Genomic DNA, 143,411 nt, shown 5'->3' on the forward strand with positions numbered 1-143,411 from the left:
GCTGCAATGCCACAGCCACAGCAACACAGGATCCTTAACCCACTGAGTGAGACCAGGGATTGAACTACATCCTCTTGAATCCTTTTTGAGTTTATAACCTGCTGAGCCCCAGGGAGAATCCCCCCGCCCTTTATTTTTTCTTCCTTTTCTTTAGAGCTCTTAATGGTAACAGGTGAAGAAGATAAGGTAGAATTTTTTGCTTTTTTGTTGTTGTTGTTGTTTTTAGGGCCACACCTGCAACACATGGAAGTTCCCTGGCTACAGGTCAATCAGAGGTGCAGCCTCTGGCCATAGCCACAGCAACACAGGATCCAAGCCCCAGCTTCGACAGATACTACATCTTATGGCAATGCTGGATCCTTAACCCGCTGAGCAAGGCCAGGGATCAAATCTGCATCCTCATGGATACTAGTCAGCTTCTTAACCCACTGAGCCACAACAGGAACTCCAGGTAGAATTTTTTTTTTTTTTTATGCTTTTTAGGGCCACACCCATGGCATACGGAGGTTCCCAGGCTAGGGGTCTAGTTGCAGCTACAGCTGCCAGCCTACACCACAGCCACAGCAATGCCAGATCCAAGTTTCATCTGCAACCTACACCACAGCTCACGGCAATGCCGGATCCCTGACCCACTGAGTGAGGCCAGGGATCAAACCCACGACCTCAGGCTTCCTCGTTGGATTTGTTTCCAGTGTGCCATGACGGAAAGGCCAAATTAAAAAAAAAAAACCAAACAGATTTCTTATACTCCCAAAGAGTGCTTTTAAAATAAATGAAGCTTTTAAGATGAACCCAAAATCTGAGGACCACTTAGTGCATATTCATGTTCAAGCTTGGTTACTCTAGGGGTGGGCATTGAGGTTTGTATCTCTCAGTCACGGTTTGGTTATGGTGACCCTTCCCCTAGCTTGACATCACGGTCTTAATATAGTTAGAGACCCCACGAATTGTCGTTGTCTGCTGCTTGAGTTGGGACGGTAAGATTTTGAGTTTATAGCATCCTTCAAGGGGTGATGACAAGGTAACAGTGAAGGAAGAAAGCAAGCTGAACGCTCCAACGCTGTGTCATTTAGTGTGAAGGTTTGAGATTGAAATTTTCTGCCTGAGGGAAGCAGAAAAAATGAGTTTTTACAGAATGCTGCTGTTTCTAAATCTAAAAGCACACTAAAAATAGCTAAAGGGACTGAGCGGCCCCGAGGCTTCTTGAGTTGCCCAGTGGGAGTTCCTGCTCTGAGAACGTGTCCTTCAAAACTGCTGCTCCAAATGGCCCTGAAAGATGGTGCACGCTGGGCGCTCCTGGGCTGCCTTTCATCCGGTCCCAAGGAACCAGGGGCTCTGTCACCGAAGGAAACCCTGGAGGAAGAGACTCTCTCCCTCTGACAGGCTGCTGGATCCTCAGAGAGAGGGATCCTGTGGGTGGAGACCAGAACATTCTGAAATCAACCAAGAAACAAATGAGCTTAACCATGACTGACACAAACTCCAAAGGAAAATGCCTTGTTTCCATCCCTGCTGATATCAGGCTCCTTCTGGCCCTGATTTTTTTCTTACCTGTATCTAAGCCCTCTATCTCCAGTTTTGCCCACTCCAATTCTTTCTACTTATGGACTCCAAAATCATGTTTCTGTAACACAATTCAGTTCAGGTTGTTCTGTCTATTTTTAATTTGATTTTTTTTTTTTTTTCCTCAGGGCTGCACCCGCTGCATATGGAAGTTCCCAGGCCAGGGGTCGAATCAGAGCTGCAGCTGCCAGCCCTCACCACAACCACAGCAATGCAGGATCTAAGCCACATCTGTGACTTCTGCCAAAGCTTCAGGCAATGTCAGATCCTTAACCCACTAAGCGAGGTTGGGGATCAAACCGCGTCCTCATGGATACTAGTTGGGTTCTTTTCAGCTGAGCCACGTGGGGAACTCCCCGTCCTGCCTCTCTAACTATCCAGCCACCTCTTCTTTATCTACTCTCCCAAAATCAGCAGAGAGAGGAAGCATTTTGCTGTCTTCATTGGGATGGTGGTGGTTGTGTCATATTCATTTTTCTAAATCCCCATAGAATTTAGTGTGGCATCATTCCTGAAAAGGGGGTTCAAGAAATAGCCTTTGAAGGTATGCACGCAAAAGAATTGAAAGTACAGACTCAAAGGGGACATTTGTAGGAGTTCCCGCTGTGGCACAATGGTTTATGAATCCAGCTGCTGCGGCTTGGGTCACTGCTGAGGCGCAGGTTTGTTCCCTGGCCTGGCACAGTGGGTTAAAGGACCCAGCATTGCTGCAGCTGCAGCATCGGTCGCAGCTGTGACTTGGATTCAATCCCTGGCCTGGGAACTTCCATATCCTGCAGGTATGGTCAAAAAAATAGAGAGAGACATTTGTAAACCCATGTTCGTGGCAGCATTTTTCCCAATAGCCAAGCAGAGGAAGCAACCCAACTTTCCTTCAATGGACAAATAGATATACAATGTGTGTTATATCCTGACAAAGAAGTATTATTCAGCTATAAAAAAAGAAGGGGATTCTCACACATTACAACATGGAAGCTTGAGGACATTGTGCAAAGTGAAATAAGCCAATTGGAAAAGGACAAACACTATAAGATGCCACTTATATGGGATATCTAGAAAGGTCAAATTCAGAGACAGAAGTGGAATGCTGGGTCCCAGGGGCTGGAGGAGCAGGTCTGGGAGTTGTTTTGTGGGGAGAGAGTTTCAGTTTTGCAAGATGGTTGCACAACTGTGTGAATGTACTTAATGCCACTGAACCGTATAAACAAAGGGCTAAGATGGTCCTTTTTTTTTTTTTTTTGTCTTTTTGCCTTTTCTAGGGCCGCTCCCAAGGCATATGGAGGTTCCCAGGCCAGGGGTCTAATCGGAGCTATAGCCACCGGCCTACACCAGAGCCACAGCAACGCAGGATCTGAGCTGTGTCTGTAAAATTCATCACAGCTCACGGTAACACTGGGTCCTTAACCCATTGAGCAAGGCCAGGGATCAAACCCGCAACCCCATGGTTCCCAGTCGGACTTGTTAACCACTGCAACACAAGGGGAACTCCTAAGATGGTCCATTTTATGTTATGTGTATTTCAACCACAATTTTTTTTTTTTTTTTGTCTTTTTGCCTTCTCTAGGGCCGCTCCCTCGGCATATGGAGGTTCCCAGGCTAGGGGTCTAATCAGAGCTGTGGCCCCTGGCCTATGCCAGAGCCACAGCAACGTGGAATCTGAGCCACGTCTGTGACCTACACCACAGCTCACGGTAACGCCGGATCCTTAACCCACTGAGCAAGGCCAGGGATCGAACCCACAACCTCATGGTTCTTAGTTGGATTTGTTAACCACTGAGCCACGATGGGAACTCCTTAACCACAATTTTTAAAATACTTTATTTAGGTTTTTGTATCTGTTTATGAATGAAATAACCTGTGGTTTCTCTTTATTGACATTTATGAGTCTTGTCTGATTTTTGTCTTTTTAGGGCCACACCCTCAGCATATAGGAGTTCCCAGGCTAGGGCTCAAATCAAAGCTGCAGCTGCTGACCTATGCCACAGCTCACGGCAATGCCGGATCCTTAACCCACTGAGGGAGGTCAAGAATCGAACCTGCATCCTCATGGATACTAGTCAGGTTTGTTACCGCTGAGCCACGATGGGAATTCCACCACAATTTTAAGAAAGAAAGAAATAGGCCTTGAATGCTGAATTAAGGAGTTTGTGAATGACTCTATCTTGCAGTCCTGCTCTTTCAACATAATGGTTATACTTTGAAAACAAAAATCATGTCATTCAACAGTCCTTTGTCCCTTCAAAAAGCCCTGCCATGGTTTCCCACCAAGAACCAAGTCTGGGATTTACCATCGTGGCTCAGTGATAACAACCCAAATAGCACCCATGAGGATGCAGGTTCAAACCCTGGCCTCACTCCGTGGATTAAGGATCCATTGCCGTGAGCTGTGGTGTAGGTCGCAGATGCAGCTCGGACCTCTGTGTTGCTGTGATTATGGCATAGGCCTGGGACCCTTAGCCTGGGAACTTCCATATGCCATGCTTATGGCCCTAAAAAGCAAAAAAAAAAGAAAGAAAAAAAAAATCAAGTCAGAAATTCTTAACCATTGGCCACCTAGCCTGCCCATCTCTCCCCACCCCCACCCAACCCCATTCTTTTGCTCTTCCACCCGCCTTTTTCATGCTCCCTCCTGTCTCAGTGTCTCCAAGTAGTTTCCCCTGGGGAACTGGTTAATTCCCCTCATTCTTTTTTTTTTTTTTTTTTTTTTTTTTTGCTTTTTCTTAGGGCTGCAGTTGCCAGCCTACACCACAGGCACAGCAATGCGGTATCTGAGCCAAGTCTGTGACCTACACCACAGCTCACGGCAATGCCAGATCGTTAACCCACTGAACGAGGCCAGGGATGGAACCCGCATCTTCATGGATACTAATCCACTGCACCACGACAGGAACGCCTCCCCTCATTCTTTAGTTTGCTGACATCCTTTTAATCAGGAAAGTCAGTCCTAGCCCAGACCAGATTGCGGCCTCTGGTTGCAGGCTCTCAGCATGCTCCTGTTTCTCTTTCGCAGTACTTAGCATAACAGTTATCAGTTATTTATAAACAATTTTGGACTGTAATCTCCCTGAGAACAGGGCCACTCACTGCTCCAGACACAGCACTCTGCACATCACAAGTACTCAAGTTATCTGCCGGATGAACAAGTCCATTTCATGTCATCCTTGCTGATGTGGACTCCTTCTGCCATCTACAGGGTGTGACAGGTGCTAAGACTGCAGGCAATGTAAATTCATTTGCGTACAGCCATTTGCAGTCCCATAATATAAGCAATACCAAGCTCAACCATAGCCCCAAACCAGTGAGAATCCATATTTACCGAGAAATGTGGACAGGTGCTAAACTCATGGTTCAGCCCATTCTCAAGGGCACTAAGTTTCCATAAGTTCAGCTCTAGATTCAAAAAGACATTGCCCAAATACTATGTACATTTTTTAATCTTTTGGGGGCTATAACTGTGACATATGGCCAGGCATCGAATCAGAGCTGCAGCGGCAGGCCTACATCACAGCCACAGCAACACCAGATCCAAGCTGCATCTGTGACCTTCTCCAAGATGTGCAGCAGCACTGGATCCTTAACCGACTCAGCAAGGCCAGGGATCAAACCCACATCCACACGGACACTATGTCAAGTTCTTAACCTGTTGTGCCACAGCGGGAACTCCCCAAACGCTAGATTTAATGCTAGTTTACCAATATGTGGATTTTCAAATTGACCACAAACAAGTTCAAGGACTATTTCTTTTGTCTCCTTTGCAGGAAGCAGGAGCCTGTCTCTCTTCATTGTAAAAGGAATTGAGTGTGTGTTGGGGTGGGGGAGGGGTATTGCATGTTGGGGGGGTACATTTTGCAAGAACTTACTGTTGTCATTCTCCCACTGTTTCTTTGCCCTTTTAACATTTGGGCTCCCACCTCTATTCCCTGCCCTTCATCATGCTACCTACCCCAGAAGCCTTCTTCCTCTTGGGTCTGGCCTCTTGAAGTTAGACTATTTAGATGTTTTCTGTTCTCAGCCTCTGCTGCTGGATAAGGGGTGGAATGGGGGGGTGCAAGAAGAAGTCTTTTGCAAAGTCTTTTCATCTGTTCTCTGGGTAGCGTACCTTAAAGACCAATTCAGCATTTCCCACTGAAAGGATCAGCCTCCTCCTGGCCTCTCTCCTGTGTGTTCTTATGCTGCGTGGCTGTCAGACTCCTTCCATTCCCTTCTTTCACCTTAGCCTAGGGAGGAAGATAAACCTGCCTTATAAGGCTGATTGTTATAAGCTATACAGTTTAGAGAGCATATAGTAGATGGAGGCTGAATAAATTCATCTTGACTGATTGATTACTTGATTGCAAAAAAAATTAAAGACTACATATTTCCTTGTGCTCGCTTCAGCAGCACATATGCTAAAAAAAAAAAAAAAAAAAAAAAAAAAAAAAAAAGGACTACATATTTCCTGCAAACTCAGAAACAATGAAAAGTTTATTGGCCAATGAGGAAAACACTGAACTTAAAAATTAAAACTACCCAGCATTAGAAAGACATGCGATCAGAGTTCCCGCTGTGGTGCAGCGGAAACGAATCCGACTAGTATCCGTGAAGATGCGGGTTTGATTCCTGAACTCGCTCAGTGGGTCGAGGTCTAGCATTGCGGTGAGCTGTGGTGTAGGTCGCAGATGTGGCTCAGATCCCAAGTTGCTGTGGCCGTGGTGTTGGCTGGCAGCTGTAGCTCTGATTCCACCTCTAGCCTGGGAACCTCCATATGCTGTGAGTGTGGCTCTAAAAAAAGAAAAAAAGAAAGACAAGAGATCACCAACTTAAAAGGACAACAATATTTAAAATAAACTTGAAACAGTCAGCAAATAATATATCTTTTCCTTTTTACTTTATTTAACATTGCATTTAATCAATAGTGCTTTTAGGAGTTCCCACTGTGGCTCAGCCGGTTAAGAAAATGATATAATGTCCATGAGGATGTGGGTTTGATCCCAGGCCTTGGTTAGTATGTTAAGGATCTGGCATTGCGGCAAGTTGCAGCATAGGTTGCAGATGTGGCTCAGATCTGCTGTTGCTATGGCTGTGGCACTGGCCTGCAGCTGCAGCTCCAATTCAACCCCTAGCTCAGAAACTTTCATATGCCACAGGTGCAGCTATCAAAAAAAATGTTTTCAGACATACTTATGGGTTTGGGAACTTATGTATATTAGTCAGGATTCCCCAGAGAAATAGAACCAATTGGATATGTGTGTAGCTGTAGAGAGAAAGAGGTTTATTTTATGGGATTGGCTCATGCACTTATGGAGGCTGACAATGCCAAGTCTGCAAGACAGCCAGTGGGGCAGATGAAATCTGAAGGCTGTCTGCTGCTGTGTTTCCTCTTTTGCTTAGTGAGGCTGGGGTTTTTTTTTTTTTTTGGCTGTTGTTCTAGTTAGTCCATCAACTGATTGGATGTGCCCCACCCACATTAGAAAAGGACCCTCTGCTTTACTCAGAGTTCATCACTGTAACATTAATCTCAACCAAAAACACCCTCTAAGTTGAAATGTAAAATGAATCATCACCTCTTGTATGTAAAGATTTGCAAAGAAAGAAAACCCAGTAGAGAAGACATTCATGTGAGGTGGGGGGGGGAATGTAGGTGCCACCCTGCCCAAGAAATAGAAAACTAGTTTAAGCTTGAAAGCTGCATGGCAGAGGTTTATACCCCAATGGCATCTGCTCTCTGGGGTATAAACCACTTCTTCCTTAACTAAGCAGGAGGGATAGAAAGCACACAATACCTCTGCACGAAACCTTAAAGACTGTCTTAATTGCTCACCTTAAGATCTTTGTCACACCCCCAAAGGAGGAATCACCAGTAGCTACTCACTGCCCCCTGGCTCTGAGCCCAAGGACAAACATTTAAATCCAAAAGCCACACCCTCTTTAAGGACACCCACTTACGCAGCAGGGAAAGGAAATTCCCAGTATTCCAGGAGAAGCTCCCTGAGTATTGGTGAGAATTTGATTGGCCTGCTATGTCCAAGTCTGGCTAAAAGCAGCAGGCAAAATATGATTGGAAGAGTTTCTAGAGAGTGCCATCGCTTATCAGCGGGCTTGCAAAATAAAGACTGTCGGTAATGGATTTCACCTCCTTCTTTATTGCAAATGCAGCCGTTAAAGGCCCCTCCAGCACTCCCACGCAGGCAAGAACTCCCCGGGCTTCAGCTTCTCCTGCGCTGATGTGCTGCTTGCTATAGAATCACAATTCATCATTTAACAGGAATCCTCCTGTGACTGAACATACTGCCGTCTCCTGCCTGGACCAGCAGCAGCAGAGTAGGGGATTCTGACAGCGACAGAAAGCCTGAGAATTCTGATTTTTGCCTCTGAAACAGATTGAATGAGCCGACTTCGTCCTGCCTTCCCTGACTGCCAAGCTCTCAGGGATCTGTTTCAGGACCTCAGGACCCCGTCCCACAGGTTGAAGCCTCTCGTGAGCCATCCTGCAATCACTGTGCTGGGGGCTCATGCAGGACCCCTGAAGTTTGCAGAAAATCAAAGAGAAAAGGAGAGGAGCTAGTAGGGGGTGGGGGGAGTATGGGTGATTTTTTTTTTCTTTTTAATAGCTCTTAGTTTGTTTTAATTAAAAAAAATTTTTTTTTACATTTTTTGGCCACGCTTGGGACATGCGGAAGTTTCCAGGCCAGGGATCGAACCTATGCCACACCAGCCACCTGAGCCACTGTGGTGACAATGCCAGATCCTTAACCTACTGAACCACCAGGGAACTCCTAGACTGTCTTAAAACTTTGGGTGGAAATTTTGTTGTCTTTCATGGCAGTTTCCTTGGGATCTTAGGAGAGCCCTTCCTGGGGGTGCAGCCACACCCCTTCCTTCACGGGAGTTAGGCTGGTGAATGGCTCAGCACCCTCATCTTTCTGCGCCTCTCCAAATGGGCACAGCCACCCTGAGGGGAGACGAGACAGTGTCTGTGTATAACAGAGATATTTGCTGAGTGCTGAGAGGATGGCTTGTCCCCAGGTAGTTTCCCCCCTCCTCCCCTAATTACTGTGAACATCTCTAATGAGAATGGCGATGCGAGAACAAGGCCAGCCACTCTCAACCCTCTTGTGGAGCTTTTTATTTATTTATTGCCATTTCTAGGGCCGCTCCCTCGGCATATGGAGGTTCCCAGGCTAGGGGTCCAATTGGAGCCGTAGCCACAGGCCTACACCAGAGCCACAGCAATGCGGGATCGGAGCCGCGTCTGCAACCTACACCACAGCTCACGGCAATGCCAGATCCTTAACCTACTGAGTGAGGCCAGGGATTGAACCTGCAACCTCATGGTTCCTAGTTGGATTCGTTAACCACTGAGCCACGACAGGAACTCCATTGTGGAGCTTTTAAAAAAAACACAGATGCTTCTCCCCACACTCAGAGTTTCTGGTTTCATTGGTCTAGGGTGAGGCCCAGATGTTCTGTGTGAACACCCTGCTCCGGGGGATTAAAGATTCCCAGGACTTCTACTGGGTACCAAGATGAGAACAACTGGGTGAGGCCAACTCAAGTAAAGATCTTATTTCCTAGAGGAGTTCCCCTTGTGGCGCAGCAGAAATGAATCCAACTAGTAACCGTGAGGTGGCAGATTCGCTCCCTGGCCTCGCTCAGAGGGTTAAGGATCTGGTGTTGCCGTGAGCTGTGGTGTAGGTCACAGACACGGCTCAGATCCTGTGTGGTTGTGGCTGTGGGTTAGGCTGGCAGCTTTAGCTCCGATTTGACCCCTAGCCTGGGAACCTCCATGTGCTGTGGGTGCGGCTCTAAAAAGAAAAAAAAAAAAAAAAATCTTATTTCCCAGAAAGTCCCAGTGAAAATGCACGGATCCATTAGATGCTACTGATGGTCCTAACCAACCTGACTTTGGTCAGTCCCTTGAGTACAAGTGGAGGAAAAGAGAAAGGGGAAGTGGGTGAAGAGACCAGTTGTGTGGCCTCCTCCTGTTTTGGGCCAGCCCAGCCGGGATGAACACGGTACCGCCCAGTATGAATCCCTGCCTTTCAAGGCGGGGATAATGATGGCAATTGGTCAAAAGAAGGCTCCTCAGCTTGGAAAGAGTGAGATGCTCAAAACGAACCAAGCTAATGATAGTAAATAATACAGGAGCTCCCTGGTGGCACAGTGGGTTAAGGATCAGGTGTTGTCACTGCAGTGGCACAGGTGCCATCCCTGGCCCGGGGAACTTCCATATGATACAGGTGCAGCCAAAAAATACTAAATAGGAGTTCCCGTCATGGTGCAGGAGAAACAAATCTGACTAGGAACCACGAGATTGCTGATTCGATCCCTGGCCTCACTCAGTGGGTTAAGGATCCAGCATTGCTGTGAACTCTGGTGTAGGTCTCAGATGCAGCTCGGATCTGGCGTTGCTGTGGCTGTAGCGTAGGCTGGAAGTTGTAGCCTGGATTGGACCCCTAGCCTGGGAACCCTCATACACTGCAGGTGCAGCCTTAAAAAACAAAACAAAACAAAACAAAATTAAATAATAGACAACTGGTGGGTAGGAGTTCTTACTGGAGAAGAACACTTGATGGCAGGTTACAGAAAACTCAGCAAAAAGCTTAAGCAGAGAGGGGCCAATTTTACTCCTAGAACAGCAAATCCAGAAATGGATAATTGATAGCATCGGTTGAGAAGCTCCAAGAAACCCAGGCTCCTCTGTCTTCATCTCTGTTTCTTTTAATGCAGAGTTAGTCTGTGGTGCTTGTGTCCTCATGGGCTGGAGACGGCTGCTGTGGGTCTGTAGATCATACTGCATTTGGGTGGGAAGAAGCAGAGGAGGCTGAGGAAGTGATGTTCTCTCTCCTTTCATCAGAAAGCAAAAGCTTTCCCAGACACACCCTTGCCGGCTTCTGCTTAAGCCTCCTTGGCCAGGGCTGGGACTCAGGGCCAGCCCCATCCCCTAAGTGGAAGGAAGGTTGGGTCCAGGAGGTTGTCTGAGCATGAGACGTTGCCCCAGGGGTTAACGTATTGCCATCCTGAAGAAAAACCAAGCTTTTGTGAGCCAGGGAGAAGAGCGGACAGATACTGGGTTACTAACTAATGGTATCTGACACTGAGTCCCCACAGGGAATTTGCGTTCTCTAGCTGCTACCCTTCACATAAACCTATTACCGAAACGGCGACAGCAATTTTCTCCGTGAAGATTCTCTGAGGGCTTTCGTGGGAGACATCACAAGGCGAGAATCTCAGACAGAGCTTATCAAGCATCTCCGCCTCCTTCTTAGACCCTCAGAGGTTCAAGGAAAGACTCCAGCTGAAATCCTGCTCTGTAATTGCTATTTCCTTTCTTTCTGCAGACGGCTTCCACTTTGCAACCGAGAGGCTATGTTGGAAGGACGGAAAAAGCACACTGCATTGACAACAGCACCATCTTCTGTCCAGAGAAACGTCAGCTTCTAAACACATGAGAGTTTGGGGTTTGACCAGGGGTCACTGTTATCCCAGAGCACGTGGGCATCACAGACGCCTGCCTTCAAGAGCTCTTTCAGCCGGTTCTGGGCCCTGTCTACCTACCTTGAGTCAGCGTGGTCATCATGTATGATTTCCCGTGGGTATCCATTCACACTTTCAAGCAGCTCTTTTCCACTGCTTCCTCGGCAGCATCGTGAAAAACCAAATTAAACTCCTGCAGAGCCCACCGCAGGAGCCATCCCTGAGCTCATGCAGACACCCCTGGGGGAAAGAGATGGGGGGAACATTGAGCAGGGTCAGTACTCCTCACTTCCACCTCCACTCCTCCATCTGCTCTGCCCTCCTCTCCATTCACCTTCCGGAGAGGGAAGCAGTATCCATTTCAAGCTGGGCAAGTGGGAAGGGCTTAAAGTTCAGAGGAGCTTGCCAGCAATCACATTTATGGGAGTTCTGTTTCAGATGGGAAGACAGTCAAGGATCTCCATCCTCAGAGACCTCCTGGGAAGAGGTAACATGTGTGGTGTAGACAACCCACACCCACACCTATGAATTACTCAAAGGTTGGAAACAGTGCTGTGAGAGACCAAGCGCCTGGATGGTCAGTCAGCTTGAGAGTCGGAGGCGGAGGATGGAACACGTCCCAGGAGGTGCGTCTTTAGAGGCCACTGCTGGACACTCACACCCACAAGACAAAGCACAGGACTTTCTTTCTCAGAACCACACATGTGTGGCCTGAGGAAATAGCATAGTGCTTTGGGTGTAAGGGATGCCAGAGAGAGTGTTGAATAGATACACGAAGATACAGCTAAACCAGCTCAACTGGGGGTAGGGCAACTCTGACATGACACTTGTTACACTGACACCTGTTCTTGATGTTAAAATAACAAGTGTGGTGTAGCCATCATGGAAAACAGTATGGCAGTCCCTTAGAAAACTGAAAATAGGGTTACATATGTTATGATCCAGCAACCCCACTCCTGGGCATCTATCTGGAGAAAACCACAATTCAAAAACATACATGGGGAGTTGCCCTTGTGGTTAACAAACCTGACTAGCATCCATGAGGATGTGGGTTTGATCCCTGGCCTCGATCAGCAGGTTAAGGATCTGGCGTTGCTGTGAGCTGTGGTGTAGGGCACAGATGCAGTTTGGATCCTGCATTGCTGTGGCACAGACCGGCAGCTATAGCTCTGATTGCAACCCTAGCCTGGGAACCTCCATATGCTATGGGCGTGGCCCTAAAAAAATAAAAACAAATAAAGAAAAGATATACACACCCCAATATTCATTGCAGTACAATTTACAATAGCCAAGATATGGAAGCAACCTAAATGTCCATCGACAGAGGACTGGGTAAAGAAGATGTGGTAAATATACACAGTGGAATATTAGCCATCAAAAAGAATGAAATAAGGCCATTTACAGCAATACGGATGGACCTAGAGATTATCATATCAAGTGAAGTTAGTCAGAAAGAGAAAGACAAATATCATATGCTATCAATTATATGTGGAATCTTTAAAAAAAAAAGGATACAAATGAACTTATAAACAAAACAGAAATTGAACCACAGACATAGACAACAAACTTATGGTTACCAAAGGGGAAAAGGGGGAGGGATAAATTAGGAGTTTGGGATTAACAGATATACATTATTATATATACAATCTGTAAATGGCAATGGCCTGCTGTGTAACACAGGGGACTCTACTCCGTATTTTCTAGTAACTCATAAAAGAAAATAATCAGAAAAAGGATATGTGTGTCTGTGTGTGTGTGTGTAACTGAATCACTTTGCTGTGCACCCGAAACTAACACAACATTGTTGACACAACATTATAAATCCAATGATACTTCAATTAAAATAACAACTAGTCATATACAAATGAAATGGGAAACTTGCGAGGAGTAGGGGAAGCAAAACTCCTCTAAAGCCTATTCACATATCACTTCCAAGTAACCCTTCGTCTCCATGGAATGAGCAGGGGTAGCCAATTGTCCTCACACCGGGGTCGTTTGTCAAAGCAGTATGTTGTTATGTGTTGAACCAGGCAACAAGGACCTCAGCTTTTACATGTTGATGTTCCAAGAATTATTATGTCACTGAAAAATTTCTGACTGATCAATTTATAGCACTCTCACTATAAAATACTAAATTCTTTGTTTTTTCCTTTTTATGGCCACATCTGCGGCATATGGAAGTTCCCAGGCTAAGTGTCAAATCAGAGCTGCATGTGAGGTCTATGCCGCAGCCACAGCAACACTGGATCCAAGCCACATTTGCAACCTACACTGCAGCTCAAAGCAACACTGGATCCTTAACGTACTGGTCAAGGCCAGGGATCAAACCCACATCCTCATGGACACAATGTTGGGTTCTCAACCAGCTGAGCCACAATGGGAATTCCTAAAATACTAAATTCTGATTCAAGCACTTAAAAATTTTTTTTTTTGTCTTTTTGAGGCTGCACCCATGGCATATGGAAGCTCCCAGGGTAGGAGTCAAATCAGAGCTATGGCTGCCAGCCTACACCACAGCCACAGCAATGGAGGATCTGAGCTGCATCTGTGAACTACACCACAGCTCACAGCAACGCCAGATCCTTAATCCACTGAGCGAGGCCAGGGATCAAACCCGTGTCCTCATGGATATTAGTCAGGTTCATTACTGCTGAGCCACAATGGGAAACTCCCTTTGAGCACTTTTTAAGTAGCTACCATGTTTCTGGTGCTATGTTTGGTGTCTAGGCTACAAAATGAATTAAAAGCCAAATCCTAATTCTCAAGGAGCTCATAAGATGTGGCAGAAACACACATTTTCATTCATGCATTCATACAACAAATATTTACTCTGTGTGTGCTAGATCCTGGCAGTGCAGACTATGCAGTGAGGGAAGCTTGACACAGGTAATTGTACACTTTTCTTTATCTTTTCTTTCTTTTTTTTTTTTTTTTTTTTTGTCTTTTTGCCATTTCTTGGGCCGCTCCCGAGGCATATGGAGATTCCCAAGCTAGAGGTCGAATTGGAACTGTAGCCACCAGCCTACGCCAGAGCCACAGCAACGTGGGATCCAAGCCGCATCTGCAACCCACACTACAGCTCACGGCAACGCTGGATCCTTAACCCACTGAGCAAGGCCAGGGATCAAACCCGCAACCTCATGGTTCCTAGTCGGATTCGTTAACCACTGAACCACAACGGGAACTCCTGTATACTTTTCTTTTCTGACGTTTTGGAGGAAATGTAGCAGAGTGCAGCACAGCTTTTTTATTTTATTTTATTATTTTTTATGACCTTACCCACGGCATATGGAAGTTCCTAGGCCAGAGATCAAATCAGAGCTGCAGCTGTGACCTATGCCAAAGCTGTGGCAATGCTGGACCCCTAATCCACTGTGCCAGGCTGGGGATCAAGCCTGCAACTCCATGGCGACCTGAGCCGCTGTAGTTGGCTTCTTAACCCAGTGTTCCACATCAGGAACTCCCAAGAGTGCACAGCTTAGAGCAGACAGCTCTGCTGCTTTTTGTTGTGTGATACCGAGGCAAGTTAATCACCCTCTCTGGTTCTTAGTGTCCTCATCTGTAAAATGAGAAAAATAATAGTACTTCATTTATGTTGGTTTGAGGATTAAAAGCAAAAATAGATATATAAAGATATTACCATGTTACTACCTTTATATGTATTAATATATATATCTATGTAGTATCTGTTAATATCTTTAGATATTAACAAATATATTTGTATATATCAATATCTTTATATATATAAGTGTGTTTTTACCACACTTATTTATAAGTGTGATAAGTAACTATTAGCCATTATTATTACCACAGCTGAAACTTGTGGGAAGCCAGGAGAAGTATTGTTAGCAGCATTTGTGAGGGGCTGTTTGGATATGCCTTGTACTTTGGGTCTTCACTGAGGAGTGGGAGATAAGCATTTCATGAACATGCTATAGCCAGAGGTGAAGGTACTGGGATTAGTGTGATAAAATGTATAATTCCATAATCCTGTGCAGCTCTCCCATTGCCCTTGCGAGGGGAGGGGCAGAGAAGTAAACCTGCAGCCACAACACAGCGTGACACATCCTGTGTTAGGACCTGCGAGGATGTCTGGGGAATTTAGAAGAAGATGCCCTCACTTAGGTGGACTGGGTGGTGGTGCAGGGAGTGAGGTATTGAGGAAAGACTTTCTGGAGAGACTGGCATTTGAACTGTGTCTTGATAAGAAAAGAACTAGTCAAGTGGACTAAATGAAGAGCTTGGAAGGGCTTTTGAAAAGACAAAGTGAAAGCACAGGGCATGTTTAAGGACTTTGACATGCAAGTGTCTATGGGACATGAGGGCAACAGGGCTGGGGAAGCGGGCAGGGCCACATCGAGAGGCATCCTGGGTGTCAGGCTAAGAGACTAAAACGTTATTCTGAGGGCGATGGGTAGCCAGGGACTCATCCTGATAGAAACATGACGAATTTCTTGGGCCAGGGATCAAATCTGTGCCACAGCAATGACCTGAGCCTCAGTAGTGACAATATCAGACCCTTAACTCACTGAGCCACCAGGGAACCCCTTTAATGTAATTTTTTTTTTAATTGAGGTAAAACTTAGATCTTGAGTGTTTGTTCAATTCAATTCAAGGGTGTAACCAGCACCCTAATGGAAATAAAATTATTTCCAGGAATTCCCTGGTGGCTTAGTGGGTTAAGGATCTGGTGTCACTGCTGTGGTGTGGGTTCCATCCCTGGCCTCAGAACTTCCTCATGTCACAGGTGTGACCCAAAACAAAAACCGAACAAAATAGAATATTTCCATCACCTCTGATAGTTCCCTTGTGTCATGTTTTAGTCAACCTCCACTCACCATAACAACAATTGTTCTCCTTTCTATCCAAAAACTACTATTGCCCATTCTTGAATTTCACAAATGAAATTATTCCGTATGTTTGATGCCAGAAGGATGTTACCGGAATCCAGGTTCTTATTCACGAAGCTGAAGAATGAACTTCTCGAACACACAGGCAGCAAGCAAGCAAGCCAAGTCATTATTACAGGAAAGGAAATAGCTTCCAGGGCTACTGGGAGGTGGGAGAAGAGCCCCTGCTCCCTATAGTCCTATAGGGGTTTTTATCCCTTAAAGATGGGGCGGGGGTACCAATGTGGGGTCCAGAAAGATGTGGTTTTCTCCCACTGGCCTTGTTCAATTACCTATAGCAGTCTTTGTCCAATAGGGGTCTTAGGGGTAGAAATGTCCTATAAGTTTCATGGTTTATTTTCCCTTCTCTTCCAGTAAACTGAGTCACAGGGGGTTAGGGATTAATGTCCATCTGGGCATAGGTACAGTCTCTATAGTAAACAAGGCCTGTGGGGGTGTTACTTCTTGGAGCCCTTAGGCCACGAATGTTAATCAACACCCATGTCAAAGAACGCATGGAAGCCCATGCTCCTACACTAACTACCTGAGTTATTATTCTGCCTCATGTTAACTTTCTGTCTCTGGCTTCTTTTGTTCAACCAAATATTTTTGAGATTTATCTGAGTGGTTGCATGGGTTAGTAATCCATTCTCTCCTACTGATGAATAGCATCAATATAGTAATTGATCACAATTTGTTTATCAATTCTTCTCTTGATGGTCATTTAGGTTTTAGGAAGTTTTTGGTTAAAATGACTAATGTTGCCAAAAACGATCTCGTGCAAGCATTTTTGTTGGAATATGTTAAAATAATTAGGCAAATAATTAGGGATAGAATTGCTGAATCATAAAGTAGATATATTTTAAATTTGTTAAAAGATTTTCCAAAATGGTTATGTTATCTACACACCCACCAGTAATGTCTGGGAGTTCCTATTATTCCACTTGCTTAGTCCTTGCCATTTGATCTTTTCTTTTTATGGTTAATTTACAAGGTTGTGATAATTTCTGCTGTACAATAAAGTGACCCAGTCATATATATGCACATATCCATTCTCTCTCAGAATCTTTTCCCACATAGATTATCACAGAATATTGGGTAGACTTCTCTGTGCTGTACAGCAGGTCCCGGTTGGCCAATCACTCTATATACCTCAATGTGGAGATGCCAGTCCCAACCCCCCAGTCCATCCCTCCCCCCTGCCTGTCCCCTTTGGTAACCATAAGTTTTTCAAAGTCTGTGAGCCAGTTTCTGTCCTGCAAAAAAAGTTCATTTGTATCCTTTTTTTTTAGATTCAACATATAAGTGATATCATATGATGTTTTGTCTTTCACTAACTTCACTTAGTATGATAGCTTATAGGTCCATCTCCGTTGCTACAAATGGTACCATTTCATTCTTTTTTATGGCTGAGTAATATCCCATTGTATATATGCACCACATCTTCTTTATCCATTCTTCTGTTGATGGACATTTAGGTTGCTTCCACGTCTTGGTTATTTTAAACAGTGCTGCAATGAACATTGGGGTGTATGTGTCTTTTTGATTTATGGTTTTCTCTGGATAGATGCCCAGGAGTGGGACTGCTGGATCTATGGTAGTTCTATTTTTAGTTTTTTGAGGAACCTCCAAAATCTAATTGCACAATCTTTTAAATTTTAACCATTCTAATGGGTGTGAAGCAATATCTCTTTGAGGGCTTAATTTGCATTTCTCTAGTGACTAATTATACTCAACACCTTTTCAGATGCTTATATTTGCGTATCTTCATTTGTTAAGTGTCTACTCAAGATTTTCCCCATTTTTGTTTGATAGATTTATGAAGAATATATGTTGAAAGAAACTGATATTTATTGGCACATTAAATGCTGAAGGCAGCTGATATTTACTGACACAACCTAAACTGGCCTACAATGGAAACTTTTATATATTCTATCAATGAAAAACTGAATTATTGAAATATGGGAAAAAACTTTCATATGTGATATTAGATAACTTTAAATAACTTTAAATTATAAAGTCAAAAACATAAAAATTAAATAAAACTTTATATTGCATAAAATAACCTTAAATTTAAGTAACTTTAATCACACCTTGTCTATTATATTTGTTGCACATCAAGCTCTTTGAAGTTGGGGCTGCAGCTCCTCCATTGACTAAGGGAGAAATCTATATGGCTGGAAGGCAAAGTACACCCACATCAGTTCACCTAGGATTGAACCAGAAACCTAACCAGGTTTTTGGTTTCTTTATTTAGCAATAGATGCTGTCAGAAATACAGACACGTGGGCTATTTGGAGGAATGCAAATGGGAGCACTAGCATCATGTGTGAAGATCTGTGTGCTAGTCAGCTAGGGCATTTGACTGCAAGCACCAGTGTGGGCATCTTGTTTTCTGCCCCATCCTGGCTCATAGCTATAGTACCTATCAGGGCCTCTAAATCATTCTTGTGTTTCTGTTATTTATTTTTTTATGCAGGTATCGGGAACACATTTCAGACCCACCGTGTCAATCCCTTTGTGCGTGGGGCCACCTACAGCTTTTTGAAAATAAGCTCCTAGGCGATCGTGAGCACACCTTCCAGATGTACCTCCGCCCATTTCTCAGGCACGCTTGACCGATTTAGGGCCCTCATGTAGGCCAACTTCCAATTAGGAATCGATGTAGTTGATATAGCCACGACGTTAACGCTTACCGAGCCTCTTTGCTTCTGAAAAGAGTAAGGGGCGGGGGCAAGAGGATCAGATTTCAGGCGGCATGGGTGGAACCTGTCAAAGCGCTCCCGGAGGGCCAAGGCTGGGCCTCAAGCTCCCAGCCTGCAGGCGCGCGCCACGGCCAGCCGCGCACGCGCACGCACTCGCGCACGCCGGCGCCTTCCTCCCGGCGCCTGGGGTTGGTGGCGCGCGGGGCAGATGGAGTGGGTGCTGGCGGATGCGTTGCTGTCGCAGAGCCGGGACCCACGGGTTCTGCTTGGGGCGCTGTGCCGCGGGGAGGCGTCCGCGGAGCGCGTGGAGACGCTGCGCTTTCTTCTGCAGCGGCTCGAGGACGAGGAAGCACGCGGCGGCGGCGCGGGCGCGCTCCCGGAGGCGGCGCATGAGGTGGCCGCCGGGTATCTGGTGCCGCTGCTGCGGGGCCTGCCGGGGCGCCTCATGGGCGGCGCGGACACCGGCCCCCCGGCCCGCCAGCGCCGGCGCGTGCTGAGGGCGGCGGGCGCGGCCCTGCGCTCGTGCGCCCGCCTCGCCGGGGGCCCGCAGCTGGCGGCCGCTCTGGCAGAGGAGGCGCTGCGTGACCTGCTCGCCGCGAGACCTGCACCCGGCCTCGAGGGGGCCTGCGAGGCCGCCGTGGAGGTGCTGGCGGCCGTGGGGCCCTGCCTGCGGCCCCTCGAGGACGCGCCGCTGCTGGAGCGGGTGGCGCAGGCCGCCCTGGCCCTGGCGCTGGGCGGGGACGAGGCGGGGCCCTCCGAGGACGCGGTGGCACTGGTGGCCGGGCGACTGTTGCCAGCACTGGGCCAGTGCGGCGGGGCGGCGCTGCGGGCCGTGTGGGGAGGGCTGGTCGCGCCCGGGCCCCCCTTGGGGCCGGGCCTAGTAGGGCCACAGCTCTTGGTGCTGAGCGCCTTGGCCGAGAAGCTGCTGCCCGAGCCCGGCGTGGACTGTGCCCCGGCGGCACGCGAGGCGGGCCCAGACGCCCGGCGCTGCTGGCGGTTTTGGAGGACAGTGCAGGCTGGGCTGGCCTGGGCCGAGGATGCCCTGACGCGCAAGCGGGCGCGCTACCTGCTGCAGCGGGCTGTGGAAGTGTCGGCGGAACAGGGGGCCGATTACGCGTGCGCCCCGGGAGAAGAAACCGGTACTGAGCCACCCCCGTCCCACCCTCTTACCATCCCTACTTGGTTTCCTGGTAGGGAGGTCCCCCGCTTCCGACAGCCAGCTCCTGGGGTCGTCTCCGTGATCAGTAGAGAATTTGGTTATTCTCATGGTCCCCATAGAGCCTGAAAAACCTTGGAAACCTCATCTCCAGGGTGTACTCCGAAGTGACACAAATCGCTACATACAGAACAGTCTGCACGTTCTCACCCTTCTGACCCAGAGCAGGTGGAATACTGTGCATCCGTGGAATAATTTAGGAATGTGACTGAGCCCAGGAGGGACTTTACAGACCAAATTTGCACTATATCGTGGTAGGTCCGTTCTAATAGAAAAGGATTAGCGCCCACTAAGGAAAATTATGTACATATACTGACTGATGAATTGAGTCTTGGGTTAGAATTTGATTGTGGAAACCATCACATTCTTTTGAAATTTCCTTAGTAATTCTCTTAGTAGGATTTATTACTATTTGTTAAGCATATAAGCCTTAAGTCGACCTTTTGAGGGTACTTTTGCAATTGATCTAATAGAATGAGGTTTTAATTAAAAAAAAATGTTTTTTTTGTCTTTTTAGGGCCACACCCGAGACATATGGCAGTTCCCAGGCTAGGGGTCACATCTAAGCTGTAGCCACTGGCCTACGCCACAACCACGGCAATGCCAGAGCCAAGCCACGTCTGCGACCTACATCACAGCTCAAGGTAACACTGGATCCTTAACCCACTGAATGAGACCAGGGATCCAACCTTCAACCTCATGGTTCCTAGTCGAATTTGTTTCTGCTGTGCCACGATGGGAACTCCAGTTTTAATTTTTTTAATTAGATTTTTTTTTTACAGTTGAAAACATCTGACAGTAAATATTTTAACAGTCCACAAGGTGATGGTCATCCGATAAGAGGTGTCACTGGAAAAACATTTAAAATTACCAAAATAAAACATTCAAAGAGTCAGACATTCTGCGGTTTTGAAGATAAGCCGCTACTGCAGTCTATACCACAGCTAATAACGTCAAGGGCTCCCCGACCCACTAAGCGAGGCCAGGGATCGAACCTACATCCTCATGCATGCTAGTTGGATTCATTTCCACTGAGCCACTACAGGAACTCCCAGATATGTTTTTATTTCTGTCACTTCCATCTGACACGTTTTTATAGTTTTCCTCTCCTGAAAAACCCCATCTGTGCATGTTGTCTGCCTTTTCCACCAAATCCTTTAGTATACTAATCATAGTTATGTGTAAGTTCTGTACCTGGACGATCTCTAAGTTGGGTTTTGTTTTCTGTTTTATCTCTTGGCAATGGAACCACCTTTTTTTGGTAGAGAATGAAATATTTGTGCCTTAGAGATAGGCACTCCTCTCTGTTAGGCTGTTGGGTGTTGAGTAACTCTAGTTGAGCTGGTTTTGGATTTTGTTATTGCTACAGTTGTGGATTGTTACTACCTTATGTTTTAGTGTTGAAGCCTAGTTTACCAAAAGGTTCTCCTCAGTGTTCTAGTTTTTCTCAAGCCCATGATGCCGGTTGCACAGATGGAGAGCTTCTTCTATGCCTTTGTCCTTCCTGCAAGGGTAGACTGCTGATGTATGTTACTTGGTGCAAAGCTTAAAATGAGAAAGGAGGGAACTTTTCATTTCTTCTGCACTAGCCTTCTCTTAGGCCCCATATGCCCAGACCTTAGGGTTCAAGCTTTTAGCCATCTCCGTTCCCTCTCCATTGGCAGATAACCTCTGCCTCCTCTTACTGAAGGGTTAAGAGTTTCCTTACCCTCTCCTGTGGTGGCTGCATTCTGCTTGTATCTGTGGTAGGTCTTGGGTGCTAGTTTCCTGCCCTTCCTCCACAGCAGCAGATGTGCTTTGTATGAGTGGCAGACGCAAAAGAGTTTCTTCATGTCAGCGCAGGGTTGAGGGGAGAGAGTTTTTATCCATTCCCAGGGGCAGCCAACTTTGCCTGGTGTCAGGGGCAAGGATGGGGGTGTGGGAGGGTTTTCTCCAGGGGCCAACAGCTTTGGTCTCCTGTCATAGGGACCGTAAAACTGGCAGGCTTTCTTGATTGTCCACCACCTTGAACCCCTGTGGGGCATGGATGGTCTGCCCTTTGCCCAGCATGCCTGGGCCCCCAGGGTCTCCTGCACACAGTCCTTCATGAAACACTTCGGGGAGGGGCAGGAAAAAGGGATGGGTGGGTGGGCATGGTCTCCTTGGAGTTCTCAAGAGTTTCTAATCTAGGCCACAGTTGGCCTTTAAAATTTTTATTTATTTAAACATTTTATTTTGTTTTTTAACTGCTTTTTCTAGTGACCACCTCTTCCTCTTGTGCTTGACCAGAGGTGAAGCAGTTTGTGTGTCCTGTCTGTTCTTGGAAAGGCTTTCTGCCCTTTGGAATTCAGATCATCTGGTCATGCTGCAACCTCTCTGATGCTCCCCCACACCCCCTAGAAGTTAGGATTTTGTAGATTTTTTTCAGCCGATCCTCTTTGTTGGTGTGGCAGTAATGTTTTCTTGCAGCTCTCTTGGAAGCCAAGACCAAGTATGTCTAGACGCCTTTATTTTGCCCTCATGTTTGATGGATGGTTTGATTGGGGAAGAATTCTGACTTGGAGAATATTTCCATTCACAATTTTAAGTGTGTTGATCTGTTTTCATAGAAGCATGAACCCCCATTGTTACTATCCAGAGATCTGAAGCCATTCTGAATCCCGTTTATTTGTGTGTGCTGTCTCTTCTCCAAGGGCGATTGTAGAGGCCGTGTTTGCAGTTTCAGTTTGGGGAGCCTGTTTGCATTGTGCAGTTTTGGGGGTGCCGGGTACTCAGTGGACCAGCTCAGTCTGGACATCGTGTCCTTCTATTCTGGAAATTTTTCTTGAATTACTCTGATTTCCTCCCTTTGCTTTCTGTTCTCCTTGGATATTGGACCTCCTGATCCAGGGTATCTTTTCTCTCTTGTTTTCTATGGTTTTGTCTTTTTTCTCCACTTCCTGAGTGATTTCCTCAACTTTATTTTCAGTCCTTTCTTTGTTTCTTTCTTTTTTTTTTTTTTTTTTTTTTTTTTTTTTTTTGTCTTTTTGTCTTTTCTAGGGCCGCTCCTGCGCATATGGAGGTTCCCAGGCTAGGGGTCAAATCAGAGCTGTAGCCACTGGCCTACCCCACAGCCACAGCAACGTGGCATCCGAGCTGCGTCTGCGGCTTACACCACAGCTCACGGCAACGCCGGGGATCAAACCCGCAACCTCGTGTTTCCTAGTCGGATTTGTTAACCACCGTGCCACTACGGGAACTCCTCGGTCCTTTGTTTGAGTTTCTTATATTTGCTGTCCAATTTTTATTCTCATGAGATCTTTTTTTTCTGGGAATGTCCCCTTTTTAATAGTATCCTGTTCTTATATCAATAACTGCACTATCTTCTTTTATCTCCCTTTGACATATTAGTGGAAGTTTTTTTCTTTTTTAGGTTTTCTCCAGGTTTCTGTGTTAGGTTGTTTGGGTCTTGATCGTTAGTGTAGAGGTTTCCCTAACTGTCTGTTGGTTCTTAGATCCCTGCATATATGTAAGAACATGAAACCAAAAGTCATGTTTAAAGCTCTAAGAGCATAAGTGGTGCTCGTTGACCACGACCTTCTCTGTGGGGGGATCCAGCCAAGGCATTTTGTTGAGTAATCTCTAATGAAAGTATTTTTGGGTCTTTCCTCTTGGGGTGGCCACATTCCATGGAGATGGTCTTCCAGTCATCTGCTGGATAGTGAAGGCTGGTCGGTGTTCTCGGACCTGAGGGGCAAAGATGGTGATGGGGCCAGGTGAAGGGGGCCTCCGTGTCCAGGGTGCAGACATGTCCATTTCCCCTCTTCATGTGGCAGCACCCAGACCTCAGCTGTGTCCAGTACACCTCAGTCTGGGGACCCACTGTTTTACCTTCCCCAGAGAACAAATTCCAGCCTTTTCCCCATTCAGAATGCAGGAGGGAGGATCTGGGAGCTGTTTCTTAAACACATCAAACAAATCCTTTTTAATTTAGCCTTTTTTTTGTTTGTTTTTTGTTTTGCTTTTTAGGGCCACACCCATGGCATATGGAGATTCCCAGGCTAGGGGTCCAATAGCAGCAACAGTTGCCAGCCTATACCGCAGCCACAGCAATGCAGGGTCTGAGCGGCATCTGCAACCTACAACACAGCTCACGGCAACGCCAGATCCTTAACCCACTGAGTGAGGCCAGGGATTGAACCTGCAACCTCATGGTTCCTAGTCGGATTCATTTCTGCTGTGCCGCAGTGGGAACTCTTAGCCTTGATTTTTCACCTCTGCTTATACAAGTCATTTTTGCTGCCGGTTCCTTAGGGTTGGGGGTATTTTGTAGTGTGAATCAGATTTTTCTTTGTTTTCCTTATGCCAACTTAATAACTTTTTTTTTTTTTTTGAGTCTGCTTGGTTTTCAACTGATTTTGATTACAGATTTCATTGCTGTTATCTGCTGTGCTGTTTTCTCCATTCTTGTTTTTTTTTTGCCGTTGAAAAATCTTTTATTGTTACAGTGAGATTATTGGGGAGAGAAAGTTCAGTTCATGTGTTCAAATCTGTCATTCCTACCCGGAATTCCAAAATAGTAACCTTCATTTAAAAAAGAAATCTCCTTTTGAGATTCCTGTTAGGAAAAGAAACTCATGGACTTGGAGAACAGACTTGTGTGATTGCCAAGGGGAAGGGGGAAGGAGTGGGGTGGACTGGGAATCTGGGGTTAATAGATGCAGACTATTGCTTTTGGAATGGATAGGTAATGAGATCTGCTGTATAGCACTGGGAACTATATATAGTCAGCTATGATGGAGCATGATGGAGGATAGTGTGAGAAAAAGAATATATATTTGTACTTTGCTGTACAGTAGAAAATTGACAGAACACTGTAGTAAACCAACTACAATGGAAAAAATAAAAATCATTTTAAAAAAAGAAGCGAGAGAGAGATTCCTGTTAGTCCAAGCCTCTTACCTAGGCCTTGATGCAGAGGCATCCTCTATTGTTCGAGAAAACAGCATTTCATAGTAGTGGCATAATTTTAAGAATTACTGTCATTTAGAAACTTGTGAAATATTCTAATTTGGGAACTAAATCTAGGAACTAATTTTCTTTTTTAAACCATTTCAGGCCCAAGTCTATTTTGGTGGTCTGAGAAGAAAAAAGATGAGCTTCTAAAGTTTTGGGAAAACTATATTTTAATTATGGAAACTCTTGAAGGAAATCAGGTAAGTGTTTTCATCTTTTAACAAATTCTAAGTAGATCTAGTTGTTTTTCTTTTTTTCCAAATGCTCTGTAAAAGAAATAAAAAGGGCAACCTAGATGTAACATAATGGAATACAAGTGTACTACTTTCAGCTGACTTAAATTATCATTCAAAGAATTTAGTCTTATTTGATCTTCCCTTGACATTTACTTCTAAAGTATTTGTTAGTTTTTAGTTTCTCCATGTTATGAATACTCTCCAAAGAAATACGCATTTGGGAAAATGTTACTTAAAGTCTGAGGTAAATTGTTATTAAGTAAACAATAGCCTTTGGATTTCATAGGTTTTCTTTCTTTCTTTCCTTCCTCCTTCTCTCCCTCTCTTCCTTTCTTTTCTTGCATCTTTGCCTACCTGGTCCTGGGAATGGAAACTGGAAAAATTGTCTTCAGTGGACTTGGAATTAGCTTTTGTAGGATCATGAAATTTTTAAGTTGAGAGGACTCAAGATTTTAAGATTACCTAGTCTCGTGCAGTGGTTCTCAAACTTTAACATGCATCAGAATTACCCAGATGGCTTGTTAAAGTACCAGTTGCTGGGTCTGGTCCTCAGAATTTCTGATTTAGTAGGTCTGGGTGGTGCCTGAGAATTCGACCATTTCACCTGCTCCCAGGAGATGCCTATGCCTCGTTTCTGGGGACCAGCCTTGGAGAATCCCTGGTGCAGGGTTCCCAGTGTGTAAGCAGCAGGCCACCTCGGGGCCAACGATCATGGAGTCACTGTGCAGTGTAGGTCCAGATGCGCACCGAGCCCTGTTTGGGAACTGAAATAAAGAATGACTCCTTGGTGCTCAATGTATATCGATGTGAGGATGAGGAAGAAAGAAAAAGTGTTTCTCAACTCATAAACTTACATGGTTTTCCTTAATCAGTAGATTAATACCCTCACTATTTAGAAACTGACTTGCCTTTAGTTTGAAGGATACATAAGTTGGACTCTGGTATCTGCAGCAGAGTCTAAGGAGAATGAAGAGCACTGAGCCCTGAACTGGCTCTGCTTCTCAATGTGTGGCCTCGAACAACTCGAGTTACTGGAGAAGGTATCTCAGTATTTTTTCCTCTTTGTAAATATTGTATTATCCTCCCTACCTATTTCCCAGGATGGTTGAGGACTGTGTGACATAATTTATGATACTCACTCTAGAAAGATAGCATTACCATAACTGTCTTCTAGGTTATATTTATTATTTGCCACATTCAGTCTTACCTGAATTTACATGATTTAAGAGCTGAAGAAATCAGGCACCTTTTGCATATTTTTTACAGGGGGATGATGGCAGGGTTTGGGGGGGTGACAGAAGAGCTCCTTTATATAAATAGGTGAAAGTTCTTTTGCGTCGTTAAAGGTGAATTTTCATTTCCTGTGGCTTTTTGCTTTTGTTTTCAGATACATGTTATAAAGCCAGTTTTACCAAAGCTAAACAATCTGTTCGAATATGCAGTGTCAGAGGAAAATGGTAATAGTTACTTTTATTTTGATTTTTTTATAACGTTTGTGGTTTTCCCCTTGATTGTGTCACTAACTCTCATTTATTATAGAGAATGTCATGCGCATACATGCCACCCAGAGACAGCTGCTGACATTCTAGATACATACCTTGTGGATTGATTGTCCATAGTGTTTTTTTCTCACTCAGCAGTATATCCAGTTGCATTTACCGCTGTCCTTAAAGACTCTTTGAAAATTTAATTTAATTTAATTTTTTTTTTTTTTAATTTTTTTTTTTTTTTTTTTTTTTTTTGTCTTTTGTCTTTTGTTGTTGTTGTTATTGCTATTTCTTGGGCCGCTCCCGCGGCATATGGAGGTTCCCAGGCTAGGGGTCGAATCAGAGCTGTAGCCACCGGCCTACGCCAGAGCCACAGCAACGCGGGATCCGAGTCGCGTCTGGAACCTACACCACAGCTCACGGCAACGCCGGATCGTTAACCCACTGAGCAAGGGCAGGGACCGAACCCGCAGCCTCAAGGTTCCTAGTCGGATTCGTTAACCACTGCGCCACGACGGGAACTCCTGAAAATTTAATTTTAAATAGATGCAGAGTTTCCTATAGTTTAGACGTATGGTAATTTTATAAACTTCTGATGATGGAAAACGTGAGGTAGTTAACAGAAGGAGAACAGTTTCTGTGGGGAGCTCCATCGCCCAGCTTCAGCAATGATCAGCTCAGGGCTGGCCTCCACTTTATATTATGTGTGACCTCACACACCCCCGCCCTCTCCCACCAAGTGAACTTGAAGCATGTTTCTAGACAGCATATAATTTCATATGTAATTATTTCATTATATACCCTTAAGGACTCTTTGATAATGTTTTAATGATGGTGTCTCATTCATTTTTAATAAAGGCTCTTTGGGATTATATATTTTAACTGCTTTCTATTCTTTTTTTGTCTTTTTTTTTTTTTTGCTATTTCTTGGGCCACTCCCACGGCATATGGAGGTTCCCAGGCTAGGGGTCTAATCGGAGCTGTAGCCACTGGCCTACGCCAGAGTCACAGCAACGCGGGATCCGAGCCGCATCTGCAACCTACACCACAGCTCACGCAACGCAGGATCGTTAACCCACTGAGCAAGGGCAGGGATCGAACCCGCAACGTCATGGTTCCTAGTCGGATTCGTTAACCACTGCGCCACGACGGGAACTCCTGCTTTCTATTCTTATTCTCTTAATATATTTTATTGTCAGAGTTACTGTCTTGGGCTTTCAGTTATTGTTCTGTAGATTGTTCTTCTTAGGAAGAGAAAATACCAAGATATTATTTTGAATATGTTTTTGGGGTTTTTTTGGCTGCATGTGTGGCAAATGGAAGTTCTCAGGCTAGGGGTCAAATTGGAGCTGCAGCAAAGGCCGCACACAAGCCACAGCCACAACATAGGATCCGAGCTGCACCTGTGGCCTATGCCACATCTTGTGGCAGCGCCGGATCCTTAATGCACTGAGTGAGGCCAGGGATCAAACCAGCATCCTCACAGAGACAGCGTTGGGTCCTTAACCTGCTGAGCCACAACAGGAACTCCTTGAATATGTTTTTTAAGTCCTTTACGAGCACTGTATTGTGAGAGCCTTTTAAGAGAAAAAAAAAAAAATGAAGCTGGAGCTTCCTAAATGCAGCTTCCTAAATGCAGCTCACAGTGTTTTTTATTCATGTGAATGATAAAATGCTGCATTATTGTGTTTACACATGAGAATTAACCTAGGAAAATGGGTTTTAGTGCCTTCTTTAGATAATTACAACTTTAATAGTTTGACCCTTTAAGAATTGAGCTTTATTCAGCTGATGGGTATGGTTGTTTTCTGATACCCTGAGATTTTTCACAGACCATAAGAATCTATAGTCCCACCTGGGGCTAGAATTTAATCGAATCCTGTCGTGACTTCACTTATGCATTTCCTATGAAAATCATTCTCTCATTACCACATTTTGCCCACAGCTCTTGGCAAACCACACCAAATAGCAGCGACAGATTTTGAAAAATTACCATTGCCAAGGAATCGAACAAGCATCTTGGTGTAAATTACAAAAAAAAAAAAAAGTATTTATAGGATGACATGAGTTAAAAATGCTGAATTTTTTCTAATAGAATTAAAGGATATTTCAAAAGAGTTAATCTCTAAGGTATATGTTTATTTTTTTGCTTCTCATTCATATATATATATATATTTACTTAATAGAAGTTTACTTATTGTCCAATACATGCTAAGCTCTGGTATAAAGTGGTGAGACAGGTGTACTCATTTGATTTTTGCCTGTTTTCCATGAAAAGATAGTTTTGATTATAAGTTCTATACAAGCGACAAACTAGTGGTTGAAGAGCAGTATCTGGCAGGTGAGGCCATACCTTGGAGAGGGCAGTCTGAAGGCCAGCCTCAGGAAGGACATGGGAGTTGAGGAGATGCTCTGGGTGCAAAAGCCTTGGGATGTGAACCAGCTCAGTGGGGTAGTGACCTGGGCCAGGGGAGGGAGTGGGAGGCGGGGAAAGGAGGGAGTAGTGGTCAAGGCGCCGTTCATGCCCTGTCTGCATTTTATTCTGAGTGTTGAGAAGCCACTCAAGGGTTTTAAGCAGAGGAGGGACAGTTTCAGATTTCTGTATGAAACATGGATTGAAGTAAGGTGAGAGAAGAAATCACTCCAAATCTGAACTTCTAACCTGCCTGCATGGGGTAATATTTAGTTTTTGTACACAGTAGCCACTATAACATTTGCTTGTAGTCTTTTTCGATGAAACTATCTGAAAATGGAATACTGAATACTGAAGTCATTTTTATTATTCAGTGAACACCCTTGGATGTGATTAAAAACAAACTCACTTTTGTAGTGTTACATACAATAAAGGGAATGTGTTTGTTTATGTATTTATTTATGAATATATAGTTTATGTGCAACAATGTAACGTGAGAATAAAGCGTCAGCATTGGATATTTATTCCCACAGGATGTTGGCTCTTTCACCCATCTTGGCATCTGTGTATTTATAAAAGAATGTTTGAAAGTGAAAATAAAATCCTGACCAAAGAAGGTGTTACTCACTTTTTGGAGCTGTATGAAACCAGGGTTCTTCCGTTTTCACCAGAATTTTCTGAGGTAAGGACAACCTTTCCTTTCCTTTGTTACCTTTGTCAAAAGATGGGAGGCGAAGGCATTTGTTGTATTCTGTGTGGTCTTCAAAGGTGTATACTGGGGGAATTCCCTGGTGGCTCAATGGGTTAAGGATCCAGCATTGTCATTGCAGTGGCTTGGGTCACTGTGGTGGTGCGGGTTGCGGGTTCAATCCCTGGCAGGGGAAACCTCCACATGCTGCAGGCACAGCCAAAAAAATAAAAAAAATAAAAAAAAATGGCAGTAAGACATAACCTGTTGTAATTCTCTTGTGGTGCAGGAGGTTAAGGATCCAGTATTGTCACCGTATCACTTCAGTGGCTCAGGTCACTGATGTGGCGTGGGTTCAATCCCTGGCCTAGAACTTCACATGTCGCAGGGCCAGCCAACAAACAAACAAACAATATATATGTATGTGAGTGTGTGTATATGTGTGTATATATATACATATATATATACACATGCACAGGCTCAAAAATCTCAAGTAGGGAGTTCCCATTGTGGCTCAGCAGAAGTAAATCTGACTAGTATCCATGAGGATGCAAGTTCTATCCCTGGCCTTGCTCAGTGGGTTAAGGATCCAGGATTGCCGTGAGCTGTGGTGTAGGTCGCAGATGCAACTCGGACCCTGTGTTGCTGTGGCTGTGGCTGTGGCCAGCAGCTACAGCTCTTGATTCGACTCCAAGCATGGGAACCTCCATGTGCCACAGCTACAGCTCTAAAAAGACAAAAAATAAACAATAAAAATAAAATCTCAAGTAACATTTTAGAGATATGCATGCAGCACATCCTGTTTCTTTGAACTTAGCTACTGTACTTGGGAAAGGCTTACTGTAATGTAGTGTGTTGACAAGCTGCTTGCATCATTACCATTATGAAAAAGTAGTTCTTTGGTATCAGTATTTTGAACAAAAGTCAGCAGCATGAAAACTGGTGTAGAAACTTCTTAGTAATACTCTTTGCACAATTCTCAGTCACTGTATTACCGCTATTGAGTGATGCTATTCCCTCAACCTGAGTCAGTGAGTTAGTCTCTCCTGTACTGAGTAGAGGTTACCTTTGAGTTCTGTTATTAGTGTTTATACTTCCATTTGTTGGAAATCACACAAAGCAAAGAGACTGTGAGAATGACAGTTTTATTACTTTTTATGATTTTTATTTTATCCGTTATAGTTGATTTACAGTGATCTATCAATTTCTACTATACATCAAAGTGACCCAGTCACACATGTATATATATTCTTTTTATCACACTATCCTCCATCCTGTTCCATCACAAGTGAGTAGATATAGTTCCCTATGCTATACAGCAGGATCTCATTGCTTATCTATTCCCAAAGCAATAGTTTGCATCTCTTAACCCCAAACCCCCAGTCTGTCCCACTCCCTCCCCCTCGGCAACCACAAGTCTGTTCTCCAAGAGAATGACAGTTTTAAGTTTCATGTTATGATGCCCTGTGAGTCACGTGATCTCTGACTGGGTATAGTAATTTACTTCTCATTTAGAGGAAGCCTAAGTATACTTTCCTAATTGTCCAGCTACATTTAATATGCATCATTTTTCTACATTCTCCTAGCTGTGTACTTCCTATAAGCTTGCTTTTGTCTAGTAATATTTTTGAGGATGTATTTTCACCCCTTTATCTTCCAGGCATAAGGGCTTAAATTTTCTCTTTAGTATCTTTCTGTTTTTCCTTTGTTAACTGCCTTTCTTTTCCACCATGTGTTCCTTCTTTGGGTTCCTTTCTTCCTTATGAACACAACATATACCCTCTTCTTGGTATTCCATGTTTTTATCAGGTGGGAAAATTCAATATTTGTTTTTCTGTTCTGGTGGAATTAACATATGTATCCTCCAAGACTTGTCATAAATTAACCTTCAGCATAAGAGATCAGCTCTGCTTGTCACAGCTCATCTGTAGCTCTGTGTATAGGATCTGCATTTAGGGCAAGCTGACTTTACAAAATTACAGGTACAACCTAACATCAAATATTTTTTTCCTTTTTTTTTTTTTAGTTTATTATTGGACCATTAATGGATGCACTTTCAGAGAGCTCTCTGTATAGCAGGTAAATCAACATTGTTATTTAGCAGCAATGCAGTAATATGTATTTGATATATAAGTTAACATGGTTATGACATAGGACCAGATTGTTTGATGCATTTGGTACATATATATGTTGCCTTATAGACATTCAGCTTTTTCTATGTTGTCCCTTCTATGTTTGTTATTCTTGCCGTTTGTGTGTGTGTGTGTGTGTCTTTTTGCCTTTTCTAGGGCCGCTCCCGCGGCATATGGAGGTATCCAGGCTAGGGGTCTAATTGGAGCTATAGCCACGGGCCTACACCAGAGCCACAGCAATGCAGGATCCAAGCCACATGTGTGACCTACACCACAGCTCATGGCAACGCTGGATCCTTAACCCACTGAGCAAGGCCAGGGATCGAACCTGCAACCTTATGGTTCCTAGTGGGATTCCTTAGCCACTGAGCCACGATGGGAACTCCTCTTGCCTTTTTTAAAAAAAAAAAATTTTTTTTTTGTCTTTTTAGGGCCGCACCCATGGTATATGGAGGTTCCCAGGCTAGGGGTCGAATTGGAGCTGTTGCTGCTAGCCACAGCCACAGCCACAGCAACGCCAGATCCGAGCCACATCTGCGACCTACACCACAGCTCACGGCAACGCTGGATCCTTAACCCGCTGAGCGAGGCCAGGGATTGAACCTGCAACTTCATGGTTCCTAGTCGGATTCGTTTCTGCTGCACCACGACAGGAACTCCTCTTCTTGCCTTTTAGGAGTTGTATGAAGTACTCCTTTTTTCTTTTCTTTCTTACTTTGAACCCTTCCATTCTTGGGCTTTTGGAAAGGATACTTTTCACAGCTTACTTTCTTTCCCTTATTCCTGATTTCTACCCTTTTGGAAATTGTACTGGCTTTGGATAATAGTTTATACTTTTTTCCCCCTTTTTCTTCTTTTAGTTTTGACTTGCGGAAAAATTGTGAGAATAATACAAATAATTTTTATTTATCTTTTAACCACAGTCTCTAAATGATAAGTTTTCTTTTACTGTGTTTGTTTAATTGACATCTGTGTGTAGGGGTTCTTACATTTGTTTCTTGGCTCTGTCTGTTGATCAACTTACCTATGTTTCAGTATCTGCCTATCTGTCCATCTATCCATGTTAAAAAACATCAGTTCACACCAATACATCTGTTTCTGGTTGGTGACCTCAGGGCCTATTCTAGCTTTGCACTGTCCATATCTGACAGTGGTGGCCATTCTCAATGACGTATTACTTATCTGCCACCTCTACCCTTTGTTGAGGTTGATAGTCAGAAGAATTTGTCAGTATTCTGCCTTATCCTCATTTTTTTGAGCATTACCTGTACTCTTGAATTATATCTTCAAAAATTTCACTTGCTTTTGAAATTAGATTGTCTTTGTAATTGTGACAGCTAAATTTATACTTAACAAGTCTTTGGTATATCTCTAAAAGAAAACCCCTCACCACCAACTTCTTTAAATTTTTTAAATTAGTCTGTGCTAAGTTATACTAATGTTTAGTCCTATTTAATAAATATCAAAAGAGCATAGCAATGCTTGATTTGCCAGTTATTTTTAGTTTTCAAATAACTCATTACTATTGAATAGTTTTCTGAAGCAATTAGACAGCTAGAGAGCAGTAAAACCAACTTGATGCTTTCTGAGAGTTGACAAACACATTTATTATGAATGCCTTCTGTTTCCTAGCTCTGCAATGTATTCAATTAACAGATAATGTTCTTTGCAGAAGCACATAGCAAAAAAAACCCCACGTGACTTTAGTAGATGTTCACAATTCAATGCTCTTGCAAAAGTGATTTATTACTAATATTTGTCTTTCTATTAATGTTATTTCTTTTATTTACTACGTAAAGATTTAAAATCATTGGGCTATGTGTTGGAAACAGTAAAATATATTTTTGAATTATCATTTAGACTTTTACTTAACTAATTTTTTATGGCTGCACCCATGGCATATGGATGTTCTCAGGCCAGGGTTTGAATCTGAGCTGCAGCTGCGACCTATGCTGCAGCTGCTGCAACACTAAATCCTTTAACCCACTCCTTTGGGCGGAAGATGGAACCTGCACCTCCACAGTAACCCAGGCCATTGTAGTGGGACCGGAACCCTTCAACTCATTGCGCCACAGTGGGAACTCCTAGACTTTGTTTTTTTAAATGATACTGTTTGGCAAGATTCATGTATACATGTCAGAGAAAGTGTCGTAAAAAGGGAGTCCATGCCTGCTTAGGATAGCGTGTTACTAACTCATGTCTGTCTTCCTAGAAGATCTGAATGTTTTTATTTATAATCAGAAGGATACTCAAGATTTTACTGAAAAATAACGTGCAGGTTCAGAAGGAGATAGTTTTATTGTTTTATTATTGAAAGACATTTGGGCCATATTCCATTTCGTTTCAGTGTATTATTTGTAAATAGATTTTAAATATTTGGTTTTTTCCTCTTTGTCTATAGGTCCCCAGGCCAGCTGATAGGAAGTGGCTCTCCATTGGGATTGAAATTACAGAAGTTTTTAGTCACTTACATTTCCCTTCTTCCAGAAGAAATAAAGAGTACGTGTCAGTAAAGAGCTTCAACTTATTAGCTTCAAATTTTAGAACATTTTTTGTGTGTTGGTTTTAAGCACCATGCTATGACTCTTATAATCAGTGTTATCAAAATAGTTCCCTTTTCCAGGATATGCATATTTTGCCAGAATTATACTGGTGTCCATTGAAATTGAGTACACACTTTTACTTGTGTATATAACTAACATAGGACCAGTAACAGCGTGAGTAGCATGAAAGTGATTTTGGAATGTGGGCTGCAGTTCTGCCATTCTTTCTAGTTGTCTCTATTCAGTTTCAAAAATTAGCAAAATAAATCGAAGGAAAAAAGAACCTGGGCTTAGGAAAAAGTTACAAACAGAATGTCCATTTTAGCAAAGTTGTCTCTTTATAGATATTGACTTAGATCAAAAAGGAAAAAAAAAAAAAAACTTAGTTTGTATAATACCTTGTGTCCTAGAAATGTCCCACTTCTTCAGATTAGAGGTGTATTTTTCTTTCTGATGAGAGATGTTGGTGAGCAAAGCACAAAACCAGTGTTATTTTGCTTGCTGAGCAGCAGGACTTACTCTGCTTTCTAAGTAAGTCTTTTTCTCATTCTGAGCTTTGAGACTTAGAAAGTGACCCTGGCTATGAAATATATATTTTTCTCTTTTGTATTTAACCTGCAAATAAGGTGAACAATACCAATGGTAACATCTGTGCAGAAGTCAGCAGCAAAAGGGAAAAGATGGTCGTCTGTACATCACAACTTTAGATTTCTAGATTTAATTTTTTTTTGCTTTTTTTAGAGCCACACCAGCGGCATGTGGAGGTTCCCAGGCTAGGGGTCGAATTGGAGCTACAGCTGCTGGCCTATGCCAGAGCCTCAGCAACTCCAGATCCGAGATGCGTCTGCGACCTACACCATAGCTCACGGCAACGCTGGATCCTTAACCCACTGAGCAAGGCCAGGGATCGAACCCGCAACCTCATGGTTCCTAGTCAGATTCGTTTCCGCTGCGCCACAACGGGAACTCCTCTGGATTTAATTTTTAACAATTAAAGTGGAAAAGATAACTCAGAGCCATTCTTCAGTGTGCTAGAATTTGGAGGTTTAGTCTTGAGGTTAATTTGCCAACCGCATTGGCACATCTGCATCCATCGGGCAGTGTGAGTGAGGTGTAATCAGCACCCCCTAGAATTTGAGTGTCTGGTGTTTGTGGCAGTGCCAGGCATTGACATTCACCCTTGTCAACGTGGTGAATGAATGTGAAGTGCAAGCTTGGCCATTGCCATCCTTCTCGTGAGGAAGGGGTTGGGCAAAAGATGGAAACTTAATTAGTCCAAGGTCGGTGGGGGAGGACAAGTAGCATGTTTACTTACAGTTTTTACTTTGTAGTTTTTTCTGTCAGCAATTTCCAGTGAATATTTTAAGCGTATCTAATTTCGGGTTAGCACTTTGGGAGAAATAAAATACACATAATATCCTTTCAGGAGCATCCAGTGATTTCTTAAAAGTCATTCTACAGTGATGATCTAGGGAAACATTCTCATAAACTACATGACTTGAAGATCCTTAAGACATCACACGTTAAGAGAAAGCAGAATAGAGCACCGTGTCTTTATATCTCAAAATAGTTAAATTAATTATAGTAATTAGATTCAGGGTAGGTTAAGAAATAGCCTGTGAGAAAGATCTAATTATTGTTTGCAGATTCCAGGGGCAGTTACCATTGGTAATTCTTATCCTTGCTTTAACATCTCCAACAATGAAAAATGTATCTTTCGCCTTAACTTTCAAAAACAAATATAGCTGCATGGTTATCAGAATCTCTACAGTATAGTAGAATACTGTACTAAAAAGAATGAAATTGAAATAACATTGATTTTTTTCCACCAGCTTCATTGAGGTATAATTCCCACATCGTGAGATTCACCCCTTTGAATTGTTCAGTTCAATGGTTTTTACTATATTCACAAAGTTGTATAACCATCACTACTAATTGCAGAATATTTTCATCATACCCAGAAGAAACTCCATGCCCATAAGTACTCATGTCTCATTTTCCCTTTCCCTTAGCTCCTGTCAGCCACTAATTTACTTTCTGTCTTTATAGATTTGCTTATTCTAAACATTTTAAAGAAAAGGAATCATGGAATATGTGGCCTTTTATGTCTGGCTTCTTTCACTTAGCATAATGTTTTTTAAGATTCACCTTTGTTTTAACATGTATCACTATTTGGTTCCTTTCTATGGCTGGGTGTATATTCCACTGTATAGATACTATACAGATTCACATTCCGTTTATCCACTCATCAGTTGGAAGATGTTTGGGTTGTTTCCACTTTTATCTTTTGTGTTTTTTAGGGCCTCACTCAAGGCATATGGAGGTTCCCAGGCTAGCAGTCGAATCAGAGCTACAGCTGCCAGCCTACATCACAGCCACAGCAGTGCGGATCCAAGCAGCATCTGTGACCCATACCACAGCTCACGGCAATGCCCAATCCTTAACCCACTGAGCAAGGCCAGGGATTGAACCCACATCTTCATGGATAATAGTCCGGCTCGTTAACAACTGAGCCATGAGGGGAAACTCCAGGTTGTTTCCACTTTTAACTATTATGAATAACTTCTCATATAGAAACTTTTATGGGAACATAATTTTTCACTTCTCTCTCTCTCTCTCTCTCGCTTTTTCTCTTTTTTTGTTTGGATGATCCTGGGCCAGGGATTGAACGGGAGCTGCAGCTATGACCTGTGCCTCAGCTGCAGCAGCACTGGATCCTTAACCTATTGTTCCACAGCAGGAACTCCCAGCTGTCACTTCTCATTTTTATTCCTAGGAGTAAAACTCTGTGTTTGACTTTCAGAGAAGCTACCAGACTATTTTCCACACTGGCCGCACCACTTTGCATCCTCATCAGGATCAGGAGCATATGGGTTCGGTGTCATATGCTTGTCAACACATCCTTGTCACATCCTTGTCAACACTTGTTATTGTCTGTCTGTCCTTCTGATTATAGCCATCCTAGTGGGTGTGGAGGTATAGGTCATTATGGTCTTTGATTTGCATTTCCCTATTTCATGTCTGATGATGTCGAGCATCTTTTCATGTGCTTATTGACAAGCATGATATCTTAAGCCTCTTTTCTTTCAGGTAGTTTCCTGTTAAAATTTATTCAGAAGATGACAAGTAGACATTGGTGTGCTATTCCCATTTTGTTTCTCTCTAAGGCTCTGGCCAGTGTTCCGAGATGTAAAGCTCTGGGTGTAGAAGGCCTTCTTGCCCTCAGGTAATTTACTCTGTGTATGTTCATGTATGGTTATTTGTAGTAACTTTCCATTAGTAAATTTGTCTTCCCTTCTGTTCTAATCCATAGTGAGTGGTTTAGTCAGCATTGGCATTGGGATTTTTTTCACTCTTCATTTTATATAAAAAAGGGTAAATTTTAAAAATCTATTATTCATAGTTCCCTGGTTATTATTCATAACCCTGGTGGCCTAGTGGTTAAGGATGGGGTGTTGTCACAGCTATGGCTTGGGTTTGATCCCTGGCCTGGGAATTTCCACATGCCATGGCTACAGCCAAAAAAATAAAAATTAAAAAAAAAAGAAATAAATCTATTATTCATATGATTGAATTTATTTTGTCTTATGAATTAAAATATATGCCATAATACATACTAGTGGATTTTTGCCCACTTTAAAATAAGGCCAGTAAGTTGTTGTTATTACATTGATATGTAGGAAACAAGAGATCAAACATGAAATATAAATATTAATTTAAAAGAATTGGAGTTCCTGTCGTGGCGCAGTGGTTAACGAATCTAACTAAGAACCATGAGGTTGCAGGTTCGATCCCTGGCCTTGCTCAGTGGGTTGACGATCCGGCGTTGCCGTGAGCTGAGGTGTAGGTTGCAGATGCGCCTTGGATCCTGTGTTGCTGTGGCTCTGGCATAGGCTGGCAGCTACAGCTCTGATTAGACCCCTAGCCTGGGAACCTCCATATGCCGCGGGAGCGGCCCAAGAAAAGGCAAAAAGACTAAATAAATAAATAAATAAAAGTATTTCAAAAAATGTAAATTTCTTACTTTGAAAACATCTTTATTTATAGTTTTGTTATTTTTATTTATTTATTTATTTATTTTTGTCTTTTTGCCTTTTCTAGGGCCGCTCCTTAGGCATATGGAGTTCCCAGGCTAGGGGTCTAATCGGAGCTGTAACCACCGGCCTACACCAGAGCCACAGCAACGCTGGATCCGAGCTGTGTCTGCGACCTACACCACAGCTCATGGCAACGCCGGATTGTTAACCCACTGAGCGAGGCCAGGGATCGAACCCGCAACGTCAGGGTTCCTAGTTGGATTCGTTAACCACTGCGCCACAAAGGGAACTCCAGTTTTGTTATTTTTAAAAGAAGATCTATTTCATATTAAAATTGAGCTCTAGCCCAAGAAATAGCAACAACAACAACAACAAAAAGACAAAAGACAAAAAAAAAATAAATAAATAAATAAAAAATAAAAAAGGAGTTCCCGTCGTGGCGCAGTGGTTAACGAATCCGACTAGGAACCATGAGGTTGCAGGTTCGGTCCCTGCCCTTGCTCAGTGGGTTAACGATCCGGCGTTGCCGTGAGCTGTGGTGTAGGTCGCAGACACGGCTCGGATCCCGCGTTGCTGTGGCTCTGGCGTAGGCCGGTGGCTACAGCTCCGATTCAACCCCTAGACTGGGAACCTCCATATGCCGTGGGAGCGGCCCAAGAAATAGCAACAACAACAACAACAAAAAGACAAAAGACAAAAAAAAAAATAAAATAAAATTGAGTTCTAGGGAGTCCCTTTGTTGTTTATCGGATTAAGGATCAAGCTTTGTCACCTCGCTGCTGTGCTGTGGGTTTGCCCCTGGCCTGGGAACTTCCACATGCCTCAGGTGTGGTCAAAAAAATAAATAACTAAAAATAAGGAGTTCCTGTCATGACTCAGTGGAAACGAATCTGACTAGCATCCATGAGGACACAGATCCCTGGCCTCACTCAGTGGGTTAAGATCTGGCATTGCCATGAGCTTGGTGTAGGTCGCAGATATGGCTCAGATCTGGCATAGCTGTGGCTGCGGTACAGGCTAGCAGCCACAGCTCCGATTCAGCCCTGGGAACCCCCAGATGCCACACATGTGGCCTTAAAAAGACAACAAAATAAGGATAAAATTGAGCTCTACCAGATGGACTTCCCATGTGGCTCACAAAATTGAGTGTTACCAGAGATTTAAGAGCTTTGCAATTCTACTGGCAGTGACTTTTCTGCATTAGAAAGTGTAGATGCTGTCATCAAGTTGTCAGTAATCACAGTTATCAGAACAGTGCTTGGGACTGTGGAAGGACATGTGTGTTTCTGATGTCAGGGACGTCCTGCAGTGCACCATGATCACACACCAGATCCTGCTGAGAGGGGCGGCCCAGTGCTATCTCCTTCGGGCGGCTATCAACCTGGTAGATGTGGTGAGTGTGTCTCTTTCACTCGTGTTAATTCCAGGGTAGGAATCTTCTTAGCAAGTGGGTGTCCATCGAAGAGTTAACACAGCAGGCCTGTGATGCTGGTGTCAGAAAGCCCTGCTTATGAGGTTGGCCCTTAGCTGGCAGCTGGGAACATGGATTTTGGGAGGATTCCTGCCATCCCACTACCCAAGAGCTCACTGGGCCTGCAGTACTTGTAGGGACACCTGCTTTCCTTCTGGGGCCTGGGATCTTTGTGTAAGTGCTGTGCAGAGGGTCTGTGTGACTGGCTTCCAGTAAAAACCCCCAGTGCTGGGTCTCCCCGGAGTCCCCCTGGTAGACATCATGCATGTTGGGGTCGGGGCGGTGGTGGGGTGGGGGAAGGGGGTTGGGAGGGGCAGGTAACTGTGTGACTGTAGCAGGGAGAGACTCTTGGAGCCTCTCACCTGGTTTCCTCTGTATTTTTCCTGCACATCCTCCAGTGAATTGACATTCAGGGAATGTATCTTTATTCTCTGTTTTTCACAGAGCTCCAGTAACACTGTTGCTGAGAACAAGGGTCAGCAAGCTTTTTTTGTGAAGGGCTGGGCAAGTGCATATTTTAGATGTTTTGAGTCATGTGGAGTCTTTGCCGCCACAACTACTCAGAAGCAGCCATAGACCATCGATAAATGAACAGGCGTGGCTGTGTTCCTGTAAAACTGTTTACAAAACAGGCTCCTGAGTAGCTGTGCTGACACCTGGCTTAGAGCAAAATACCTTAATGGAAGACATGCGACCTTCAGGGGAAAAGGTCTGGGTGGTGTTCTTAAGGCAGGGGTCCTTCTTTTGCCTTTGAAAAGTAAGATTCACTTCTGATTTAAGTAATACATAAATTTTTAATAGAATATTTTTGGTTTGGCTTTTAGATTGTGACCACCTCCCATCTCAGAAAGTAACCTTGATTTTAAGGAAAATAGGTTTATAAAGTAATCTTTCGTTTTATGTAATGGTTGTTTGTAATCAGTATCTTCATTTTAAAAGTTCGACACTTTTTCAGAAATCGCTTTTGATTTAACTAATAGAATTCTACGTAAAATAGTATGCTAGATTGCTTTTACAGAGATTTTAGTTCCGTTACAATTTTTAAATGAGTGCTTTTTTTCTAAAAAACTGCCCTGCCCCTAGGAGAAAGTGTCCCTTTCTGACATGGCGACTTTTCTCATGTCTGTGAGACAAGAGGAGTCCTTAGGACGCGGAACCTCGTTGTGGACAGAGGTGAGGTTGAAAATATTTAACGAGGTCTTTGAAAACCTTATGAAAAATTGTTTCTAACTGAATTCATTACTAGCCTTTTATGTAGACTATGATTGCTTTGTTATCTATCAACAGAGATTTTTTTTCAAAAGTTTCAAAAGTTGTTTGTTTTGAGTGGATCTAAGTAATCATGCTGCTAAGATTCCTGTGGAGAGGTGGGAGGCAGGAAGCGTTTGGAACGGAGATAGACCATTTAGAAAAGAAGACAGTGTTAGCGGGCAGATCTAGATTCTGGATGAGGTGTGTTAGGAGTCAGGACGTTGTTAGACTCAAAAGCAGTGAGTAAACACAAACCTCCTCCTTGTCTTTTTCTGTCCGTTCGTGGCACTTTCATCTAGTCAGGTGCCCAAGCCTGACGTTTGGGTAATCCATAATCTTCCTGACTTTTTGCATCTATTTCATCCTAAAATCCCAAGTGTCTGCCTTTTCTCCTGCAGTGGCTCAGCGGGAACCCACGTGCAGGGGCCCGAGGTCCGGCCGTGGCATTGATGGTGCTGCTCCTCCTTGTGGGTTCCTCCATCTCCACGTCCTCTTTTTTGTTTTGTTTCCATCTGTAGCACTCAATTCCTGCTAATGACTTTATTAGCCTTATCCATAGTCCTAGTCAGTGTCCTCTATAAGTTATATTTTTTGAGCACAGGAACCTTTTTTTTTTTTTTTAATTTTTTATTTCTCCCGTGCCTAAGAGATCACTGAGGCTAGAGATGTGATTATTTCCTTTTGGAAGCGATTCCAGCTATGTATGCAGAGAGAAACAAGAGAAATCAGCCTAGAATATGTTAAAATAAATACATTGGATTATGTGAAGTCTGGAAAATACAGAACCATGGAAAGCAAATAAAAATCACCTGTAATGCCAGCCATCAAATCCATATTTTTTGGTTTAAGTCTTAATTTTTTTAATATGTGTATTCTCACTCTTGCTTTCTCACTATATGTTTGTTTTAAATGATATATTTCTAAGCAAATTAAGATTTTACTGTTTTGAATTTTATTTTTCATTGTCTCATACATTTGCATATTTTATAGCATGTTGCTAAATAACTCAACATGTGATATTTAAAAATTCAGTTGATTAAATATTTTAGAATTTATTTCTTTATTTATTGTATTATTACTTTTTTTTAACTGCCAGACCTGGGGCATATGGAACTTCCAAGGCTAGGGGTCGAATTGGACCACTATACTGGTATAGCTGCAGGCCTGCTCCACAGCCATGGCAGCACGAGAGCCGAGCCACATCGTAACCTAAACGGCCACTTGTAGCAACACCAGATCCTTAATCCACTGAAGGAGGCCAGGAATCAAACCCGCATCCTCACAGATACTACGTTGGGTTCTTAACCCTTTGAACCACAATGGGAAATTTTGTATTTTGTTGGACTTTTTTTTTTTTTTGGTCTTTTTGCTCTTTCTTGGGCCGCTCCCGCGGCATATGGAGGTTCCCAGGCTAGGGGTTGAATCGGAGCTGTAGCCACCGGCCTACACCAGAGCCACAGCAACGCGGGTCCGAGCCGCGTCTGCAACCTACACCACAGCTCACGGCAACGCCGGATCGTTAACCCACTGAGCAAGGGCAGGGATCGAACCCGCAACCTCATGGTTCCTAGTCGGATTCATTAACCACTGCGCCACGACGGGAACTCCCTTGTTGGACTTTTATTTCACGTCTTACCATTTCATCTAGAAATATATACTGCTGAAGGATAAGATACTGCTAAGAAATAGGCCCTTAGCACCCCTGAAAATGTAGTTAATTTCTTGATTTCAAATATTTGGTGTTTGCATTTCTCCAGATGTTCAATAAATGTGATTTTCTGTTTGTTTTTTGCATTTTGTTTGTTCACATGTTCAGTTTTGCTCAGGTATCCAAATAAAGTCTGTTCATTGGATTGATATGTATAATATGTTTGTAAATGGCGGTTAATCCATCTGGAATTTATTTTGCTATCTGATAGGAGCTGGGAAGTTTAAATGAAAAAATGCACATAAACATGTTTTCCCTGCTTAGACCATGCTACATGTAAATACCTCCTGCTTCTCTTGTCTTTTTCCCTTGGTTTGATGAGACAGCCACTTGTCTTTTTTTAGAGCAGTTTTAGATTTACAGAAAACACAAACAGAAAGTACAGAGTTCTCATATAGCCCCTCTGCACCCTCCCATCCCCCACAGTTGCTGTTATCATTAGCTCTGGCATTAAGCATGCGCTTTTGTTACCAATGATGAGCCAATATTGATGCCTTATTTATGATTAACTAATGTGGATGGTTTGCATTAGGGTTCACTCTTTGTGTTGTACGTTCTGGGCTTTGACAGACATTCGCCACTACAGTATCATACACAACAGTTTCCATGCTGGAAAAATCCTGTGTTCACTCGCTCCCCTAGTGTTGGTACTTTACTGCCTTTTCCAGAATGTCGTTTGGTTGGAATCCTACATTATGAAGCCTTTTCAGACCAGCTTCTGTTCACTATGTAATATGCTGCTTCATGGCTTGATAACTCCCTTTTTTGTATCACTGAATAATATTACTTATCCCTTACCAACCAAAGGATATCTGGGTTGCTTTTACGTCCTGGCAATTATGAATAAAGTTGCTGTAAACATTTACATTTGGATTTTTGCGTGGATATAACTTTTCAGCTCAACTGAGTAAATGCCAAGGAACACGGTTGCCAGACTATGTGGTGAGAGTATGTTTAGTTTATGAAGAAACTGCCCTCGTAAGGTATCCAGGGCTCCTCCACATCTGAGGATTCACACAACTGTGGGTCCTGAAGTACTGTAGTATTTACTGTTGAAAAAAAATCCACACAGTGTGGACGTGAGTTGTTCAAAGATCAACTGTATTTTAAAATGCATGTATGATAGAAAATAAACTCGCGAGGAGGGTAGGGACTTTAATTATAACTTACATTTCAAATTCTACATTCTCTCAAAAATAAATCTTTGTTTTAGTATATGAAACCAGAATGAATTTTAACTTAAGGTGGTAATTTGCTTTCCATATGTGATATGTTTCAAAGACATGTTCTTTAGAACATCTTATCAAAACATGCATTTTATATCAGGTACTTTAAAAATTCTCGCCTGTTAATGAAGTTTCTAAATTCTTGAGGAGATTAAAAAAACATATATGCACATGTACGTATATATACGCACATCCATGCATATAAACATTTTTTGTTGTCTGCACTGTGGAACTCAATCATGACAATGGGCGTTCTGTTACTTTGTTGTGTTCAGTCACTTAAATTCAGTTTATTGTAGAAGAAAGGAAATTGGCTCAGGGAAATTAGAAACCCTCTGTTGAGTTAGGCTTTTACAATAAGTGCTAACTGTTTTCTTTTCTAGCTCTGTGATTGGCTGTGTGTTCATGAGAGCTGTTTTAGGCGAAACTCGCCTAGTAGCTCCGTTGGGCTTGCTGAGACATCCTCTTTAAATGCTTATGTAAAGAACCTCATCCATGAATATATTAAGTCGCCTGCCTGGGAAAGTAAGTCTGAAATCATTTTTTCTGGATTGATGTAACCAAAACCTCTCTGAAGAACTTTATACTAGTTTTTCAGATTGAGATACAGGCTTAACCAAAGGTGTGCTGTTTTACTCATGTCAAACCTGTATTTCAGCCAAATAATGTGACTAACCAGCATGTAAAACTGCTTCCTTACTTGTTCTTTATCTGTTCTAGGATTTGAGATTTTTAAGCTGTTTTAACTGTTTTAAGAAATGAGCTAAGCTGCCTGAGTAGGAATTGAACATAAATAAATTCATAATCTAATTCTGCAATACTGAATCTTTGTCGGCTAAATCTTGGAGATGTGTTTTGGAGTGTCCATAGTGGAAATATTTGTAGATAAATCTGTTCATCTTTTGTTTGTTTTCAAAGCAAGCAAAATGTTCGTAAATGTTTGTTACATTTAGTGTGAACTGATTATGAAAAGTAATTTTAGAGAAAAATTCTGGTTGAAAGGATGGTTTTATTAGTTTTTTCTTGTTACCAGATACTTAGCAAAGATCAATTTGGCATCCTCTCTGGGGAAATGTGTAAGTCTGTGTGAAGGAAGAACTATCAGCAGATTCATTAATTAGCATTCTTTTTACATCTCTAATGCTTCCTCATTATTAAAGCTATTAGTGATTATTTGGGTAAATTGCCTCTTTGCATTTAACATGTCTTAAATTTCCTAGCTTTGTCTCAGACCATCATTTTCATTTCTTGGTTTCTTTAATCTGATCATGAAATAGGTCTTAAATGATTGGTTAATTGTCCTTCCACAATACATGAGTTTATCTGTTTGTCCTTCTTAGAGCATTTTTCTTTTGTGTTTTATTCTCTCTGTTGTCTAGTAAATTTTCTGTACTATTGCTGGGAAGATTCTTTTGTTAGGCCCATAAAAATAAATACATTTCAGTCCTTATTAGAGTTAGCACAGATTAAACTCCCTAAAATATCTACAGAACTTGTCTTATAATTCAAAGTATAGGCGTTCCCGTTTTGGTGCAGCGGAAATGAATCCAACTGGAAACCAAGGAGTTGCAAGTTTGATCCCTGACCTCACTCAGTGGGTTGGGGATTTGGCGTTGCCGTGAGCTGTGATGTGGGTCACAGCCGAGGCTTGGATCTGGCATTGCTGTGGCTGTGGCTGTGGCTGGCAGCAACAGCTCCAGTTCATCCCCTAGTCTGGGAACCTCTGCATACCGCAGGTGCGGCCCTGAGAGGACAAAAGACCAAAAAAAAAAAAAAAAAAAAAAGAAAAGAAAGTATATAGCAGCATCAGATCTGATTAAATAATTCAAAATTGGATAAAATAAGATTTTAAAAGTTTCTCACCTAACATTTATAGGACTTGAAGGATACTATTTAGTATAATATGGTCATATAAGTTTTTAAAAAACTGATCTCAAGTCAAAGGAGGCGTTTGTGTGTAATATTTTTGTTTGACTCTTAATACCCTTGGCTAAGTACCTTTATAAAATTTTAGTTATCAATTATTGGGCAGTTTTCAGAACAATTTAATAAAATCATTATTAGCAAACATTTTTAGCTTTAGTTTTTGAGCATAAACTATATGTAATATTTAATTTGGGAGTTCCCTGGTGACCTAACAGGTTAAGGATCCTGAGGCTCAGGTCACTGCTTTGGTTCAGGTTCGATCCCTGACCCGGAAACTTCCATGTGCTGTGGGTACATTAAAAAACAAAGATCAAATTTGTTTTTCTGTAAAGACTCATCAACTCAAAAGTTTTTAATTAGGTTCTATACCTCAAATAGCTTTTTTCTTTCGGTCTGACATGGTCATTACAGATAAGATTTTACCCTCTTATTCAGCAAACGTATATCAAGTATTTTCTGAGTGCCAGACTTTGGAGTTACAGAGATGAAAGATGTATCCCCTCCCCTCAGAGAGAGCATAATGCAGCAAGGGAGTGGATAAGTAAGCAGATGACCTTAGTGCAATGCCTTGAAAGATGCAAGCACTGAGATGGGGAAATTAGGTAAGTGGTACTGATCCAGAGCAGGTAGACTGGTGGGGGTCAGGAGAGGTCACCAGATGAGGTAGTACCTGATGTGTAAGTAGAAATTAAGAAGGAAAGTAGGGAGGAGTATCTCACAAAGCTTGGATGAACTTGTGTCCAGGGAATTGAAAGTAGGCTGGCGTCCATCTTTGTCTGCCTGTCTATAGCATGGAGCCCAGGTTGGAATGGTTAAGAGAGCAGGATGGATGTGTGTTAGGTAGATATATATATGATATCATATGATATATATAATATATTTAGATATATATATTATATACCATATCATATATATGGTATATAACAAAAAGCAACAATGAAAACCACATAAAACCAGTATCATAAAAAAGCAAAACTGTTGGAAAGCTTTCATAGCAGACTTTCTAAATTAGAGAAAGTGAGACATACTTTGGAAATAGTAGTAACAGCTTGTCAGAACTTGGAAAGGTTAAGATCAACCGAAGAGTGAAATATGTTTGAACAAATTCATACTTAGTCCATCAGAGAGGATATTTTATGTAAAGATTTTGTAGTTGAATAATTTGCCTACTTAAAAAATGTAATAACCAAGGTACTTGAAGAGACAGAATAATCCCAAGGTGTAGTATGTGTAATGTCGCTGCACAACAAATGTGGAAAACAGCTTTATTGAGGTATGATTGCCATACATTCAATTGCACATATTTAGACTGTACGGTATCGTGGCGTTAACCTCTGTATGCTCAGGAAACCATCAGCATCACAAGATAGTGAACATATCCATCACTCCCAAGGTGTTTTCACGCCTCTTTGTAATCCTTACTTCCCATTTCTACTGTCCCTCTCCCGTTCCCAGACAACCCTGATGTGCTTCCTGACCCTATGGATTAGTTTGCATTTTCTAAAATTATACTCAGTTCTAGAATTTGTGTCCTAAGATTTGGCTGATAATTCAGGGTTAAAATGCATTAAGATGATTAAAAGATAGCCAGTAATACTTTGTTTCTTTAAAACTATTGTGGCCTACACTTTTTTTAGTCTCAGTGAGAAAATAGGAAGAATATATAAAGAATTCTCTGCCAGGGGTTCTCAGAGAATGGTTTCCAGACCAGCAACATCAGCATGACCTGGAAATCTTTTAGAAATGCAAATTCTTAAATTCTGTCGCACACCTGTTGAATCAGAAACTCTGGGTTGGGACTTACCTTCTGTGTTTTGACAAGCCCTCTGAGGGACTCTGACAGATGCTGAGGTTTGCAAACCACGGCTCCGTAGCATGATTTCCTTGGTATGGTAGTGGAGGACTCAGGAAGCAACCTACAGCAAAAATCACTGTGAGAGTGAGTCCTCCACTGGACAGGAAAAGCACTCTGTTGTCATCAGGCTGGTCCTGTGGCTCTCCTTGAAATCAGAAATCATTAAAAACCCACTAAACTTCTGACTGAGAACGTTCACTCTCAGTCTCCAAGGTGAAAAATTGTTATGACTTCAACAAGGGTATGTGCTGCTAGAACTCAGCTACTGGCGCTTGGCTGGAGGAAAGTGAGAACTTGCTGGTTAGCCGCTTTGATGCCCCAGCACATGTGCTCTCCATACCAATATGTGTACTGTTTACACCCAGAGGCTTCCAGCTCGGTGGCATATAAGTGGCTGAGAGGCCTAAGTGCCCTCGTGGTTGGAAACATTTCATTCTCAAATAGCACCTCCACCCCACCTCCAGTGAGGTCAGAAGGTATCTGATTGCTCAGATATACAGGGAACTGAAAAGTGTGTTGGCATCTGATTTCATTTTAGTCTTCATTAATGGATGAGTATTTATATGTGAATATGGAATATAAAGCATCCGTGTGAGTAAAAATGTTTCAGAGAACAAGTTTCAACAATCCACCTTTATAAACATTTATACATTTAACCTACTAAATTATTTTGGAGAGCCCAACATTTACATTTTCTAAAGAATACATATTTTTTACTGATAATAAAATGGTATTTATAACATTTTAAAGAATAATATATGATAAAGTTTATCCTTTTGTTGCATCTTTAAAACCAAGTTATTTTCCATGCAAGTTATATTTTTAGTATTGTCTGTCCTCTGTACTATTCTAACAAATTTGTATCAAAATATATTAGAATATCCTCTTTTTTTTTGGTCTTTTTAGGGCTGCACTCACGGTATATGGAGGTTCCCAGGCTAGAGGTCCAATCAGAGCTGTAGCCACCAGCCTACACCACAGCCACAGCAATGTGGGATCCAAGTCGTGTCTGCCACCTACACCACAGCTCACGGCAGTACTGGATCCTTAACCCACTGAGCAAGGCCAGGGATCGAACCCAGGTCTTCATGGATGCTAGTTGAGTTTGTTAACCACTGAGCCATGATGGGAACTCCAGAATATTTTAAAATATGTTTTTAGTATCTGAACCACTGGGCTGGAAAACTAGGTCCCTTAACTAAATTTTTCTTGGGAGCTGAGATGAAGAGTATACTCTTATGATAGAATGAAAAAGAATTCTATCCGTGATTTAGTTTTACTTTAATTGGCTTTCAAGGATAGGAAAATAATAATTTTATGAGTTAACCAAGTTCTTTCTTCCAAAAGTTGTTCTAGGAACTTTGCATATATTATTTAATTTTTATAAAAACTCTGAAGAAAGTTATAGGTTTATTTAGTTTGATTTCATAGAAGATGACCTAAACTTTCTGTGAGGACAGGGTCCCAGGGTCCCATAGCTAATAAACAGTAGGACTGAGGTTCAAACACAGGTCTGAGATGCCACAGCCTTTGTGTCTGTATCCATTCCATCCCCTTTCTGGTTACATTTTGGGGGACTCTCACTTCTCACCTGAGATGCCAGAATTGCCTTTTAACTGGTCACTTTGCATCTACTCTTGCCTCTCCTGCAGTCTCTTTTCCACATTGTACCCAGGGAAATCTTATTTTTTTTTTTTCAGCCACACTGGTGATGTATGAAAGTTCCCAGGCCTGGGAGTTCCCATCGTGGCTTAGTGGTTAATGAATCTGACTAGGAACCATGAGGTTGCAGGTTCGATCCCTGGCCTTGCTCAGTGGGTGAAGGAGCTGGAGTTGCCATGAGCTGTGGTGTAGGTTGCAGACACTGCTCGGATCTGGTGTTGCTATGGCTGTGGCGTAGGCCAACGGCTGCAGCTCCGATTAGACCCCTAGTCTGGAAACCTCCATATGCCGCAGGTGCAGCCCTAGAAAAGACAAAAAAGACACACACACACACACACACACACACGCACACATAAAGTTCCCAGGTCAGGGATCAAATCTGAGCCACAGCTGCAACCTACATAGCAGCTGTGGCAATGCCAGATCCTTAACCCACTGCACCATAGTGGGAACTCCTCTTTTTAAAATACAAACTAGGATCTTACAGATTCTTGTACACATTCACTTTGACCTTTACTGGCCTCCTCTTGCCTTTGGGGGTAAACATAGGAATCCATTACATGCCTGCAAAGTCCGTAGTCTCCCGACCTCTTTCTACAGCCTCATCTTGGTACTCTCTTTCACCCTGTATCCCAGCATGCTCTCTCCTACTGGAGGGCTGTCATGCTCTTCCTTTTGCCTGGAAAGGTCTTGTTTCCCTTCCCCTGGCTCTTTCTTTCCCAGGTATATACCCAACCCAGGTGTCCTTTCTTCAGGATGACTTTGTCCTTCCCAGTGGACTCTGCTTGCACCATTTAGAGCACTCATTGCAGCTATCATTTTGCATTCCTCTGTATATTCTTGGAAGGCAGCTATGCTCACCACTGTACCACCAGTGCCACTTCTCTGTATATTCTTGGATGCAGGCTTTTCACAACTGCACCATAACTTTCATGAGCACGGGAACCATGGTATCTGCAGCACTGATGCCAGTGCATGGCATGCAATTGGCCTGCAGAGATGTGCTGTGTTCGTATTTTAATGTGTAACAGTGAGCTAGCTATACTATAGGGTGTTCTACTTTATTTAAGCTCACCTGTATTCCTCTAATCGAATATTGATAACACATAATCATTTAGCTGTTTTATTTTTGAAACATCAGCTTGGAAGGATTTTGTTAATGCTTTGCAACCCTTAACTATTGTTATTTAAGGAGGCGAAAACTGCTGTATGCCTGACTGGTTTGAAGCCAAGCTTGTTGCTATGATGGTCTTGCTGGCCGTGGATGTGGAAGGAATGAAGAGTCAATATAGGTAAGTGTTTCTAAACTTGAAAAAAAAAAGCTGATCAGGACTATGGTATACATTCAGACATTTCAATGATTGGTATGGAATTGATAACAGTGTATTAAAGGAAGGAGCTAGAACATTGGTAGTATACTAAAAAAAATGTTTAAAACTAACAAGAAATTAATAGGATTAGACATTTAAAGTAGAGAAAGTTAAAAAAAACCCCTCAGAGTTCCTGTCATGGCTCAGTGGTTAACAAATGCGACTAGGAACCATGAGGTTGCGGGTTCAATCCCTGGCCTTGCTCAGTGGGTTAAGGATCCAGGGTTGCCGTGAGCTGTGGTGTAGGTCACAGACGTGGCTCGGATCCTCCATTGCTGTGGCTCTGGCGTAGGCTGGTGGCTACAGCTCCGATTCGACCTCTAGCCTGGGAACCTCCATATGCTGCAGGAGTGGCCCTAGAGAAGGCAAAAAGACAAAAAAAAAAACAAAAACAAACAAACAAAAAAAAACCCCAAACTGGTTTTATATAATAATATTAGAAGAATGGATTGTAAGGTCCTAGCATAAGATTAGGTGAAGACATTTACTGGATTTTTACCCTTCTTTGTAAAATGTGTAATATTTGAAAAGGTAATAAAAGTAATACAGTCTCATTTATATTTTGAGAAATGTGTGCAGATGGTCACCAGATTATAATTGTTGCAAAAAGCAGCTTTATTAGGTAGTGTATTTGCGTGATAATGCAGTTAATTTGATTAACATCAAATCTCTGTTCTAGACAGTTTTAGTACTATAGTTGATTATAACAGTTTTTCACAGCTCTTTAATTTTTTAATATTTATTTATTTTTTGTTAACATGTCTCATTTCCTTGACTAGCATATGTTGGGCTTTTGTTTTTTTGAAATACGGAAGCAGGGTCTCAGCACTTTTATTGGCAAGTAAATTGGGTGTAGGATTTCCTTCCTACTCATGCCTAGAGTTGAGGACAGATGTTGCCCGTGCTGTCTTCTCCAGTGAGTCACCCTCTCGCTGAGAAAGCACAGATGCAACGGTCCATCCTGGTAGGTTCCAGGTGGTGGGGTCATCCACAAGAGTAATGCTGTCTAGTGGAATCTTAGCTAACCAATTCCACAAACTGTAGGTGGGCAGTAATTGCTGTATGCTTTTGAAATGCTTGATTTGGGCATGTCTTTTAATGTCTAGTGAAAAGCGGAGAACACAGAATGTATTAAGGATATTCTTAGATCCTCTTCTGGATGCCCTTGTGAAGTTTGGTACCAATGCCTACATGCCTTTGCTGAAAACTGACAGATGCCTGCAGTTGCTGTTGAAGTTACTGCACACTTGCTTGTTGAAAGGTTCCGGTACCCAAGATGGTGAGGATCAATAGTTTCTGTTGGTGTTTTGCTTGGTATGTGGTTGGTACTCAGAATGAGAGGAAATTCCTGAACTGTTAAATTCAGCACGTATTTACTGAGTGTCTCCTGGTGGTACTGGGGATACAAGAGGTGAAGGAGCGAGATGCCCTCATGGAGCTGACATTTTAGTGTTCACGTTTGTGGGTCACCATTGATTTTAGAAAGCAATTTCATTTGCTTTTTTCAAAAAATTTATGCATGCCCTTTAATTTTGTGTATTGTCTTAAGCAAGATCTACTTCGAATTGCCATTATGCTAGATGTTATAGAAAGTAAGCTAATGCATCAGAATAGCAGTCATGTTACAATTTTTTTTTTCTTTGTAGGGGCCACATCTGCAGCATATAGACGTTCCCAGGCTAGGGGTTGAGTCTGAGCTGCAGCTGCACCTTATGCCTCATACAGCAATGCCAGATCCTTAACTTACTGAGTGAGGCCAGGGATTGAACCCTCATCCTCATGGATATTAGTTGGATTCTTAGTCAGCTGAGCCACAATGGGGATTCCATAATTCTTGTTTTTAAGGAAGCACCTTCAAGTAGAAAATACTTGAGGAGTTCCCTGGTCTAGGAGTAAGGACTCGGGCATTGTCACTGCTGTGGCTCTGCTTACCACTGTGGTGTCAATTCAGTGTTCAGTCCCTGGCCTGGGAACTTCTACATGCTGCGATTGTGGCCAAAAAAGGAACAAGAAGAAAAGAAAAATACTTCTTCCAGGGAGTACAATGGTAATAGGTAGAAGCATTGAGCTCTTTCTTCACACCTTAAACTAAGGTTTATATCAAACAGTAGTTGAAAACCCACGGACATCAGAGGTGAGACTACTGATGGGTAAGCCTGATTCCCAATCTTTCTGACCTGTTTCATTTGGAATTTTAGAAATTTTCTATTTAGAAAAGACTATGCTGGAGAAGCACTGGTTTTAAGTGAGACCTCAGGATGCTATTGGAAGGCTGGACTGTAACACAGACTTGTGAAACACTCAAAAGCTAGTTTCCATGGTCTGATATTTTTGATGATGAGAGCAGAACCGCATGTCATCAACATAACAGTAGGTTTTATAAGACTTTTAACTTCGTTAAGGGCATAAATTTGGGTTCATTTGACTTGTCTTGATTGTTGAAAGTACCAGACTCAGTGTGTTCAGGTGCAGACTGGTCATGGATGCCTTTTGGAAAATGGTTGTGATGTTTGATACACACAGGACTATGTGATGGTTATATGTAAACTGTGGTGCAAAAATAATTAAATACCTGTGAATGTACCACACAACTGAAGAATGAGCTTACCTGTTCCTCCTCAACCCCTGCCTTTTGCCTTCTTATTTTGACTTTTATCTCTATCACTTCCATGCACTTAAAAAATGGTTTTACCTCATAAATAGGTATATTCCTCAACAATATACTATCTCATTTCCTGCTTTTGAGCTTTATAGAAATGTTACTTTCCTGTAAGAAGTGCTCTATAACTTTTTCCACTTAGCATGTTTCTTGGATCTAGCCATGTCCTTCCTTACACCTCTTTATTTCCCTGCTGTGTTATCTTCCATTGTACGATGGCTCCACAGTTACGGTATCTCCTGTTGGTGGACATTGGATTGCATGTAGTTTATTCTTTATTACCATGTGAGGTGCTGCCTTCAACACTTGTCTGCACGTCTCCTCCAGGCCTGTGTGTGTCTTTCCAGTGTATGTATTCCCAGGACCAAAATGACTGGTTCTTAGGGTATGTGCATATTCAGCTTTTAAGATATGCAAAATTGTCCTGCTAAGTAGCTGTGTACACCTTTTATGTCCGTACCTGCAGAATAAGAGTCCCCATTGCTCCTCCTGCATCTTTCCTACACTACAAGTAAGAGCCAAAGAAATTCCTGTGTAACTTGGATAGTCATTGACTTTCAGATAACTGGTAAACCATTAACTTTAAATACAGTTAAATCTTGAAAGGATTTCTTCGATGGGGGCAAAAGAAAATAGTTATTTCCATTTTATTAATGAGTAAATAATCTAGGAACCAATTAGTACGAAGGTCAACGAACACACAGTGGCAGGGTCAGAAATAACTAGGTACAGTGGGCCTTCTGTATCTATGAATTCAACCAGCCATAGGCTGAGAATATTTTGGGCGGGGGTTGGAATTCCAGAAAGTTCCCAAAAAAGCAAAACTTGAATTTGCTGTGCACCAGCAATTATTTACTTTGTATTTATAACTATTTGTATAGTATATACATTGTATTAGGTATTATAAGTATTCCAGAGATGATTTTAAGCGTATGGGGGAGATGTGTAGGTGATATACAAGGACTGCACCATTTTATATGAAGGACTTGGGTGTCCTTGGATTTTAGTACTGGGGGGAGGGGTCCTGGAAACAGCCTCCCCAGCTCCCAGGCATGACTGTGTACATGTGTGAGCAGGTGAGACGGAGGTCAGGCAGTGTGCTGCTGCTTTGGACAACCTAGATTTACTGTGTTTAAACATTTTCTAAAATTGTCAGTGTTTTATTATGGAAATCTCTAAATATACAAAAAAATTAGAGACACTGTGATAAATCCCCATGTACATGTCAGCCAGCTTCCTCATTCTGTCATTCCCCATCTTCCTGAGAGAGTACAAATGACTGGTTTCCCTCTTTGACCTCTCTTGGTTCTTTTCCTGTGTTTTATCATTTTTTCCTTCTATTTTCTTTTTAATCTATTAAAGCTAGAATGACATGTGGGGAGAAAAGAAGTGAAGAAACTAGGTGTGGAGAGTATGTGCTTAGATACTTTTTCCTCTGCTCCATATGCCGTATTTAAAAACCAAAACCAGGGTTCCTGTCATGGCTCAGTGGTTAACGAATCTGACTAGGAACCATGAGGTTGTGGGTTCAATCCCTGGCCTTTCTCAGTGGGTTAAGGATCCGGCATTGCCGTGAGCTGTGGTGTAGGTCGCAGATGCATCTCGGATCTGGCATTGCTGTGGCTGTGGTATAGGCCGGTGGCTACAGCTCCGATTCAACCCCTAGCCTGGGAACCTCCATATGCCGCAGGAGCGGCCCTAGAAAAGGCAAAAAGACAAAAAAAATAAAAATAAAAATAAAACCCAAAACCAAAACCAAAAAAACCTGTGGCAATTACTGAGCTGATGTTCAAGTTTCGAAGACATGACAATCCTTTTTTTTGGCCTTACCCACAGCATGTGGGATTTCCTGGGCCAGGGATTGAACCCTCTCTATAGCAGTGACCTGAGCCTGAGCCACAGCAATGACAACACCAGGTCCTTAGCCTACTGCAACACTGGGGAGCTCCGAAGTTGTGAGGGTCTTGGTGGAGGGAGACTGTGGTCGACCTTTGACCTGTGTAGGAGAACTCATTCGTGCAGCCCGGCTGTTGATTGTCTCCTAAACGCCTAGTACCTTCTGAGCGCAGCACGCAGCCCCGGAAAAGGAGAGAAAAGTCCCTGCCCTTGTCAGGATTACGCTTTATCGTGGGGACTAGGGTGGGGTGGGAAGAAGGATGGTGAACAGAAACTCCATAAAACATATGGCAGTGTGAGGGGGAAGAACAACCGCAAGTGGGCAGGGCCTGCTGGGGCCTGGAGGTCCAGCGCTCAGGTTCAGTTGGGTTGGGGGGAAGGCCTCACTGTGAGAGTCCCATTCAAGCAAAGACCTCCAAGAGTGGAGGGAGTGGGGAGTGCGGGCAGCCTGTCCAGGGAGCAGATGACAAGATAGGTAGGGCAACAGGAGCTTTGAGAGGTAAAGGGGGGTGGTGACTGTTCTGAAGCCTCCGTGGACCATGTTAAGGACTGGCTTTTATGAGAGGGTTTTTGAGCTGAGGAGTGATGAGATCTGACCCAGGGTTTAAAAACTCACCTTGCTGTAGTGTTGAGAATACAGCACAGAGGGTCAAGGGCAAGAGCCAGGACGAATCACTAGGCTTACACCAGGTACTGCCCTGCATGCAGGGAGTCTTGTTAAGATCTCGGTTGTGCCAACAGGACTTGCTGATGGGTTGGATGTAGGCTGTGAGGATCAGTCAATAAACTCCAAAGATGTTGGAGTTGCCTTTCCCTGAGATTAGAAAGACTGGCTTTAGAGAAGGTTGTGGAGTAAAGATAAGAAGTTCCGTTTTTGGATGGTTGAAGTGTGAGATACCGTTTTGCTCTCATAGTGGAATTGTTGATATGGGATTTGGCTTTGGAATTCAGGGAGAAGTCTGGGTCAGAGATGTAAATTTGGGAGTCATTAGCATACGCATGTATTTAAAGCCAGGAGACCAGATAAGAACACTGAGGGAGTGGGTATAGACAGAGAAGAGGTCCAAGCACTGGGGGACACCAGCGTCGAGAAGTTGAGGAGATGGAGAGGAACCAGCACAGGATGGATACTTGGGAATTTACTGTAGCAAGAGGAGAGAAAAACCAGGAGAATATGATATCCAGGAAACTAGCGAAGAACGTGTCTCCAGAAGAAAGGAGTGATAACTGTATCAAATGCTGCTGCCGAACTAGAAAAAAAGACTGAGGATTGACCATTGGTTTTAGCCACATGGAGTGATGACATGGATGGGAACAATTTGGGACGGTGAGGTGCAGCTCATAGAGAGAAACGGAGCTGTTGAGTATAAAGAGCTCTTGCAGGGGGTCTTGTGAATAGGTGAGCAGAGAAATGGGGCAGTTTATGGTGAGATGAGAGAAGTTTTATTTCCTTAAGATGGAGAAAATAGCAGTGTTTATGTGCTAGTGAAGATGATCCGGGAGGGAGAATTTGAAGGTGGGGGATGCGGGGCTAGTGATGGCCTGCTGGTGTCTAGAGGGAGGGGAAGTTGCCTAGGATCCAGGGCTTAAGGGGGAGGGGCTGGCCTTAGCCTGGAGCCCTGACAGGGAGCGGTACAGGTGGGTAGGGAGGCAGAGGAGGCCAGAGAGGCTCTTTCCTGATTTATTCTCTTTTTTTTTAAGCGCAAGACGAAGCAGTGAGGATGGAGAAGGGGGTGCAGGAAGTTGGGGTGCCTTTGCCTGGGGAAGAGGGTGGGAAATGGATAGGGCAATATTGTAGGCTTGCTGGGAGGCATTGGATGCTCTTAACGCCTGTGATTGTGAACTTGCAGTGGAAGCAGCCCACAGGGCTGTGTTTTGCCCCAGGCTGCGGTATGTACTGTCAGATCTGATTCAGGGACTGTGAGCTGACTTCTGATATATCCATATATACATAAAGGAAGACTTTTTGTAAAACGATGTTCCAGTAGAAATAACTCTACAATGTTTATTTGTGTACTTGAGGAAATGTACTTTAGTTACATTGTAACTGTACCCCCTTTTCACCCTGGATTATGTGAGTGAGAGTAACTGCCTGATCACACTTTGGTCTTACTACGTGCTGAATTTGTAACCATAGTGCATACCATCATTTTCTAGGAGTGTCCCTTTTTTCCTGAGTTGCTTTAGTTTTCTGGCTTTTATCTCTTCTATGTGAACAGTTCTTGAGGTAGCTTAAAAAAAAAAATTGTGGTAAAATACACATAATGAAATTTACACTTAAGCCATTTTTAAGTGTACAGTTAATGACAGTAAGTATATTCATAATTCATAACCATCCCTACCATCTGTCTCCAGAAGATTTTCACCCCCCCAAACTGAAAATCTGTACCTGCTAGACAGTGACCCCTCTCACCCCTTTCCTCCCCACACTCTGGCATCCACCATTCTACTTTCTACCTCTGAAAATTTGACTCTTAGAAATGGAATCATGCAATATTTGTCCTTTTATGTCAGGCTTATTTCACTTAACACAGTGTCTTCAAAAGCTTCATCCTTGTTGTAGCCTGTATCAGAACATCATTCCCAGGAGTTCCCTTCATGGCCCAGTGGTTAATGAAACTGACTAGGGTCCATGAGGATGAGGGTTCCATCCCTGGCCTTGCTCAGTGGGTTAAGAATCTGATGTTTCCCTGAGCTGTGGTTCAGGTCGCAGATACAGCTCGGATCCCCAGTTGCTGTGGCCATGGCATAGGATTGAACCCCTAGCCTGGGAATTTCCATATGCCACAGGTGTGGCCCTAAAAAAAAGAAAAAAAGTCATTCCCTCGTAAGGCTGAGTAATAGTTCGTTGTACGTGTATGCCATATTTTGTTTATCCATTTATCTGTTGAAGTACACTTGGGTTGTTTCCATTTTTTGGCTGTGCAAATAATGCTGCTGTGAACATTGGCATACAAATATCTATTCAAGTCCTTGCTTTCAGGTCTTTGGGATATATGCCCAGAAGTGGAATTGCTGGATCATATGGTAATTCTGTTTAATTTTTTGAGGAACCATCTGTTTTCCATAGCACTGTTTTCCATAGCAGCTGTACTGTTTTAACAGTTTAGTCAGCAGTGCACAGGGCTCTAGTTTCTCCACGGGCTCGCTGACACACTTAGCTTTTGCTTTTCTTTTTGTTTCAATAATAACTATCCTAATGGGTTATGAAGTGATATCTCATGGTGATTTTGATTGAGTAGGGGTTTTTTTTGTTGCTGTTTTTGTTTTTTTTTTGTTTTTTTGTTTTTGCTTTTTAGGGCTGTACCCGCAGCATATGGAGGTTCCCAGGCTAGGGGTCCAATCAGAGCTACAGCCGCCAGCCTACACCACAGCCACAGCAATGCAGGATCCAAGCCGCATCTGTGACCTACACCACAGCTCATGGCAATGCCAGATCCTTAACCCACTGAGCAAGGCCAGGGATCCAACCCGAATCCTCATTGTTCCTAGTCCGGTTCATTAACCACTGAGCCACAAAGGAAACTCCCTGAGTAGCTTTTTGACCAATACAGACATCATTTTGGGGGATTCAGGTTACCACTATCAGTTATATGAGGTACAGAATAGGAAACAAACCCCTAAACACCTTCTGAACCTTTGCTGAGCCTTTGCACACAGTTCGTGTACAGTCATATGGACTGTTAAATTTAGAGATGTGACGGTGGACAGGGGTTTTGAGTGAAAGAGGGTCTTCTGTACTGTGGTGATTGCTAGGAAACACCATGGGGTAGTAGTGATGATAATATTGGAAACATTAACAGCATCGACTTTTTCTTCATGTCACTTTGTTCTCTCTTCTTCAAACCCTAAGCTTTCCCTTGTAATCTCAAATTAACTTTTGATTAAAATAAAAGGTTTGGCTGTATCTGTGGAAAGGAAATACTTCTTTATGCTATCCATGTAAGTTTCAGATGTGAGTTGAGGAGAAAGAAAAGGCAGAGATGATAGAAGAGGGGAATATTCTGTTCTTACCATGTTCATTGGTATTAGTTCTTTTTTAGCACCTGAAAAGCTTTGCTTTCCAGCCATCTGCTGGTGGCTTCTTGAATTGGCCAGTGACTCATCCCCAAGACACTTCAGAGACCATATAGTGTTGTTTTCTATATAATAAGTAACAGGAACATTTAAAAGTAATGCTTTACTTTTTTTTTCTAATGCAGTCATCATTTTAAAAAAATATATCTGAGAGAGATAGATGTAGCATTTTATGAAGTACCTTTTCAAATCTTTTGCCTACTTTTAAATTGAGTCTTTGGTTTCCAGACTTGTATGAAATGTATGTAATTAATGAGGGTTTGTTAGGTGTTCTGGATACAAGTCCTTTGTTGGATATGTGATTTACAAATACTTTTCCCCAATCCGTAGCCCCAGATTGCATATTTTATTGATCTGTTTGCAGATTCACTGATTCTTTTCTCTTCCATCTCCTTTCTGTTATTAATCCCATCCAGTGAGTTTTAAATTTTTCAGTTGTTATACATTCAATTATAAATTTTTTTTTGGTTTTTGTGTATATCTTCTGTTTGCTGACTTTCTGTATTTCCATTTATTTCAAAGTATGTGTTGATTGATTTTTGAAGCTTTTTTTTTTTTTTTTTTTTAAATGGCCATACCCATGGCATATGGAAGTTTCCAGGCCAGGGATCGAATCCGAGCTGCATTGCAACCTACGGTACAGCTGCAGCAATACTGGATTCTTTAACCCACTGTATCAGGCTGGGGATTAAACCCGAGCCTCTGCAGTGACCCAAGCTGCTGCAGTCAGAGTCTTAACCCACTGCACTACAGCAGGAACTCCTGAAGCACTTTTTAATAGCTCTTTTAAAGTCTTTATCAGATTGCTCCAACATCACCATCACCTTGTGTCATCATTTGTAAATTTTTCTAATCCACATGAGCTAGGAATTCCTCATGCTTCCTATACCCAGTTTATTGGATGGTATCCTAGATATGTTGAATATTGTGTTATGAGACTCTGGATTTTATTTAGGTCCTGTGGACAGTGTAGCAAACAGTCAGCCTGGCTTGGTTTAGGGCTCAGTTCCTGGTACCCCAGCTTCTGTGCATGCTGGTTCTGCTGTCACTTTTGTTTTCAAGCCCTTCGCCACCCTGTCTGACCTGCAACCTATGTGTTCCACCCAGTGGCTGGTCTAGGAGCTGCACGCGTGTCGGTTCAGTTCTAAAAGTCTTAGCTGTGCTGCGTGGTATTATATCCAGGCCCAGCAGCCCAAGGATGAGCCCAGCACCCCGTAAACCACTTGCTGGGGCCATTTTCCCTCTCTGAAATCTCCTAGGTACTCACAGGCTGGTTCTCCGGGATCCTCTTTTCATTCCCTGGCCAGAGAGCTGGGGCCCATCCTGCCACTCACTTTCCTGACTGCTCCTCCATCTGGGGCCGGCCTGCAGGACCAGAGTCAACTCGCTGCTGTTCAGGGTAGCCTCTCTCTCAGTCCTTCTCCTGCTCTTTGCCTTTCAGAGTCTTCAGGTGACTGTTGGAAATTCTCCATCTCGGTTTATAGCTGGATTCAGTGAGAAAGGGTGTGTCTCTGTTCCGTCTTATCCACAGCTGAAACTCCTAAATGATTTTTAAAATTAATTATAGATTTCCCCATAGTATTAATGACCATTACATTGTTAGAATTCATTTTTTTGGTGATTTATGCATATGCTTAACATAGTTGAACTTTTACTAGAATATCTGGTGTACTTTGTACTAAATAACCTTTTTCTATCATTTTAGTTGCACAGTCTTTTTTTCCCCATACAGATGAGGTGTCGACTCTTCTTCAAAACTTTGTTATGTCCACTACGGAGAGCATTTCTGAATTTATTCTTAGAAGACTTACCATGAATGAACTAAGTAGTGTAAGTATTTATTAGAATAACTTCTCAGTATTTTCCTCACTGTTTGAATGATTCCTGACTAGCAGGCCCTGTATTAAGTTGAAAAGAAAATGAATGTGATAGTTTCTCGCTAAGTGACCTTAGCAGAACAAACATCACTGGTACCAGTTTGATCTGTCATAACTGTGACCTTGGGAAAGTTCTGCAGCTTTTCTGAGCCTCAGTTTCTTCAGCCACAAAGTGGAGGTAGTACCTCTGCTTCCCAGGGCTTCTCCTTCAAATGGTGTAACATATTTGAAGTATTTACTGTGTTCAATGCAATGAGAGTTGGGACCATTGGTCTGAAGTAAAGGGGACCCTCTGTGAAGGTAGCTGTTGTCCCTGTCTCTGCTCTCCACACAGTTTGTTCTTTCTAGGACACTGGAAAAGTTAATGGTTTTTTTTTTTCCCCTTTCTTCAAGAATATTTTGAAAATACCAATTTTATAGAAATGCCTATTATCCTTCATTTTTTTGGGGGGGGGTGTTGAAATCTCTAGGGACAGGAGTTCTCATCATGGCTCAGCAGAAACGAACCCGACTAGGAACCATGGGATTGTGGGTTCGATCCCTGGCCTCGCTTAATGTGTTGAGGATCTGGCGTTGCCATGAACTGTGGTGTAGGTCTCAGACATGGCTTGGATCTGGCACTGCTGTGGCTATGGCGTAGGCCAGCAGCTGTAGCTCTGATTGGACCCCTAGCCTGGGAACCACCATATGCTGTGGGAAAAGGCAAAAACAAAAAACAAAAAACAAAAAACAGTTGTTAATAGCAGTTTTGCTCCACCTACATTTCCAAGAAGGCATTAATACAGAAGGAACTTTTCTTGTTTTGTTCCAGTATCACTTTATCACTTTTAGTATTACTTTACCTTTTTGTTATGGAAATTTTCAGACATATACCCAAAAGAAGTATAGTGGACTTTCATGTACACATTATATAACTTAAGTGTTTTTGTTTGTTTGAAATTTGAAGCTAAAAATAGCTTTAAAAAGGGAAAGACTGATGGGAATTTTTTCTTTTAGAGGCAAAGATTTTAAAAAGTAAATGGAGTGTATGATAGTTTAAAATTATTTTGAAAAATTTACTCTTTAATATAATAGGTATTAGAATTTCCAATTAAGTACATTTATTTGGTAGCTTATTAGAGTTTAATGAAAATCTGTTCCCCCACTTTCCCTCCCCTTAGCAGCATGATGGTCAGTGTCTAACAGGCTCTCAGGGGGACAGAGCCCTGATTTGTAGCATTTGCCAGTTTCCATGGCTGATTTCCAGGTACCAACACAAGGCTATGACGAGATAGCGAGAGATGAACCGTCCCCCTCATGGTGCAGGGCTGTGGCTCCCCTCACTTCACGGGGAAACAGCAGCACCAGGCGGAGTGCCTTCCTCCAGACTGTCAGCCGTCTGTCCCGTAGGCCCCAGTCGTCCTCCCCGCTCCCGGGTTATGGCAGAGGAAGGCAGACTGGAGTTCCTTTTCTTCCATCTTCTCAGCGATTTCGCACATTGATCAGCCTCTCTTTTTCCTGTGTTTTCACCCTCTCCCTTCCTCCGGGATTTTTGTCCTGAGCATTGAACAGCCTCGGGCCCCTCATTTTACAGGAACCCTCTCAATTCCTGCTCCTCCTCCTCATGAGCTCATTTGTAATCCTCCGCTCCGTTCGGAAATGGGTCACTCTGAAACTGTCTGTGATCTTTGTCTACACCTGGACCATGTTTTCTTGGCACTGCTGACACTTCCCTCCTGAAATGCTAGCGCTGATGACATCATCCTCTCCTGTCGTTTCCATCTCTCTGGCCATTATGCCCACAACTTTTCCTCTCTTCAGTGTCATCTTTTGTTACTTTTATTATTTAATTTTTTTAATTTTTTTTTTGTCTTTTCTGTCCTTCTGGGCCACACCCGAGGCATATGGAGGTTCCCAGGCTAGGGGTCTAATCGGAGCTGTTGCCGCCAGCCTACACCAGAGCCACAGCAACGTGGGATCCGAGCCGCATTTTTGACCACAGCTAATGGCAATGCTGGATCTTTAACCCACTAAGCAAGCCCAGGGATCGTACCCACAACCTCATGGTTCCTAGTTGGATTCGTTTCTGCTGTGCCAAAACAAGAACTCCTCATTACTTTGAAATAAAATAATTATTTCTTGTCTGAACTCTCTTGGTTTTGTGAAAGTCATGGACCCTGCTCATTAGGTGTTTTATTGTTTCTCTTAGGTTTCAGATCTGGATCGTTGCCATTTATATCTGATGGTATTAACTGAGCTTATAAATCTCCATTTGAAGACTGGGTGGAAAAGAGGTAACCCTATTTGGAGAGTTATTTCTCCTTTGATAAATGCATCCATCCGGCATCTTCAGGAGACGGGAAGTGGACAGGTAATCCTCTTTGCTTCAAGGCTTTTGGTTATGTTGAACAAAGCATACATGGAATACATCCTTGACTATTAGACAATAGTTTGATATCATAAAAAGCATCTACTGAAATTTAATTTTGAAAATGATAAGCCTTTGCTCATAATATTTGATGAGCATTGGCACTCCTATTATGATCTTAGGTATGTAACAAAAGGTGTGGTAACTTCAGTCTTAAAATCATTTAAATATGGATAGGGGATGTCCACTAGGTCCTTGGCCCAGGTAGCAGTAAGGGGCATGTGAAGGTGTTCAGATTCACCCAGTCTGCTTGCAGAGCCCTCCATCCTCAGCTTCCTACCTCACTGTCATGCCCGGCCGTCCACAGCTGGCCCCTTCCTTCCCGCTGCAGTTGCTCCAGGCCACCCCCTGGAGTTTCACGGCTCAGAGGCACATGCCCGTCCTTCCTCTCGTTCCTGGTCCTCCACTGAGAATGAATGCCCTGCCCTCCGGGGACCGTTGACAGGATCTGGTCCATCCTTTATGTCCAACTCAAACTACATTTTCTCTTAAAGGCCTTCTTGGACCTTCATTTACCTGTCGCTCCTTAAGCCTCCATTTTTGTGTTTATTTCCAACTTACTTGTTTTTGAAATAATGTATGTGTATATGTCTTCTCCACTAGATTTTGGTACCCAGAGGTATTTCTTAAACATGGTAAAATAAGACATAGTGGCTATGAGCCTGGGCTTTGGAGTTAGACCCTGGTTGTGAGTCCTGCCAAAGTAATAATATCATCGTCATCTAATTTTCAAAGTAGTTTTCAAGAAATGTCCTAAAATAAAATTATAAGGAGGCCTGATTAAGACTTCAGCATCCTCTCTACTGTATATTAGTGTATTAGTGTTGGGGAAGGACACCATGAGTTTTGAATGTAGACCAGAATATAAACCGAACTGAATCGGACAATATTAAGGGCCTGAACCTAAACCCAGATTGGGACTTGACCCCACGTTTTCACTCACCCGATGTCTGGACTTACTGAGGTTCAGGTTCTTTATGCCTCCACACAGAAGGAATTCAGCGAGAGACAAAGTGATAGGCAAGAAACAGATTTATTAGGAAAGGATTCTTGTGAGAGATGCAAGCAGGCAGGCAAGGAGGTTCTGCCCTGAGGACCGAGGATCGGAGGGCTACAGTTTTATCATCCAAGGGGAGTGGGGGTTGGGAAGGCCCGCCTCTTCCTTTCTGGGAGTAGTAGCTCCTCCTTAGTATCCCCTAAGGTGTGTATTCAGATCCTCCGAAGGGTGGTCCTCCAGCTCCTGCCCTTGGTCTGCATCTGATTTCAGGCCTCATCCCATTCCCCCCACCCCCCAACGACCTGAGGCAATTCTCAAGGCTCCAGTAAAGAAGCAAACCTGCCTTGTGCTGATGGCTTTCTTGAGCAATTTGTTTACTTACAGAGATCTCCCAGTGTCCCCTAAGTTTCCCTCTTTAAATATGGTCCTTTATCAGGACTTCATAAATACCTGTGTCTATGCCATCCCTATCAAATCCACAGTAATTCTTCAGAATTGGCTTGTTTTCTTTAGTAATTCACTGAAATCCATTAAGGTTAATAGAGACCATACGAGCTCAAAAGTAACCCTCCGTGTATTATCTCCCATGTTGGCAGTGTTGCTAAGGGAAATTTATCCTTAGAGTTACTCGGTTTATTTGGGGGTGGTAAGGCAAGGCATGGTGAAATGTTCTGTGGAGATGTTCCTGGTGGCCCTGTCTGGGTTCTTGCCTGAACTGGGGAAGCTGTTGCCCTGTGTGGGTTCTTGCCTGTACACTCAGCTTCTTGGTTAGAGGTTACTGATTTTCTCTCTGTGAGTACAAAGCCAGGCTGCCATGGTTTCCTTCCTCTGTGCTCCTACGTGTAGAGTTTCAGGTGCTTCACCGGAAGTAACCCATTTTCTTAATCTTAAAGTAATCCTTTGAAGTAGATTCTAGTCCTGTCCCCATTTTACAGATGAGTAAAACTAAGGCGTGGGGCTATCCACAGTCACCTGGTGGCAAGTGCAGAGTCAGTATTCAGACCTGGGCCCTATGGTTCCTGAGTCCAGCTCTTAGCTGCTCCATCACCTCTGTGAAGGCAGCACCCAGCTGGCTGAAGGGGTTACTTGTGTACATGCCAGGAGTCTTTTTTTTTAGTTCACTTCAGCCAAACAATTAAAGCAAGGCTCACCCCTGGGAGCGATGCATCCAGATTGTCTGTTAGTCTGAATTTTTATTGCCACTTGAAGTTTGTTTGCCACCGATCCGCACAGAAATGGTAAAACTGCATGACGGGGATTGGATTTCCTCTTCTTTCCTGTGATGTTCAGTAGCAGCAGGAAAAGGGAAGGGAGGGCATGAGATTCTCGTAGATGTGCAGGTTCTTGCTGGTTAGGATTTGCTTACATTAAATAAAAGATCGGCCTGGTTCCCCTCAGGAGCCGACGCTGGGCACACAGATTCAGAGAGCCGTCAGCATGGCTGCCTTGGCCAAGGTCTGCGAGGCCATCGACCAGAAGTCAGAGCTGCAGCCAGACTCCCTGGATGCAGGCCCCATGGAAAGGTTCCTCTCCTCCCTTCAGCTCAACCAGACGCTGCAGAAGCCCCTCACCGAGGAGGACGGCAGGTACGTTCAGCCCTGGAGTGTAGTGTGCACAGGAAGGCATCTTTGTGCTCATGTTTCAGTCATGAGATAGTGAGTGATTGCCCATCCTCACTCAGAGGGTTATGGGAGCTTAGAGCTGAGCTGCATCTAGGATGATACTATCTTACCACGTTCTCATCTCTGCTCCTGGAAACCCATTAACTTCTCTGCTTTTTGTTTTCACGGAATCATTTAAAGTGAGAGAAAATACCAGGGGATTTCAGGGTAGTTAGGAAATTGAGGTTTATGTGGTTTCCTTGGTTTAGGATATTCAATGATGACTGTGTAATTTCTCCCCTTGTAAGGATAGTGTTCTATGTGCAAAGGAAATTGAGACAGCCTTAAGGAAAGATGGGCTAGTGACTTTGTTTTTTGTCTCAGTTTTTCCGAGGAATCATCATCTTCCCAAGGATGGGGGAAAATAGTTGCACAATATATTCATGACCAGTGGGTCTGCCTCTCTTTCTTGTTGAAAAAATATCACACCCTTATACCAACCTCAGAGGGTGAAATTCTGGAACCCGTTCTCCCTGCTGTTCAAATGCCAGTAAGGACTCTGCAGTCTGCGCTAGAGGCCCTCACAATTCTTCCTTCCGATCAAGTTTTACCTGTGTTCCATTGCATGAAGATTTTGGTTCCCAAGGTAGGTTATAGTGAGACATGAGTTAAAGAATAATCGTAAGAACAGACATCCGTGTCTGAAATTGTGATAATTATGTATTTCTTTTTTTCTTTTCTACCAGCTTCTGACCTCCTGTGAATCACTCTGCATAGAGTCTTTTGACATGGCCTGGAAAATCATAGCTTCTTTAAGCAACACTCAACTGGTATTCTGGCCTAATTTAAGAGCTTTTGTTCAATTTGTTTTTGATCCCATAGTTCTGACCGTTGCTGCAAAAACCAAGGGCCAGACGTATTTCAAAATAAAAGAGGTAACTTTTTAAAAATTGGGATTAAAAATATGTAAGCTAAGATTTAGCATCTTCAAATGTATTGTTCAGTAGTGTTAACTAGATTTCACCTTGTTATGACAGGTCTCCAGAACATTTTTATGTTGTAAAACTGAAACTCTGTATCCCCTTTATAATCCCCTAAACAATTCCCCTTTACCCCAGCCCTGCAGCCCCTGGCAAGCATCATTCTGTTGTTTCTATGAATTTGATTACTTTAGAAAAAAAGGATAAGTCTTTTTTTCATTTTAATTTGTGTTACCTGTAGCACATGAGGAAGAAGTGAGTTATATTTGTAACTACACAGTAGATTTGTTATTTATTTGTTCATTCAATAAATATTTTAAACCTTCTTGGGTGTCATGAGTAAGAAGCAGAAAATCTGTTAACTATAAAAGGGTAGGTGCAAAACAGTACCCGATGAACCACATCTACCTTACAAACATATTTGCTTCATATAATCATGAATACAAGTTTTGAATTCGTTGCTTTTCACATAGGAATCTTGAATTCTTAGCTTTTAAGAATTGGGAAATTTGCAGAGTTCTCTGGTGGCTCAACAGATTAAGGATGCAGTGTTGTCACTTCTGTGGCTCTGGTTACTGCTGTGGCATGGGTTCAATAGCGTTGATGTGATCCCTGGCCCAGGAACTTCTGCATGCTGCAGGTGCACCCCCCCCCCCAAAAAAATTGGGGAAATTTGCATGGAAATCTGTATTTCCCTTTCTCTTGGAAAATTGGATATTGTGGCTACACTGGTCATTCCTCTATGACAGCAGCGCCTGGTGTTGTCCAGTCACTGGCCCGTCCAGGTGAGGCACACCCCTTCTCCCTCTCCACTCCAGACTGTGGCTTGACCTCTCCTGAGGGCAAAGTCAGGTGCCCTGTGTCAGTGTATTTGTGCTATTGCTTTTCTGGTACAAAGCAATCTTTCTTTGAATATAACCTCATCAAAAGGAATATAACCTCATCAAAAGGTCGTTCTGGTTTCTGGAGGCATTTGTGTTTACAAATCACTCCTATGTGGTAGGGAACACCACATAGAGGAATTATATCATGCCTCTGGATTCACATACGCCCCTTTTCCTAAGGGGAGGATGGAAAAGAAACCCACTTACTACCCTGCTGTCCCTGCACTGCCTCTGTCCTTTCCTGGGGACACAGACACTGTGGTCTTGGCTGCTTTGGGGGAGGGGTGGGCCCTGGCAAATGCGAAGAAAACAGAATGTCAAGGGTAAGGTGTTTTCCGCCCCCTTTTATTCTATTGCTTTGGGCAGTTGTTTCTCTGGGAGAGTCCTGGGTGAATATCACTGTCCGTAAAACGTTATTTATTTTTAGTATTACGCATTCTAAGTGAGCATTCTGCGATTGTTGATCATCTTGCAAAATTCTAACAATAAAGAATTTTTAATTTTTTAGACTCTGTGGTTGCATTGACACTATCATTTGATGCCATGCAAGTCACAATTTTTAGCGACAGAGAGTTTTTTTTTTCTGACAAGAGTAAGCTGATCAAAGGATAAAACAACTATTGTATTTCATTCCAGATTATGTACAAGATAATTGAAATGTCGGCTATGAAAACTGGAGTCTTCAATATATTGATAAGTTATTGCTGCCAATCTTGGATAGTTTCTGCTTCAAATGTGTCCCAAGGATCTTTATCAAGTGCTAACAATTACAGTGAACTTGTCCTGGAGGCGTGTGTATTTGGGACAGTGTTTCGGCGTGATCAGAGGTAAAAGATGCTGTTGTTTCAACTTCTCATAATTTAAAGTACATGTGTACTTAGGTAGAATTGTGTGTCTTTTTTAAGGCTTTTGTTGAATGAATATTAAATAACTTTTAATTTAGGGCTTTAATTTTCCTGTCTAACCCCTGTTGTTCTTTGTTGCATGTGTTTTATGGAAAGGCTTATCCAGGATATACAGACCTTTGTAGAAAATCTCGGACATGATTGTGCAGCGAATGTTGTTATTGAAAAGTAAGTGTGGTGGGTCTTCCATGTCTTGATGTGAAGGGAATACTCAGTATATTAACATCGTATGAGAGAGCTTCTGTATAAGGTATTACATTAGCCTTCAAAGGTGCATTAGAAATTTGATACAGTATTTTCTTCAGATCTGTCACTATTCACTAACATTTGATAAACTTAAAAAAAGATTTTAGGGCAAAGTCCAGCATAAAGAAATAATGAAATAACTATGGGGAGCAGTTCCCCCTGTGGTGCCGCAGAAACAAATCTGACTAGTATCCATGAGGATGCGGGTTCGATCCCTGGCCTCGCTCAATGGGTCAAAGATCCGGCATTGCCGTGAGCTGTGGTGTAGGTGGCAGACTCAGCTTGGATCCCGAGTTGCTGTGGCTGTGGCATAGGCTGGCAGCTGCAGCTCCATTTTGACCCCTAGGCTGGGAACTTCCATATGCCACAGGTGCAGCCCAAAAAAGAGAAGTGAAAAGGAAAGGATTAACTATGGGGAACATAAAATCCCTAACCCTCTTCTTTTTGTTGAGGGCGGGGTGATCATCAGCACACGTAGCTTATTCTTTTTTGGCTAAAATTCACTATTTAACAACTCACTATGCTCATGCAAAAATAATTTTGGGGATAGGCCCTAAAGTTTTAATTTCTGGAGTAGGCCGATTCTTTGTGTGTGTGTCTTTTTAGTGCCACACTTGCAGCACATGGAAGTTCCTAGGTTAGGGGTGGCATCAGATCTGCAGCTGCCAGCCTATGCCACAGCCACAGCCACATCAGATCTGAGCCATGTCTGCAGCCTACACCATAGCTCATGGCAACACCAGATCTTCAACCCACTGAGTGAGGCCAGGGCTCAAACCCACATCCTCATGGATACTAGTTGGGATCGTTACTGCTGAGCTACAGTGGGAACTCCCGCCTATTCTTATCTAACCACTGAAATTAATTTTTGGAGAGCATTTTAAGAAAGTTTTGTTTTCTCACATAATTTTCAAATATTTGTGTGTGTAGTGTTTGTGAAAAGGATAATAAATACTGTTACAGGATTTTCTTTGATTTTAGAATTTAGGACAGCAAATGATATTTGTATCTGGTTACCAACGAAGTTTATTATCCCTAGAGTCATAGCTGTGTTTTAAATCATCTGCCACTCTTCATTAAATATATACAGTTTTCATTGTTAATTGCTTTAATTGATTTTTTGCCTTCTTGACTGGTTTAGTATAGCAGTAAGTGAAATTTTTCAGTTGATGATTGCAAAATATTTTGATTTCAACTTGACAGATGTTTTGTCTGTTCAGTTAAGATGACATTCATTCACATTCTAACACTTACAAGGAACTTTGGAAATGCTTATCAACAACTTCACTTAATTTGTCTTTCCACACTTGGGTACTGAAAAAACACTGGGGTTCTCAGAGCTCACTGCTTTCCTAGTCGGCCCCAGAGATGTGCGCTTAACTGCACAGTGAAGTCCATCCTTGCCCTGAGCAGGGGGTGTCTGGTTCTCTTCCAGGAGCAGCCTCATGAGCTCTGATCTGTTCCGTCCACAGATATCACTGACCCAGAAGCAGTAGTGTGTGTGCCTTGTCTTTCCAGAAGTCTGGGTGAATTTGTGCTTATTCCAGCTTTCTGTACAGACCCTCCTGCTGATATAATCACTTGTTATATTCCACCATCTGTCCTAAATTTAAAAGCATTGTCTTGGAGTTCCTGTCATGGCTCAGCAGAAATGAACCTCACTAGTAACCATGAGGACGCAGGTTTGATCCCTGGCCTCACTCAGTGGGTTAAGGATCTGGCATTGCTGTGGCTGTGGTATAGGCCAGCGGCTACAGCTCCAATTCAGCCTCTATCCTGGGAATCTTCGTATGCCTCAGGTGTGGCCCTAAAAAGATAAAAAAAAAAAAAATAAAAAAATAAAAGCATTGTCTTTAAATAGAAAGTTACTTAAGTTTAGAAAACTTTGAAAAGTTTTGATATTTTGAAATGATTTTTTTTTTTTTTTTTTTTTTTTTTTTTGTCTTTTTGCCTTTTCTTGAGCTGCTCCCACAGCATGTGGAGGTTCCCAGGCTAGGGGTCCATTGAGAGCTGTAGCCACCTGCCTACACCACAGCCACAGCAACTTGGGATCCAAGCCACGTCTGTGACCTACACTGCAGCTCAAAGCAACACCAGATCCTTAACCCACTGAGCAAGGCCAGGGATCGAACCTGCAACCTCATGGTTCCTAGTCGGATTCGTTAACTACCTCGCCACGACAGGAACTCCTGAAATGAATATTTAACATAATTTTTTATTTGAAAAATGTATTAATGTAATTTGTCACTTTCTATTTTTAGTACTAAAAGAGAGGACCATTATGTGAGAATTTGTGCTGTCAAATTCCTGTGTTTATTAGATGGCTCAAATATGTCTCATAAGTTGTTCATAGAAGATCTTGCAGTCAAACTATTAGATAAGGTAAATGTGCTTTATTTTACATTAAAGTATCTTGTTTTTTGTATAGTTGACAAGTTAAAATCCTTTATGCTCTTTATGTTGACACAATATGTATTTTTAAGTATTTTCCATCATGAAATATCATAAGGTTTATGTTCTTTATTTTTAGTTAAATCTTGCTTAGTAATTGTCCAACTCAGGTTTTGTTTTGGAGAACAAACATTTTATCTACATGTTACTCTGGGTATTTTCCAGTACAGTCAAAACCAGTGATATTTAGGGTGATACAGCCATACATTATTTTATGTAAGAAATGGAATGAAAGGGTAAAAATTTAGGAAGTGGCATAATGGGAAGAATTGATTTTGTTGAGTCTGCAGAAGCATTTATAAGTGAATATCCCACTGTCTGAGGACTGGGGTAATACGTTTGGGGAGAAGGGGAAAGGGCCAGTTCAGACATGGTGCTCATTTGGATTTGAGGCTGAGGCAGATGTCCTGCTTGGTCTGCTTTCTAGCCTCTGCTTAAATGCTGGGATGTAACTGGTGGCCACAGAACCACTTGAGTCCCCTGGGTTGACACAGCAGTGTCCCTTATACACTTGTTTGTGCAGGCAGCAGTTGGTTCTAGTTGCATAAAACCTAGGAAGTACTTCTTATGCAAAAATTCTCTCCTTCACACTGTTGGAGTCAGGGGAAATCTCAGAGGAAATAGTGATTTCCTGGTTTCCTGAAGGATGAGTAAAATTTAAAGGAGCAGAGTACTCCATCAGCTGGAACACACATACGTGTTATAATGCATGTTGCTCTGTAATAGAAACTGTATGAATGTTTGGTAGAAAAGTAAAGCAGAACAAGGAGGGGAGGTAACTGTTTAGATAGCGGGTCAGAGAGAGCCTCTCTAGTAGGTGACATGGGGCTGAACTCTGTCCATGAAGCAGAAGGACGCCAGGAGGGATGGATCCAAGGGTCAGATGGGGATAGTGCTGCTGGGAGGCAGGGAGGAAAATGAGGTTGATGGTTGGCCACTGGGTTTGGCGACACAGCTCTGTTAGTCACCTCTCCCAAAGGCCTGTTGGTGATGTGGGAATGAGGGTCCAAACAGGAGCCGAGAAGCCAATGGTGGTTGAGCAGGTGGAGACAGTGAGGTGTGTGTTCAGAAGAGACGAAGGAATGGGAGGGGCTGGAGGGGTGTGGGCTTGGGTGATGGGAGAGAATCAGAGCTTGCTGTGTGCTGAGGAAGTGGTCCAGGCCAGCAGAGTGAGTCACGGCTGTGGAGAGGCCAGCCGGCCACTTCACATCCCCTCAGACGCTACAAAAAACAAACTGAGAATAAGTATCAGTGAACCTAGGAAACGTTGGGCTGAGTGATAGGTGGCAACTCATGTATGACTCCATTTACATGAAATGTCCAGAGGAGGCACATGTATAAGACAGAAGGTAGTGGTTCAGGGAGAGTGGTGAGGACAGGAGATATTGGGAAGTGATTGCCAGTGGACACAGGATTTCTTTTTGGGGTGATGAAAATGTTCTGGGATTAGTGGTGATGGTTGTATAACTCTGTAAATATACTAAAACCCACTGAGTTGGACACTTTCAAATGGTTTTTTTTTTTTTAAATGTTATGTATTTTTTCAAAAATCCTTGGAGAGCCTAGATTAGCTCTAATGTCTGATAGAAGCATAAGCTTTATGGAGGATGGAAAAGCAAAGAAAATTTATGTATTAGAAACTTGCCCAGGCCAAGAACATTGGCCCAGAGCAGATGGGAAGCCAGTGGAGAAGAGGATGCTGGGAATTTCTGGGTGTTGCCAGAAGCACGTAGAGGTAGGGCCAGCTTGCAGTCGATTGAAGGGTGAGCCAATGTGCAAATACAGGCAAAAATTGTACTTGAAAATAGAGTTGATAATTCTCTGAAAGGAATATGAGGACCTTTCTTCCTTTGATACAAGAAGAAGAGGAGGTTGAAGACAGAGGAGGTTGAGTTAGGAAGGTTGAAGGAAGATTGTTGAGGTAGTAAGAAGGATCTTATGGTCAAAGGAAGAAAAGGGGTTGGGTTAAAGCCTTGAGGAAAGTCCTAAAAATTCAAATTCCCCTTGTGGAAATAAGTCTGGCAGAGACTTGAAATTAGCAAAATGATTGCCTAGCGCAGTGATCCCTAAAGGGTCTTCCTTGGACCAGAGAACTTGTTGGATGTGCAGGTTTCTAAACCCCATCCCAATTTGCTAAGCCAGAAACGGGGGTGGGGCCCAGCGGTCTGTTTTAACAAGTCCTCAGGGTGATTCGAAGTACTGTTGCATTTGAGAACCACTGGTCAGGCAGCTAAAGCTAGAACACACATTAATAAAGTCAGGGTGCATGGTTTTTCTTCTCTTCTGGGGTGCCTGGCAACTTGAAAGTAGGGTCAGAGAATTTAAGACCACTGGGTTCATTCAAGGGTGGGGGATTTGCAAATGGGTTTGAGGTCGTGAAAGGAATTGGATGTGCTCTTGGAGATCCTGCAGACATCATTCTTGGGGTTAGGTCAGGTCGGAGGCTCATGAACCTAGAGAATGTCGGCAGGCTAGTAGCGAAAAGGAAGATCTTTCTGAATAAAAGAGCTCATTGAGTGGAGCAGATAAAGGACAGAGGTTTGGAGCTGAAAAGGGAGTTTTAGCACTTCCAGGTGAGGCCCTGCTGGCAGGTTCAGGGAGCAAAGGCGAAACTGACGTATTATCAGCCTGAACCTAGCCAGAACCCAGATTGCGACTTGACCCCACGTTTTCACTCACCCGATGTCTGGACTTACTGAGGTTCAGGTTCTTTATGCCTCCACACAGAAGGAATTCAGCGAGAGACAAAGTGATAGGCAAGAAACAGATTTATTAGGAAAGGATTCTTGTGAGAGATGCAAGCAGGCAGGCAAGGAGGTTCTGCCCTGAGGACCGAGGATCGGAGGGCTACAGTTTTATCATCCAAGGGGAGTGGGGATTGGGAAGGCCCGCCTCTTCCTTTCTGGGAGTAGTAGCTCCTCCTTAGTATCCCCTAAGGTGTGTATTCAGATCCTCCGAAGGGTGGTCCTCCAGCTCCTGCCCTTGGTCTGCATCTGATTTCAGGCCTCATCCCATCCCCCCCCCCAACGACCTGAGGCAATTCTCAAGGCTCCAGTAAAGAAGCAAACCTGCCTTGTGCTGATGGCTTTCTTGAGCAATTTGTTTACTTACAGAGATCTCCCAGTGTCCCCTAAGTTTCCCTCTTTAAATATGGTCCTTTATCGGGACTTCATAAATACCTGTGCCTACGCCATCCCTATCAAAGGTGCTGCTCCCGAAGACCCGTGGGATCTGCCCGAGTGGGTCCCTTCACAGCTGCCCTGAGACCAAGCAGTACATGACACCTACAACCACCTAGATCAAAAGAAACTTTCCCCCAGAGTTCCCATCATTGCTCAGTGGTTAACAAATCCAACTAGGAACCATGAGGTTGCAGGTTCAATCCCTGGCCTTGCCCAGATTAAAGAGCTGGTGTTGCCATGAGCTGTGGTGTAGGCTGCAGACATGGCTTGGATCCTGCTGTGGATTAGACCCCTAGCCTGGGAAACTCTCTATACCACGGGTGAGGCCCTAAAAAGACAAAAGAAAAAAAAAAGAAAAGAAAGAAACTTTCCCCAAAGAAATAATAGTAAGGGAGGTTATGATTACATTGTCAGAGGTCATTGAAATCTGTGTTCACTCAGCTGTCATGTCACACAGTTTTACATGCATTCAAATGCAGAATGCAGACAGAAGAAAAAAGATCACAGGATTTGCCAAGTCAGATGAGGAGTTGCCTACATTGGATGAAAATAGCTTTTTCATCTTTAACACATTTGAAATTGTTCATAGTCTCTTTACTGGAGTCTTAACTTAGCAGCCAAAGCACCAGTAGTTTGGTAACAGAAATAAGCCTGGCAGTTGGCTGAAATTGGTTGGCACAGACCTGAAAACAAGGGAGAGCTCTACTCACGCAGAAAGCCCTGGTGCTGCAGTTCTTTGGGCTCTGGTGATGGCCTGGCTCTGTCCACTTACTTGGTACTCCCGTCTTATGGAGTTTACATTGAATTTCAGAGCCCGGGAGGGTACCCTGTCATATATCTCAGTGTCTTCTCAACCTGGGGCCACTCATCTGGCCCCCACCCCTCCTCCGCTAAGGGGCAGAAGCAAAGAAAACTGTGCTTCCAAGTACCTCCTATACTAAGTACAGTTTTCTGATTCCTTTTCTAATTTTAAAAGCAGGTAAGTTAAACAAAAGCAGCTAAATTCATTGCTTAGAAAGGAAACTAAAGAAAAAAAGAAAAAATAGATCATAAGAAAGTGTTTCTTTTCTTTTTTTTGTCTTTTTAAGATTGCACCTGCGGCATGTGGAAGTTCCTGGGCTAGGAGCCGAATCAGAGCTTCAGTTGCCAGCCTACACCACAGCCACAGCAACCCAGGATCCAAGCTACATCTGAGACCTATGTCATAACTTCCAGCAGCACAGGATCCTTAACCCACTGTTCGAGGCCAAGGACTGAACCCGCATCCTTGGGTTCGTTTCTGCAGAGCCACAATGTTATCCTTCTGCCTTTTGGAAGATAAATAGGCTCCTATGCCCAGTTCAGACCTTTTTAACTTAAAGTCATCGTTGACCTTGTTTTCATTAGTCACAAATTCAGTAGGTAATTTAATGTTGATCCCATCCCCTCAGGACGAGTTGGTGTCCAAGTCTAAGACTCGATACTATGTGAATTCTCACCAACACAGAGTGAAAAACCGGATATGGCAGACTCTGCTGGTACTTTTCCCCAGATTCGATCAGGTATGATGTTTATTACGTTTGTACCTTTAAGCATAATGTTTTCATGTGAATAGACTGTGTAGTAGAAACTGTCACTTACTACTTTAAAATTGAGGGAGGAATCTGCTTAAAATTTATACTTCAGTTCTTATTTATTAATTTAATTTTATTTTTTTGTCTTTTTGCCTTTTTTTGAGCCACCCTGTGGCATATGGAGGTTCCCAGGCTAGGCATCTAATTGGAGCTGTAGCCACCGGCCTATGCCACAGCCACAGCAATGCGGGATCTGAGCCACCTCTGTGACCCACACCACAGCTCATGGCAATGCCAGGTCCTTAACCCACTGAGTGAGGTCAGGGATCGAACCTGCATTCTCGTGGTTCCTAGTCGGATTCGTTAACCACTGCACCACGACGGGAACTCCAAAATTTATACTTCAGTTCTTAAAATTGAACTTATGACGCAAAAGATTTTTTTTTTTTCTTAAATATAAAGAATACTATGGCACTTAGGTAGGTATTGTAGCAATAAACTGGAAACAGATTTATACGTCCCCATTTAATGTTTTTCCCCTCAGTATTTTAACTGTTGAAAGTCTCATTTGCCACAATAAAACTTGAAGCTGTTTTTTCAATAGTGACTGGTTTTGTTTTTTTTTTTTGTTTGTTTGTTTGTTTTTTTTTTGTCTGTTTAGGGCCACACTGGTGGCATATGGAGGTTCCCAAGCCAGGGGTCGAATTGGAGCTAGAGCCCAGAGCCGCCAGCCTGTAACACAGCCACAGCAACTTGGGATCTGAGCGTGTCTGCAACTTACACCACAGCTCATGGCAACCCACAGAGGATCCTGGCCGGATCCTTAACCCACTGAGTGTGGCCAGGGGTCAAACCTGAGTCCGCGTGGATACCAGTCGGTTTGTTAACTGCTGAGCCGTGACGAGAACTCCTCAATAGTGACTATTTCTTAATGAAAATGAATAACCATCTTCAAAGTTGGTAAGAGACTAGATTTTCATTGTTTTCATCACAAAGAAGGAGTGATTATGTGATGTGGTACAGACATTACTAGTGCTGCTCTGGTGGTGGTCATCCTGCGAAAAGATATATCAGTGTATCGTCAACATGTGTACCTTAACCTTACACGTTATGTTAATTATAGCTCAAGGAATGTAAATGTTTAAAAACAGTAATCACAACAGCTTAATTTGTGAACTTTATTTTTCTCAGAATTTCTTAAACAGAATTATTGACAAGATTTTCCAGGCTGGTTTCATCAATAATCAAGCATCCATAAAGTATTTTATAGAATGGATTATTATACTGATTCTTCATAAATTCCCTCAGTTTCTTCCAAAGTTCTGGGACTGTTTTTCTTATGTAAGTAAAAGAGATTTTTCATGGTTTTTTTAAATGAAAAAAAGGTTTTAGTTATGCTGTAGCTGCCAGCCTACACCACAGCCACAGCAACACTGGATCTGAGCTGCGTCTGCGACCTACACCACAGCTCATGGCAACACCGGATCCTTAACCCACTGAGTGAGGCCAGGGATCGAACACACTTTCTCGTGGATGCTAGTCAGGTTCATTACTTCTGAGCCACAGTGGGAACTCCCCCAAGATTCTTATATTTCGAAAATTGTTTTTAAGGAATCAATACCCAGATTCGTGATAGAGCTTGCAGTGCAGGCTTCCTGACAAATAGCAGGTTGTTTCGAAACAGCAGTTCTTAGCACTTGCCTTGAGTGTTCTCTGCTGGTTTCCAAATCCACCCGTCCCTTTCTCCGTAAATGACTTGCCCTCCACGTCATATGAAACCGAGGTGCCTCCCTCAGTCTCTGTTTCCTTCTCTCTGTTTCTGGGGGAGAAGTGTCCTGTTTTCCCCATCTGTCCCCGTGTCTTCATTTGTGCTTTCTTCTGGGCCTTCACCCCGAGTTCTTCACTCTTACCCAAGTGGCATTTCTTCCATCTGGCCATCGTCCCAGTGGTCTTTTCTTTTCTGTTAAACTTGGAGAGTGAGCATCTTGGCCTTTCTCTGCTGCTCTTCTTAATCCCCGAGCTCTGCACCATCTTCAGAAATTGCACACGAGGGCTGCGCATGCAGCTGCAGGCAGCCCTTTCTTTCTCATCTCCTTTCTGCCCACCACACAGCCTTTCACATGGACAGGTGCCTTTTCTCTAGCTGGTTGTATACGGAGATGATGACTTAGGTGGCAGGTTCTTCTCTTCCTGCACACCCATCTCTACAGTTCCCTGCCTCTCCAGCTGCCTCCTGGGCCCTCTCACACGCTTGCTGCAGGCTTCATCCTGTAGAACAGAAACTGATGTGCTGTCTTTCCCCCTCTGCGGTCCTTCGCTGTCCCCAGCTCCCACCTGAAACCTGGGAGTCATGAGCAAATCACAAGCAAAGCAAATCATCCTCATAATAATCCTGAAAGGCAGGCTGGAAATTTTATACTTTACTTAATGAAAAAAGTCCAGAGAGATGAAGTAACTTGTCACACCACTGAGAAGAGACAAAGTTCTGATTCGCATGCCTGTTTAGTTCAAAAGCTGTATTTTTTTTTTTTTTCCACTCCCTCTCTTCTTCATGGCCATGGAATTAAGGAAAACATTTTGTGATTTTTTTTTTTTCTCCCTTGAGAGTGTCTCAGATCTGTTGCTTTATTAATCTAGTTTGTTCTGTCTGCTCTCAAGTTGGTGAACGCTGCTTCAGCAGTGCTCACGAAAGGCAGCTTGGCTCTGGTATGGCCCCAGCCTTCCTGACTCTCTTGTCCCCTGTGTCTCCCCAGTGACATTGCAGTTCTGCCAAGTCTTTCCACTTAGCTCCGCCTCCCACTTTCCGTAAAAAGCTTTCAGATCCAGTATAGTCCCTTCAAACCTTTCCCTGTGGACATCAGTTAGGATTTCTCACTGTAAGCAGGTAAAACAGCATTTGCTGATTGAATCAAAGGGGATTAAAACAGCAGAGGAGGAAGAGGGTAGGTAGTTTACACAACACCTGGAAAGCTGCAGAATTCTGCTTGGAAAATAGGCAGAAACAAGGTGAGGCTGCACCCACAGGTGTGCCCTAGCGCAGGTCCATTAGGGGCACCGCATCACCCCCAGACGCGTGGAGCCATCACTGCAGAGCTGCAACCTGGCCAGCTGCCCGCCCGCTGCCTCTACCACCTGCGACGAGGGGCTTCTCTGGGCTCTGCCTCTCAGGCCATGAGTCCTCACCCAGCATGGGCACAGGCCTCTCTGGGTCCTGGTCAGGTGCTTTTTCTTCAGTGGCAAAGAGGCTGGGAAAATGATTATCTGGCATCTTCAGCTTCTCATAAGACCTGTGGGGTGGAAAGGGGTTCAGAATAGATATCCAAAAAAGGGCAGTGTCCTCTACACCCTTTTCCTCTTTTATTTTTTATATATTTATTTCTGTCTTTTTAGGGCCGCACCCACGGCATGTGGAGCGTCCCAGGCCAGGGGTCCAGTTGGAGCTATAGCTGCTGGCCCACGCCACAGCAATGCTGGATCCTTAACCCACTGACTGAGGTCAAGGATCGAACCCGCAACTTCACGGTTCCTAGTCAGATTCATTAACCATTGAGCCACAACGGGAACTCCTCTTTTCCTCCTTTATTTTAAGCAGATGATCTTAACTTTCATGTTTTAGAGAAAATAGGAGTCATCATGCAGGAAGTCCTCTGCCTTCTCAAAAGCAACCGTACCAGCAAGCATAGCTGGTCCACATCCACCCAGGCCTGCTTCCTGCCTTGCCGCCGAGGCCCTGAACCTGCTGCCGAGGTCCTCTGCTTGTCCCTTCTGCTTTCTCGGAACCTCCAGCCCTCAGGCTCTCTTCTGGGCTGTTGCTGCTTCTTACCCAAATGCTTCCCATCCATTGTGATGGGTGTTTATACTGCCTGCTCCTTCCTCTCCTGTAAGCACATCTCCCTGCTCTGTCACAGACTTCCAGAAAGAGCGGTCTGTGGTCCCCAATTTGAGGCTTTGTGTTCTCCTCACCCACCGTTCACTGCAGTAGACCCGCCTCCTGGCTCTTCCTTCTCAGAGGGCCCTGCTGCACGATCCCTAGGGCCTCCTCCTGCCTCCCCAGGCCCATCCTGGGGCTGCCACTCCCTTGTTCTCATTCAGTGACACACTTTCCGGTTCCTGCCACCCCTCTGTTCCCTCTGTTCTGTGTTCTTTGCAGGCTTTTCCTTCCCTCCCCAGCTGTTAAGTGTCAGTGCTTCTCAAGGTTGGACCTTCTTTCCTGAATTTCTCCTTGGTTTATAGTCAGTTTTGTCTAATTCATGGATTCACTTAACTGACGCAAAAGATTCACTGATGGATATTTCTATTCCAGACACCTTCCCTGAAGTGCTAAATCGGGGGGTGAGCTGGCCTGGCCAAGGGTCACTGGCACAGGCTGCGCCCACTCATTGGCTTATGTTCTGTGAGTGTGTGCACTGAAGTGACAGAGCCGAGTGCTGCAGCAAAGACTGCATGGACCTCACAGCCGCATTTTTATTTACCATTTGGTCCTTTACAGAAAACTTTGCCGACTCCTGCTATAGACATTCTTCATGAATGTTTATAAACCACCTAAAACTTGAATGTCTAACACCAAGAGCCTGATTTTTTTCCCCAGACCTCATCTTTTTTCTACTGTTGTAAACAGCACCACAGTTGCATAAATCAGAAAACTCAGTGCATCTCATGCTGCATGTCTGATTCAGGACCAGATCCTGCTGACCTCCCCTCCTGAATGTTTCTGGGTTATCAGTCTCCTGTCTCTATCTTCTGTCTTGGTCCAGGCTGCATCATCCTCTGCGCTCCTCCCCATCACTGGACCACCTGTGTCCTCTCTTCCCTCCCTTTCATCTGCTCCCCACACCCAAACCAGAGCAGGTTCTCCAACATGAAAATTTGATCAAGTTTTCCACTTGCTTACAATGCTGCTCTCAGAGTTCCTGCTGTGGTGCAGTGGGTTAAGAATCTGACTAGATCGGCTTGTGTTGCTGTGGAGGCGTCGGTTTGATCCCCAATGCGGCGCAGTGGGTTAAAGGACCTGGCATCGTTGCTGTGAGTGTGGCATAGGTCAGCAGCTGCAGCTCAGTTTCACTTCCTGGCCCAGGACCTTGCCTACGCCATTGCTGTGGCCATTAAAAAAAAAAAAAGCTGCCGCATGCTTATTGAGGGTGTTTGGTTCTAGGACATTCCCTTCCTTTTCTTTGCTTCTGGTCCCCTGTCCCCACCTAGACATGGCTGCACTGGGGAAGAGACAGCCTCATGTCTTGGGCCCCGTGGCGTCCTCCTGTGTGGCGCCTTGAGGTATGCAGGCTCACAGGAGCCTTGACTGTTTCGTTTATCTGGTTTTTTGTTTCAGGGCGAAGAAAACCTTAAAACAAGCATTTGTACCTTTTTATCAGTTTTGTCACATTTGGACATCATTACTGAAAACATTCCAGAAAAGGTGAGTTTAAATCATTTATAAGAAGAGTTCAAACTAGACTCTCAAAATAGAATTTGTGTATTTGTCCTAATGTTTTCGTAGGGGATCCCTGGTGCGTTCTCCCCTTCCCTTCCACTCCCCTCTGATGGCACACGCGCTTAGACACGAACGCACAGGAGAGTTTACTCACGTGCACACACCCTGAGGCACCTGAGCACATGGTCGGTTTCTAGACAACGTAACGGGCAGTTTTTAGTGATAGGGTTCTTAATTTAATTTTTTTATTTTTATTTAATTATTTATTTTTTTGTCTTTTTGCCATTTCTTGGGCTGCTCCCGTAGCATATGGAGCTTCCCAGGCTAGGGGTCAAATCAGAGCTGTAGCCACCGGCCTATGCCAGAGCCACAGCAACACGGGATCTGAGCCGCGTCTGCAACCTACACCACAGCTCACGGCAATGCCGGATCCTTAACCCACTGAGCAAGGCCAGGGATCGAACCCACAACCTCATGGCTCCTAGTTGGATTCGTTAACCACTGAGCCACGACGGGAACTCCAGGGTTCTTAGTTTTAGACAAGTGCTTACATAAGATTATTTAAGTAGGCCTTCCATTATTGCACTTGACTGTTCCTTGGCAGACAGAGTTATTTATTAGATGTTTGTATGAAGAAATTTATGGTCAGTGTATTAAAAGCCATTGTGGAATTGAAGGTTTATATGAAATGACTGTCAGTCATTATTTGGAGCATGTAGGCCAGTTCTTTGTCTTTCTCAGGTTCAGAGTACCCTCCCTAGGGGTTTTCCACGCAGAGCCGTAGAGATATTAGCTAATTCTGGTTAATCTCTGTGGCAGCTGCCAAGAATTTAGGAAAACCTGCTGGTAAGATTCAAAGTAAGATGCTGCATTCATGAATCTACAGAGAAGGCACTGATATGTTGTCAGCTCTAGGAGAAAATTAATACATGGACCGGTGATCAACTTCAATCAACTCCAGAGTTCGGGCCCTGACGGAAAATCCCCTGTATGGCTCTGCAGCCACCCCCATAGTACAAGGTTCCTCATCTGTATCCACAATTCAACCAAGTGCCGATGGTGCAGCTCCGTAGTACATACCTAGTGAAAAATACCTTGTATGAGTGAACCTGCGCAGTTCAAACTCAAGTCTACCGAATGAAATAAGTCTTGTTTAGTGTTGAAGTGAAGTAAAAATATTGGACCGGGGCGGGGGGCGGAGGAGGGCGGTTTCCTAGGATTTTTCAAAGAGTTGCTGTCTTTTAAACACAGTAACAACCAGATTTCATTGTTAACTTGTTTCATTTATCCTAAGATAGACCTTTCTACCCACCATACTTTAACCCCAAAACCATGATGCTATCTTAAAATTGATGGTGTGTTACGGTATCTGTCCGCCAGATGGCAGTGTGCTGGTTAGAGTTACGTGAAAGCTCTTGTTAACACTTGCTAAGGGTAGGAGAGCGCTGGCCTCCAATGGCAGGTGTGCTCGTTCTATTTTCAGTAAGTGCAGGAAGGAGATTGACTTCCATTCTGTTGAGAGAAGCCAGGCAGACCAGGGACTGCACTGTTACAGGTGGTTGACAGCTCAGAGAGCGCAGACCAGCTCTGGAAGTGAATCCACGTTAGAAGCATGGGGAGCAACTGCAAGGGGAGGCTGGGCCTGGCAGCCCAGGGAGAGGCACTCAGTCTTTATTTCTGCAGTTTTCCTGTTTTTGTAAAGTGGACATAAAGCTACCTACCTCCGAAGAGTAGTATGAGGTTTAAATAACAAGGAAGTTCCATGAGCTCAATGAATCTTAGTTTCTGTGCTATCTGAATCATCTCTAATCCTTCTTTATACCTGGCAGGCCTGCTTTATTCCTGGTGGAGTTCGGGATCAAGGCTTCATTTCATTGATTCATTCATTCAGAATGTTTTTAGTGCTTATAGTTACTAGCCCTGAACTAGACTATGGAGATACTGGGGTAAGGGTCTAGAGAGCCTGCAGACCAATGTGTGCTGTGTGCTGTGTGTGCCATGTTGTGTGAAGTGTGCAGTGCTGTGTGTGTGCCATGCTGTGTGGTGTGTGTGTGCGCCAAGGACAGGATGCCTGGGGAACATCTGGCGTAGACCTCCATGTCTCGGGTCCTGCAGGCAGGGAACCGTGCACAGGTCAGGTGGGGAGGCTGGCACAGCCGAGGGCGGGAAGATGGTGGTTTGCTTGGAGGTAGAGACATAGGATGAGGCTAGAGAGCAAGCAGGGTCCAGCCCACAGAAGGCCTTTGTGAGGGGGTCAGTGAGGTGAGCATGGTGCTGAGAGAGCAGCTGAGAGCTCTCGCCTCCCCAGCTCAGCAGTGCTATGCACCACGCCTTGAGTACTCAGGGCAGGAGGAGTCTGGAACCTCCCCAGGGGCCCCAGGGAAATGCTGCAGGATTTAGATCAGATCTGTGTGCTGTGAGTGCAGGTGTGGGATTAGTCATGTGGGGTCAGAACTGGAAACAGACAAGCAGTCAGGGAGCGGCTGCTGTGACCTCACAGTGCCTCTGTGTGACCTGTGCTGGGTGGTGGTATAGGGGTAGCAGTAGATGGATAGGACAGGTGTTGGCAGTGAGAAACACCAGACTTTGGTGATGGATTTGATGGCGCAGATGGAAAACGGGGAGATGCGCTGGGTTGCCTTTCACTGAGCCGGGGAAGCAGGAGGAGGACCAGGTGGGCAGGTAATGCCTGTGGCTAGGAGTTGGAGTTGTCCCCTGTGTGACATCCACAGGCACCCATCAGGGGTCCTTCCATAGGGGACTGGAGCTCAGCAAAGAGGTCTGGATAGGAAACACTGCCCTGGAGTTGTCATCATCGTAGGGTCACAGTGCAGACACCTTGGGGGGACCTGGAATGTGCTGTCCACGAGGGCCACCAGTCAGTGTGACCAGGAGGGTGTGGAGGGCTGTGTGTGACAGAGAGACTGATGAGAACAGAAACCTCTCTTTATCACACACCGTGCAACCAGGGCTTCAGGTAAAGTGCACATGTCTGGGATTAGGATGGTGGGCATGAGCCCCTGCTGATAAGCCAAGTCATAGGGGGGTTGTTTTTTTTCGCAGGCGGTGTTACCAGAGGTCCCAGTGACCTGGCTTCATGAATGCTGAGTCACCGGGTACAGCTCAGTGCTTTGCTTGTGTGGCCTGCTGCAGGCACGGCCTGGCGTAGGAGCTGGCAGTACTTTCTGAGCTAGGAGAGAGGTGGTGTAGCTCCTGCGCTGTTTGTTCTTCGCAGGAAAAATGTGCAGCAGCATCATAAATAAAAACTAAAGAGCTGGGAGGACACTTTGTTTCTTGAGGAAATTTCTCGGGCCAGTGTATCTAATCTGTCTTAGAATGACAATGCAAAACCAGTGAAATGAGATTTATGGTGTATCATTTTTATTACCTGTACACCTTGTTCTTGGTTATACAGTCAAGAGTAAAATGGTCCATGTTTACATTTGAAGATTTTTCTGCTTTCTTTTCAGAAACTGATTCTGAAGCAAGCCCTTATTATCGTACTGCACTGGTGTTTTAATCATAACTTCAGCATTCGACTGTACGCCATGGTTGCTCTTAAGAAAATCTGGAGCATGTGTAAATCATTGCACATTGAAGAACTTGACGCTCTGACTTCTGTTATTGAGTCCAGTCTTGACCAGGTGGAGAACATGCATGGAGCAGGGTGAGTGGACCTATCCCCTGCACATGGTCCCACAGGGCACAAAGAAAGCATGTGTTCAGCTCCCCTTCCACCCATCTTGGCAGCATACCACGCTCGAGTTTGCAGGCTTCACTGGGTTGTGATTTGATGTACAGTTTATTTATTTTAATTTTTTTGCTTTTTAGGGCTGCACCCATGACATATGGAAGTTCCCAGGCCCAGGGGTCGAATTGGAGCTGTAGCCACCGGCCTACACCACAGCCACAGCAATACAGGATCCCAGCCGCATCTACGACCTATACCACAGCTCACGGTAGCACTGGATCCTTCACCTACTGAGCGAAGCCATGAATCGAACCTGTGTCCTCATGGATGCTAGTTGGGTTTGTTAACTGCTGAGCCATGATGGGAACTCCCTGATGTACAGTTTAGTTATAAGTCTAAGTGTTGTCGGCTCCATCACTGGCCTTTTTTGTTTTATTTTATTTTTTCTTTTTTTATCCTTGATGTTTAATTTATGTACCTTTAGATGTTTCTCTTCAGTGTAGCCAGATGTTATCATCCTCTGCTGTCAGAGAACTGCTGAGAAGCAGCATGGTCTGACTTTAAAGCCATACCTTTAGCCCCTCGGATGTCCCAGTTAAAGCTAGAGGCTTTTCCCTTTTTCTTTTCTAAGAGAACTTCTGTATTCCTCAAACAAAATCCTACTCGGATGCCTAGTATCAGATAAAACACCACTGCTGTGGATGGAGTAGGGAGGGTGCCTGACTCGGAGCAGCACCCTAGGGACTAGGAACTGGGGGGAAAGGGGGCGGCTGGTGAAGAAGGTCCGAGGGCCATGGCAGCGATCGATCTTGCCCGGAAGGCCTCTGGAAATTGCTACCTTCTGGGTTTGTTGGTCATGAGTTTAAACTGAGGGTAATGGTTTATTGTATAATTTTTATTTCTACCTCTTCTGCCTTTTAAAACAATGAATTTTTTGCTTTTTGTTGTTTGCATTTGTTAAAGTTAAAAATTTTTAATTTCATATGACTTTTGTTTGGCCTCTGCAAGTTGATAGTTTGGCTGCATGTTGTGAATCTTCACAAGTATTTTTCATAAGTGACTTATGTGATGATATTCTGTCCTTAAAAAAAAAAAAGGATTTATGGCCGGAGAGACTCAGTGATCCCAGTCATGATTTCTTACCCAATTCCCGTGTAGAATCCTTTTCCCTCAAGCATGTGAGTTGTACACGTGGCAGCTGCCCTACGAGACTTTCCTATCACTGTCCAGTGACAACCATCCCTGTTCCCCGTCACCTTGATGCAGCCCCAGCCTCTGTACACACTGCTGGATTGATCCCCACACTTGGAATTCGGGAGCCTTTATTGCATCACTGTTTATTGTTTGACTGTGAGAGTTACTCAATTTCTTTGTCTTTGAGTATCATTTCTTTTTTTCTTTTTTTCTTTTTTTTTTTTTTTTTGCCTTTGCAAGGGCTGCTTCCCGCGGCATATGGAGGTTCCCAGGCTAGGGGTCGAATCGGAGCTGTAGCTACCAGCCTGCACCAGAGCCACAGCAACGTGGGATCCGAGCCACGAGCCACGTCTGCAACCTACACCACAGCTCACAGCAATGCCGGATCCTTAACCCACTGAGCTAGGCCAGGGATCAAACACACAGGCTCATGGTTCTTAGTCGGATTCGTTCACCACTGAGCCATGACGGGAACTCCCTGTCTTTGAGTATCATTTCCAAATGTCAAATTTAGGGTCAGTTTCTAAAGGATGTCAGTCAGTGTCTAAAGCATGTCGATCTTAGAGACAAGGGTGTGTAAATCTTAGGATAAAGTTCACACGATTTTCCATTCATCCTAAGTTCTGCGGTACCTCTTTCAGAGATCTGATTTTCCCCCTCACCAGAGGAAGTGCCCTAGTCTGTGCCTCATACATATTTTTAATTCTCAGGAACGCCAAGAAGAATTGGCAGCGCATCCAAGAACATTTCTTCTTTGCAACATTTCACCCACTTAAGGATTACTGTCTCGAGGTGAGCGGAGAATACCGTTTGTGAATTCTCCATCACATTTCTAGTCCTAAGGCTTCCTTCCAGCCACAGTTGTTAAAGGTTAATGAGGGTAACTTCCCCCTTGACAACATCCCCTTCACATCCTGAAGGTCTCACTTTCAGTTTGTCACCTCATGCAGATAGCCTGCTTGCCACTCTTTGGCAGTGAAAAGCAGCTAGTCATTTTCACTTTCTGTTTCTCAGGCAGTGTCTGGCTTGTAAACACTGGAAGGGGGAATATTTAACTCTGAACAGAAATCTGTTCTGACATTAAAAGGAAATGAGTGAGAACATTTGTGCAGGTGAGATTTGTTGTAATGAAGCCCATTGTTATGAAAGAAGCAAAAGATAACTCTTGTTAACTGCATATTTAGGTTCTGGATGATTGACTGTGTAGCAAATGATGCCCCACCTCATTGATTGTAACAGAATGTGCTTATGTAATTTTAAGAGCCATAGACTTGTTTATTATAATTAGCATGTGGATTAGTTAATATATAGATTATAAAATTTGGTATAAATTACTTTCTCCCTTTTTCTTTTCTTTTTTCTTTTTTTTTTTTTTTTTAGGGCCACAGCCACGGCATATGGAAGTTCCCAGGCTAAGAGTCGAATCGGAGCTACAGCTGCCAGCCTACACCACAGCTCATGGCAATGCCAGATCCTTCACCCACGGAGCGAGGCCAGGGAATGAACCCATGTCTTCATGGGTACTTGTCGGGTTTGTAACCACTGAGCCATGATGGGAACTCCTACTTTCTCCCTTTTTCAACTGTAACTATAATGTTTTGCCTTTGAATTTAAAACCTAGGACTTTTCCTCTGAAGCGCTTGAGGGTATCAATAGTTTTAGCTACTGTTCATAAGCAGTTTGGGGGGATTTTTTTTTTTTTTCTGGTATGTGGATTACTAATTAGCTGGCCTTTTTAAACAAATACAAATCTATGTATTGTGAGGTATCCATCATAGAACATTACTGTGTACTTTCTGTTGCTTCATTGCAAAAGTTATTTAGGATTTTTCAAATATTTTAACATGCTCTGTTCTGTGTCCTTTAGCGCCCAGAATGCTTTGTTTGACATCTTTCTGAAGGACTCTTAATAACTCTCTAGTGCTAAGTCAGCCTTTTCTATTCAGTTCTCCAGCAGGAGTAAGTCCCTTGCCTCCGCTTTTCCTTCATCCTGACTTTGACTGCCTCACTCTCATATATTTTATATATTTCATTCTCCATTAATTATATGAACCATAACTGTATGTGTAAATAAAATAACGGCTTACAAGAACTCTTTTAAAACATGTAGAGGTAAACTTAGTACCTACTTCATAAACAGTTGCATTCATTATGCCAGTTTAAATTTGCATGAATATTGCTCACAAAAAGAAAACTGTATTTATTCTAAACACTTCTATGAAGCCTTGCACATTGTTATAAATTTATTATTTCATTTTTATTAACTAATTAATTTGTTTATTTATTTATTTTACTTTTTAGGGCCCCACCCATGGCATATGGAGGTTCCCAAGCTAGGGGGCCAATCAGAGCTACAACTGTCAGCCTACACCACAGCCACAGCAATGAGGATCCGAGCTGTGTCTTCGACCTACACCACAGCTCACAGCAATGCCGGATCCTTAACCCACTGAGCAAGGCCAGGGATAAAACCTGCAACCTCATGGTTCCTAGTCAGATTCATTTCCACTGTGCCATGATGGGCACTCCTGTAATTTCATTTGTAAATTGCCAGTTGTGTTTCTGCTTCTTATGTGCCTTTTCACCTTTGAGGATGATCTGGATTTCAGTCTTCTTGTAGTAGGTACAAGAGGGAAGAAGGATTGTTATATAATGAAATAACTGCTATTTACGGTGGAGTCACACTGTGCAGTTTACTGATCACTTTTATATGCTGTTTTATCCTGATTTTATCCTCTAAAATTTTACTTATGAGGAAGTTGAAGCTGAGAAAGGCTAATGGCTTGTCTAACATCACCCAGCTAAGATACAGTCCAGGCAAAATTTAGATTCTTAACTTGTATAATGGCGGCGAGAGTGAAGATGTGGCATCTCAAGAGCTTGAACTTGGAGTTCCCGTCATGGCTCATTGGTTAACGAATCTGACTAGGAACCATGAGGTTGGGGGTTCGATCCCTGACCTTGCTCAGTGGGTTAAGGATCCAGCGTTGCCGTGAGCTGTGGTGTAGGTTGCAGATGCAGCTCGGATCCCATGTTGCTATGGCTCCGGCGTAGGCTGGTGGCTACAGCTCCGATTTGACCCCTAGCCTGGGAACCTCCACATGCCACGGGAGCGGCCCAAGAAATGGCAAAAAAACAAAAAAACAAACAAAAAAAAGAGCTTGAACTTGACTACTTGTTGGAGGTGTTTGGTTATCAATAAATAGCATTTATCCAGAAGTTGTCTAACATTAGTGCTGATTAAAAATATTTTTTGCTCTTATCAAGAGCGCAATGTGTATTGTACACGATTAGAACTATTGGAGGAGAGGGTCTGTCTTCTCTCAAGGATTTTGTTTTAATTAATCCCCTAAATTCTTAGAGAAGATAAGAAATATAGATGAACATTGCATTAAGATACAAATGAAAGTATGTAATGTGGTCAGGTGTGATAGGGAGGATATATCATATTAAGTTGTACTTTAAACATATTATCACGCATCTCTTTGTTATTTTTAAGGGAAAACATTTAGATTTTACAATTCTCCTTGCAGACCATATTTTACGTCCTTCCGCGCCTCTCCGGCCTTGTCGAAGATGAATGGATCGCCATTGATAAATTTACCAGGTTCACTGACATTCCTTTAGATACAGGATTTCAGTGGTACCTTTCTCCAACTCAGCTCTGTGAACTGACACCAAGTGACTGGTCTCAGCAGGACATAGGTAAAAGGAATTTTTGTTTTATTTTCCCCCTCGTTGCCTTTGTCAGGCTCACTGATTCACGTTCCTTATAACAGGTAGTTAGTTGGTAGTATCATTTTTTTTGTTGATGTGATGAACCCCGCTCCTTGCCTTGGAGAAAAGGCAGGAAGTGTGGTGTCCCTTTGACGAGTGCTTTTTAGTGGACATTAGCTTTGTCGTAAAAGCCAAAGAGAGCCTGATCTGCTTTACTATATGAAACTAAAGGCTTCTCTTTTCTTAGAAATGTTGTTAATTAATAGCCATTGCTCTTCTACAGTATATTTCTGAAAACATAGGGATTTCTTTTTTCTTCTAAGTGCCAAATCAAGAAATCTCTTCCCTTGTCCCATTTAGGAATAGGCAGAGGTTTCCACTCCCATCCCTGCTGGGTCTGCCTTGGCCACCGCGCACCTCTTCTTCCTCCTACGTCTTACCCTTCCTTTCATGCCTCCCTCCCTTCAGCTTTCTCTCCTTCTCTTCACAGTCAAGCTGTCCCCAAGTCCTCACCGTTTTAAAAATCACAGGTAACCTTAAGCGATGTGTAGTAGAGATCTGTATTCTCATCTTTTCTGTCCCTTACATTTTGTCCTGATTCTGGCTTCTCTAACCCATGTCCATCATTGAGACTTTCAGAAAATCAGACACTGTCTCTGTCTTCTTCTTGACAAAATCCAAATAAACGCTCGTCTCTCGCTGTACCTGACCTTTATCTGTGCTCCTGGGGGTGCACGTCTTTTTTTCCTGCTATCCTGATTTTCCTCCCGTCTGACTTTTCAGTTTCTCACTCAACTTAGGAGTTCCCCCACATGTCCCTTATATTTATAGTTCTCTAAAATTTTAGTGTTTTTTAAGAATCCCTCGGACAAATTGTTAAAAGTGCAGATTCTTGGGTCTGACCCTTAGATTTTAACCCAGTATATCTGGAGGAGAGTTCTAGGAAACTGCATTTTTTTTTTTTTAATCAAACACCCTAGATGGTTCAGGAATGCATTTTAAAATGTACCACCTTTAAGTTCCCATCATGGCGCAGTGGTTAACGAATCCGACTAGGAACCATGAGGTTGCGGGTTCGGTCCCTGCCCTTGCTCAGTGGGTTAACGATCCGGCGTTGCTGTGAGCTGTGGTGTAGGTTGCAGACGCGGCTCGGATCTCGCGTTGCTGTGACTCTGGCTTAGGCCGGTGGCTATAGCTCCGATTCGACCCCTAGCCTGGGAACCTCCATATGCCGCCAGAGCAGCCCAAGAAATAGCAAAAAAAAAAAAAAAAGTACCACCTTTAACTTATTTACTCAGTCAACAAAGATTTATTGATTGACTCCTGTGTGCTGGTTTAAGACAAAGGCCTTGCCCTCATGGCGCTTACATTCCTCCAGGGGGACAACCCTAAATAGATAGATAAGACATTAGGTTGTAGAAAGCACAATGGAGAACAGAAAGCAGGGTAAAGAGATAGTGTGACAGAAGATTTAAAAAGACCTTTTTTGGAGTTCCTGTCGTGGCTCAGTGGTTAACATATCTGACTAGGAACCATGAGGTTGCGGGTTCGATCCCTGGCCTTGCTCAGTGGGTTGAGGATCTGGCATTACCGTGAGCTGTGGTGTAGGTTGCAGTCGAGGCTTGGATCTGGCATTGCTGTGGCTGTGGTGTAGGCCAGTGGCTTTGGCTCCGATTAGACCCCTAGTCTGGGAATCTCCATATGTCGTGGGAGAGGCCCTAGAAAAGGCAAAAAGACAAAAAATTAAAAGATTTAAAAAAAAAAAGACCTTTTTGAGGAGTTAGCATTGAGCAGAGGCGTACATGAAGTGAGAGCAAGTCAAGCAGAGTCTGGATGAAGAACTCTCAAAACAGAACAGCAAATGTGGATTTGGGGCCAAAAGATGGTGACCGGGGAGGGCACAGCCTCGCTGGGAGGGGAAGTCAGGGCATCCAGCCTGTGTGCACGTCCGGTCTGAGTTTTGCTCAGAGCTGAGCCGAGGAGTGAGGAGTTGCTAGAAGGGGATAAAGCTACAGAGGTCTTTCTGTTTGGTTTTTGACAGAGAAGGAAATCACAGCTCGGTTTTTATGCTGAGACTCATTGTTTGCTCTCCCTGCACATTTGTATTAACTTCGGCAGTTGGGAACCACCACCCTATGCAGCTGCAATTTGCAAATGGTTGTCTCTGCGCAGTCTCTCTGCTGGGCCTGCAGGACCCACGCGCATCCAGCATCCACGAGCTCTTTACACTCCACCTCCAAATGCCTGTACCTTTCCGCGCAGACCCGCCCTGTCTGTGCTCCTGGTGGTGCAGCTCTGGCTGACACACAGAAGTCATGCTTCTCTCTCATCACAGCCATCCGTTATCAGGTCTTGGCAGATCTGCTTTTCCTCTTCAGCCCCCCTTGCATCAACTTAATTTAGACTTTTCGCCTGTGCTTGGACTAGTACAAAAGCTGCTCAGTGGTTTTCCAGCCCCATCTTATCCTCCACATTGCTTATAAGAGAGATTTTCTAAAACACAAAATGAGTACTATTATCTCCACTTCTTAAAGCGCTGTCATGACTCCTTCCTGTAGAAGAAATTCTTTATTGTTATATACAGAGTTCTCAGGATCTAGTGTGAGTTAACATTCATACATCCGTTGCCTGCTGTGGGCGACCCCAAAGCACCACCGGAGGCCTCGGGCATCTGCGCTCTACGCATGTGCCCTGCGTACCTTTGCCCTCCCTGCCCAGGGGCTTGGCTTGGCAGACTTAGCTAGCTCCCTTCCCTTGAGCCCTCCCGGGCCCACTCCTTGTCACTCCACCCCCCAGGTGTGGGTACCTCCTCTCTGGGAGCTCACCCTCAGCACAGCGTTGGCCTGTCTCTTCATCCCAGTAAGCGTGCCCCTCGTTTGCTCAGCCAGGTTTGCAGTGGGACATGGTGGAGGAGGAGCCTGGAAGGAGCTTCAGTCGTGAGCCAGAGATCTCAGTTTATAGTTGGTGGGGTCATTGAGGTTCTGTGCAGTCATAGAGTTAGTTAGGAGATCGTTGTTCCTGAAGACAGGCCTCATTGTAGAAAAGCCTCCCAAGTGCTTGTTAAATAATTTAAGGTAAAGACTATGTTATTTTCAGGAATATATTATTGCTACAGATTATTCCAATCTAATACACCATGTTTCTCAGAGATACCATTATTTTATGTACTTCTAAGGAAAAATGCTCTCTCTGAGTATTAGTAGCTCAACAGGTTAAGAACCTGACATAGTGCTCCTGAGGATGTGGGTTCAATCCCTGGTCTCGCTCAGTGGGTTAAGGATCCAGCATTGCGGCAAGCTGCGGTGTTGGTTGCAGATGCAGCTTGGATCCCACATTGTTGAAGCTGTTGTGTAGGTTAGCAGCTGCAGCTCCGATTGGACCCCTAGCCTGGGAACTTTCACATGCCGAGGGTGCTGGTGAAAAGAAAAAAAGAAAAGAAAAGAAAAAATGCTCTCAAACTATGATACCGTTATGGATTCTAAGATACTTTCCAATTTGGGGTATGCTAAAATATGAAAAAAATATGCATCTTATATATTTACAAAATATGGTATGTTGGTTAGTAAAGTAGAATTTGAAAATTTTAAGCTATTATTGAAAATGCCAGTTGTATCTGAATCCAAAAGTTCTGTAATGAATCTCATTGTACACTATCATTTTAAGCTATTAAAAATGTTTATGTATGTAAATAAATAGAGTTATATTTTCTTTTTCCTTCCCAGGTCCTCACTCAGGTGAAGCAGATAACCAGTCAGAGTGGGCTGATGTTCAGAAGAAGATTATCCCATGGAAAAATAATGTTCCAGACTTAGACCTGGAGCTGGTGTTTCAGGATCGTGCTGCTAGACTCGGAAAATCAATCAGTAGGCTGGTTGTAGTGGCCTCACTCATTGATAAGCCAACCAATTTAGGAGGTACAATTATAGTTTTCCAGGAGGCTTGCTGAAAATCCTTTGGTGCTGAAAATTTTTAATCAACCCAGTGCCATTTCTGGCTCCCTTTTCCACATTTAACCCTCTCTGGGAGCTTGAGAGGAATGTCAGGGACATAGGGAACTTGGCCCTAGACTACAGCAGTAACCAAGGCCTTTCGTGTTTAGGGCTTTGCCGGACCTGCGAGGTGTTTGGCGCCTCGGCCCTTGTTGTCAGCAGCCTTCAGTGCATCAGAGACAAGCAGTTTCAGCACCTCAGTGTTTCAGCAGAGCAGTGGCTTCCTTTAGTGGAGGTGGGTAGAAAGTCATTTGTTATTAAAATTCTCACATGCTAGAATCTTTTGTAGTATACCATCTTCCCAGATCCTTTTCCAGTAGTCTAGCCTTCAATAGTTTAAAGTTTGTATTTTTAGAAGTCATCAATTTTTCAGTAAAATGTGTCCTGTGGCTGGTAAAATATGTCCTGTTATAAAACTTTTGTTTTATAAATTTATGTGATGTTGGAGGAGTTCTTTTGGGGGAGGGTCTTTTTTATAGTGTGTAATTCTGTCCTTTTCCTTTTAACAAATTTCAGTTTCTTAAAAGTTTTTTTAGAAACTGATTTTTCTTTCAGCAGGGCTATAAATGATTTAATATTCTGCTCTTTTTAAACTAATATTAAGGTCAAACCACCTCAGCTAATCGATTATCTGCAAGAGAAAAAAGCAGAAGGTTACACCATAGTGGGTGTGGAACAAACTGCCAGAAGTGTAGACCTAACCCAGTTCTGCTTTCCTGAGAAGTCCCTCCTCTTGTTGGGGTAAGAACACTGTCTCGAGTCTCTGTCTAGAAAATATTTCATAAGGTTTTCAATTTTACCTGGACTCCTGACACTACACACACACCTGAGTTTTGACTTACAAGGTTTATGGAACACCCCCCCTGGTTTTTGTTTTATTTCTCCCATTTGAGATGGTCAGGCGAACACAGAATTGACCCATAAATGTTTTTGCTACACTCTTTGTTTTCCTGGTACCATAGACGTGTTTCATTTGGTTAAGCTCTCTCTTCCAGTAACATTATCTGGAATGTTACTGGAATATCTGAGAAGAAAATTGATTATTACAAGGAAACTAACTTCCCTTCTCCGGTTTCTCTTCATCAGCAATGAACGTGAAGGAATCCCGGCAAATCTGATTCAGCAGCTGGACGTGTGTGTGGAGATTCCTCAGCAGGGAATCATCCGCTCCCTCAACGTCCACGTGAGCGGAGCTCTGCTGATCTGGGAATACACCAGACAGCAGCTCCTGAGGCCCGGGGACACTGGGTCCTGAAGCGCGTGCCTTCCCTGACATGAGTTAGCGGTGCTATTCAAACACTGTTTTCAATCTATGAAGAAATAGATTCTAAAATCCACTGGGCTAATTTGCATTTCCTCTTTCAATTTAATGCCAAAACTCTGTCATGTGCCTTAAATATTTTACTATATGTTGTCCCCTTTAATAAACATTTTTAGCTAAGTCGTATGGCTTCTTTAATAAAATATTTTAAGCAATTGTGAAAATGAAACAGTGCTTTTTATTTTCGTCTTTTTTTTTTTTTTTTTTTTTTAGGGCTGCACCCGTGGGGTATGAAGGTTCCCAGGCTAGAGGTAGAATTGGAGCTGTAGCTGCCGGCCTACACCACAGCCACAGCCACAGGAGATCCGAGCCTCATCTGGGACCTACACCACAGCTCATGGCAATACCAAATCCCCAACCCACTGAGCAAGGCCAGAGATTGAACCCGTGAGAGCATTTCTTTCCTAGAAACTGGTATTGTCAGAAATGTGGATTATGGTAGGAGTAAGGCAGATTTAAGGCAGCTCTGGTTATTAATACCACCCTCTCGTCAAAGGAACATAGGGGCACGAGTGCGGGAAGCAAAGGGTTCTCATGGGGCTGAGTCATTAGCCTCTTTCTGCTGCTCTGTAACTACTTTTACTCGGGGAAGAAACATGCTTGGCAAGATACCAGCCAGCTTCCCTATAAAGTTCATAATTTATTTTTAAAGCTATGAACTAGGCCATAATCATTCATATGAAGTTTTCAGGAACTTTTCATATTCCACTTTTGCCCAGATGCCATCTAATGGTTAGAAATAGTTTATACGCTGACAGTTGTCAGTCTGGACCCAAAGAAGGTGACTTACTCTTAACATGTCATTACCACTAGTGAGGATGGAACCTACAAGTGTTGCTTTACTGTGTTTGTTCTTCTGAGGTTTTTTGTTTGCTATTCTAGGATTATTATTTACTGGTAACCCTCACCATCCAGCAATGAACTTCAATCACGTGTGGGTCTTTGTTAACAGTATTTAAACTTCAGAGTCCATTACAGCTTTCTTCCATAGCTGTATTAAAATAATTTTTGTTTTGCAGAATAGCTGCAAAGATATTGCAACCTTTCCATATGTCCCTCACCCAGAAACCTCTAATAGGATCTTGCCATAACCATGGACATTTATCGAAACTAGGAAATTAGCATCGATAATGGTGCTGCTCACCGACAGACTACAAGCCTGATCTATGCCCATATTACCCATTTCCCCACAAATGCACTTTTTCTGTCCCAGAAGCCCTGGCTTTGGCATCCAGGACAGGAACACTGCATTGACCCTGCCCATTACCCTTCTCCAGTCTCTGACAGATTCAGTCTGTCATTGTCTTTCACGATCTTGACATTTTTGAAGAGTATCCATCAGGTACTTAGCAAATGTCTCATCATTTGGGCTTATCTGGTGTTTTCTCATAGCAGACTGAGGTCATGGGTTTTCAGGAAGGAAACTGCAGTGATTAAGTGCCCTTCTCATCACATCTCTCTGACCTACTACTTTGACCTTTTGTTTAGGGGTGTATTTGACATGTTCTCCTCTGGAAAGTGACCACTTTTCACTTTCAATGGTCTGTTAGAAAGAAGCCGTCACCCAGCCTCACCCATGCTCAAGGACAGGAAAAGTGAGCTTCCCCTCCTGCAGGAGGAGTTTCAGAGGATTCGGAGGCAACTGTTAAAAGTAACCGCAGTTTTTAATAAATCTTTGGGGAGAGATTCATGGAGGCCACGCTAATAAGCTGTTTCTCTTGAACTTTTTGCCCACTGACCTGATCACCCATTAGTGGGCATCCTTCATTACCTGGAATTTTGGAAGGCAGTCTTGGCCCTCAGGCATCTGTTTATGTCAACATGGATGGCTCTTGTGTCCTCTATGTGCTCCCATTCTTTTGCTTGTTTGTTTTTTTAAAAGTACTCCTTTACATTCCAGTACTACACAATGCTCCAGGCCCATCTTTAATTTTCTCTATCCCAGCTCTAGAGTCAGACATTCCACCGAGGATCATTGTCTCTGTTTACTGGCAAATACCATTAGTAACCTAGTTATGGGTGCTGGATGTGCTTGTTGCTCCTGGGGTGTCATTGCAGGCCCTCTCGTGGACAGAACTTGGGGACCTGGGTGTCTGCCAGCCCATGTGTGTACAACATCCATGTATGTTCATATAAATAGGAATTCTCACCAATACCCTCTGACACCAACCCAAGACTCCTAATAGAATATTCACCTCATGCTTATTTCTAACTGCTTTTCCTAACACAAACCTGGTTCTCATTGTAGTTTCTGAATTGCTGAACTATACCCCTATGAAATTTAACAATTTGGGTAGTTCCTTTTGTCTTTAACCTTACAGAATCCAGTCAGAACACCATTTTTCAGTTATGTGGGTGAACCCCTTTCTTAGCCTCTGCTTTCAGTGAGTTAATGTCATATACTTATAATAGACTCATTTATCAGTCTTCATTCCAAATGAGGATCCCTCCAAAGCCCTGGTTGATTTTATTTTGATGTGCACGCACTCCCTACAATGTACAGTTCTGTGGTTTTGACAAATGCACACATGGATTCACCACCAGTGCCATAGAAAAACAGTTTCAACACCTACAGTTTCCTTTGTGTAACCCCTTCAGTCAACCCCCTCCCCCACCAGCAGGGACTGTCACCTTTTTTTCTTTTTAGGGCTGCACCTGTAGCATATGAAAGTTCTCAGGCTAGGGGTCCAATTGGAGCTACAGCTGCCAGTATACACCACAGCCACATCAATGGAGGATCTGAGCCACATCTGCAACCTACACTGCAGCTCACAGCAATGCCAGATCCTTAACCCACTGAACAAGGCCAGGGATCAGACCCACATCCTCATGGATAATAGTCTGGTTTGTAACCCACTGAGCCACAATAGGAACTCCAACTCTTTTTAATTTAAGCCTTTTTTTTTGGTCTTTTTGCCATTTCTTGGGCCACTCCCACAGCACATGGAGGGAGGTTCCCAGGCTAGGGATCGAATCAGAGCTGTAGCTGCCGGCCCACACCACAGCTCACAGCAACGCCGGATCCTTAACCCACTGAGCAAGGCCAGGGATTGAACCTGCAACCTTATGGTTCCTAGTCGGATTTGTTAACCACTGGGCCACGACGGGAACTCCAATTTAAGCCATTCTAATAGGTGTGTAGCGACAGGTCAACATGGTTGTAATTTACATTACTCTGTAAATAATATGGAGCATCTTTTCATAATACAATGTTATTTATAACCCTATGAAAAGATTTGTGAAAATACTATTCACATAATTTGCCTATTTTTTTAAACAGGTGATTTTTTTAATAAGAGTTCTTTATTCTAGGAGTTCCCGTTGTGGCATGGCAGAAACAAATCCGACTAGGAACCATGAGGTTGTGGGTTCGGTCCCTGGCCTTGTTCAGCAGGTCCCTGTTGGCCAGTCATTTCATATACCAGTGTGCATATACCAATCCCAAACCCCCAGTCCATCCATCCCCCCTGCAACTTCTTTGAGATATGTGATTTGCAAATATTTTCTCCCAGTTTATATCTTCTTTCCCTCAGTAGTATCTTTCATAGAGCATTAATTTTTACTGTTGAAAAAGTCCACCTTCGCTTTTTTTTTCTGTTATAGTGCTTTTGATGTCATCATCTAAAGTCATTTACAAACCCCAAATCATGTAGAATTTCTCTATATTTTCTTCTAGAAGTCTTAGTTTTATATTTTCCATTTTTTAAACATGGTGTACACTTCTCCATTGATTCACCTTTGCAACTTGGCCAAACTTAGTTCAAGAACTCTACCTGTGTGGGTGTACTGCTCTGTTATGTTGTTTTGAGCTGTGTCTATTCTGCCAATACAGTACTGTCAATTACTGTAGCTTTATAATAGGCTTTGAAATCATATGACTCTTCCAATTTTGGCGCCTTTTTTTTTTTTCCAGAATAGTTTTGGCTTAGACCATATGCCTTTCCATACAGATTTCAGAATCAGCCTGTCAATATCTAGCAAAAATCTTGTTGAGATTTTGATTATAGGTTGTTTTGAATTCATAGAAAAAACCAGGGAGAAAAAAAAACAAAAAAAGAAAAACAGGGAGAATGTCTTAACAACAGAGTCTTACCCATGAACACAATACCTCTCCCAATTAAGTTGTTCTTCACTGATTTAAAGTGTTCTGTCGTTCTCAGGATATATAGTCCTAACATCTTGTTAGATTTATAACTAAGCATTCCTTTTTCTTCTTTTTTTTTTTTAAGTGCTATTGTAACCGGTATATTTTAAATTCTGGTTGTTCATTGCTGGTATACACAAAAATGATATTCTTTTATATACTGAGCTTGTTTCCTGCCACCATCTAAGATTCACTTATTAATTCTGGGTGGTTTTTTGTCAAATCTTTGGGATTTTCTACAGAGATAATAATATCATCCGTGAATAGAGCCGGTTCCATTTGTTTGCAATCCTACACTTTTTTCTTTTTTTGTCTTGTTGAAGTAGTTAGGAATCCAGCACAGTGTTGAATGGAGATGAGGACATCCTTACCTTGTTACTGATTTTAGGGGAAAAGGAGTCACTGTCTTATCATTAACTATATCAGTTGTAGGGTTTTTTGTATATGGTCTTTGTTATTTTACCTGTTGAAGTTGAACCTTCTTCCATTCCTCATCTTTTTGTGCCTGTATTAAAATACTAACTCCCAGGACAATGGCAAGCCTACTTTTCCAGTGTATATCTGTATCTAGACAGTATTTGCCTACTGCCCATCCTCCAACAACAACAAAAGTACACATGTTTTTATAAGCTTTAATTTTTCTCAAAATATTTTTTACTATACTTAGCATATTTCATATCATTTTATTTCAATTCTTCATACTTTGAATAATGGAATCTTGTTACTTGATCACTTTAATTAAGAGCTGTATAGATGGAACAAGCACTGGTGTTTACCATAATTCAAATTACTATTGTCCCATAGAGCATTTCTCAATGTCCAAAAAAATTAATTCAACCTTTCTGAAACGTTCAGGAATAGCTTAAGACTTTTCAGTTGTTCTTGAAGGCTGGAACTCTCCTGCTTCAAATTTTTCTTTGAATTTTAAGTAGTCCCTTCTTTTATCAAAATATTTTATCTGTTGAGAAAAAAGGATTTGAAATAAGGGCAAGTTATGTGGCTTAAACAAAAGCACAGATTTAAATGTAGCTAATTATTCAATATAAATTATATAAATAGCATAAGTAATTTATATTCTAGAACCAGTTTGAATCAGTGCATCTGATATATGAGTCTCTAAAGAGAGAGAGTGAGTCCAAACCCTTTCTGGGTAAAAAGCCCTGTTGAGAATTTGAGTACCCTGTGCACCTTCTCAAGAACATCTGTGCTTAGATGTGAAAACTCCCATGCAAGGTCAGAGTCTACAGAACTCTCAAGTCATGACTTCATGATTTAAAGACATCATACAAGTTGTTTCCTATCAACTGTAAGTTTAGAACATTTTTTTAATTCATTAGCCATGATATTTTTATTAAGTTTATCTTATCTGAAAACATACATTTAAGGACATAAACACATAGTTAAAAATTATGAACTATAAGCAAGTAAACTGATGGTAAGACTTTAAGTTACATCCTCCTCTTGCCATAGGGAATTTGGAGTATCTTGAAACCCATATCCTGAAACAGTAAATTCTTACGTGGAAAATCAAGGCAACCACAAAATCACCAGTGTCTGTATGTGAGCTGCTTTGCAAACAAGGCAACAGTACATTTTCACTGTCGGAATAGCAAAGCTTTTCTTAGGATTTAATCCTTAAATATTTCAGTTGAGCCCGAGGGAGTAAAAATTAGCTTAGACTAAGAATATAAAAATCTGCCCTACCCTGTCTTTAGCTGGATAAAGAGACTGATATAAAGCCAGCTACAAAGTCAACTTTCTCCGTGGACACACTGCAGCCACAGACTGTCCTGACAGGCCCCTTTGCGTGATTGCTGCTTTCTTACTCAGCAAGAAACTCTGTTCTTTAAAAATCAAACTATCAGAAATTTGTCCTTTGAGGTTATTTCAGTAAGAATGAAACACCCTATTTTATCTGGAGGATCTGGGAGGCACTTTGACACAAAGCAGCAGCCTTGGCTTCCAACTCGGATGCAGGACTTCAAATAAGAGGTTTCTCAGCATGACAACATTCAGCATTTACCTCTGTAGGATAAAGGGCCCTGGGTCCACCTCTCTGTCCAGAGTGGACAACCTCCTTCTATGCAGCCCTGCTTTGCTCTGAGCCTGTCCAAGTACTGCTTCATTTCAGTTTTACCTTCTCCCTTCCCCACACCTCGTAACTCCTTTCCTTCAGTTGGTGAGAGGCCCACAGCAACTTCGGTGCACGGGCTCCCTGGTTACAGCAGGTTAGTGAATCTCACTGTCACACCACGTACCCCTGGTGGCCACAGGCTGACTGAGCTGGGATGGGGGTTATAGATTAAAGGATACCAGATGAAGGGGGAGTTCCTGTTGTGACTTAGTGGGTAATGAACCTGACTAGTATCCATGAGGATGCGGGTTTCATCCCTGGCCTCGCTTAGTGGGTTAAGGAGCCAGTGTTGCCATGAGCTGTGGTGTAGGTCGCAGATGTGGCTTGGATCCCACTTTGCTGTGGCTGTGGTGTAGGCTGGCAACTGTAGCTCTGATTCAACCCCTAGCCTGGGAACTTCCATATGCCACAGGTGCAGCTCTAAAAAGCAAAAAAATAAAAAATAAAATAAAGGACACTAGATGAAGAGGTGGACAATGTCCTTAATATTTCTGTGACAAATCAACAGAATTTTGCATTTCTTGTCACATCTCCAACTGCCTAAAGGACAATTTCGCTTAGTTGTCCTACTTACATTTCAGCCCCATCCTGTCCAGAACTTACTCCTCTCCAAACATCCCTCCTCCTCTGGTATCTGTTCCAGTGACTGCATCACTGTCCACCCAAATGCTTCCATCTCTTTCCCCCCATGATGGCCAGGTACAGGCCCATATCATTTCTCACCTGCGCTGCTGTAAGAGCTGTTTGACTGGTTTTCTCTACTTCCCATCTGTTGCACCTCTGCCAAGTAGAATCTTCTTGAAATCCCAATTAGATCAAGATCTTTCAGGGTATCCCTATGGCCTTCAAGGTCAACATCCAAACAGCTCAGTCAGACAAACAAGGTCATTCATGGCTTAGTTTCTGTCTCTGTCTGTCCCCTGAGCTTACCACCAGCCCCGCAACTTGAGCCATCCAGAGCCGCCCCAGTTCCTGAAGGTGCTTCTCTCCTGTGCATCTTGTTTCCACGCTTTTGCATACACCACACTCTCTGCTTGAAAAGCTCTTTTCCGTAGTCTGTACCACCTGGTTTGGTGAACAGTTGAGGACCCTCAACTAGTGGCACCTCGAAGAGATTAATGTCTAAACAAGGATTTACTGAGAAGCACTGTGTACATATGATGCTAATGTCCTCTAAACCACCAACCGAGACACAGGACAGTGGCATGAATGCCCAAGCACTGGAATTTCTGAGACATTTCAGAGGTTCACAGGGAAAAGACAATATCTGAAATTGTTTCTGGGATCAACTATCTTGGATGTCTAGTTGCTCTCTGTGGGAGACTGTGCTGGATGATGCTAGAATGACCTAGACCTGATCCCTGCTCGCTCCTAGTTATGAACCAACAGGAGCCTTTAGGTAAGACCATTCATTATACAATACAGACTGACTAGATAAGCAAAGGGGCAGAGAAGACTAATCTGGTTTTGTCACAGCCTAGTAGTTGTGTGGCATATTTATCACGTAACAAATTGTATTTTTAGTCTTTTATGATAGAAGTTTTCATTGTACATCTCTAGTTGGTGGTTTTATTTTTATCTCTGTTCTCTGGCTGTGACTTCAGCTTAGAAAAAGAAAACAAACTTTGGAATCAGAGACCTACATTCAAATCCCCTTTCTACTACTTCACTGGTTAGCTGATCTTGAACAAAGCGTCTCACCTTTCTGAGCTTTAGTTCCTACTATGTAAATGAGATAACGAGTACCTTATTAGACTGAATGAAAATTAAAGCTGATGAAAACACAATGTCCCACAAAGAAGGCACTCAGAAGCTACTCTGAATCCTCTATTCCACTCCCATCGGCTTCTTTGTTGCATCATCTACAACTTCACAGGTTGCTGCCATTTTCTGTCCCACCTCTTGGCCAGTCACTGTCCATGTGGTTGATCCAACACCCTGGCCTCTTGGCTCCTTGACCTCGTCTATGACCCAGTCCTCCACCCCACCTTACTCCCAGGATCAAAGCCTAGTCCTGGACCATACCAACAAACACAGCCCTTCCATAACGCCAACTCTGAGCCTCCCTTCCTCCAACCACCCCCTTCACTCTAGGACCCTGATGCCAACAACCCAATGGCCCACCATCTTTTTGCTAACTCTCATCCCTCTTATGCCCTCACTTGCCTCCTTACCCCTGAACCCACAGCTCTCCAATGAGTCTCCATATCACTCAGAACTTCCAGCGTCACCGGCCTCCATCACCCAAGACCCTAACTTCAGCTCTCTCCTTGCTGTTCCTGAAACACCCTGGACCTGTTCCCACTGCAGGGCCATTGCTTGTGTTCTCCTGCTTCCCTCCGAAGAACTGTCCTTTAACAGTTCCCACAGTGAATTGGAACTGTGTTGTTAGCATCTTTCACTGAGGTTGGGAGTGTGGGAGGAGAGGCTGGTTGGCTACAAGACGAGGGAGAGATCAAGGTTGGCTCTTCTGAACATCTCACTTAAAAGCCCAAAAGGTTCTTCTAGACTTGGAGAAAGGGCCATGGTGAGGATGCAGATTTGGGCATCACCATGAAAGTGGTACTTCAGCCATGGTTGTAGAGAAGCCCGCCTTGGGAAAGGGAGTGGCCTGGAAGGGAACTCTAAAGAGGATGGCAATTAGCATGGCAATGGCTGCTAGGCCCGAGGAGGGGAACCTGGGGAGTTAACTGTGAAGGGACCAAGGAGCTAGCACTTTTGTATTTAAATAGATTTGCATGATGACTAAGTTTCTAGGACAATGTGAGACTTGTGCAGCCTAATTCCTGGGCTCCTTTCTTGCATGACTGGCACAGAAAGAAGGATGTGGATCAGGGAAGCATATGGGGTCTGGACTCAGACGGCTGAGCTCAAATCCAGGCTCTGCACTTCCAAGTGACCACATTTCTGTGTGCCCATGTGCTCACATGTAAAACTGGGAACAGAGTTATTGTGAGGGATAAATTATACATCTGTTGTGCTGTGAGCTCTGATAAGGATGCAGTGACCTGGATGGAGAGAGGATGAGCCTGCATGGCATGGTGCTCAGCCACTCACTCAGTGTGTGAGTGGAAGAGACTTACAGTAAAGAAGCACCTGACTGGCTTTAAAAACCCTTTATGATGCTGAGAACACAAGTTGCCCTGAAATCAGAGAGATGGGAGGGTCAATTAGCCACTGGGTTGAAGAAAAAGCAGTGAGTTTTGCTAGAGAGAGAAGGGATAAAAAAAAAATAGGACTGAAGTGTAACTTATCAAAGGGGTGAAGACAGTGATTCCCAGGCATGGTTATCCACGACAGTCACCTACAGAGCCAGAACCCTTTTTTAAAAAGCTTCCAGAAATTCATAGATCTAAGGTGAGGTCTGGGACATGGCTATTTTTATTAAAATTTCCACATGGGAGTTCCCATTGTGGTTCAGCAGTAACCAACCTAACTAGCATCCATGAGGACGCAGGTTTGATCCCTGGCCTCACTCAGTGGGTTAAGGATTTGGCGCTGCCATGAGCTGTGGTGTAGGTCACAGATGCAGCTCTGATCTGGCGTTGCTGTGGTTTCGGCGTAGGCCGGCAGCCGTAGCTCCGATTTGACCCCTAGCCTGGGAACTTCCATGCTGCAGGTGTGGCCCTAAAAAGAAAAAAATTTCCACACGATTCTGATGTGCAACCCTGAGGGAAAGATCATGGCTAAGCTGTCTAAAGACAGGTCTCATAGTGAAGAGGTTCTGCAGGGAAAAGGTAGGGGTGGGAGGGGTTGGGACCCACCAACACCTTGGTCATGACTTACCTCGATGAGCTTCATCACTCCGACCCCAGGCCCCCAAGTCCATCCCTGTTCCCACCCATGTCCCTGTTCCTCAGTGACCCTGGGGTCAGACAGCAGGGTGAGAAGAGGACAGCACAGGCGGTGCAGCATCCAGGCCATAAAGGAGAGTGATGTCAGCCCAAACTCCCACACTTTCTACCAAATTCTTCAAACAGGAGCTGATTCTCAATGAATCTACTTGATGGGAATACCAAAGATGTATTATATTTGGGGGCTAAATCATTATCTAATTCCATCATAAAGCCCCTCATTTATCAGTTTTCAGTCTGTATGTCAAGTTAGACATTTGCTCTGCATAGTAATTCCATGAGCTAGGTTACATCATGCTGCTTTTACAGATGAAGGGCTCATCTAAAGCAACTGTCTATGCATTGCATTCATCCCCGCCCTCCATCACACCCTTCTTGAGGTCTTCAGCCTTAGGTGCCTCATCTAAAAATCTGAGGTGTGAGAGGGAGAAGATCCTAAATCCACTTCATCTCTAAAACCATCTGTACTCAAACTACTAGGTACAATTTGGAGCAGCATGAGAGGAAAAAGCACACAGCTTCACATCAGCCACTAGGCCTGACTTAGACCTATAGTTCTCCCAATTACTAACCAACACTGAGCAAGTTATTTCAATGCTTTGGGTTTCACTCACCTCCTCTGGAAATTGAAAGTAACAACCCATCTTAAAGAGTATTACTGAAGGAGTACCAAGCACTTATACAGGATCATTTAAGGAGCCCAGCAATGTCAGTTCCCTTTTTCAAACCCTCCCATTCTAAGGCCAGGCAACAGAGAGCATGGACACATGTCAGGGAGGCATTTGGAGCAGCTGGTGGCAGAATCTACCACTGAATATTTATTTATTTATTTATTTTCTTTTTACAGCCACTTCTGCAGAATATCTAAGTTCCCAGGCTAGGGGTCGAATCAGAGTTGCAGCTGCATGCCTACAACAGAGCCACCCACAGCAAGGCCAGAACCAAGCCACATCTATGACCTACACCGCAGCTTGCAGAAATGCTGGATCCTTAACCAACAAACTGAGCGAGGCCAGAGATTGAACCAATATCCTTACAGCCCACTAGGTTGGGTTCTTAACCTGCTGAGCCACCAAAGGAACTCCCATTGGATATTTTATTTCTTCTACTTTCTAAACTCCTTTCTCTGTATTTTAATTATATGGCTTTGGGTGACAAATGGGAATGCTTTTATTTCTGATAGTAGCTCTAGGACAGTGAATTTGCTAACTCTTTCTCAAGATTAAATATTATCTCTTCAGAAGAACCTAGAGAAGTCTTATCAGTTTAGGGGGTTGGAATTTTTTAGTTATTGTTCTTATGTTTATTTTGTTTTTCAATGATCTTTAAAGAGTCAGATGACCTTTTCCAAACGTTTGCCCTATCTGTAACAAAAACAAGCCTGGATTACCAGACAAGGTTTTCTTTGCTGCTAACAGAAACTGCTGACTTGAGAAGCCTCAAACTGTGCTTCATTTCATAGTCCACCACTCACTGTAAGTGCTATGTATTTTAACAGCGAACAGAAACATGTCCAAGTGTGACTTACCCACTGCTGGGGACAACTTGATTCAAATGAGCTTCTCAACTTCTTGCACTGAGAAGCGTCCTCTGTGTTCTCATCTAAGCACTTCCAGTATGCATCCCGGGCTCCCCAGCAAGCCTGCCTTTCTTTCATAGATGGGGCTGCCATTCCTGGTGGGCTCGAGCTGTCAACCAAAACACGTGATATTAACAAAGAACTTGTAATTCGAGAGGAGGCAAACCAAAGGAAAAATACCGTCTTTCCCTCCAATCCCCTCTTTTTAAAGTTATGCCTCTGGATTTTAATGGCGCGACTGAAACTAATCAGTCCCACAGGAATGGTATTGTAAGAGCATTCGCTTTTGAAACTTATCCTTTACACTGTAATTTGCTCCTCTGCTGGGGTGGCAGCGTGATCTCAGAAAGCCGGAGTTAGAATTCTGACTTTCACACAGTTTGTCATTTAAGACGGTTCATTTATTCTCCCGAGCCTGTTTCCCCATCGGCAGGTGACGCTCAGGGTAGGAGCATTGCCCATTTAACAAAGCTGCTGTTCGAACCGAAGTACTGTACAATTAACTGCACGAGAGCACAACAAGTAGGCAAAACGAGGAGTACTCCTCTGTTGGCAGAGGAGAAACCCGACGCTCGAGGAGAGTCGGCGACCTCCTGGGTTCCTACCCTCTCGGGAGCGCCTCGCACTCCCCGGCCCCGCCAGCAGGCTGACCTCTCCGCCCGCCCAGCAGCAAGTTCCCTTCGGCGCCAACGGAAGGAAAAAGTCACACAGCCCAACAACAGGGGAAGAAGGGTGCGGGGCCGAGTCCCAGTGCCGCACAGTCGTCTCGCCGACTTGGGCTCCTGCGACATAAACCCACCACCTGAGGAAAACAATTCGCGCGGCGGATTCGCTGGCCTTGTGACCCTTACGGGCTACCGTTTGCCGGTCAAAAACGGCGGGACTTCCGGTCCCACACTCCTACCTGCTAGAGTGACTTCCGGGCCTGCTCAGTCAAGGGAGGAAGTTCCTGGAGAAGTAGAAGTACTGCGTGGTTAGCGTCCGGTCACTCTTCAGAGCAGCCTTGTACTTACTACGTTTCAGTGTCTCTCCTTGCAGCTTTTCGTAACTTTAACGAACTATGCTCCTTTCGTGTCTCAGTTTCTATATCTGTTTCGCCAAGCGCCGCTCGGAAGGGTTAATTCAGGAGCGAGCCCTACTGGAAAAGGCGGCTTTGTGTGGAAGTTTGCACCTGGGAGGTGAGAGCTGGACGGAACGTTAAAGAGCCCTGAAGGCTTAACTCTACGCTTCTGAGGTTAAAAAAGAGAGAGAGAGAAAGAAACGGCTCCAGAAAGAGGCGGATGACACCCCAGGTTACATGGCAAAAAAGTGACTAAACTGAGAACTCAGGGCACCAATCTCCCAGTTTCCCCATTGAGATTTCATCCTGTTACATTTCCCGGCATCACCTTGTTCTTGCTTTGAACCCTTGCGACTTTTTTTTTGTAGATGGAAAAGATTCTTTTAGTTGGTATTTGGAGACATCTAGTGAAAGAATATGAAAGCAAAGGTCGAGTCCGCAAGTTCTGGTAGTTCGTGGAATTAAAAAGTGAGCATGATTAGAGTTTACAGCTAAAAATCCTTGGACTTGGATCTGAAATTTGCGAAGGTGCTACAATTTGATCAGGAGAGTGGGTAAAATTAATACTTGCATTATTGTTTTAATTATTTGTAGCTCTTTTTACTCTAAACGCTGACATTTTTTTTTAAGGAATGAAAAAATGCGCCTTTAGATATTTTGAAAGGATGTTATTTCAGTATATGAGTTAATACATTCCGTGCAGCAGAATCTTTATTTGAAAGCACGCTTATGGATAAAGGTTAGTCTTTAGTTCACTTACTGATTCCATCTGCTCCATTACCTAGTCTTGCTTAAGTTCTAAGTGCTTAAAAAACTCATAAGCAGTTTACAGCTCTGCACTTTGCAGCTGTTCGATCTTTTCCAAATTCAACATATGCAGATTTTCAGGTTGGCTATGTGAAGCTAAGTACCACCAAACATAATGTTCTACAACATGGGAAGTATTTCTGTAATAGTTAATGGACTTTATTAAGTGGGTTGCTTTAGTTTTCCCAGAGCCACCATTTCTTTTCCACTATGAAGGGCGGTTTATATAAAAATAGTATCTTGGAGTTCCCATAGTGGCTCCAGGAATGAATCTGACTAGCATCCATGAAGACTCAGGATCCCTGGCCTTGCTCAGTGGGTTGAGGATCCAGCATTGGCACTCACATCCTGAGTTGCTGTGGCAGTGGCATAGGCCAGTGGCTACAGCTTCGATTTGACCCCTAGCCTGGGAACCTCCATATGCCACAGGTGTGGCCCTAAAAAAAAAAGTATCTTTTAAGTATGACCAATGAGATATAGAAAGAATGGAGGAATCTTGAATGATTTCTTTTTTTTTTTTTTTTGGTCTTTTTTCATTTCTTTGGGCCGCTCTCGCGGCATATGGAGGTTCCCAGGCTAGGGGTCAAATCAGAGCTGTAGCCACTGGCCTATGCTAGAGCCACAGCAACGCGGGATCCGAGCCGTGTCTGCAACCTACACCACAGCTCACGGCAACGCCGGATCGTTAACCCACTGAGCAAGGGCAGGGACCGAACCCGCAACCCCATGGTTCCTAGTCGGATTCGTTAACCACTGCGCCACGACTGGAACTCCTGAATGATTTCTTTTTTCTTTTTTTTTTTTTTGTCTTTTTGCCATTTCTAGGGCCGCTCCCTCGGCATATGGAGGTTTCCAGGCTAGGGGTCTAATCTGAGCTGTAGCCGCTGGCCTACACCAGAGCCACAGCAACGCCAGATCCAAGCCGCATCTGCAACCTACACCACAGCTCATGGCAACACTGGATCCTTAACTCACTGAGCAAGGCCAGGAATCGAACTGCAACCTCATGGTTCCTAGTTGGATTCGTTAACCACTGAGCCACGACGGGAACTCCTTGAATTATTTCTGAGTTGAAAATACATATATATTTAAAAGTTTAAGTCTTATTTATTTATTTATTTATTTGGCCATGCTTGCAGCATACAGAAGTTCACAGGCCTGGAGCCACAGCAGTGACTGCAAGATCCTTAACCTACTAGGCTGCCAGGGAACTCTCCAAATTTTAAATTTTTATGTGGATAGTGATAAATATATGTAAAATGTATAAAGTGAAACTTGATAAGATTATAAAGAAAAATGTATGTGGCCATATTAGGTGATTTTAACAAGCCTTTCCCAGTGATTAAGACAAGCAAAAAAAAAAAAAAAATCATCATGGACTTGGAGAATAGACTTGTGGCTGCCGGACGGGAGAGGGAGGGAGTGGGAGGAATCGGGAGCTTGGGGTTATCAGATACAACTTACAATAGATTTACAAGGAGATCCTGCTGAGTAGCATTGAGAACTATGTCTAGATACTCATATTGCAACAGAACAAAGGGTGGAAAAAAAAATGTATACATGTAAGAATAACTTGATCCCCATGCTGTACAGCGGGAAAAATGAAATAAAAAATTTTAAAAAATCAATAAGTGTATAGAAAATTTGAATAACATGATGTACAGACTTGACCTAATGAATATACACAGAAAAACACCACCAAAATCAGAACATATGTTTTTTGGAAAGCAAACATGACATATTACCAAAATTAGTCACAGTTAGCTGTAAAGTAACTCTCAACAAATTTTAAAGATTGAAATCATTCAGCACATGTTTTTTGAGCACAATGCGATTAAACTAGAAAGCAATAAAGAACTATAGAGGCAAGTCTTTATTTTATAACTGTAGCCAGAGTTATAATGGTAATGAGAAAATATCTTGAGCTGAACAATAAAATACAGTAGTAACACCTGAGGAATAAAACTAATGTAGGAGTTCCTGTCGTGGTGCAAGTGGTTAACGAATCGGACTAGGAACCATGAGGTTTCAGGTTCTATCCCTGGCCTTGCTCAGTGGGTTAAGGATCCAGCATTGCCATGAGTTGTGGTGTAGGTTGCAGATGCATTGGATCCTGCGTTGCTGTGGCTGTGTCATAGGCCCACAGCTGTAGCTCCAATTAGACCCCTGGCCTGGGAACCTCCATGTGCCGCAGGAGCGGCTCTAGGAAAGGCAAAAAGGCAAAATAAATAAATAAATAAATAATATTAAAAAAACAAACTAATGCAGTGTTTAAAGGGTAGTTTGTAGCCTTAAATATGTGTATTAGAAAAGGAGCTGAAAGGTCTTTGGCTAAACATCCCCTTTCAAGACAGTAGAAAAAGAAGAGCAAAATTAAGGAAAGTAGGAGGGAAAGAATGCTAAGAGCAGATATGAATGCAATGGAAAATAGTGGTACGCTAGACACTGCCTGTACTGGCTCAGGAGAACCAACTGTATACACCTCTTGCTAACTCCATGGTCAATAACATCAAACTGGTAGCTTGAAATTTCCCTCATGGGGATCTTTACACAATGAAAATCAGCAAACAAGGTAGAGTTTTTGTTTTGTTATGTTCAGAAGCAATTCACTAGCACAGAACTGTATATAGTAGATGTTAAACTTCCAAGAATTGATTTTTTGGGGGAGAAAAGACTAATAAAAATTGACAAATGTTTAACAGTATAGAGCAATAAAAGGAGAGATGTTATAACAATAATGAAAACTATATTTTAGAAATCAAAATAGAACATCTTATGAACAATTTAATGCAAATAAAATTTAGATGATTATACAATCTCAAGAGAAACAACTAGCTGACTCAAGAGTCGAAATATGAATAGTCCTAAACCATTAAATAATTTGAATAAGGAGTAAAGAATGTTCACACACAAATTCCAGGTCCATGGCTCTACCAGTAAGTTCCTTCAAATTTTGAAATAATTCCATTTTTGTTATATGAAGCTACCAAAACTTTTATACTAGTTATAAGATCCCCAAACCTTGAAATATCAAATTCTTTGGCCCTCATTTGGTGAAAAATGTAATTTAGTGACAGATAGTCATTATATATCACTTAGTTGACTGTATGTTTTGCTGTAGAAACATTGATATTTTTTATTATAATTACTGTCCTAGTACTTGTCACATAGTATATGTTGTATGTCCCATGGTACCTTTGCAATATCCAAAAATGTCTGTATTCCAAAACACATCTGGCTCCAAAGGATTTCAGATATGCAGACCTGTATGGAAGAATGGTTTTATGATTTTATGGTTGAGAATAATTTTTTTTAGCCATAAAGGAAAAGATCCATAAATTCAGCTACATTAAAATTAAGGACTTTTGTTTACCAAATAACACCATAAAGTGGAAAAGACACGATATGGGAGAAGAAGTTTGCAAAGCATGTAACAGGAATTACTATCCAGAATATATAAAGAGCACATACAAATCAATAAGAAACAGATGACAATATTAAAAATTAGGCAAAAGGGAGAGTTCCTATTGTGGCGCAGCAGAAACGAACCAGACTAACATCCATGAAGATGAAGGCTGGATCCCTGGCCTTGCTCAGTGAATCAGGGATCTGGCGTTGCCCTGAGCTGTGGAGTATGTTGCAAACGTGGCTCAGATCCCATGTTGCTATGGCTGTGGTATAAGCCGGCAACTGTAGCTCTGATTTAACCCCTAGCCTGGGAACTTCCATAAGCCAAGGGTATAGCCCCCCCAAAAAGGTAAAAGGCTTAAATAGGCAGAGCACCAAAGAGTAAGCAACAGAAAGTGTGCGCATCCTTATTAGTAACCACAGATATGAACATGAAAATCACAATGCCATAACTATCAGACACCCACCAGGCCAAAGAATAAAATCTAGTAAATTTGGGAGTTCCTGTGGTGGTGCAGCGGAAATGAATCTGACTAGGAACCATGAGGATGCGGGTTCGATCCCTGGCCTTTCTCAGTGGGTTAAGGATCTGGTGTTGCCGTAGCTGTGGTGCAGGTCTCAGACAAAGCCTGGATCTGGCATTGCTGTGGCTATGGTGTAGGCTGGCAGCTACAGCTCTAATTTGACTCCTAGCTTGGGAACTTCCATATGCCATGGGTGCAGCCCTAAAAAGACAAAACAAAACAATCTAGTAAAGTTGAAGATATACAATTGCTATGATTCAGCAGTTCTATAGAATCTCTTGTATATGAGCATTTTTGTAATATCTAAAAACAGCATATAAGCCAAACTTAAATCAATAAAGGAATGGATGAATTATGATGTGGCCATATGGTGAAATATAATGCACCAAAAACAATGAAAAAACTGTAGCCATTTATAATAATGTGAATCTCAATACTGAGTGAGAGAAACAAGTCAGCCAAAGAGTAAATACCACATGTTCCCACCTACACAAGGTAAAAACATGCAAAACCCAGTTATACTATTAAGGATACATACAATAAGTAGTAAAGTATGAAGAAAAGGGATATGGGATGTAACCAGGGAGGGCTTCGGAAGAGTTGACAGTGTGTTCTGTTTCTGAAACTTGCCATTTGTTTTCTAATTACTTAAGTAAACTGTACAAGTATGTCTTCCTCTCCTGTGAAAAAGAATGAACATATGTCCCATATATGAATATGTTATAATTTTTTAAATAAAGTATAGTGGAGTTCCCTGGCGGCTCAGCAGGTTAAGGATCCTGTGTTGTTACTGCTGTGGCTTGGGTCACTGTTGTGGTGGTGTTCAGTTGAGTTCAGTCCCTAGCTGGGGAACATCCACATGCCATGGGTGTGGCAATAGGTAGGTAGGTAAGTAGGTAGATAGATGATAGATAGATAGATAGATAGGGTAATTGGCCTGAGAAAAGTCGTCTGCATTTGACTTACAGAATGGTAAAAATAATGTCCATTCAGAATGTTTATAATGTGATTACTAAGTTTTTAATGGATTTACTATCTTATGTGCTCTTCTAGTTCAAAAGTCAGTTGTCTCTAGTGCTAACTGCCACTTGAACAGCTAAGCAATTCCTACCAGTCAGTGGGAGGCCTGTGGCACAAACAAGGAAAGTGTTACTAAAGAGATTTACTGAGGCGGTTAAGAATCTTACTTAGTATCCATGAGGATGTGAGTTCGATCCCTGGCCTCAATCAGGGGGTTGAGGATCTGACATTGCTGCAAGCTGTGGTACAGGTCACAGATGCAACTAGGGTCTGTTGTTGCTGTGCCTGTGGTATAGGCTGGCAGCTACAGCTCTGATTCGACCCCTAGCCTGGGAATTTCCATATGCTTGGGGTGTGGCCCCCCAAAAAGTGACCAAAAAAAAAAAAAAAAAAAAGAGAGAGAGAGATTCAAAGAATTGCACTAGTGCCCCTTCCCCTGCCCCAACTTACTCTCAAGGACTTCTGTGGTTCACCAATTAGCCAACAGCAAAAACAACTAGAAGAGAGAAATTTCGAGGTGTTGATATGGTTAAAAAGAACAATAATAACCACAATAGTGCAGGATAAAAATTGCAGAGGCCGAATTCACCTTACAAAACCTTGAAGACAAGGGCAAGTGAAAGAATGTGGGGGCCATGAGATGATTTCAGATGTGCTGTTTTGACACAGAGGGGGTGTAATCTCCAACCTATGTTTGGAGGAGAGAGGAGGCGAAGAGAAGTCAGTGCGAAGAGGCGGAAGGCGTGTTGTGCTGGCGGTTGCCGTCGCCAGCAATTGCATGTGGGTGTGCTCCGGTCTGAACTAAGTAGATCCCAAACTAATGGTGGGCAGGGCCAGACAGACCCAGTAGCACTGAAACGTATGTGTTGTTTTTCTCTTGCTGCCCACAGACTTTTATTTATAATCTGTACTGTGTAACAAAGCAGTCATCACAGACACCTACTCAGGGACACAAACAGAAGAAAGATTCCTTTGACTTTCGTGTTGCTGCAGAGAACCTTCGGAATTTCTTTTAGGTCTCTTTGCTGACTCCTTGTCTTTTTCTTGCCTTTACTATAGGTATGCTCAAAGATGTTACCTTCCCTCTCTCTCTCTCCCACTCTCTTTGCCTTCTCTTTTCCATGGTGAGCTGATTCACTGTCATAGCTTCAGTTAGCACTTCTGTCAGAAAGACTTGCAAATCTGTGTCTTAGAACCTTATTGCCAGTTTTCTTTCCAAGGCACTGATCTCCATCACTCCAGTAAGTTCCAAACTGGAACTCAGTATTCTTTCTTCAGAAGAGCTTCTCTTTCTAAACTGTTCTTTTTCATCAGCTCTACAAGTCCTTTGGCTGCCAGTTGGAACCTTTGACTTTTCTTTCATGCTTCTTGCTCAATACGTACATAGCCAGTTTACTTCACAGACATTAAGCATCTGCACAGTGCGGGGCACTGGGGTGGGCCTTGGGGGTGCAAAGATGAATAAGAATAGGCCTTGGCCCTTGAGAAGCTGAGTCTTGCAGAGGACAGAGGCCATACTATCCTTTAATGAAGAGTAAGAAGAGCTATGAGAGAGGCGTGCACCAAGTAGAGTGAGAGCCTAGAATAGGAGTTAAATCAAGAAGGGGAACACAGGCAGTGTTAGAGGCAGCAGAGTTCAATGGATAAGGGTGTAGGTTCAGAACCAGACTGGGCTCGAATCCTCTTCCCCACCCCTGCCAGTGATGTCAAGCTGTGTGACCTTGGACAGGTTACTGAACTTTTATATCTATGGGATTCCTCATGTGCCAGGCACTGTTGTAGGGGCTTGGGAGACATCAAAAAACAATAAAGATGAAAATTCCTGCTCTATGGAATGTGCATTCTAGCAGGGAGATATTATGCGAAAAAATACATTCTATTACATATGTTAGGTAAGCATTGTAGAAAAAAGAAAAAGATAATGTTAGTTATTAGTATTGCTGTATTTTAGAAGCCACTTGACCTTGGACTTAGAAGTCCTTTAAAGAGAGTAATACTGGGTTTCATCAAATCTAAGATGCCTTAATTATCGGAGTTCCCATAGTTGCACAGCAGAAACGAATTCCACTAGGAACCATGACCTTCCGGGTTCGATCCCTGGCCTCGCTCAGTGGATTAAGGATCTGGCATTGCTGTGAGTTGTGGTGTAGGTCATAGATGTGGCTCTGATCCTGCATTGCTGTGGCTGTGGTGTAGGCCGGCGGCTACAGCTCCGATTCGCCCCTTAGCCTGGGAACCTACATATGCCATGGGTGTGGCCCTTAAAAATAAATAAATAAATAAATAAAACATGAAGGTACGGGAAACAGAAGAGACAAGGGTAAGTGTTAGACCAAAGGACTGTAGACTTTTAATCTCTTTGATTTAATAAAAAGCTTTGTGCCCGGACTAATATCATAAAAGGAAAATGTAATTGCAAACAAGGTGGCGTCCTTCCCAGAGCTTCCTGCCTATTGGAAATGCATTGAGTGAGCAGTTCTGGCTGAGCAGTCCCTGCTCTCCTCGGGTAATGACGTTCAATCTACTTCCCAGCTCACTTCTCTCCTCTTAAGCCTAGTCATCTGTGCTCACTGTAAGGCCTGTCACATAAAGCCCAGCTAGTTTAGATAGCATATTGAAGGCCAGACATGAGAGGTAAGATTCCTACCAAGTCAAATGGCCTTCCGCCAAAGTCTCACACAGGCTAGTGTCACCCACTTTCTGTAATAGACCTCAGGAGTTCAAACCCTGGATCTGCCATTTACTAGCTATGTGATTTACTCACCTCTCTATGCCTAGTTGCTGTGAATTGCAGCAAGTCTGCGAGAAAGCCTTTTACAGATGCTCTACCCCTTTGTGAATTCGCTTTTAAGGAATAGTCATCAACGTCAAGTCAGACAAGCTTTCAGTTAACAGATGTTCCCTGAACATTCCCTGAGCAGGGAGCAGAGTGCTCTGAGGGCTTGTCTGCAAAAACAGAAAGCATATTCTGAAATGGAGCCCAGTACTTCATTACACTCTGAGGCTCATGTACTTAGAAGAACGATCATAGCATGTGGGCCCATTTACTAACCTCATTGGGAAGAAAAGTTCTACACCTTAACTTCTCACATTTAATGCAAAAGTATAACAAAATTAGGAAATAAAAATTTTCTACAATAAATGTAAGAATACACATGGGGACTGAAACTCTGTGGTATACAGAGGAAACGAGGCAGAGTATTAGCTATTACAATTATTTTCATATCTAAAGCTTGTTTTCCTGGCAAAACAACCACCATTGTTAACAATATGAACACAAAATGCTAACCATCACCACCAAGAACTGTTCAGGTAGCAATAACTATTTGGTCTTTCTTAGACAGTGATCTTTCATTCCATTAAAATTCAAAGCATTTCTTTGATACAGACCAATGTGTTTCCATGGAAACCTGCTTTATTACCTAGGCAACTAAGGGCTCATGCTGGCACTGTTAGATTATTTTTTAAATTTTCAGGAAATTCAGGTCTACTTAGATGAAAATCATGCTTCTTGGCTAAGTTGAAATCTATTTCATTATCCCCCTGTGCCAGATTTGAAACTTTCCAGTTAGCCTCAATAAATACAAACAAAAAAGAACTTTCCAACTGGTCTTGTGAATTCAACAGCTCTTTATATTAACCAGATAGGTATTAAAGGAGTTAAGTGTTGCCCAAACGTTTTAGAAAGGATCAATCTATTTGGTAAAATCCATACTTTCTTTGGAGATTGATGAAGACCAATCAATTCAAGGTTGAGATTCAACCTGTCTGTCACAGGAGAGACACTGAAGTTTAAAGGCATTCGCGGTAAGTTTCAATAGCTTCATCTTTGAGCACTGGCGAAAGGTTTAAATAAGAGTGTAATAGTGAGTGTAACTCATGTGTATTGAAATAAGAAATCAGTAATATCTGTTGTTATTGAGAACTATGGATGATGCTGTTTTTCATGAGAATTACATGGTTGAATAAGCATAGCCCAAAGAATTTGAGTGATCCATCTAGTGGGAGGTCACTTTAGAGTTATGTCTATAGCCATGACTTTTACACATTTTGTAGTTGGATTAGAAAAGCATAATCAAGGATGCTTATCAAACCTACATGGGGTCTGGGGATGGAGGAGATAGCTCATAGTTTTAATGAAAGTCTCAAGGATATCAGTAGGCTGGGATGGTGGGCTGGCATAAACAAGATTTAATCATGCATTGATCAGGTCTAGTGGCTTTCTATCTATCAGGGCATTTGTCTGACTCCAAATTCCATGATATCCCAGCATGGCATTGAAGACCCTTGCATTAGGACTTAGCCTGTTTTCTGAATTTATTTCCTATCACACTCCTACAGCTATCTCTTTACCTGAGCTGTTTGCTCTTCCCAGATCTTGCCCATGATATTCTGCCTCTCTTCCTGCTTTTCCATTTATTTGAACTTCCCTGTCACCCACCAGTTCCTCACAATCTTACTCATTCCTATTAAGTCCAACTCAGAAAGTTATTTCCATCATGAAGTAGCTTCCAATCCCTCCAGATTGAAATAGCACAAAGTCTGCTCCTGAGAGTCAACCGTCTCAAGCTGACTTTTATTAGAGGTCTTGGTGACCTTCATCCATCCTCTTTTTAATTTCTAAATTTCTTAAAGTCAGGAGCTGGTTCAGTTATGCAGACTCCATTTTTAAAGTATTTATAGAACAACAACAGCGAAAAAAGAGATACGTATGAAATCCTGTTTGTGTCCAAAACAGAACAATCTCAGGAGAATAGGCTGGAGTGAACTCCTAACTAAATCTTGACTATAAGTAAAATGAATACGAATACTGTGGGCAGTGAAAGCTGTGTAAACATAGGCTACACTATCCAGATGAGACAACAGCTCTTATATTACTGGATGTGAGGCAATTATCATTCTAAATGGGCTCTGATTATTGAAGGCTTAAAGAATTGCTACGAAGTGTGCTTATGGTGGAAAGGTGTGTCCCCTGCAGGGTGGTGAATTATCACTACCTTGAATATTCCTCACCTTGGAACATGGTTAAATCTCTCCACATTCTCAAACCTACAGAGACTAAGAAGCTTGAATCCTAAGTCTCTGGCCATGGCTGGAAAGGGGATATGCTGGCCAAAAAGGAAATAAAAATGTTGGTGGCTGTAAGGGACAGGATGAGAACCATGAATCAGGATGGCAGCACAAGAAGAATGGCCACTACGGGAGTTAAGCTGAACACCTGTGGGTCAACCAAGAGCCATGATGGAGGTGACTACTGGAGGAAGAGGAGGAGCAGCTGGAAGCCTGCAGAGTGCAGCAGCCCTGTCACCAGAGGGTCAGAAGGTCAACTGGGAGAGACATCTAGGTCTGGGCAGTTTGCCTTCCTGAAATCATTTCTGTTTTGCTCCACCTCATTATTTCTTAATGTTTTTTGAAAGAGTAGGCCATTCTCTTCCAGTTTCCAGTTCTACAAGTAAGGAGCTTAGACACTGCCACTCCATCCTAACAAGAAAAAAGCTCAATAGACTACAAAAATCAACTCTTCTTAGGGTTTGTAAGAGATATAAGGACAGAGGGCAAAAGACTGCCCCCCAGGACCGGAGAGACAGATGAAACCCTACCAGAGCAGAGACAAACAAAAACCAGGTGGGACCCAGTACCAACGCAGGAAAACCAGAACTGTGACTGACAGATTCTGGAGGCTTAATGTGCACAAGTCTGAGAGTTAAAAACTCTAGGGAGGGCCCTCCACAATATGGTGAAATTTACCTCCAGGACCTCAGCCAAGTTCCCATAGAAAATATTGGAGAAAAATCCCCTCATGCTTCTGGCAGAGGAAGGGGAAAAGGAACCATTTTGAAATATGCCAGAGCATTCTGTTCTTCATGAGACCTGCCCTCAGGGGAAACTAGTTAACCAGAGCCTAACCTGCTGGGGTATTATCAGAGCCTAACTAACCTGGAGCAGGGAAATACCCAACTCCACTCAGCATAGCCTTCCACATGGAGATAGGGAACTATCCAACTTTAGGCCACTCTGCCATCCTCTCCCACCTGAGAGGAGGAGAAAAATGAGACGCATTTGGGAAGTCTACAGTCCAGAGCATAGGCTCACTAAAAGTCAGAGACCTGGAGTTCCCGTCGTGGCGCAGTGGTTAACGAATCCGACTAGGAACCATGAGGTCGCGGGTTCGGTCCCTGCCCTTGCTCAGTGGGTTAACGATCCGGCGTTGCCGTGAGCTGTGGTGTAGGTCGCAGACGCGGCTCGGATCCCGCGTTGCTGTGGCTCTGGCGTAGGCCGGTGGCTACAGCTCCGATTCAACCCCTAGCCTGGGAACCTCCATATGCCTCGGGAGCGGCCCAAGAAATAGCAACAACAGCAACAACAACAACAGACAAAAAAAAAAAAAAAAAAAAAAACTAAAAGTCAGAGACCTAACATAGGGCCATAGAGTGGTTTCCCTTCCCTTACATCTCACCACATTACTAAAAACCTATTTATAGCAGTTCCTTTTAGTTAGTATATCATGTGTGGCCACAAGAAAAAAAACGTATGACATACCAAAAGGCAAAAAGCATAACTTGAAGAGACGGAATCAGGCATGACAGGGATATTGGAATTCTCAGACCGAGAATTTATAACAACTATAATCAATGTGTTAAAAGCTCTAATGGGTAGAGTAGACAGCAGGCAAGAACAGATGGGTGATGTAAGCAGAGAGACGGAAATCCTAAGAAAGATCCAAAAAGAAATGCTAGAGATAAAAAAACACTGTTCTAGAAATGCAGAAGGACTTTGATGGGCTTATTAGTAGACTAGATGCAGTCAAGTAAAGAATCTCTGAGCTGGAGGATGTATGAATAAAAACCTCCAAAAGTGAAAAGCAAAGAGAATAATGACTGTAAAATCAGACCGTAATATGCAAGGACTGTGGGACAACAACTGATGTGTAAGCTACCTCTAACGGGAATAGCAGAAGGAGAAGAAAGTGAGAAAGAAACAAATATTTGAAATAATAATGGCTGATAATTTCCACCAAATTCATGTCAGACACCAAACCACAACTTCAGGAAGCTCGGAGAGCATGATAGTATAAATAAATGCAAAAACAAAACAAAATGACTTAGGCATATCATTTTCAAACCATCCAAGAAAGAGAAAATCCTGAAAGAATCCAGAGAGAAAAAACACCTTACTTATAGAGAAACAAAGATAAGACTTACACCCGGCTTCTGCTCAAAAACCATGCAAGCAAGAGGAGTGAAACATTTCAAGGGTTGAGAGAAAAACCCCACCAATCTAGAATTCTGTATCCCACAAAATTATTCTTCAAAAATGGAGAAATAAACAAAAATTGAGGGAATTTGTTGCTAGTAGACCTGCCTTGCAAGCAAGGTTTAAGAAATTTTTTTTCTTTCTCTTTCTCTCTTTCTTTCTCTTTCTTTTCTTTCTTTCTTTCTTTCTTTCTTTCTTTCTTTCTTTCTTTCTTTCTTTCTTTCTTTCTTTCTTTCTTTCTTTCTTTCTCTCTTTCTCTCTTTCTCTCTCTCTCTCTCTCTCTCTTTCTTTCTTTCTCTCTTTCTCTCTCTCCCTCTCTCTCTCTCTCTCTTTCTTTCTTTCTTTTCTTTTCTTTTCTTTTTTCTTTTTAGGGCCGCACTTGTGGCATATGGAAGTTCCCAGGCTAGGGGTTGAATGGGAGCTGCAGCCACAGGCCTACACCACAGCCACAACAATGCTGGATCAGAGCCACATCTGTAAATTACGCCACAGTTTGTGGCATTACTGGATCCTTAACCCACAGAGCAAGGCCAGGGGTCAAACCCGTATCCTCTTGGATACTAGTTGGGTTCTTAACTCACTGAGCCACAATGGGAACTCCTAAAGAAATTCTTTAGAGAGAAGGAAAATAAAATAAGTCAGAAACTTGGATCTACACAAAGAAAGGGAGCAGTTCAAAAAAGGATTAAGTAGGCGTTCACATTGTGGCTCAGTGGTGACAAACCCAACTAATACTCATGTCGACAAGGGTTCAATCCCTAGTGGCTATGGTGTAGGCTGGCAGCTGTAGCTCGGATTCAGCCCCTAGCCTGGGAACTTCCATATGCCACAGGTATGGCCCTAAAAAGACAAAAAAAAAAAAAGGAATACATAAAGGTAAAATGAAAACTTTAATTTTTTCTCATTTCTAATTGATCTAATGGGTAACAGTTTATTAAAAATAATAGCAACAATGTATATGATTACATATGATTATGTATCATATTTATATATGTGAGTCTTATGCTTATGTCTGCTTATGTATAAATAAAATGACAACAATGATAACAAGGGAATGGAAGAAATTAGGATTATTTTGTTACAAGGTACTCATACTACACGACATTATCTAGTGTTAGTTCAAAGTGGTTGGATTAGCTGCAAATGTATAGGGCAACCACCAACAAAAGTTAAAAAAAAAAAAACTGATATGCTAAGAAAGGAAAGAAAATAAAGTGCCCCATATTAAAACCACAGAAGGCAGATTAAGAGTGGAAGACAGGAGTTCCCTTCGTGGCACAGTGGTTAACGAATCTGACTAGGAACCATGAGGTTTCGGGTTCGATCCCTGGCCTTGCTCAGTGGGTTAAAGGATCCGGCGTTGCCCTGAGCTGTGGTGTAGGCTGCAGACATGGCTCGGATCCTACGTTGCTGTGTCTCTGGTGTAGGCCGGTGGCTACAGCTCCGATTCGACCTCTAGCCTGGGAACCTCCACATGCCGTGGGAGCGGCCCTAGATAAAGCAAAACAAAACAAAACAAAACAAAACAAAACCAAAAACAAGAGTGGAAGACAAATATAGGAACAAAGAGGGAACTCCCTGGTAGCTCAGTAGGTTAAGGATCTGGAATTGTCACTGAAGTTTGATCCCTGGCCCAGGAACTTGCATGTGCTTCAGGGTGGCAAAAAAAAAAAAAAAAAAAAAAGTGGCTGGGAAGGGGCGAGGGGACAAAGAAGAAGGGCAGCTCCATCATGGAAGAGACCTGAGTGCCCTGACAGCTGAGCCCCACACCAGCCTCGGTCCCAATCCAAATGGACCCTCACCTGCAGCAGGACTGCTCCACGGAGCCAGGTCTGACAGCCACAGCACAGTCCCCTGCAGACCCTAAGCCTGAGCACACACCTGTTAAGGGCTAGGTGGACTTTTAATGCAGCATTATTGTGGCAACATCTGAGAAAAAGAGCTTATCTGCCTATGTCCCATTCTCTCAGGGATATATTGAGTGACTTACTGGCTGGTCACTGAATTGAATTCTGATTAAATAAATTAATAGGCTCCATCAGCTCAGAGGATGGCTTTTTCCAGATTCCGATTTTGAATTTCAAAAAAGCCTTTCTGGAGATGATGTGCTCTGCCTCATAAGAGTGACTCCAGAGTGTTTTTCAATGACCAAACAGAGTGCGCTAATAGCTATAGACACATAGGTGCAGATTTAAAGAATTTTTTCTGCTCCCCCACTCAAGGGGGTGCTCAGACACTTGGTGAAGTCTAGATAAAACTGCAGGCCATTGAATATGGTGATTGCTATTTTTTTTAATCATTGTTGTAAAGCTGGAACTGTGTTGGATCTTGAATTTAACTAGAACCTCAAAAGTAATGCATTCTAGCACAACATCATAGATGCTGAAGAAATCACTTTAGTGTCTAGCTTTTAGTGTTAAATGTTTAGAGCAATCCCCAGATTCACATATGAGAGTGACAAACTAGTACAGTTGAGAGTAAATCTGCTCATTCATATACACAATCTTTAGAACTGATTTCTTTGTCATAGGTGAAGTATAAAAATAACCTGGCAACAGCCTAAACGAGTCTTAGGGTTCCCTATGGTTGAGTTGTTTGGAAATATGTAGGGTTTCCTGCAAACATCTATTATTAATTCTAATGTTACACTTCCGAGTTCCCATAAAAGTTAAAAGAGTTTCTATTTTTAGTTGATTTTTCTACTTGCTGACTTTTCATCAGAAATCCACACAGAACTCTCTCTGCCAGACCTCTGCTGGGGAAACTGAAGTTCCCTTCTTATTGATTCTTTGCTATTTGTGTTGTTGTTTGCTTGATTGATCTGGTCGCATCGCTGTGTGGAAAGCAGCCACTCTCAATTCCATTAGCTCGTTTTATGAGCATGGCGCCAATACGCAGTCCCAGATGGGCTTCTAGGACCAGCCTGCCTCCACCTGCCCTGACACTGTGTAATCGCCCCTGGCTGTACTCTTTGTAAACATTTAGACAGACCTCTACTGCCTGCTTCCTCCTAGAGTTCCGTCACAGTGCTTTGGGAAGAAGGGACAATTCCCCAATGGTATTTGTGGCATAAGCTCTGTTTAGTCACAGTCAGTTTATGCAGCAGTCAGGAAATGTAGGAATTTGAAAGGATCAGTACCCATGATCTGTGCCCCACCTATCTCCCTAGCATTATCTTCTGCCATAAATATTGCCCTTTTGAGTACTCCTCTCCTGATTTATTTACCTTGAAAATGCCCACCTAAGTGGTATCTCATCTATAAAGTCTTCCTGGGCTCTTTCTTTGCTAGCCCATTAGTTCTAGCCCCACCCCCTCTATCCTTGGATATATGAGCATTGTAGTACTTACCACATTCTAATTTTTGTCTCCATCCATAGCCTGTTTTTGTGTGTGTGTGTGGTAAAATAAATGTAACATAAAATTCTCAATTTTAGGGAGTGCCTGCTGTAGGTTAAGAATCCAGCATTGCTGCAGTTGTGGTGTAGGTTGCAGCTATGGCTTGGATCAGATCCCTGGCCTAGGAACTCTCATATGCCTTGGGTGCAGCCAAAAAAGAAAAAAAAAACTTTGCAATTTTAACCACACAAATCATTAAGTGATAACTCCCCATTTCCTCCTCATCCCCCTGGGCCCAGGTAACCTCTAATCCACCTTCTAAGTCTATGACAATAAGTCTACGGGGTACCTGGTATTCTAGGTACCTTATAAAAATGGAGTCATACAGTATTTGTCCTTTTGTGACTGGATTATTTCATTTAATAATAGTTTCCAGATTCCTCCACGTTAGAGCATGCATCAGAACTTCACAATTTTTATGGCTGAAAAACATTCCAATGTATGTCTATGTTTTATTTTATTTATCCATTAATTTTTTGATGGACGCTTGAATTATTTCTACCTTTTGGCTCTTGTGAATTATTTAGTGAATATTGGTGTACAAGTATCTGCTCAAATTCCTGTTTTCAGTTCTTTTGTGTACTAAGAATGGAATTGCTGGGTCATATAGTAACTCTATGTTTAGCTTTTCTGGGGAATTGGGAAACTTTTCCGCAGCAGTTAGTTGTACCGTTTTACATTCCCACTAGCAATGTATAAGAGTTCCAATTTCTTCACATCCTCGCCAACATTTTTTGTTTTCTGCTTTTAAAAATCTATATTTATATGAATAATTATTACAGCCATCCTAGGAGGTATGAAATGGCATCTTTTTGGGGTTTAGACTTGCTTTTCCCTAATGATTAGTGATGTTGAACATCTTCTCATTTGCTTATTGACCATTTACATATCTCCATTGGAGAAATGTTTATTCAAGTCCTTTGCTTATTTTTAGTGGGTTTTTTGTTTTTACAGTTGAGTAGTGTTCTTTGTATTTTCTGATTATTAAACCTTTATATATTCTTTATACATTTTGATTATTAAGCCTTTATCAAACATGTGATCTTCAAATATTTTCTCCCATTCCGAAGGTTGTATTTTTTACTTTCTTTTAAAAAGTGGGGAAGTTGCTGGGCCAGGGATTGGCCCCACAACTCCACATCAGCGACCAGAGACACAGCAGTGATAACATTGGATCCTTAATCCACTGAGCCACTAGGGAACTCCTATTTTTTTACTTTTTTTTTTCTTTTTTTGTTTTTTTAGGGCTGAACCCGTGGCATATGGATGTTCCCAGGCTAGGAGTCGAATCAGAGGCCTACACCAGAGCCACAGCAACGCGGGATCCAAGCTGCATCTGCGACCTGCACCACAGCTCACGGCAACACCGGATCCTTAACCCACTGAGCAAGGCCAGAGATCAAACCTGTGGCCTCAAGGATGCTAGTCTGATTCATTCCCATGACGGGAACTCCTATTTTTTTTCCTTTCTTGATAATGTACTTTGGTGCACAAAATTTTGAATTTTGATGTTCAACTTACTGTATTTTCTTTTGTCTGTTATGCTTTTGGTATCATTGCCAAATTCGAGTCATGAAGGTTTATGTCTATCTTATCTTCTAAGAGATTTAAAGGTTTTTTTGCTCATAGGCTTCGGATTCATTTTTGTATATGGTAAAAGGTAGGTTTGAACTTCATTCTTTTAAATGTGAAGATCCAGTTGTCCCAGCGCTATGTGTTAAAGAGACTGATCTTTCCCTTTGAACGTTCTTGACACACTTGTCAAAAATCAATTGACCATAGATACATGGGTTTATTCCTGGATCTTATTTCTAGGCCATGTCAGTTCTCATGGCATTACTGCATTGTTTTAACTACTATAGCTTTGAAGTAAGCTTTGAAATCAGGATATGTGGTTCCTCTGACTTTGTTCTTCTTTTTAAAGACTGTTTTAGCTATTGTAGTCTCTTAAAATTCTATAATAATTTTGAAGATCAGTTTTCCCAATTCTGCAAAAAACCTATTAGAATTTTTATATGTACTGGCTTGAATCTGTATATCACTTTGGATAGTACTGATACCTTAAGGTTAGGTCTTCTAATCCATGAACATAAGATATAACTTTCCATTTAGTTAGTTCTCTTTAGGTTTTCTTTTTCTTTTTTTTTTTTTTTTTTTTTTTTTGAAATTTTGTAGTTTTCAGTGTGCAAGTCTTTCACCTTCTTGGTTAAATTTACCCCTAGATATTTTATTCTTTTTGGTGCTGATATAAATGGAATTGCTTTTTATATTTCTCTTTTGGATTATTACATATATACAGAACACAATTGATGTTTGTGTGTTGATCTTGTATCCTGCAACTTTGTTGAATTATTTTATGAGCTCTAGTTCCTTATCTTTGAATTCTTTAGGATTTTCTGTATATAGGATCATGTCATCTGAAAGTATTTTCCTTTCCAATTTGGGTGCATTTTCTTTTTTTTTGTTTAATTGCTGTGGCTTGAAATTCCATTACACTGTTGAATAGCAGTGGTAAAAGCACATATCCCTGTCTTATTCTGATCCTAGGAAGAAAGTTTTCAGTTTTCATCATTGGGTAGTATGTTAGCCATGAGTTTTTAATAAGTGCCCTTTATTATGTTGAAGAAGTTCCCTTCTATTCCTAGTTTTCTTAGTTTTTTTTTTTTTAATAATGAAAGGATTTGGATTTTATGAATTTCTTTTTCTCCGTCAATTGGGATGATCATGTGGGTTTTTCTCCTTGGTTCTATTAATGTGGTATATTACATTGTTTTTCTTTTTCTTTTTTGTCTTTTTGCCATTTCTTGGGCTGCTCCTGTGGCATATGGAGGTTCCCAGGCCAGGAGTCTGATCGGAGCTATAGCCGCCGGCCTACACCACAGCCACAGCAACTTGGAACCTGAGCCACGTCTGCAATTTACAGAAGAGCTCACGGCAATGCCAGATCCTTAACCCACTGAGCAAGGCCAGGGATCACACCCGCAACCTCTTGGTTCCTAGTCAGATTTGTTAACCACTGAGCCACAATGGGAACTCCATACATTGTTCTTCTTTTGTTGACATACCCTGTATTCCAGGGATCCACTTGTTCTGTTGTATAATGTCCCCCGCCCCCCTTTTTTTAGGACTGCACCTGCAAGGTCCAGGCTAGGGATCAAATTGGAGCTGCAGCCATAGCCACAGCAATGCAGGATTTGAGCTGCAGTTCCAACCTACACCAAAGCTCCCGGCAATGCTGGATCCTTAATCCATTGACAGAGGTCGGGGATCAATCCTGCATCCTCATGGATACCAATCAGGTTCATAACCCACTGAGCCACTATGGGAACACCTACAATCCTTTTAATATGTTCTTGGATTCTGTTTTTGTGAGAATTCTTGCATCAATATTCATAGGGGATATTGATCTGTAGTTTTCTGTCTTGCGATATATTTATTTGGCTTTGGTATCAGAGTAATGCTGATCTCATAGAAAAAGTTAGGATGTGTTCTCCTCTGTTTTTAGGAAAAGTTTGAGAGGGAACAGTATTTTTATTTATTTACTTATTGGCTGCCCTAAGGCATATGGAGTTCCTGAGCCAGGGATCAGATCTGAGCTGTGACCTAAACCACAGCTGAGGCAATGCCAGATTCTTAACACACAGTGTTGGGCTGGGAATCAAACCTGTGTCCCTGTGCTCCCAAGGCCCTATTGATCCCATTGCACAGTAGGAACTCCAATATTCTTTAAATATTTGGTAGAATTCAACTATGAAGCCATCTAGTCCTGGACTTTTCTTTGTTGAGAGGTTTTTGATTACTGATTCAATCTCTTTGCTTCTTATAAGTCTACTGAGATTTTCTATTTGAGTCAGTGTATATAATTACATGTTTCTAGGAATATGCCTTTTCTTCTAAGAGTACTAAGGTTTTTGCTATTATATTTAGGTTTCTAATCCATTTTGAGTTAATATTTATATGTGGTATGAGGTAGGATTTGAGCTTCATTCTTTTGCACATGGTTGGTTATCTAAGTTATTGGTGCACAATTGCTCATAGTGTTTTTTATAATCCTTTTTTATTTTTGTAAAGTTGGTAGTAATGTCCCTACTGTCATTTCTGATTTTAGTTATTTGAGTCTTCTCTCTCTTTTCTTTGTCAGTCTAGTTAAAAATTTGTCAATATTATTGATCTTAAATTTTTTTTGTTTTATTGATACTATTGTTTTTATATTCTCTCTTTTATTTTCATTCTAATCTTTATTATTCCTTCCTTCTATTAGCTTTAGGTTTAGTTTATCTTTCTTTCTATTGTTCCCCAAGGTGTAAATTTAGCTTATTGACTTGAGATCTTTTTTTCTTTTTTAAATGTATGCATATACAGCTATAAATTTCCCTCTGAGCTGCATCCCATAAGTTTTTGGTATAGTGTGTTTTGTTTTAATTTGTCTCTAAGTATTTGCTAATTTCCTTTGTGTTTCTTCTTTGACCCACTTGTTGTTTGGGAATATGTTGTTTAACTTCCAAAAATCTGTGGGGTTTCCAGTTTCCTTCCATTTTTGACTTCTGGTTTCATTCCACTGTGGTTGGAAAGGATAGTTTGTATGATTTCAGTCTTTTAAACGTATGGAGACTTGTTTTGTGGCCTAGCATATGGTCTATCCTGGAGAATGGACCATGTGCATTGGAGAAGAACATATATTCTGCTATTGTTAGGTGGAGTGACTGTATTTGGAGATAGGACAGAAAACTTACCACAGATTTTAATTAGAAAGCAATACCAGAAAGGAACTTATGGGCGTAATGGTATTTGTAGAAAACTTCCAGCCTACAGAACTTTCACTCTAGTTGAGATCTTTCAAAGTCTCAGGAGACTTTTCTTCCAGAAGGCCCCAGACAGAATCATTCAGCAGAGAAGCTTGTCCTAAGAGACTTTCCCTTTGTGCAGTCTCCCCACAAACAGGTCTGGGGGGGGGGGCAGGGCAATCTGCTCAGTCTACCCCAGCCACATGGCCTTGGGGCAAGTCCTTTAAAAATTACTTAATAGTGCCATAGAACATTCTACAGTTGTAAACCACTATCGCGAACACATCATTGACAACACTGAGGACCGGATCTCATTGCATTTTATGTATTTTGATGGTTTTTGGCAGCTGACATTTAAGAAGCAGATTGTCCCTCTTGTTATCTATAGTCTCAAAATCTTTTCATTCATCTTGTGTTCAGAAATCATGGTCAGACTTTTTTTAAGTGACCTCTTAGCATCTAAAATTCTAACAGCATTTGTCTTGTATGGGAAAAGAGAGTAGAACATAAGTTATTCTCTTAATTTCTTAGAAACACCAAGCAAAATACTCTGCAACAGATAACACAGAATTCACTAGAATTTCACCTTACTAAATGGCCATTAGCAAGAGAGAGCAAAAGATCTAACAGAAAATTCAGAAAGGTAGTTGAAATTGTTAATTAATAACTTAGCATCTTCTCTTTGATTAAAACAATGGACAGGAAATTAAATGCTATCAAAAATACAAGAAAATCTAGACAAAAATAATGTGTTAAAGCTTTTGATGCAATAATGCCCATGGGTAAGCCAGATATGGGGGAAGTTAAATGTCCAAAGGTGCTTTCAACTTCATTTTAGACTTCACTTTTTAAAGTTTTACTGAAGTATAGTTGATTTACAGGGTTGTGATCTTTTCTGCTGTAGCTTTTGACTTTAAATTGCTGGTAAAAATTTGGTTCTAAAAAAAATTAAGCTTTGGAGGAAAACACCAGGGCAGCCCTAAATAGTGATTGCATGCAATAAAAGATTGAAGAAAGTCACAAGGTTGTTGTTGGATAAGTATGTGTCTCAATTTAACTGGTATCATTGAGAAAAAATTAGTGATTATTATGAAATGATTAGTTTTCACAAATGATTTAAACAAGTTTAAAAAGCATAGAAATAGCCTAATTGGTTGGAATGATGTGCTAAATCAAAAGCCCACAGTAGATGCAGCAAATGCATGCACACATACCCACACACAGGGTCCTTGAGGCACTCCAATGTCTGGTACAGTACCATTCAGCAGGGCCGCCTACAAAATATAGACATTTGCAAGATCCTAGAAAAGTGCTAGTCTACCAGCATTCCCACAAGGCTGCCTGCTCTGTACACTCCAGATTATAAAGGAAGGTACATCATACATGCAATTTTCTCACGATGGAGATGAAATCAGATATCAAGGATACCAGAAGTCAGATAACAGGGTGAATAAGTACATCTACTTGGTGTAATTGAGTTTACAGTTCTCATAAATGGAGGTGCCACAAGAAGGTGGTGGGGCATAAAGAACATCAAAGTCTAATCCCTGATACCTCAGTGTATGTTGACAAAGAATGCCACAGTGATATACCAACAGCTTTTCTTTATTTATGCCCAGACTTCCCTTCTACATTCCGCTGTACATGGCATAAGCGAGGCCCTTTACCCCTTATCCCTCCCTTGTCTGAGAGTCCCCAGTAGTTCGCACATAGATTCCTAATAAACTGAGTGCAATAGGGAGCCAGCCGATCTCCTGTTTCCAGTGGGGAAATTCCCATCTGGAGGTTTTAAAGTCCCTCTCATTTTTTTTTTCTTCTGGCAAAGAGACCCTTCTTTGGGGTACTTGTCACCCTCAGAGAGGAAGGGCCTGGGGCTCCCTCTCAGGTAGCAGAGGCCACTGCTTTTACCGCTACTGCTGCTGCTGCTAGTACAAATGCACATATTGATGGCTTGGCGTGATGAGTATTTTTCATTTTTTGCAGGAAACCTATTATTTTCTCAATAAGAGAAAAAAAATTCACCATTTTTTTGCTGTGAAGTAAAATTTACAATGCATGGCAACACATTACATGAAATCTCATTTGCTCTGATTCTAGTAATGCCACCTTTTTTGATAAGTTAGAAATTTATTTTAGCTGAAGTTTACCACTATTTTAATCCAAGAAAGTGATTTTCTTAAGGTTTTGACAATGCTGAATACATGAAAAAAATATGTAAGGGAAAATGTATTCTTTATTTTATTTTATTTTTTGTCTTTTCTGGGGCTGCACCTGCGGCATATGAGGTTCCCAGGCTAGGGGCCTAATAGGAGCTGTAACCGCTGGCCTACACCAGAGCCACGGCAATGCCAGATCCAAGCCGATTCTTCGATCTACACCACAGCTCATGGCAACACTGGATCCTTAACTCACTGAGCAAGGCCAGGGATTGAACCCACAACCTCATGGTTCCTAGTTGGATTCATTAACCACTGAGCCACGACGGGAACTCCCATATTCTTTATTTAAAAAATTAATTATTTATTTTTTGGTCATGCCTATGGCATGCAGAAGTTCTCAGGCCAGGGATCAAAACTGTGCCACAACAGTGACAATGCTGGATCTTTAACCTGCTGAGCCACCAGGGAATGCTGGACAAACAGAGTTCTGTTTAAAATTCTTTAAAAAATATATTTTAAGCACTGTGAAGAATTTAAAAACCTTCCTTATTTATAAATCATGGATGTATTTCTTATAGATCATTCTCATCCATTCTATACAGCAGTTTGACCAAGGAGTCCTGCTAGGCCCCAGTTTCAAGATGTATGAGTACTGGAAAGTAAAAACAAATATAGGAGTCCCCGTCATGGCGCAGTGGTTAACGAATCCGACTAGGAACCATGAGGTTGCGGGTTCAGTCCCTGGCCTTGCTCAGTGGGTTGAGGGATCCGGCGTTGCCGTGAGCTGTGGTGTAGGTTGCACACGCGGCTCGGATCTGGCATTGCTGTGGCTGTGGTGTAGGCCGGAGGCTACAGCTCCGATTAGACCTCTAGCCTGGGAACCTCCATGTGCCGCGGGAGCCGCCCTAGAAAAGGCAAAAAAAAAAAAAAAAAAAAAAAGACAAAAAAAACCCCCAAAAACCAAACACACAAAACCTCTTTTAAACAAAAGTCCAACTTTTCTTTGAACATTCCAATTTTCTTGCACATAACATTCAGAGTTCTTGGACTCAAGCAACAGAAATGGCGTCTTGCTGTCTAACACAGAAGAGAATTTACTGGAAGGCTCTTTGGGGCTGTGTGCATCTGAAAGATCTTTGGGAAAAGGGAGGAAGCTTGAACATCTTTGGGGGAGGAGGCTGGAGCCACGGCAGGACCTTGGGGACTGGCCGATCAGCAGAGCCATCATGTTCCCCAAGAGCTGGCCAAGTCCTGGGAGACTGCAGCCCACTGGCCAAGGCTAGTTCACATCTTCCCCTCCTCCCCTGGGGGCTGGAGGCGGGTCTGAGATGGAGAATCTGTTCCCTTCAGCTTCTGCTACAGGAGCAAGGTGCTATTTCCAGCAGGGCTCAGATGCTGGGCAGCCAAAACCAAGAAAAGGAATTCCAAATCATTGTGTGAAGCAATAATTTTTTCACTAAACCACTTGATTGAACTATAATTCACATACCATAAAATTCACCTGTTTGAGGAATTCCCGTCGTGGCGCAGTGGTTAACAAATCCGACTAGGAACCATGAGGTTGCGGGTTCGGTCCCTGCCCTTGCTCAGTGGGTTAAGGATCCGGCGTTGCCGTGAGCTGCGGTGTAGGTTGCAGACGCGGCTCGGATCCCGCGTTGCTGCGGCTCTGGCGTAGGCCAGCGGCTACAGCTCCGATAAGACCCCTAGCCTGGGAACCTCCATATGCCGCGGGAGCGGCCCAAAGAAATAGCAAAAAGACAAAAAAAAAAAAAAAAAAAAAAAAAAAAGAAAAAAAAATTCACCTGTTTGAAAAGTACAATTTGTCAAATTTCAGCATATTTGCACAATTGTGCCACGACCACTACATTCTAATCTTAGAACAAATTATTTATTTTCAAAATTGAAAATAAAGAACTCCATGTTGTGCATCCTTGGCTAGATTTAGTTGTACAGGAGAGGTAGGTCTCTGACCACAACTGCCTGTCTCTGGATTCCCTTTATCTTTGACAGCCCAAGAAAGGAAGAGCTCAGGGTCTGCCCAGGTGGGTTCCTAGACAGCTCTGATCAGTGCAGCCAGGGGGCCGGTGGGTCACTTTGCACCCTCTAACCCCAGATGTCCACATCCTGAGAGGGGCGGACTGGAGCAGCAGAGGTCCAGGTACCTTCTATCTCATTTTCACTTTTATTCTTTAAAGGAGCAAAAGTATAAAAATCCTTTAGTTGCTTCCCAGACTGGCCTCTAGAGGGCAGACAAGAGCAAAAACGCACCCCCCCCCCCCCCCTTTCCAAAAGCCACCCACAGTTCGGTCAGGAGGAACGCCTTTCTGAGATTTTTCTCTTTATGGTCCCCTCCTGGTTTGCCCCAGTTCATCCCAGTTCTTGAAATCTGCTTGGTGGGAGTGGAGCGGGTGAGAGGAGTTGTGGTCTGTATTCTTTCTGGAAAGAAATATTTCAAACAGCCCAGCCCCCACCCCAACTCATTTACAATGTCCTGAAAGGAGCATTAACTTCTGAACTTTTTATCCTTTCCATTTCACATAACTTACCCTTCATAGTCTTTTTTTTTTTTTAATTTTATTTTTTTTATTTTTGGCCACCCCACAGCACATGGAGTTCCTAGGCCAGGAATCAGACCCAAGCTGCAACTGCGACCCACACCACAGCCACAGCGATGTTGGATACTTTAACCCACTGTGCCGGGCTGGGGATCCAACTCAAGCCCTGGCACCACAGAGATGCCATCAATCCCATTACACCACAGTGGGAACTCTCAGTCTTTTTTATTGGTGTAAAATATACACAACATAAAATTTACCATTTGGACCAGTTCCCAGTGTACGGTGCAGTGGCATTAAGTACATTCACAATGTTGTGCAACCATCACCACCATCAACCTCCAGAACTTTTCGTAGCTAACAAAACTGAAACTCTGTACCCATTGAACAGTAACTCCTCCTTCCCAGGCCCTAATAACCACCATTCTACTGTCTTTATGAGTTTGACTATTCTAGGTACCTTATATTAGTGGAATCAGCTAATATTTGTCCTCTCTGATTGGCTTATTTCACTTAGCATAATATCTTCAAAGTTCATCCAAGTTGTAGCCTGTGTCAGAAATTCATTCCTTTTTAAGGCTGACTAATATTCCATTGTGCATATTTACCTCAGGTTGTTTATCCATTCATCAGGTGATAGACACCTGAGCTACTATGAATAATGTCACTCTGACCATAGGTGAGCAAGTATCTCTGAGTCCCTACTCTCAATTCTTTCGGGTCTTTCAGGCCCAGGGAGAATATAGATCTGCTCTAGTGGAGGGTTTCCCAATTGCCCTTGTTACGGCTTACAAAGAAATATTTGTTTGGCTCCTTGGGATAACTCGAGGGGTTGGGAGCCCACACTCGGTACATGGACAGGGAATTCTGTGATCTGGGCAGCCACACCCTCCAGATTCTGACCCCACCAAGTGGCGCTTAGTGTGTAGACACCCTGGGTGTAGGTGGTGGGCCAAAGTGTCCTACAGAGCTGTCACCTCCTCTCTTTCCACATGCCCTCTTAGAAAACCCATCCTTCTGTGGCCACAGGGTGGGAGACACTGGGCCCTAGCGCCCCTGGCCACAGCTGCCTGGAACAGTGGGGTACATGTGAAATCAAACACTCTCTGGAGCCAGCAGAGGTCAGGACACCCACGCCAGCAGTCTGGTATGGCAGCTGAGCTCGAAGAGCATGTCAGTATCAGGCTGAGGCTGCCCTTGGAGATGCTGGGGTAAGGGAGCTGAGGAACCAGTCTGGATAGGGAAGGGCGACAGAAGCAAGACCAGAGCTGCGTGAGGGCAGACGCTAGAGGAGAGGACGGGAGAGAGGACAGGGAGAGGAGCACTGGGGGGTGGGAAGGGGTGGGAATGCTTCCTCGAGACTCATTTTCTTCAAGGTCAGTCAGCTCTTTGTCCTGCATTTTGCTTTTGTGAAAGTTAACTCTGTCTGCAGGAGTTCCCGCTGTGCTTCAGCGGAAATGAATCTGACTAGTAACCATGACGATGCAGTTCGACCCCTGGCTTCACTCAATGGGTTAAGGATCCAGCATTGCCATGAGCTGTGGTGTAGGTTGCAGACTTGGCTTGGATCTGGCATTGCTGTGGCTCTGGCGTAGGCCGGCGGCAACAGTTCTGACAAGACCCCTAGCCTGGGAACCTCCATATGCCGCGGGTGCCACCCTAAAAAGACAAAAAACAAAACAAACAAAAAAAAAAACTGCAAAACAAACCTCCTTCCCTTGAGGTGGTTGGGGGACATATGTTCCTGGAAGGTGCAGGAGACTGGGGCCTGCTGGGGGAAAACTATATGGTGAGGAAGCTGGAAAGTCAGATGCAGCACCCGGGACAGTAACACAGTTGCCACCAAGACAGCACAGAATGCTTCTTTTTTAAATAGTTTATTAATCTGTTTGGCCAAACAGGTAATGGAAACTGAGAATAATAATTTGCTAAAAAGTTCAGGTCATGAATGCCCCTTTCCCCTAAGAAACAAAAGACTCCATGGTTACAGAGTGCACCATTGGGTTATGACAACATTTCAAAATAAGGTTTCCATTTCTGATGTAACAATGTAAACTTCAAAAATAGTAAACTCTAACCCCCTTGTCCCTCTTTACAGATCTATCATAGATAGAATTTTCTGGCAGACCTAAATTGTATAAGTAAACAGCCTGGTGCTTAAAAGTTTCGTAAAAAGGTTTGCAGATTCGGTAAGTAATTTTTCGGTCTTGGTCAAATGGTAAAAGCAACCAGCAATTCATCTTCCGCGGAGTCCACCTCGTATGCACACCGTGACCCGTGTTTCCACTACACTGGTCATCCGCTTTGCCGTGTTTGTACACACACACACATTTATATAGTGTTTTATTTGTTTCTAAAGATTTCTACATCTAAATGATAAGACGGCGCCGGTGACTTATAATGTCACCTCGCTTCACATAGGTAAAGACGAAAATTCTGTAGAAGGCACTGTAATTTCTCTTGCACGATCTTACACAGACACGTGAGAGCAAGCCAGCAGGGGCTGAGACTTAACCTTCCCTTCCCATTCCCTGGCTCGGTCTGTCCTCCTCCAACTGCCACCCCCAGCTTCGCCACAGTCCATGGGTTTTGATGCCTTTAACCTTTTCGGCTCCACCCCCTCACATCCCATCTACCCATCCATCCAGCTATCCATCTCTCCAAATTAACGTAGAGTTATCTTTTGGTTCATTGAAATCCCTTAGAATTAAGAGTACAGCTCTGGTATATGACAAAATATGACCTACCATAGCTGAAAAATAATCACAGTGTGCAATGTCGTAGTCAGCTGCGAAGGTGCAAAACATTTGCCCTGCCTTGTCAAGAACGCCCGTCCTCCGAAACAGTCTAGGCAAGGATCAGCTGAACCCGCTTCACATTCATTTAAAAAGTGCGGAGAGCTGCCGCTTTTCGCTTTCGGACTGAATTGGTACCCTTAAGGGAAAGGTCTGATGTGAAAAAAGTGCAAGCAATTTGGACATGCCAATAAATACCGTAGAACTTACCGCAGATTAACCAAAACTGTACAGGTATGTACACCTCGCCAAACTGAGGTTCCCCCTGTCAGGCACGGATCCCAATCACCACCGTGAGCGGCCCCGCAGGGTCCCAGAGCCGGGCCTCAGCGGGCGAAGGAGGGCCGGGCCCTTCTGCTCTTGCTCTGCGGCCCCAGGCCCACGTCCGCGCCGCCCTCGGCCGCCTCCTCCTTCTTCCTCACTTTGAGGCGCGTGAGCAGCTTGATCAGCCAGACGTCCCACTCCTCCGGCAGGAGCAGGAGGAGGAAGCCCAGGCCGATGATGATGATGGCGATGACCCGGACCCCGTTGAAGACGATCTTACTGGTGTAGTGATCGACCACTGCGGAGACGGAGAAGGCGGGTCACTCGGGAGGCGGGGCCCAGGCTGGGCGGGGGCGGGGCCCCAGAGGGCGGGGCCGTGGGCGCCCCTGGCAGTGGGTGACCACCAGCCGGGCGGGCGTTGCCTCGGGCGGATCACCCTTAACTTGGGAAACCCTGCCTGGTGTGAGGCCCGGCACGGTGCTTCGCCTCCCCAAACTGACCTGGCACCTTAGTTCCGACATTGATTTGTGTGAGAGACAAAATGAAACAGAGGGCAGTTGGAGGGGTGTGTGTGTGTGTGTGTCTGTGTGTGTATACACCAGAGTTAAATGTACCCATCTCTGGGGTGGCAGGATAATTAAAACGTTATTGCTTTCTTTATATTCTTGATACTTTTCACATTTTCTATAGTGATATACTTTTATAGTTTAAAAGCACTATATATATAATGAATAAAGGATCATCCTACCTACAAAACAGAAGCAGACCAGGGACATGGAGAGCAGGCTTGTGGTTGCCAGGGCAAAGGGGAGAGGGAGTGGGCTGGACTGGGAGCTTGGGGTTGGTGGCTGCAAACTGTTATATTTGGAATGGATGGGCAATGGGGTCCTGGTGTGTAGCACTGGGAACTGTGTGTGATTGGGTCACTTTGCTGTATAAGAGAAACTGAAGAAATATTGTAAGTCAACCATACTTTAATTAAAAAAAATTACCAACATAAAAAAACCAAAGAAAAACAAATCAGGGAGTTCCCCTTGTGGCTCAGCAGAAACGAATCTGACTAGTCTCCATGAGGATGTGGGTTCAATCCCTGGCCTCGCTCAGTGGGTTAAAGGGCTGGCATTGCTGTAAGCTGTGGTGTAGGCTGCAGATGCAGCTTGGATCTCGTGTTGCTGTGGCTATAGCATAGGCCGGCAGCTACAGCTCCAATTCGACCCCTACCCTGGGAACTTCCATTTGCCACGAGTGCCGCCCTAAAAAGCAACAAGAAAAAAAAAAGAAAAGAAAAAACAAACAAATCAAATCAATTACCTATCAAATTAATAAAGTTTTAAGATGCTAAATATATATTATGTATAATATAATATACATAATATATATATAATATAAATGTACATATATAGTATATGTTTGACGACCAAACCTGACTTAGTTCTTTTAAGATAATAAATATAAATTCTTGTTTCACCCCAGGGTATTATTAATGTGAAGTGGTAACACCACCTGTGTTGTCACCGACTATTAAAGTTTATTAAAGGCCCAAGAAGCTCCTTCCTGACTCACATCAAGTGAGGGAATACAATGAGAGTGGGACTTGTGCCAGTTGATACAAATCCAAATTGTCGTGCTTTTCATAAGTAAAGATTGAAAATCTTTCAAATATTGGTTTTCTTTTCTTTTCATTTTCTTTCTCTCTTAACTAAACCAAAAAAAGCAAATTTGAAGCCTGTCTCCACACAAGGGAGAACCAGTTGGCTTTTATCTCATTTTGTGGAAGAGGGTTTTCTGAATGCAGCTTTTGAAACTGGACGTGCTGGACCCTGTCCCCCATCTCGCCGAGTGAGGGCTGCCCTGTTGTCCCCCTTCGTGTTCTGCCATGTCCTCCTGCCCCCTCCGCTCCTTCATCCTCCCTCGCCCAACTCTCCCCTTGGTGGGCAGAGAGGTAAAAGTTAAACCTAAAAAAACCACTTAGTAGTGGTTTTCTGGAGTTAGTAGCCGTTTTCTGGAGTTAAAGTGTCTCCTTTGTCTCACTAGAATTCAGAAGTCCTTTTTTTTTAATATTGGCAGAATAGCCTGTTAATTCACAAATGGGGACAGTTAATTAGCAAGTCCCATGAGCTGCACCACAGAGGGCGTCAGGGCACGTCAGGAAGCTGGGTAAGCCCTTTGCCCCAACAGGTCAGGCAGCAGATCCTTTGCTTCTTGCTCTGAGTGTGATTGCTTCCTCGGGCGTGTTATTGAGCCTCTCACACTGCAGGTAAGTCGTAAGTCGTAAGAGGATTTGGATTTGTCTCTGGCACACCTGGCTGTGCAACAGGGTCAAAGCAGATTCTGTACAAGGGCCCCCTGGAATGTGCCTCCTCAAAACAGGAACACCGTGTGACTCTATAGGCGCAGTGAGATGCAGGGGGACTAGGTTGCTGAGCTGTTTTTCAGGAGCCTGTGGGGTGTGGAGACTGACAGGCTGGACCACTTTTTATCAGCTCTCTGGGAGCTCTGGGCTTTCTGCCTTTGGGAAGTGCCTCAGATCATTTCATGTGGTCCTCAGACACAGGGACACCCTTCACTTCCACGGGACAGGCGGAGGCCCAGAGAGGTGAAGCGTGGGGAGTGCCATCCTCCAGACAGCAGAGGGGAGGCCTATACAGAACGTGAGGGGTGGCACATGAGAGAAGCCAAACCTCAGGAAGAGGTTCAGGAAGTTGAGAGCGGCTGCGCCTGGGCTTCCAGGCATATTAACCAGACTGGGGAATTCCCATTGTGGCGCAGAGGAAATGACTCCGACTAGTACCCATGACGTTTTGGGTGTGATCCCTGACCTCGATCAATGGGTTAAAGGATCTGGCATTGCCATGAGCTGTGGCGTAGGTCACAGACGGGGCTTGGATCTGGCATTGCTGCAGCTGCGGTGTAGGCCAGCAGCTGTAGCTCCGATTGGACCCCTAGCCTGGGAACCTTCACATGCTTCGGGTGTGGCCCTAAAAAGCAAACAACCACAACAACAACAAATAAACAAACAAAAAACAAACAAAAAACCCCCAGCCGACTGAACAGGATAAAGGTTGCCATTTCCCTGGGGGGGGATTCCTCTAATGGCCTGAAAGGGAGCAAGTGGGAGATGGCTTTGGAGGGCGCTGTGCCAAGACCAAGGGGTGATGTGATTCACAAATAGATCCTATAGGGATGCCGAGGGTGAGGCAGGGGGATTCTAGGAAGCAAATCCCAAATCACAGCAGAATGAGGCAGGAAAAGGAAGGGGGAGGGAGCAGGTGATGACAAGCTTTGAAAGAGCTGCCACGGGGCATGTGGTACGTCCCTGGTGAAAGACAAAGCAAGACACTGAGTAGCTGGGCAGAAGGCTAACTTCTGGGAAGCAGGAAACAATGTTTATGCTCCTGCAGTTTGCAGACACGCCCCTACGTCACACCTGCCATACCCTGAGCTTACTTTCTCTCCTAGAAAGCCACTGACAATAATTAAAAATTTTTCCTGCTGCACATTTGTGTATACTTATTTTTTTTCCTTTCTTTCTTTCTTTCTTTTTTTTTCAGGGCCACACCCGCGGCATATGGGGGCTCCCAGTCTAGGGGTTAAATTGGAGCTGTAGTTTCCGGCCTAAGCCACAGCAACATCAGATCTGAGCCGCCTCTGTGACTTACACCACAGCTCACGGCAATGCCAGATCCTTAACCCACTAAGTGAGGCCAGGGGTTGAACCCTCGTCCTCATGGATACTTCTCAGATTCGTTTCTGCTGAACCACGATGGGAACTCCCTGTGTATACTTTCTAATGATAGCAATGATATTCATCTCTTGACCCCCCCCAGTGCCAGTTCGAATCGAGATGGCTTTCAACTTTCTGAATCTTGGTGTGGTAAGTGAAAATCCGCCCATTAGGGAGAAAATACCGCATGTATCCCAAATATCAACATTTCACCTAAGTGCTTTCTTTCTCTATAGAAGGATAAACATGCCTTAGCACAGCAAGAATAGATATGAGTATGTGTGAGTATGTGTATGTGTGTGTGTGTGTGTGTGTGTGTGTGTGTTTACGAGCAGATCCAGAAGGCCGTGGAGGTTTACCTGCATTCACAGGTACACTGAGGACGATTCCAAGAGACATCAGAGTGGGATAGGTAACAGCAATTCCAAAATTTAATACAATATTGAATGCTGAAATAAAGAATAAAAAAGTGGGTGTTATTCACCACTATCCCTGGGAGGCAGAGGCGTTTTGCCCTTTACTCTGACTCAGTGAACCTGGGATTCCTGCAAGGGTTCCAGGACTGCGGACTAGGGTCAGACATCCTGGTTCTTCAGCTCTCCTCTCTTCCCTAAGCTCTGAAGAAGGGAAAGAAGTTCAGAAAGGGCGGTTACCAGGGAGAACCATCAGAAAAGAGGACTGGGGCCAGCCTAACTCAGCCCATCAACTTTTCTCTGTTGCTGGCAGTGCTTCTGGGCTGCGTATGAAAGGGAGCTTTGGGACAGACGTTGTTAGAAGGAAAAGGCATGAGGCGTGTCCTTGGTTGCTTTTCTGCTTAGGACCAGCCTTATATCAAGTAACAGTGATGAGGACACGAATACTTAGGATCATTGATAATATTCACTGACCATTACCAGGCAGTGTTCTGGGAGCGCCACATACATTAATTTACCAACTTCCTAGCAGCCTCATAAAGAATGTGCCTTGACTAGTAGATGACACACGGCACCCTGGGCTGCCAGTTCACTGTTCAGAGCAGCCAGGACCACGAGTGGTTCTGGATTAGACTCCAGTGTCACCACTACAAAGGCTTCCACACAATGACCTAGATAAGCCCCAGAAACTTTAGGATGAAAACACACTAGCTTTTCTCCTTCAGAAGATGGGTTTCCAGACTGCACTCAAGCGGCGCGGCTTCTGCTGTCAGTCCCTGCTTGCTGGGGATTCTGACAGGGGGATGGCCACTTACTCAATAAAAGGACTGAAAATCCACAAAGGTTTCCCCATGGAATGTCATCGAAAGAGCTCCAGTGTTCCACTTTGGTAAAGTAGAGGATGATAGGAATACAGGTGATGAAGACGATATTGAAAACACCCAGAACGGACAAAAATAAGGCAGCTTCTCCAAACTTAGCACTGCCCAGGAGGAGCTTGAACAGAACCTGCAGGAAAGAGCAGAGGGGGAGGGGTGACGGCGGGCCTGGGACCCCAACTCCCCACGGCAAAGAGGGTACACTCGATAAGCGGGGGCTGGACAGCCCTGTGATGGGTAAATTCCTTCTATGCAGCCTTCAGCGAAGGGCAGTGGGATTTCCCTACACTCAGCAACATCACCACGGAGAATGACTCTCCCAGCACAGAGAGGGCAGCTTCCAGAATCATGGGTTTTCACATCAGTCTGCTCTGTATTCACGACACCACATCCCAGCTTCAGAGCACTGAAGACGGGGAAGCCACCTTGATTAGAAGGATCTGCCATGATGACACATCCCTCTGGGTGACCCCTACCGTTGATCTCTGACCTTGCACCACACGGTTTGAAAACTACCACCCCCAAGAAAAAGGGCTTTGGCTGCAAAGCCATTTCCTGTACGTCAAAGGGGGAGGGATTATAACACGCAGGGCCCATCTCTGCTCTGTCCCACCGTCTCCATTCCAGACCTGGCATGGCTTTTAGTGGAACCCACCCAACTTTGATTTCTTGCACCTGTTCTTTTTTGCACATATTTCAGAGGCATAAAAAGTGAGGGGAGGGACAAAAGTGACTGGAGTGGCCAGAAGCTGAGCTCACAGAGGCAGAAGACCCCAGTTCACCATGTTTAAGGAG

General features: G+C 43.2%; 3 protein-coding genes and 2 long non-coding RNA genes across 24 annotated transcripts in view; 2 read left to right on the forward strand and 3 right to left on the reverse strand.

Annotated features, from left to right (window-relative positions):
- The first annotated feature begins 18,780 nt into the window (after window positions 1–18,780).
- On the forward strand, window positions 18,781–96,027 carry TARBP1 (TAR (HIV-1) RNA binding protein 1). 13 transcript variants are annotated; one of them, XR_014827839.1, is made up of 32 exons: window positions 18,781–19,752; window positions 24,906–25,003; window positions 26,427–26,496; window positions 29,473–29,621; window positions 31,654–31,706; window positions 34,161–34,258; window positions 37,393–37,528; window positions 39,636–39,732; window positions 40,894–40,983; window positions 44,379–44,520; window positions 50,631–50,730; window positions 51,915–52,087; window positions 61,146–61,270; window positions 63,506–63,667; window positions 66,120–66,307; window positions 66,707–66,968; window positions 67,069–67,257; window positions 68,823–69,013; window positions 69,188–69,259; window positions 71,599–71,719; window positions 76,401–76,511; window positions 77,715–77,864; window positions 81,850–81,936; window positions 85,422–85,618; window positions 87,547–87,628; window positions 87,851–87,948; window positions 88,704–88,795; window positions 90,370–90,541; window positions 94,276–94,467; window positions 94,653–94,777; window positions 95,147–95,283; window positions 95,629–96,027. XR_014827839.1 is itself a non-coding variant. In XM_005670967.4 (30 exons), exons 1-30 carry the CDS (start codon window positions 18,822–18,824, stop codon window positions 95,795–95,797), a joined length of 4,869 nt encoding a protein of 1,622 aa, XP_005671024.2. In that variant the 5' UTR covers window positions 18,781–18,821; the 3' UTR covers window positions 95,798–96,027. The 13 variants fall into 13 exon arrangements, 8 of the variants coding, with proteins under 8 accessions (XP_005671024.2, XP_013838672.2, XP_084852965.1 ...); XR_014827841.1 differs by having other exon boundaries at window positions 61,173–61,270; XR_002338941.2 differs by lacking the exon at window positions 88,704–88,795.
- On the reverse strand, window positions 90,012–94,515 carry LOC146396802 (uncharacterized). The gene is made up of 2 exons (XR_014827924.1): window positions 91,833–94,515; window positions 90,012–91,565 (listed from the first exon to the last, which is right to left on the reverse strand). It is a non-coding gene; the product is annotated as an uncharacterized LOC146396802 (long non-coding RNA).
- Window positions 96,028–100,625: 4,598 nt separating the features above from the next.
- COA6 (cytochrome c oxidase assembly factor 6) lies at window positions 100,626–108,416 on the reverse strand. Of its 3 annotated transcripts, none has more exons than XM_003133017.5 (3): window positions 108,226–108,416; window positions 107,524–107,683; window positions 100,626–100,965 (listed from the first exon to the last, which is right to left on the reverse strand). In XM_003133017.5, the coding sequence occupies exons 1-3, from the start codon at window positions 108,363–108,365 to the stop codon at window positions 100,870–100,872; spliced, it is 396 nt and encodes a 131-aa protein (XP_003133065.2). In that variant the 5' UTR covers window positions 108,366–108,416; the 3' UTR covers window positions 100,626–100,869. The 3 variants fall into 3 exon arrangements, with proteins under 3 accessions (XP_003133065.2, XP_003359242.1, XP_003359243.1); XM_003359194.5 differs by having other exon boundaries at window positions 108,180–108,416; XM_003359195.5 differs by lacking the exon at window positions 108,226–108,416 and adding an exon at window positions 107,879–108,007.
- Window positions 108,417–108,505: 89 nt separating this feature from the next.
- Window positions 108,506–111,069, forward strand: LOC146396803 (uncharacterized). The gene is made up of 2 exons (XR_014827925.1): window positions 108,506–109,805; window positions 110,042–111,069. It is a non-coding gene; the product is annotated as an uncharacterized LOC146396803 (long non-coding RNA).
- A 23,481-nt stretch (window positions 111,070–134,550) lies between these two features.
- SLC35F3 (solute carrier family 35 member F3) overlaps window positions 134,551–143,411 on the reverse strand; it is a 317,890-nt gene continuing 309,029 nt past the window's right edge. For all 6 annotated transcript variants that reach the window (XM_084996903.1, XM_084996905.1, XM_084996904.1 and 3 more), the window contains 3 exons: window positions 142,554–142,746; window positions 141,685–141,774; window positions 134,551–137,899 (listed from right to left, as the gene is read on the reverse strand). In XM_084996903.1, coding sequence (XP_084853029.1) covers window positions 137,664–137,899; window positions 141,685–141,774; window positions 142,554–142,746 — 519 coding nt within the window. In that variant the 3' untranslated portion in view covers window positions 134,551–137,663. The remainder of the gene's footprint in view (window positions 137,900–141,684; window positions 141,775–142,553; window positions 142,747–143,411) is intronic.

This window comes from Sus scrofa, chromosome 14 (genome assembly GCF_054392235.1).
Source record: "Sus scrofa isolate SSC_HxYL_T2T_F1_AM1 chromosome 14, Sscrofa_HxYL_maternal_Yorkshire_Landrace_v2.0, whole genome shotgun sequence".
In the NCBI taxonomy this organism is placed as follows: Eukaryota; Metazoa; Chordata; class Mammalia; order Artiodactyla; family Suidae; genus Sus; species Sus scrofa.

Bases quoted from the DNA above. Each gene is read 5' to 3' on its own strand.
- COA6 (XM_003133017.5), bottom strand. From the start codon at position 108,365: ATGTCGCAGGAGCCCAAGTCGGCGAGACGACTGTGCGGCACTGGGACT. The intron at 107,684-108,225 runs GTCAGCCTGCTG...TTTGGTTGACAG, and splicing joins GCTGCTGGGCGGGCGGAGAG to CTCGAGCCCACCAGGAATGG. The intron at 100,966-107,523 runs GTAAGTCACACT...TTTTCTCAACAG, and splicing joins CAAGTTGTCCCCAGCAGTGG to ATAAAATATTTTGATAAAAG.
- TARBP1 (XM_005670967.4), top strand. From the start codon at position 18,822: ATGGAGTGGGTGCTGGCGGATGCGTTGCTGTCGCAGAGCCGGGACCCA. The intron at 34,259-37,392 runs GTACGTGTCAGT...CTTTTCTTTCAG, and splicing joins TCTTCCAGAAGAAATAAAGA to GTAGTTTCCTGTTAAAATTT. The intron at 87,629-90,369 runs GTGAGCGGAGAA...TTCTCCTTGCAG, and splicing joins TTAAGGATTACTGTCTCGAG to ACCATATTTTACGTCCTTCC.